At 42.1% G+C, this 113569-nt stretch overlaps 5 protein-coding genes across 10 annotated transcripts; 3 read left to right on the top strand and 2 right to left on the bottom strand.

Moving 5' to 3' along the window:
- Window positions 1–16675: 16675 nt before the first annotated feature.
- CUNH17orf100 (chromosome unknown C17orf100 homolog) lies at window positions 16676–20201 on the bottom strand. The gene is made up of 2 exons (XM_005003535.4): window positions 19206–20201; window positions 16676–17242 (listed from the first exon to the last, which is right to left on the bottom strand). The coding sequence occupies exon 1, from the start codon at window positions 19867–19869 to the stop codon at window positions 19492–19494; it is 378 nt and encodes a 125-aa protein (XP_005003592.1). The 5' UTR covers window positions 19870–20201; the 3' UTR covers window positions 16676–17242; window positions 19206–19491.
- Window positions 20202–20207: 6 nt separating this feature from the next.
- Med31 (mediator complex subunit 31) lies at window positions 20208–28731 on the top strand. The gene is made up of 4 exons (XM_003469638.5): window positions 20208–20375; window positions 21386–21463; window positions 21737–21833; window positions 26497–28731. Exons 1-4 carry the CDS (start codon window positions 20348–20350, stop codon window positions 26687–26689), a joined length of 396 nt encoding a protein of 131 aa, XP_003469686.1. The 5' UTR covers window positions 20208–20347; the 3' UTR covers window positions 26690–28731.
- Txndc17 (thioredoxin domain containing 17) lies at window positions 27850–29962 on the bottom strand. Of its 2 annotated transcripts, none has more exons than XM_013152154.2 (4): window positions 29740–29962; window positions 29188–29266; window positions 28614–28689; window positions 27850–28062 (listed from the first exon to the last, which is right to left on the bottom strand). In XM_013152154.2, the coding sequence occupies exons 1-4, from the start codon at window positions 29882–29884 to the stop codon at window positions 27994–27996; spliced, it is 369 nt and encodes a 122-aa protein (XP_013007608.1). In that variant the 5' UTR covers window positions 29885–29962; the 3' UTR covers window positions 27850–27993. The 2 variants fall into 2 exon arrangements, with proteins under 2 accessions (XP_013007608.1, XP_003469685.1); XM_003469637.4 differs by having other exon boundaries at window positions 29188–29269; window positions 29740–29955.
- A 136-nt stretch (window positions 29963–30098) lies between these two features.
- Kiaa0753 (KIAA0753 ortholog) lies at window positions 30099–111409 on the top strand. Of its 5 annotated transcripts, XM_063250992.1 has the most exons (20): window positions 30099–30315; window positions 34531–34627; window positions 35286–35444; window positions 46352–46961; window positions 49756–49862; window positions 51288–51350; window positions 51885–52100; window positions 59720–59930; window positions 75539–75771; window positions 78566–78732; window positions 80339–80458; window positions 81545–81634; window positions 81870–81959; window positions 88366–88444; window positions 89500–89580; window positions 92350–92535; window positions 93609–93690; window positions 99428–99548; window positions 100045–100266; window positions 109982–111409. In XM_063250992.1, the coding sequence occupies exons 3-20, from the start codon at window positions 35349–35351 to the stop codon at window positions 110097–110099; spliced, it is 2892 nt and encodes a 963-aa protein (XP_063107062.1). In that variant the 5' UTR covers window positions 30099–30315; window positions 34531–34627; window positions 35286–35348; the 3' UTR covers window positions 110100–111409. The 5 variants fall into 5 exon arrangements, with proteins under 5 accessions (XP_063107062.1, XP_063107061.1, XP_063107060.1 ...); XM_063250991.1 differs by lacking the exon at window positions 34531–34627; XM_063250990.1 differs by lacking the exon at window positions 30099–30315 and having other exon boundaries at window positions 34443–34627.
- On the top strand, window positions 30322–34206 carry LOC134476490 (collagen, type I, alpha 1b). Its single transcript, XM_063250989.1, has one exon. It carries the CDS (start codon window positions 30582–30584, stop codon window positions 33774–33776), a length of 3195 nt encoding a protein of 1064 aa, XP_063107059.1. The 5' UTR covers window positions 30322–30581; the 3' UTR covers window positions 33777–34206.
- Window positions 111410–113569: the final 2160 nt, after the last annotated feature.

Raw genomic sequence — 113569 nt, 5'->3', positions numbered from 1 at the left:
ACTCAGGGCAGGAGTGAGACCTTAAGCATCAAGCACCAGAGGGACAGTATGGCTTCCTGCTCTTAAGTCAGCAGCAAATCAGATTATGCTTGTGAGTTGTATCAGTGGCACTGACTGTTGGTGTGGAAACTGCTGTAGTGTCCTGCCCGTGCCCTAGGTAGGCAGTGCTCTGCCTCTTTAGTCCCAGCCCCTGTGGAAACTCCAACAGCCCTGCTTACACCTGGCAGGCAGCTTTGGGTTGTTTCAGAGGCTTGGCAGGCCAGGCCTATAGCCTGCAGGGCGTCTGGGAGCAGGCTCCTGCCCGCTGCTGGGCCGCGGCAGTGTCCCGTGGTTTACCACTGCACATTTATAGCTACAGTGCTTCTCAGTTTACTGTGCCTGCAGTGGGAGGCCTGGCTCTCTGGAAACCGCAGCTGGGGTGTTTTGGGTGTCTGCCTGAGTGCGGTGCTGTAAGGGAGGCTTGGGCTTGCCCTGGTCCCTTTCCTGGAACCTCAGAGGCTGGAAGGAGCCGCTAGCATAGGGAGGGTCCCTTAGTACCCCAGCCTGCCATCCTATTAGGAGCAGGATCCCAGCAGAGGGTGGGTTGCTTCTCGGGGACCCCTGAGGACACGGAGTGGATGGAGGAGATAAGAGTCATGAGAAGGGACAGAGCAGTGACAAGGGTCCTTTTGGCCCCTGTGATGCCATGCCCTTGCTGTTTTCAGAGCCACTGGCTCTCTTCTGCTGCCAGCAGCAACGTGGGCTCATCTGGGACCTCCCAAAGCTGGGGCTGGGTCGCCTGCCCTCCAAGTCAAATGATTGAAGGAAATCAGAAATCCTCAAGAACATTTCAGAGCTGTGTGGGGTGGTGCACACCTGTAACCCTAACATTTGGGAGGCTGAGGCAGCCTTGACTTTAAGGGAAGACCGGCCACAGAGTGAGTTTGAGACCAACCTGAATTACAGAGTGAGACCCTGTCTCAAAAAACAGATAGGAGCCCAGGATTTAGCTCAGCGGCATAAACTCTTGTCTTGAAAGTGTGAAGTTGTGAGTTCGATTCTCAATATCAAAAAACAAACAAACCAACCAACCAGATATATGTGACTTTTCTGAGCTCAAACACTGCTGCTCTGGAATTTCAATTTCTTTCCCTGCTGGGTTTTATAAAAGCCACACTATCAGAGTGGCCACCCTGGACCTCCCCTACCTCACACTGTGACTCAGTTAGTCCTCTGCACCTCTGGCCACTTCCTTTGGGCAGAAGCTAGAGGCTTAGAGGGGCCTAGGGAGGTAGATGAGTAAAATCAGGTATGTATGCAAGATACATTGAGATGAGAAGTGGAAGCACTGTCACATAAACTGGCAATGGCAGTGCACTCTGCTCCCAAAACCTGGCTCTGTACCATGGCTCTGTTTGTTGTCTGAACTATGGAGTGGGGTCTGTGTCCAGAAGAAACAGGGCCTGGCTCCCCTGTGCAGCAGCTATGAGCCTGAACCACTTGGGTCACTGGAAGAACTGAGTTCCTTACAGACAGACTCCCTGCTTGCCCCTACTCCCGTCCTCATACATGCCGGGGCCCTGGGCCTGCCTCTGACCTCTCCTCAGTAACTCCTGGATCAGGAAGGGAAGGCAGGAGGGAGTCTGAGCCCAAACACGAGACAGGCCCCTCGGATGTCTGGAAGCTCACACCCTGCAATCGAGGGAAACCCCAGAGGGCAAACAGGGAAGGGAGGGAGCACAGGTATGGCCATGATTGTTGGGTAGGGTGTAGGAGGGACCCGCAGGAGGGCAGGGCCCACCTTAAGGAGGAAAGGTAGGAGGGCTGCGACCTAAAATTGGAGCAGCCTGTCACATAAATAGGACACCTTTGGGGTGTGTTTCCTTTGTAAGGTTAGAATTTATTTTAGTGTTCCCTTCCTCTGCAAACAGTCCTGGTATGCCAGCACCTGGTGGTTTCAGCTCCGGGACATGGACAGCTGTCTAGTTCAGGTCCTGGTGGCCTCAGTGTGAGTCTGACGCAGTGTTTGCAGTGGGTGTATGTGTGTGTGAGAATGTGTGTGAATGTATGAGACTGTGTGTATGTGCATTTGCAACTGCAAAGAGCATTTCAGTTCTCTTTTTAGTGACCTCTGCTAGATGCCTGGTTTATGGTGAGGCCTGCAATCACAGAGTGCAGACAAGCCCTGTCCCAGCCCTCGAGGACAGATCCAAGTCAATAGTCATCCTACAGAGTTGGACAGGGAAGTCAAAATTGGCTTGAGTGAACTAGAAAAGGCTTCACAGAGTGGAATCTGAGCACAGTTTTGGAAACAAGTGATTTTTCAGGCTTTCCTTTTTTCTTACAAAGACTAGTTGCTCAGCACCTACCATGTGCCATGTGTTGATCTAGTAGGAAACACATGGGACACAGTCTGGGGAATCCAGCAGGAGACAGTCATGTGGATGACACAGTCCAGTGTCTAAAGAGTAAAAACACCTCTGTACGCAAGATACACGGGGGATCATTTCTCTTCATGGGGCCGTGAGGGCAAGCTCTGTGACTTGTTCTGTGACTTGGTGAGAATGGGAGCAGTGAGTACCACAAGCCCCTCTAGGGGACTTCCTTAGGCCTAAGTGCTCAGCGCGTCGCCAGGGCATGGGAGCAGCCGGGGAGCCACGGGGCAGGACTAGTGATTTCAGGCCAGTTCCCTGTGAACTGTGATCTGGGGATGTCTGGACAACTGGGCTCCGGCTTTACTCATTCCCTATGAGCTAGGTGGCCCCAAGCTGCACACTTTATTTCTCTGAGTCCTGTGTCCTCATATCTCAAGTGACAGGGTGAACCGAGAAGTAACTGAGAAGGTATATGTGAAGGAAGAGCTCAGGAGCTCAGCCGGGAGCTCATGGATAAAGACAATGGAGGACAGCGAGGCTCAACCAGGTTAGGAAAGCCATATGGAAAAGGGCAGGGGCCCTCCTGAGCCCTGTGGGGCTCTGGGTCAGTGAGTGGGGACCTGCCACTCTCGGGCTGTCTGGGTGTCATTGTGGGGTGGAGGTGATGCTCTCTGTAGATTCACTGGGAAGAGAACCTTGACTGGTCCACACATGGTCAGTCACAGGGGCTCCTTCCTGTTCCTCTGATTTCTTTCCTTCCTGTACCTGTCTTCTTCCCTTCCCACTTTTCCTCCCCTCTTCTCTCCTCCTCTCCTGACTTTCTGCTGAAGTAGGCCCCGTCTGTGACAATCAGTAGGCCAAAAATCCAGGGCTTGGTCCTCCTTCACCCCCTCTGACCACCCCCCATCCAGATCATGGCTTAGAGGAGAGCAATGCTCAAAAATCTTCCCAAAGGGGTTGCTCTGAAATAGGCCTGACCTAGGAGGGTGCTCACTTTGGCTCTCCAGGCCCCAGTTCAGGGCTGGGCAAGGCTGGGCTGGGCAACACCACGGCATCTCAGCCGCTCACAGCCATCAGTGGTCTCTCAAAACCCTGGTGCTGACTTGGCCTTCGAGCAGCCTGCCTGGGACTCTGACAAGACAGGCCTTGTGAAAGGTCTGTTACCTGCCAGTGCTCGGCATCCAAAATAGAATCTTGAAGGGCAGCAAACCCTTTAATTCAATGTGTCCCAACAGCAGGTCGGTGTGGGGATAACTATGATCTGACTGGTTTGGAGCTATAATTATGGAGTCAGAATAAAAAATTATAGGCATTGTGAGGGCTTGTTTTAAATATAATGTAATCCATACCGTCCTCTCTCTTATTTGCTAGATTTGAGGTGAAGTCTTTGGCAGTTGGCATAGGTTTTGCTTGACGTGTAGCAGATAAAAATGGCTCTTTACCAGAGAAGAGGACACAGTGGGAGGCCTCCTCAGACCCCTGGTCTTCCCTGCCTCTTGCCTGCAACCGCCTACATGTCCTCATCCGTGCCAGGCCACTGCGTTGATCGCACTATCTGTACACTGTGTCTCCCCAGTTGGGCCACCCTGTCTCCAGTGCCTCCACAGATCAGTCCACCAGAAGTGTCTCTGCAAAACTGGACTTGGTGCCTAAGAACCATCACCAGTGCCCCTCTGACCAACTTCCTTCATTAGGAACAGCAACTATAGATAATCTGCACACCTAGCATTCAGGGAACAGTACATAAATGACGTGTCCATATGAAAGATTATTTTCAGGGCTTGGGATGTATCTCAGTAGCAGAGCACTTGCCTAGCTTGTGGGAAGACCTGAGCATCAGAAAAAAGGCTATTATGCAGTCATTAAAAATACGTATGAGCCAGGTGTGGTGGTCCGTGCCTGCCATTTCAGCACTGGAAAGGCTGAGGCAGGAAGATCACCCTCAGTTTGAGGTCACACTCAGCTACATAGCAAGTCCGAGGCCGAACAGCACTACATAGAAAGACCTTGTCTCAAAAAAACAGACAGTTTATATCACTGTGTGTATGCTTAAATGTACAAGATAGATGGCCATACTACTAAGTTTGTGTTAATTCATCAAACAGAATAGTTGTGCTGTCATTGTCGGACTGTTCATTTTTTTATGCTTTCATTTTGTAACTTGAACAACTACATCTAAGATAACAGTATGTAATTTGTCAACTAGAGATTTTTTACTGTTGTTTTTTGGAATTCTGAATTATTTCTACTCTTTTTTCTGCTTTGCTTTTCTCTCTAAATAAAAAAATTATTGTGTTGAAAATGTTATAATCTAAACAAAGCAGATACAAAAGCATATATATGATATTAGCAATAATAAAAATATAGATGGCTATAGAAGAAATTGAAATGGAAACATAGCAGTTATCTTTGATAAGCTTAGGTGGCTTTGATATTTTCTTCTTTACAGTTTTCTATGTTTTCCAGATATCTTAGAAATTGGCAGGCATTGTTTGTGTAATAATAATCTTTTAAAAGCTGAATGTGGAAAGTTAAACAAAATGACACAGTAAGAGTCTGAAGTCTGAGTTACCTTCCAGCTTTTTAACAGTCTGGGACTCTAACGCTCTTGCACCACTGACAGGGTCTGTGAGCCCCAAACTCTCAGGACCCATCACCTGACGACCAGCAGCAATGGGCAGGTGCAGGGCCGGAAGTCAGCAACCGGCCCACCTTTAGGGACTCACCAGGTGCACCCCTCCAGCCTTTCCTCAAGCTCGGCTGTCTCTTTCTGAAATCTTTCTGAAGCTTCCCAGCATCACAGGAAGTACAAGATCCCTCCTAATGCCCTGCTATCTTGTGGGGCTCTAGTGGCCCTCTGTCTACCTGAGGAGTAGGGTTTCTGCCTGAGAAGTAGGCTCTCCCTACCACCTCAGTCAGGGGCTGCTGGATCAACAGACAGGCAGTTGAAGCTACCGTCACCCCAGTGGGCCCTTCTGCTGCCCAAATCTCTGGAATGGGGATTCCACTCTCTGGCAGTTTCAGAACACACATTCCCAGCTGCCCGGTCTTACAGTCCCATCTGACATCATGCTCTGAGGTGGGGCACCTGTCACAGTCTATTGGAGGGGATCATGGAGGGACACTCCCAGTCACTTCTTTAAACTCACAGCCACTGGATGTGACCCAGCAGCAGGTCAGCCCAGGTGAAGCCACTTGGAGAGACAAAGGGGCCCTTGATGAAGCGGAAGGAAGGGTACCATCTGAATTCAGAATGGAGCTCAGGTGAGGGAGGCCTCAGAGACCAGAGTCTAGAGCCCAGTGCTGGGATCTCTATACCCAGCTTCCGGTAGCAGCTTATCAGGACTTGGTTAGACCCTCCAAGGACCAGCCACATGTCTAGCCAATTGAAGTCAGAGAAGAGCTGAGAGATAGACAGGCTTAAAAGAGCAAGAATGACAGCCAACCAAAGGCAGTCAGGGACAGTGGCTGAAAGAGAGGGTGCGGGGAGGCCATTACTAAGCGTAGACTTACATCAGCACCTACATACAGGCTCAAACCTCACTGCAATCAAGGAAATGCAAATTAGAGCAACCCCAATCTGCCACTTTACACCTACTAAATTAGCAAAATTAGAAAGTCTCATGCTGTTGAGGCTGTGGTGAAACCAGCTTAAACACACAGCAAGCAGCAGGGAGCAGCGGAGCAGTGGTGTGAATTAGCACAACCTTTTAGTGAAGAAATCAGGCAGGGGGCTCCAGAGCTTCTAAAATGCTTGAACCTTTTCATGTAGAAATTTCATTCCTGGGACCATGCTGCAACGGAGTAACACAGCTTAAGAGGGGACACCTAAAAATGACAAGCACACCCAACAGGCTACAGGATGCCACTGTGAATACTTAAAAAGCAGGACTCTATGGGAACGTTTCAGGACTCTTAAGGGAAGATAAATAAAAAGGAAAAGCAGATGTACATTAAAATTAATAATTGCATAAAAATAGCTGCCTGAGAGAATACTGTGGCTTCTCCCTGTCCAGTGAACAGGGATGATGCTCTGCTGGCTTATCAGCCAGCCCTTCCTTTGGTCTTCCCACCAAGGGGCCTGCCCTGCCGCTCCCTGTCTGGAGCAGTCCTGACCATGAAGCCTAATCCGCAGACCTCAGGTTGGCAAGCAGAGTCTGCCCACACCAGCCAGCTCACGCGGATGGCCACAGGGGATTTGGAGAGGGGCTTCTGAGTCACAGCCACTGAGGTGTGGGTCTGACCTCACACCTCTAGAGGCCCAACCAGAAAAGCAGAGGAATGGTGGATTTGGGTCTTCATTTAAGAAGAGGGATAAAGTGGTTTTGCAGGTTCTGAAGTGTCTTGCTATTTGCAAGCGCAGCAATCTATGTAAGTCAGCATGATTTTGTCTGGACTCCCTGATGGGGCAACACCAGGTGAAGGCAGCTTAGAAAGACAAAGGTGAGAGCGGGGATTCCGGATCACCTCTCCTGGCCTGCCCTGACCAACAGTAGGCTCGATCTGACACTGGACTCAGACCATACGGTTCTGCACCTTCCTTCAGGCCCCGGTGCTGATGCAGAAGTTGGCAACCAGTGAGCATTTAGTGAGACGTGGGTAGGAAAGACACTGGGGATAGGGTCATGCAGTACATGAGTACGCATGTGTCACCACACAATTCCTCCTTTATTCAAAGCCTGTTCAATTCCAAGTGCACCCCCAGTCGTGTTCGGGGGTGTTGCACCCTTTGTGCCTACGCTGCTTTTTGCCAGGAGGTGCCCTGTTGTACAGAGGCCGGAAACAGCTGGTGACCATGCCCACGTGCAGACAAGCCTAACCTTGTTGGTTTGTTCCACCAACAGCTACTGAACACAAAGAGGCTCTATGACAGTCCCTGCCCTGCATGTGCTTTCAGTCTCACGGGAGAGACAGGAGTAAATGAGGAAGAATAATTCATGGAGCTATCACATGGGTCCTGTAAAAAGAGGCAGCAGCAGGACTGGGGGTGTAAACACCGAGGAGGTGAGCTCAGGCTGGGTGAAGGATTGGCTAAGCCTCCTCGGGGACAGGCAGGACCTTACGTGACACAAGGAGTATGAAGATCTAAGGGCAAATGCAAGTCCGCCTTGGCTTCTTCCAGCTTCTTGTCCACAAACCCATGGATGGCTTTGGCTCGGTGCCAGGCAACATGGCTCAGACTGAAGTGGCGGGTGCAGCGGCAACCTCAGTGTGTCTGTGATTTGCTGAAGGCCCTGCAATTGTTCTCGGACATTTGTTTACTCATTTGTTCATTCCTCAAACATTACTGCATGCCTGGTCTGTGCCAGGCACTACTGCAGGTTGGGGAAGATCACTGTAAACAAGTCAAAGTCCTTGCTCTCCAGCGGGGAAGATAAAACAACAAGCAATTACACAATGACTAAATAATACAAATGCATGTTATGATAAGAGCTATGGAGAAATGTAAAATAAGAGTGAATCGGTGAGTGACAAGGGTCGGGAAACTTAGGGAGTACTTAATCAGGGGAAAGTTCCGTGGGAAGCTGTATTTGATCTGGCACCTAAAGGATGTGAAGGGGAAAACCATTCAAACGTTTTGGGAAGGGCATTTTGGGCAGTGTGTTTGGCAATTACAAAGGTCCTGAGGTAGGAATGAACTTGGCAAGCTCAGGGATCAGTATAAGGGCCAGTAAGGTGGGGTGTCAGCCTTCTGACACAATACTCAAATACTGGAAATACTTCACCTTAACTTGAAAAGTTTTACTGTGCCTCATGATTTTAGAGGTTCTGGCCCAGTGATGGGAAACCGTTTAAGAGTTTTCAGTGACGACAGCCAGTCATGGCAGGCAGCCATAGGTTTTAGCCCATGATTAGGTGGCCCCATTGTTCTCATGCCTCTGTTGGGGTGCTTCACGGCAAAGGTAGAAAGCACACATGGGAGAAAATTGCTTACCTCATGGCCAGGAAGTGGAGGAAGAGGCCAGGTCCCACAATCTCCTTCGAGGCTCAACCCCAGGGAGCTTTCACTAGGCTGTACCTACTGATGATTCTACTACCTCCACCAGTGCTGCCCTCAGGACCAAGCGTTTAATGTGTGGGGAACATTCTGCATGCAAACGTGTCATTGGGCAAGAAAGGAGGGAGAAAGGTGGAGATGAAAACAGAGGTAGCAGGAGGCTCTTACCATGATGCTGGTGCACAGGGAACCAGCACCTCTGGCACCACGGCCAGGCTCCTGGCTCTTGTTCGAGGTCTCAGCTGGGACTGGATCTAGGCTCTGCACACTTATATGCATGACTGGGTACTGGGATCGGTCACACTCTCACCCAGAATGCCTGCTCGGTCAGACAGGGCAATGGACAAGCCACACCTGGCACGCTGCCCTCACAGGACCCTACAGTGTCACCAAGAGCTCCTATCCCTGTGTCATCCTCTGCCTGTTCCTTCAGGGAGTGTTGCTAGAGTCCTAGCACATCTGGACAGCAGGTCACAGTAGGGTGCTTCCCAGGAGTGAGTATTAGCAACTTGTAGCAAGAAGTGTCTGGAGGATGGACTGCCAGGGGACCTGGTGGCAGAACTGAAGACAATGCTAGGCACAGGGTGTGAGCAGGGAAGCCCACGTATTTGAGAAAGGGGCTGAAGGAAGATGTAGCGTGTGTTTAAAAACATAATTTTCCGAAGGATTGGAGATGGATCAAAAGAAAGGAAAGGAAACAGGCTCAGAGATGACAACTCTGAGCAAATAGTTCGGCCTGGCTTCCGAAGCAAAAGCAGATAGGGCCATGGCTGACTTGCATGTGGGGGCGGGGGGGGGGGGAGGGGACAATTTGAGTAAAAAGTCAGAGATGACGGAGATTTCTACCAAGTGAACTAGGCGGGCAGTGCTGCCGAGGGAATGCAGGCAGAGATGTGGGAATGCGGCCAAAGTCTGGTGGGAATCCGAGACAGGAGGCAGATGTGTCTTAATGTCCTCCAACAGAGCATGACTCCAGTTCACCCAGGACAAGATATCCTGGCCACAAATGACTCGTGCTGAGGAAAGAGGTCTGCAGTCAGACAGACAGCACTGTGGGTGCGGGGCCAGTTCTGCAGCACATGGAGTAGGAGGAGACGCCCTGGATATCGGGTTAAAGGCCTGAATTTAGACTCATGGAAACCGGTGGCAGAGAAAGTCGTACGGAGGTCATTGTTGCCATATTAAATGCTTTAGGGGGCCAGAGGCTGAAAAGAGGCCAGTGGATTTGACATTGGGACTAATGAGGGTGGGGAGGGCAGAACTGGGGAATGAAGGTCGATGCAGAGGGAAGCTCTGGCCATGAGGACAGACAGCATTTTGGAGAATTTGGTATAAGACGAGCTGTGGCTTAGGGATGGGTGAGGTGGGCGAGAAGCAAAGAAATGGTCCAGTTTGAGCAGAGGGGCAATGAAGCACTTGTGTGTCTAGATGAGGGAGCACAAAGGAAAAAGGCCAAAGATTATGATCAGAAAAACGTGACCCAGAGATCCCTGTTTCCTTCTTTACCCCTGTTCTGACCTCAGGCTGCCCAGGACTTCTAGGTCTCCTGTGCAGTGCAAACCTAAACGCCCTCAGCGCAAGTCTTCCTAAGTGGTGCCTAACCTGGGTCTGTTCTTGCAGAGTACTCAACAGAGTGCAGGAGGCAATCGCCAGGCCTATCACAAGATGGGTTCTACTGTCAGAGTTTCCCTTGAAGATCTGACGCCAACACTGCACAGTGTTAGGGTTTCTGTGGGCTGGCTGATACTTCTACCTTTTTTATAGGTCCATAAAGATTGGATAAATACATTCTAAAAGTGCTTCCTTTTTCTGAGCCCACATACATCGCCCTGTAGTTTTCCACCCTTTGATTCCAGCTCTGTTTTTGATCAGGACGCCTTTCAGACCGCACAGTGCAGCAGCGCCCAGCTGGTCTTCCCGTCTAAGGCTCTACCATGTCTTGCTCTCCTGATGACCATCAGGATTTCTCCTGCACACTGCTCTGCCTGTCCTCAGAAGGGGATGCACTGCCACGCATGGTGGCCCAAGCCTCTGATCCTGGCACTTGAGAGGCTAAGGAGGATCGCTGTGAATTCAAGGCCAGCCTGGGATACATAGAAAGACCTTGTCTCAAAAAACAAAAAACAAACAAACAACCCCCGCAAAAACCAAAAAGGTGGATACCAAACATTGCGGTGGATTGAGCCTCCATTCTATTACGCAGCAGCAGCTAGTGATGGAAAGGGCCTGGGGAAAGCCTGCATGGTTTGGCTTCTGGCCCTGCTTCTCCCTGGCAAGAAGCCTTAAACAGGAAGATACAGCCTCTCACTTGATAGTGTCTTGACCTTGCTCACTCAGATGCAAAGAAGACATGGGTCAGAATACACAGAGGCCTCCAAAGAGTGCTTAGGGGTGATTGAGCGTTCAGTGCACATTCATGGCCATTAGGTGTCCAAGCTCCCTCCAGAATTAGGGAAGGACAGGAGAGTCCTCCCAAAACAGCGTGGCCTGTTCCTTGCTTTAATTTGCCAATCTGAACATGGCTACAGCCCCATCCTAACTCATGGCACCTTGTTTATGGAAAACTGTACATAACCAAAATATCTCCAGAAGATAAGGAAACATCTAGAGATGAGTCAAACCTGGGAATGGGCACAGAGACCGAGTGCAGTGATGCCACGTAAAGGGCACCACACTGCAGGCAGGACCAGGCACTCGACTCTCTCACTCAGACTGTCCCTTCTGCTGGGAACCAGGGGGGATTTTCTCTTAAAAACGTCAGGTGGGCTACAGGTGTAGCTCAGTGGGGCAGCACTTGCCTAGTATGCGTGAGGGTTTGATCCACAGTTCAGTAAAAAGAAAAAAGAAAAAGCAAAACAAAAACCCCAAAACCAAAAAAACAAAAACAAAAAGGAACCCCAGGCTTCTGTCCTGCTTGGCACTGGTCATGGACGCTGCAGCTCTGTAGGGACTGTGTGCCCTCTGCTGCCTGCTGTCTGTTATGGCACAAAATTAAGCTAGACCTGGTCTGGGAGGGTGCACTCTTCTTCCAGTTTACAGAGACTTTCAATAAGAATATTCACCCTAGATTCTGTATGCACAAGTGTTATAAAACAATTTAATGTGAGTGAGAGCTGAAATATTCTATATTTTTCTACTTTAGCTCATTAATAAGCAAAACAAAATGTTAGTTGCAGATCGCTAAATTGATGCCACACTCCCAGGTCTGCTGGAACTTGAAAGGATTACTTGGGTGAATTAGATGAGTGTAATAGTTTCCCGAACTTCCATCGGCGTGCGCCATAGCCACATCCGAGGCCCAATAATCACAGTTGCCTGGGTGTCTCAGTCAGTGGGAAGAAATGTGTTGTCCTGACCATCCCTAGCCAAATGCTGGGCTGTGTGTGAATCCTCAGGATGGGCGTGCTACAACCTCAGCAGGAATCAGATATGGTTATAGATATCTTGTGGAGATATTTTGAGAACTTTCTAGGTTCTACACATTCTAATTTTTAGAGTTTCTGATGTGTATCATTTGATGCTTATTAGAATTTATTCACATTAGGACATATTACTTTCAATTTTGTTTCCTGCTTGTAATTTGAAGCTAATAAGTTTTTCATGCCTGAACTATTTTTGTAGGCTATTGGATAATTCACAGGCTAGGATAACAGCTGCATTTAACTAATGGATAAAGTGGCTTTGGAAATGGTGAAGGAATCTGACCAATGAAAACATACTAATATGCAATTTAATTACTTAAGCCATATCTCCCTTTCAAAAGGGAACAGGAACAATCTGTGGGCGTTAAATATGTGCTGATAGGTGGGATAGGTGGGCGGAACATGTATAGGGGCCCCAATTAGCATGTGACTGACTAGCCAAGTGCCTTAATGCTGTTTGTTTCCTGACAGTAACAGGGAACAAAATAGCTTGATCATTTTCAAGTATTTTATTGTGGCCCTGGCATTTTCTTCAAATGAAGTCTTAGCGGAGAGCAGATTTTGGATGGAAAGATTAATTTGTGTTTAACAGGTACACAGGTTAAGTTTGTCAAGGCATTCAGAGGAGACTGAATTAGGTGCTTGCAAAGATGAAGAGGATCCTGGAATTCCTGATCAACGAAAACATTGAATAGATCTTCGCTCTGAAGACTAGAATAGTGTCTTTTTCAAACCTGTTTAACAGTGACACGGTAAAAAAGTTTTTTTTTTTTTCAAGACACAGTTCATGTCCTGAAGCACGAGTTTCATGAAATAGGCCTTCATACTGTAGAACAAAAGACCATCCCATTCCTGCCTGAGTCAGGTATGTTTGGGACTATAAGATGCAAACCTGTTCTTGGGATAAATGAACCATCTGATCAAATGCTTAAGTAATTTCTGATGAATTTTAATGGGATTAAGACCTTTTCTGAGAAGCCAATCACCAACACACTCAGTTCACATCAACCTTGCAGAGAACAAATGGCGTTTAGTGTCTGTTAACATCTTTCAGAAAATCTACTATCCTCTACTACAACTTTTTCTTGCACTGTGAACACAATTAGTTTTGTTCTTTTTCTATAAATTTCCTGTCAATAAATACTTATTGGACCGGCTTGTGGCAGCCTGTTCTCTTCACGCAACATTGTACTGTAGTGAAAACCCTAACAATGGTTTATAGCTAAATTGTTCAAATTTCTTTTTTCTCCTTCCATCCCTCTTCTTTAAACAATTTGATGTACTCTGATATGTTTTGTTTTACTTCATTTTTAAAGAAAATGTGACCTACTGAATTGTGACCTACTGAATTGATTTCACCAGGCTTTAAAAGTTTTGATTGAAATCTTAAAAATCATTGGATACACTCCTGTTGGGTCACTGTATTGAGAGAAACATATTTCTTTATGAAATCACAATAGAGGAGGAAATCAGGTAAGATAAAGGTGGTAGGAGGCAAAGAACACTTTTAAACTTAAAAAAAGTAAAAAAAAAGAAGCCACAAACTTTGAGAATATGATCGCAATGCAAATACATTCTGTTTAGAATATTTAGGACTCATAAAATCAATAAAAAATGAGGAAGACAAATGAACAAAGGTCATGAATAGGCATTTCACAAAAAGGAACTTTCATGGATAAGTACATATAAAGATGCTCTACCTTACTAGTAAGTAGGCATGAACAGAGACCATGACTATGGAACCTTGAAAACCTGGAGGAGGAAACACAGACCTGAAAGTCAGATCAAAGTGGGATGCAGGGGGCTGGGGATTTAGCTCAGCGGCATAAGCGCCTGCCTTGCAAACAGGCAGTCGTGAGTTCGATCCTTGGTACCAATAAAAACGAAAAAGACAAAAAAAAAAAAACAAAGTGGGATGCAAGGGGGCATTCCAGCACTGAGGGATGCTGAGGCAAGAGGACTGCAAGCCCAAGCTCCACCTGCGTAACTTAGCAGGATTGTTTCAAAATTTAAAAATAAAACAAAAATGAAATGGGGATGTAGCTCAGTGTGGAGGCTTTGTATTCAATCTCCAGTACCAGAATAAATGCCACGGTATGCAAAAAGCTGGTGCCATGGGTGGTAAAAGAACTTACTAATGGTCAAGGAATATAGAAAAGAGTTTATTAATATACTGCAAGAGAGCAGCTGGGGAGTTCAGAGAAAGAAATGTGCGTACTGGGAGAAAGTAGGGATAATTATATTTAACGTGAAGAGTGGGCCTGGGAGTCACCTTACAGAGACTTTCATTGGGTCACAGTGGTCCTATTTTCCATCCATCTCAGCTCCAGAGCTAGCCAGGTGCTGTTTGAAGACTGACTTTATGTCTCTGACAGGGTCTAGTTCTCTTGGTGTTGCTGAAACAACCCCTCCACATACAGTCTCTCTAGGTAAAATTAACAAATGGGTAAAGGTTTTTCCTTTGGTCTTTTTGAGACAGGGTCTTGCTACAGAGTTAGATTGGGCTTCAACTCACTTTGTAGCCCAGACTGGCCTTGAACTTGCAGCAATCCTCCTGCCTCAGTCTCCCGAGTGCTGGGATTATAGGTGTGCCCCACCATGCCAGCACAAATGTGTAAAGATTAACTGAAGGTAGTGGCCAAGGGGGTGGGGACAAAGTATTTGTGTTTACAATTGAAATCTGAAAGGCATGTTGTGATGGAGGAAGGAATACTATTCTTTAAGACTTGCTAAGTGATTAGAACATCTAGTGTTGTACATGCAGTTTGTGCTTGGAAGCTTGCAAGGGAGTAGCGAATGCTATCCTACTGGCTCCATCACTCAGCTGCAATATGGTTGTTAAAGAAATAATGATAAAATGATCATGATTCCCTATCATCAGCAGATAAATAAAAAGAAAGGGGGTACAATAAAACAGGCTCCCCACACAGAAAACTGCAAAGTGGCTTTAGTTGTCCCTAAGGGAAGAAACTGCTGCCACCAGGATGAAGTGCTGCTGGTATGAGTTCTCACGGGAAGCACAAAGTGGCAGGAGACAGGAAGCACTGTCCCCTGCCCGCAAGACTCGCATGCTCCCTCTAGTGCCTCCTGCTGGCAGCACTCAATGTGAAGCCAGTGGGCAAAGCAGAAACAGGCTGAGACCCGGCTTTAGCGACAGCTGAGCAGAGGGGTTTTGTGCCAAGGGACACCAAACTATTTGCCAAGCAGTATTTATTTTTAAACTTCCGTACCTCCCCTAGAGGTTTTCCCCATACAATGTACTAGCACTTTTTCCTCAAAAGATGCAGGAAGTCTCAGAAGTCACTGTATTCATCTCTGAGAAACAGTGATACCATCTATCTTCAGGACAGGAAAGCAACTCCATGAATTAGTTTGCAGTTCCATCTGAATATCCTGTTACCTAGAAACTAATTTATAAACTTAGTCTCCAAAATTTTTACATTAAATTATAGGGAGAAGGTGGAGGAGGAGGTTGTTTCTGGACAGAAGGGCATAGCTTCACCCTCTTACTTAGAATAACTGGAGGAACAAGGATAAGCCAGCTCACTCTCTGGAAAAATAAAGCTTTCTGGCTGCAGTGCAGGGAGCAAGAACTTTGCAGAGCCCTATTATTGCACAGGGAAGTACACAGAATGTGAGCATTGCACAGACAAGTAAAGGTTCCCACTGAGGACAGTGTTCAGCTGAGAACTATCACTGTGTGTGCACGTGTGTGAGGAAACCAAGCTAGGAAAAGGACCACCCGAAGAAGAGGCACACACCCCAAGCTCACATACACTGAGAACAGAGCTCGTTCCCAACAGCTAAGACAGGAACCACAGAATTCAGCAGCACCAAGGAGAGGACTGAGACACTTTTTTTGCTTCAGTAGTAGAAAAGTATTAATCTTTCCTTTAACATTACACTGGATCTAACAAATATCTTAAAATTGAGATCTAAAGGAATCTATTTCCAATTAACTTAATGGTTACTGCAGATAACTTAAAAGTTATTAGAAGGAAGCTGAAGAATATTTTGTATTTATAAGAATACAAAAATATCACACACTCAATATGTTAAGATTCATATGGCAAACAGAAAATCACACAAAAATAGTATAAAACACATAACTCATGATGAGGAGAAAAATCAATCAATAAGAAAAGGTTTCAGAGATACTGCAGATAGAGTTAGACAAAGGTATTAACATAGTTATTAAAATTATATTGGAAACCGGATGAAAATTTAACATATTAGTAGATGTAAAATAACACAGGGAGGAATGTATTTGGTACAAAGAATGCACTGTAAAAGACCCCAACTGAACTGCTAGAGATAAAAATGGTAATGAATGGGCTGGAGGTTTAGCTCAGCAGCATAAGCGCCTGCCTTGCAAGCAGGCAGTTGTGAGTTCGATCCCCGGTACCAATAAAAAGACAAAAAAAAAAAAAAAAAAAAAAAAAAAAAAAAACCAACGGTAATGAATGAGATTTAAGAACACACTGGATGGCACAGATGATAAGTCAGAAAAAAAAAAGAAAGATGATTAATGAACCAGAACACAAAATAATAAAAACTACTCAGTGAAACACTGAGAAAAAAAGACTTAAAAAAAATAACAGCACCAATGAGATGTGAGGTAGCTTCAAGTAGCCTAATAGACCTATAACTGACCTCGACGGGGAGGGGGAGAAAGAAAAAATAATTGAAGAAATAACAGACACCAAATGTTAAATTTCATTAAAACTATAAAGTGATTTTTCCATGGCTGTTGCGGTCTAGAAATAAGAGTACTTGATCAATACCAATTTTTTTCACTTCAAATATTTCCAACAAAACAGACGGACAGTGAACATGTGATCAATTTTGTAAGCTGCCCTCAGCTTCTCTATAGATAGAAGAGAATAAGAAGTGTTGACCTCTTTGAAGGATTTATTTAGTTTTATTTAGATTTTCAAACTAAACTGGCTGGCTACAAATGATGGTAAGTCACAACAATTAACTAGCACAATAAATCCAGTGGATTAGTAGATGGACCTATTAGAGGCTTCCTCAGATGGGGGACCAGTGCTGCTCTTCACTCATTATGGTACACACACTGTGCTCAGCATTTCATGATAATGTCACAGGTACAACTGTTTTGGGGCTTCCAAGAGAGGATACTGTGAAGAGCACAGGATGGCACACAGTGTGGAAAACACACAGAAAGTGAAGGTACATTAAGAATTATGAAAAGCAGGCATCTTTAACAAATGGGATCTGCAAAACAGTACATTTGGCAATTTTTATCCTTCAAGTTTCCAGCTTGTATCTTTTTGAACTTTTGCTGTGAAATATGAACAAGTGAAATCTAGAGGAAGAAACTCTCTTATGAAACAAGGATAAGAAGCAGCAGCTATCAGGCTCCTGTGTCCTTCCTGGAGAATCAAGTGAGCAGAAATCAGCTGTTCGGGTTTTCCAGTGTCAGTTTCAAACCAGTCTTCCAGGTACTGTTAAGGAAGAGGATACAAGCAGTTAGCTAAAGGGAAAGGTCTGGAAGATACACACTTTCTATGTTTCTAATATTTTCAGAGATTGGAAATGGAAGGGAATGATGACAAATTATGAAAAATAATTTAAATAGCTTTGAATTATTTTATCTGTTAATGAAGCATACATAAATCTTGAAATATAGATATTAATAAGGAACATTGTTAAAGTAACTACATTTCATTTTTACAAAGTTAAGAGAGTTTGTATATAATGCACAGCATATCATCTTAAAAAGAACTAGTAAGCTGGCCAAACACTAAAATTTCAAAGGCCAACTATTCATTTATAGCCAATGTTTTTATGAGGTAAGTGTAGCCTCTGGGGTTTATAACACTTTTTCTGGCCTGAGCTCTTATTCTAAGTAAGAGCCCATTTAATTCCCCGGGAATTAAATGGTGAGTTAGCACAGTGTCTGGAAGCAGTGTTTGTTTTAACTCACAAATGCTTCCATATAATCAGCGTCATTTACATCTTGCCAAGATAGAAGAACCTTTTTGTCCTCCTGGGGTAAATATCACATCAAAGCAGGGATGAGGGCTCCTCAGAGTGCAACATATCACTTTCTTCTGGGAGTTCCTGTCCTGCTGTAAACAGACCCTCCTCCTAACCCTGTCCTGTGACTGTCAGGGTAGGCAACCTGACAACATGCCATACATAACGGGGATGCTTTCCTAACGGATCATGCTGTAATTTTCCAAGTTGCTAGGATTTTCAGTGTTGGTACTATTGACATTCTGGGTCGAGGGGGTTCACTGTTGTTGGCAGAGAGATGGGTTGCCTGATCTGTGCACTGTAGGATATTAGTGGTACCTCTGGTTCTTACCCACAAGGTTTCATAGCCCCTTCTGTGTCCTCTCTCAAACAAAACTGTCTCTAGATATTGGCAAGTATCACTGAAGGACAAAACCATCCTCCAATTGAGAACCACTGTCCTACATCAAAAGACAGAAGGGTATTTTTAAAATGCAAATTGCACCATGTTACTCCCTTGCTAAAAACTCAAAGCTTCTACTGAGTGCAGAACAAAACTCAAGATCCTTGCTGTACCTTACGAAATTCTCTGTGAGCTTTCCCCCACCCACTTTTATAATCTCCTCTCTCCCATACTGTGCCTCTCAGGTACCACACTCCAGCCACACTGGTTGTCTCTCATTCTTTAAAACACCCTAACCACATCCCCATCCGTCTTCTGTACTTGCGATTCTTTCTGCCTAGAACACACTCCCTCAAGACCTCTGTGTGACTTACAGTTCAGCAACACAAATCTCAGAGCAAATGTTACCTACTCGGCAAGGCCTTCCCCAACGTTTTCTCTAAGAGCCTCTTCATTTCAGTGCTATAGCTCAAGGGCTCAGGATAGGGCCTGCGAGAGTATGTAAATCCAATAAATACTCCTCTCCTCTGCCTTCTTCAACCTCAGTTCAGATTTCAGCGACCTCTCACTTTCCCTCCTAAGAGTATTTTTGGTCATTGGTGGATTTACTTTGGTTTTTAACAAAATTTGACCTATGCTAAAAAATACGTAGTAGTACCATATACAAAAACTTAACCTAAAAAATAACCTAGTGTGGTGGCACATGCCGTAATTTCAGCACTTTTCGAAGTGAGGCAGGATGGTAACCCAGACTGGGCTATTTAGCAAGATCCTGTCTCACAATAAAAAATAAAAAGGTGGCAGGAATGTAGATCAGTGCAAAAGTCTTGGGTTCACTCCCCTGAGCCACACACGGGGGTGGGGGTGGGGGAACACCTAACCCAAATTTTATTATTTTGGAACATAAACAAAGACTAGTTAATAATTTACTCCTCAGACATTTTTAGCAGGCATATAATCACTCCAGAAGTCCTAATTTCAGTTTGGTTTCTCTTCCTAGGTTTTAAGTAGTGAAGTCTTCTGGGGGCTAAGAATTCAAAACTCACCTGGTTCAGAGCCTCAACCTCTGTTCATAACTCAGTTTATACAGGATCATGGGGCTGAAGATTCATTGTCCTGGCTTCCAGTTAAAATAGTTCACTGGGTCAAGAGTAGTACGGTCCATGTGCAATACGGTCAATAAAAGCCAGAAAGGGCAGCTAGGCTATTTCGCACATTGATTTATGGGTTCTTTCCAGGAAATCCAAGATGACTGGTACTCTTGGCAGCTGGCTGTCTGGAAGCTAAAAGCACTTCCGTCCCGGCTAATGGCCATGGCCCTTGGCCAGTATCTCATCCTGTCATTTTCACGTTCTGGCGCGCAGTCTGCTTGTCCCGCCGGGCCGCGCTCTCCACGAGGTGTCGTGATGTCTCCACCTGGAGGGATGTGGCCCTGATGCGGCGGGAGGACGTTTCTATGCGCTGCGAGGAGGTTTCCACGTGCTGAGAGGACACCTCGAGGACGCGAGGCAGCTGCTTTCCAGCGGGGTAAGGGGAAGGTGCTTCACAGTGGCGCTGGGTGCTCTCCACCTGCCGGGAAGATGTTCTCACCTGCCGAGATGAGGTCTCCACGTGGTGGGACGATGTCTCCACACGGACCGTTGACGTCTCTTTGCAGTGGGCAGTCTCCACCCGTGGAGCAGAGGGCTTTCCCTTCAGAGGTGAGGCCATTCTCCTAGCGTGAGTGGTCCAAGGAGAGTAACAGGACCTCGGCAGGCGTCACAGCCCACTGCCACACCCTCGATCAAGACTGCATTACGCCATAGGGTAAAATAACGTTAGAGCAGCGTGGAACGTCACTGCTCAGGGCAGAAAACCAAACTGTCGTTTTAAACTCTGGTGACGTGGAAGCACCATGGTTTTGTGGGGGCTAAGCTGTCCCTCCAAAACACTGGGCCCCGTCTTCACGTGCTTCCTCCGTTGCGACCCACCCCTTCGCCGTTGGGGAACCTGCGAAGGCGGGGTCAGGCTGGCCCAGGCGGGGCTAGGAGTGGGCGGGGCCGACCGCCTCGGGGCGGGGTTATGACCACCCCCTTTCCCACACTGCCCCGCGACCGGAAGTGGGATCTTGATTTCCGGAATCTCCTTCCCGGCCCGCCACTCGGGGGAGTTTTGTGGTGGTGGTGGAGGTGTAGTGTCTTTGCTTGTGATGGCTGCTGCTGTGGCTATGGAGACAGGTGAGTACTGCGCTGAGGCTCGGGTCTTTGAAGAAGGTACTATTCTCGGCTCAGACCCACTCTCCTGCTTCCCCGGGCCTCCGGTCAGGCCTAAGGTTCCGCAGGGTTAGAATTGGGGCCGGGGTGGGGAGGAGTGGGCTCTTTCAGCTTCTGGAGAGGCGAAGACAGTTTTGCCTTTTTCAAAATTTGGTTTGATCGAACGTCATTTTTTCCAGTGTGCAGCTGGGCCGTACCCCATCGACGGGGTCCCTGGCGTAAGCTAGATTGCTTAGATCTTAAACGCTTTCCTTCTATTGGTTTTCTGCTTCTCACGAGTTTGAATGTTTTTTAATATCGCAGATAAGCTTGTGTATCTTTCAGTTATTAGTGCACCTCACGACTTTTTTTTAACGGGTTTTTGTTTTTCAGTACTAGACAAGCGCTCTACCATTGAGGTACACCCCAGTCCTTTATGAGACAGGGTCTTAAGTTGCCCAGGTTGTTTACGGCTTCGAATTTAGGGTTCTCCTTACTCAGCCTCCAAAGTAGCTGGGATTATAGAAGTGAGCCACCACACAGTCACGATTTTCTATACATTATGTAGTTTCTTTTTCACTCTGGAGTTTTTTCCTCTCCACTCGGCATTTAGCTTTTGCTCAGCTTAATCACTGTAAGTGTGGTTATAAAATATTAAAGCAGAGGGAGGCTGAGTTACTGCAGCCTACATCAGTGATGACTGTTAACATACCTAGGTAGTGGCCCACAAGTCGTTGATATCCTCTTCATTTGTTTTCCTGTTTTTTAATTGTGTTTAACTTTAGAGATACTCCTAACATTCCTTTTAATCACGGCTCCGTTTTTCTTATATTTCTAAGGAAGGTTTCCCCAGTCTTACGCAGTTTAGGAAGACCACCACGCGTTTCCATAGAAGAATGGGTCGGGGCATTAGTCTGGTTCCTTGATGTTTCCTTTTTACAAAGTATTAAATATAGTAACCTTTATTTTGAATAATTTTTGCTGTCCTTTCCTAGATGATGCTGGAAATCGACTTCGGTTTCAGTTGGAGTTGGAATTTGTTCAGTGTTTAGCCAACCCAAATTACCTTAATTGTAAGTTGTTTGAGCAACTAATTGAATACTTAGCTGTTACTGATTTCTGACTTAAGAGATGCAGTGGATATTATCTTTTATATCTTATTTTATACATTCTCAGTTGGATGGGATTATACTTGTGCTTGCCTGTAGATTTAGCTGAGTAAACCAGGGCATCTGTTTCGACTTCATTGTGTGTTGCTTCATGGGGATGTGAAATTGATTCTTTATATTAGGGATATGTCAGGAGTACAAGGATTAGTTTGACCTACAGTTTTTTTTTTCTTTCAGTTCTTGCCCAAAGAGGTTACTTCAAAGACAAAGCTTTTGTTAATTATCTTAAGTACTTGCTTTACTGGAAAGAACCAGAATATGCCAAGTATCTAAAGTAAGTTTACTTTTTATAATCCTAAATATGTGTATACTTTATTATAATCCAAAGCATTGATAGTTAACAACTTAGTTTCACACTGGAAAAAATGTAGCTTGAATCTCTTCCCTTATAGTGGTTACTACTTGAAGAAGTCACTTTTATCTTCACCTTGGAGGGGAGTGGGTTCTTTTAGTATTTGGAGGGGTGAAGACAGTTTTGCTTTTTTCAGAACATAGTTTGCTTTGAACATCATACTCTTCAAACATTGAGTATGGCCTGTTTTCTGCTCTCATTCTTACATTGCCCCCTCAGACCAAACAAAGCACATCAGCGTTCTACACAGAATCAACTTAGTCTCTCAATAATGTAAATCTCAGAACGTACTACTTTTTTATTTAGATCTGGTCAGTGGCCTTCCATTAAAGAATGCTCAGAAAGTGGCACTTAACCAGGTGTTTTCTGGGGGAGGTAACCTTGCTTGAATTTTAGGGGCATTTTCCTTCCTCTCTCTGTTTCTGGTTTTTGGTTTTGAGACAGTCTTGCTATGTATTCCAGGCTGGCCTTGACTCACTAGCACAGGATAGTCTTGTATTTGCAACAATTCTCCTGCTTTCTCCTTCCAAATACTGGGAATACAGTTGTGTGTCACCTGGATGATGTGTTATGTTTTCTTTAGGACCTCCTATGTGCCCTGGAACCGTATGCTACTTGGTTCATATCCATTCACTGACTTTAAAAACAAAACAAAAATACATACACAGACATATATACCATTCAGGTTGTTCAACAGACACTTAAGACTTACTGAAAGGCAAGAAACATATCCATAATCTAATTCCACATTAATGATTAAAAAACCCTTAAATTCAGACTTCTGCTTTGTTTTAAACAGGTAATCAAGAAGCAGCAGTGAAACTTTAAAAAACAAAGACAAAACTTTGAGAGGAAAATGTTTCAAATTAATTCTTTATCCAAGTCATTTTTCTGAACTGACAAAGCATATATATGCCACCCATAGGATTTTTTGTACCCTGACTGGCTCTTTATGCAACTCTTGATTTAATAATATAAAAAATTTTTTTAAAAATGAGAATTCAATGTTTTGCATATAAAGATTTGAACTCAAGTGTGGCAAACCTTAGCCATTGCAAGGTTCTCTGTCAGGGTTGCTGAGAGGTGCTCATCTACACTGTAGCTGGAGGATTCCAGTGAGTACATTACTTTGTCAGGGACAGTTGACTGCACAATTAGCCAGACAGTAGGAATTCTTACATTGTGATAAAGTATACCTTCTTAGAGCTTTAACCTATTCCTGTTTTCATTTCTGGATTCATCCTGTGCTTCAGTAGCAGCTAAATACACACTTACATTCAGAGAGCTGATGTGGAGGCACAGCCTATAATCCCAGCACTCCAGGTGGACGCAGGAGGATCACAAGTTTGAGTCAGCCTGGACAATTTAGTGACATTTTATCTCAAAATAAAAAAGGGCTGGGGGTGGAGCCCAGTGTAAAGGCCCTGGGTTTAATCCTGTCTACCCCCACCAAAAAAAAAAAAAAAAAAAAAAGTAGCAGATTAACCCCTTGGGTATTTCATCCAGTGTACACAAAGTTTTAAAATTTTAAAATAGTTGCCTACATTTAAAGATGTAAGGCTTTGTATAACAGTTCAGACTTTCAGCTATTCATTAAAAATTGGTAACCCTATATCTTCATTTTCTGAAATCATGAACTGGCTGGAGTTGAGGGTACATGTCTCTTACAGACTGTATCTTCCAGTTGAGAACTAGTTATTGCGACAGTAGCACCTCTCACTCTGCATTTACTCTTGCCATCCAGACTTCTGTGAGTTCAGGCATTTTCGTTTGGATAGTTGGCATTTGGGCCATTCAACCAAGCATTAAATGTGGCCTTCAGATACGTTCATGGTACAGTGGTCCAAATAGCATCTTCTCTTCATGTGGACGTTACATTGCTAATAATTCAGTTTAGGTTGATGTTGTATTTTTTGAGCTAGGGAGCATAGGGGAGCCCTTAGCTTGCCAGGAGCTTTGTACCAACTATAACCCTTTTATTTTCATCAGTATTATCATATGACTTCCCACTTATATTGTGTCTTTACCTTCCCCATTTCCATTGTTTCTTTACCTTTTGTTCATCTTAACTTGTAGCCCATCTCTGAATATTGTAGCCTTTCCTAGAATATTTATAATTCTTAATACTGTCATCTAATGTACTCTGAGTTGTTTTCAGGTTTGATGTGATAAATGTTCATTGCCTAAATTCCAGTTACTGACTAAATGCTACTTTGAGGCCATTCTCTTGGTTTTCATATTCTCTTTAGTTTCTTAAATGAAGAAACTGAACTTAGAGAGGTTAAGTATCCTTTTCAAGGCTACCCGGTACTTGAATCTAGATCTTTTTTTTTTTTCTGGTACTGGGAATCAAACGCATGACCTTGCATTTGCCAGGCAGGTGCTTCTAATGCTGAGCTAAATGCCTGGATCTTTCAAACTACTGTTGCAGTTACGAAAAGGATTTAGTCAGGGCAGTAGGAATAGAGTATTCTAGGTTAGGTTACCAACAATTACAGGCCACTGTTTATTTTCGGAGTGTAAATAGCAAACCTTAGGACAGCATAGTATCAACCTGAAGATGACTGTTTAATGTCTTCAAACTTGCAGTGTTATCCTTTGGAAGCTTGTTAGAAATGCAGAGCTTGGTCCTCACCTTATACTTACAGAGACCAGAGTCTCATTTTAAGAATTGACTCACATGCACATTAAAGTTTAAGAAAGACTGCTCTAGTCATACTTTTATTCTATTTCTCAAACTTTTTTTTTTTTTTTTAATTTTTTTTGTCTTTTTCCTTTTTATCCGTACCAGGGATCGAACTCACAACTACCTGCTTGCAAGGCAGGCGCTTATGCCACTGAGCTAAACCCCCAGCCCCCTATTTCTCAAACTTTAATTTCATGTTGCTTCTGCAGTTTTGACTTGTACTCCCTGTAAGATTTAATTTTAATGTTTTACCTTTTAATTTGAAATAACTGCATTTATAAAATGCTGAAAGAATAAAGAGAATTCCTTGTGTTCTTCACACAGATATTTTAAATACTAACATCTTATATATCCATGGTACATTGATCAAAATCAAGTTTTCTTATGCAGCCTACAGGTCCCATTCAGGTTTTACCAGTTGTTATATTGGTCTCCTTTATGTATTAATCATGAGAGTCTAGGTTCATGTGCTGCATTTTGTTATGTCTTTTTGAGACAGGGTTTTGCTACGCAGTTCAAGGTGGCCTTGAACTTGCAGCAGTCCTTCTGCCTTAGCCTCTTGAGTGCCAGGATTACAGGCGCATACCACCATTCCTGACTTATGTCTTCTCAGTGTCTTGATCTGTGTTCCTTGGTCTGTTTTTAACCGATGACCGGTATGCAAAAATGGTTTGTGGTTTTGGTGTATCTTATCAGGAATAACATAAAATCTATTTGTGTAACTATTGGTGACATTAATTTTGATCACTTGTTCAATATGATGCCTTTTATGTCTCCTTGTGTATATGTCTCATAGGAAAATACTTTGAGACTATCTAAAATATTACATAAACTTTTTGCCCACTGATTGTTAGCATTACTGAAGATATTTGCCTGTGGGGGTTTTCTAATTTGGTCACTTTACATTTATTAGTTGAGATACTATTGTAAGGAAGAACATTCCCTTGTTACTTATTCATTAAAAACATTTACATCAGTGTGGACTTTTGAATTATTTTTATTCTGTGGATTGCAGTTATATTTTTTTCTTGCTTAAATTATTAAAAGTGGTTCCCGAGTACTTTTGACATAACCCTTTTAATGTTCAGTACTACATAATATTCCAAGTTTGTCTTGTGCTTTCCTAAACCTAGCTCTGGAATTAGCCATCCAAAGTACCATGTAAAATGCTATTTGAAAACCATGACTGAATAGTAAGTGTGGTCATTGGTATCCCAGTATCATTGCTTTTAAGACTTTGTAGCCTGTAAACCAGAAACTGTATCTATGTGTTTATATATGTATATACATACACATCGATGTCTTCTCCTATGTGTATTAAAATCCAAGAGTACATACTGGCATTTCAATTCCAGCCCAGTAACACAGGGTTCTCTCTAGCTTTCCCCCTTTCCTTATTGGTAACTCCTTTCCTGAGAGCCAAAAATGTAGCCCTCTTTATCCACTTAAGGTATACTTATTTTTTCAGTTTTTGAGTATTTCAGATTGCTACAATTCCTTTGGAAAACTGGAGTATGGTATTTAGTTCTTTTGATGGAAAATCAATAGCTTTCAGTTATGCACACATTAAATAGTGTTCATGTTTCTTACCTTAGAAACTACCAGAATGCAATGGTATGATTTATCTCCAAATTTTGACTCTGCTTACAATTATTGTTACATAGTTTTGAACAAGTTGTTCTTTTTGAACTTAAATCTTTCCACTTTTGAAAATTTTGTTTAATGACTTTTGGTGACTGGCTCTTTTGCATGAGCAGGGGGAAAAAAATCTATGCTCAATGTACTGAATTAATGTTAGAAACTGTTGGCTACAATATAATTTTAAATGAGTAACCAAATTAGAACTTAGCGATATTGACTTAAATTATGTTGAACATTAACTTACAAACTTAAACCCAGGTACCCTCAGTGTTTACATATGTTAGAACTGCTCCAATATGAACATTTCCGAAAGGAGCTGGTGAATGCCCAGTGTGCGAAATTCATTGATGAACAGCAGATTCTACACTGGCAGCACTATTCCCGGAAGCGGATGCGTCTTCAGCAAGCCCTGGCAGAGCAGCAGCAGCAAAATAACACATCAGGAAAATGAACAGCTGCAAACAGCCCAGGGTCTTAAGACATGTATATAATGCATCTCATTGTACAGCGAAGACATAAGACTCCTCTTTCTGCCTACCTTTATTGTGGTAGCACCTGGAACTTATATTGTGCTTTTCAACCCAACTTTTTATTGTTAGTAGATTGTTAAACCAGAATTGTTCTACTCTGATTACCCTGTGAATTTGTAAATTTTTAAATAGCATTTAACAATCAGCTGGAAAGAATGAACTCCTTAGGTGCTGTTAAAGGTGCTGCTGGGAATGGGAGAAGGAAGGGCAACAAAGTATACAGAGCTCTTAAGCCTAGTTGTCTTTGGTACATAACAGTGCCTTGGGCAGGCCCATCTGTTGGAACTTAACTGTCTCTCACATCAGCAGTCCGTATGTCTTACCTACAGAATAAAGGGATTGGAGTCAAAGATCTCGTAAGTCAGAGCAGGAACTACAGTATATAAAGCTTATATTCTGCAAGAGAAGATATACTTGTGTTATACCTGCCTTGCAAAACAGCTTTAAGAAAGGATCATTGGTATGTCACTGATCTAATGATGGAGAACTCAGTGGTAAACTGCTAATTGCCTTTGACCTTAAATTAAAACAGATAAGGCCAAATGCTTCTGCTTATTAGGGAAAGTTAACATTTATTTGCCAGTACCAAAAGTGGGTGCTACATTAAATGCTTCCATGCGTTCTTTTTTTCCCTCACAGTTATCCTTCTTTGTAAAGGAAAAAACTGAGGATTAGACAGTTTAGGTAACTGGCTTATAGTTACACATCTAGTAAGTGGCAGGATCATTGTGTCTGACTCACAAAGTTGAGGTTCTATCTCCAGTCCCCCCCACTCATCACAAATGAAGCACATTCAGACAGCTGTAAAATCTGCCTGGTTTAAGCATACATTAAGTATGCTATATTTTCCCTCATAGCTTGGTGGTTCTACATTCCAAAGACAAGGATCAGTTGCTTTGCAAATTCAGGAAAATTAAGGTAAAAGATCTTTACTCTCTCAGAGATGCGGTATAGGCTATCCAAGCATTATTGGGAGCTTTTAGTTGGCACCTGCAATCTGTCCCTCTGAATTATTATTGCCACTGCTGAAAATTTATTTTACTCTTATCTTTGAGATACCATGATACAAGCCAGATGAAGATTCGTATTTAGAATCGCATTCTTTATTGCTTAGACATACTGATTTTAACACAATTTATTGCCATCATGAATTCAAAGCAAGTACACAATTTCTTTTATACTAGAGCAAACCAGAAAATCAGGACACAGCTGCCAACATCAAATCTTAATCTTCAGAAAACAACATTTCCACAAGATTTTCTTGAAGACACTCAGATTCTACCAGTTTTTGAGGCTGTAAGAAAAAAACAGTCAACCACTGCTATGAAGTGTTATCAGAGCGAGTGAGTTCTGTTTTGATGACACTACCTTAGAACACAGAAAGTTTGCCATTTAGAAACTATCAACTAGTTACAACAAGTTTTATGAAACAGTTATTTGCCCCAGGATGAATCATTAAAATACTTGGCTCAAAGGCCTCACACCCCAAATACCAGAAGCAAAACAGGAGACAACGAGCCCAGTGTCATCCCTTTTCTTTCAGCTCTTTAGTATTCCCAAGGCATGGCTGAAACAGAGGAGATGGCAGTGCACCCTGAATAATGGTTTAAGTAGAAAACTACTTAAGCACGTGCTTTAAGGAACTTTCTGGCTGTAAAGTTGTTTAAGTGGCTTAAAAACATAGACAAGACATTGTTTATTTGCATTTTACTATTCAACGGACAGCCAAGTTACATTTGTTAATGCACTGTGGAAGGCAATGTGATGCTTCATACTTTTCAGATAGGACTCTAGACAAGTTAAAAGGTTTCACAGTGAAGGAAAGCCCCACATAAAGATACTCACAGTTCCGTATTTCAGTAGTGTAGGTACTGCAGTGATTTTCAGTTTTTTTCTGAAATCGTTATTTGGATCTTTCCAACTATTCCAAAAAGAAAAAGTGATCAATAAAATTTTTGGTTTATTTGTTTAGTATTTCATTGACTTCATATACATACACTTCATATACATACACTTAAGTGTTTTAGTACTGGTCTTGTAAACATTGTTTTCTTTCTTTCGGGAATCCAACTCATGACCTTGCCTTGCACTTGCCAGGCAGGTGCTTCCCCGGCCCTGTAAACATTGTTTTAAAAAATCTTGAGGACTGTAATTTATTACTCTCTGAAGAATTTTTAATTAAACTGTGACTAAGATATAAACATAAACCAGTTAAGTTTTGAACTTACACGAGGCCAAATTTTTAAAATTACCTTCAAGTAGCTGAATATTCACATTGTAAAATTAAGTGTAAGAGGTTCTAATTCTTTGACGATCAGGCTTTACCTTAGAACAGAACCCGAATGACCCTAAGGCCTTTTCCACCTAAGTTTGCAAGAGCAGTGCATGTCAGTAAAATATGGCACACATTGTCACTTACTCTGATTTTTCTCCTACTTGGCAGTAGATAAACACACAGCCTTCACTAACATGCTTCAGCCCCTCTCGAACGACTGGTTCTGCTGTTTAAAAATTAATATAAAGTAGTTACACATCAATTCTCCAATCCTCTACTTTCTCCCCCAAGACTTGCTGAGTACTCAGACTTTAACCTAGAGTTAGACTTTGAGAGCCCAAGAAGCTACCAGAAGTCAGGTCCTCTCTTCGGGTCGTAAAGCTTCTTTAAAAGGAAACACCAAGTCCAAATCCTGACTGGCCCCGTACATTCCCAGAACAATGGAAAGCGTAAATATTTCCTGACCAGAAGGAGACCAACTCATCTTGTAAGAACCAGCTTTAGGGAAGTGAGAAGTTTTAGCTGGGTTACGAGGTCTGCTGGGTCGGATGGTGGCGGGCAGGACGGACTTCACAGAAGACCAGCGCCCAGAACTCCGTGGCGCTCCGGCACCACGCGTCCCTGCTCTGCTACCTCTCCGTCCGCGTTCCGGCCCTAGCCGCCCCCGCTCCGTTGTAGTCCAAGTGCTGGCCTCACCTTGCACACAGTCGGGACACCAGCTTTTTCCTCCAGCATCCTTAGAACCGCTGAAGTAGGCGAATATGGTCTTGCCCGGGTGCTCCGCCACAGCGCGGTTGAATTCCTCGAAGCCGGACACGCTCACCTCTACGTAGGAAGCCATAGGGACAGCGCACCACCCAGCGCCCGAGACGCCTCCGGGTCCCGCCGGCAGAGGGCGGGGCCGTTTCCGGTGGCGACGATGGGGCGGGGCTTTTGGGAACCTGCGCCTCTCTGCTGACTGGTGCTACGGGAGCCGCTGCAGATCATAATTCATCCGCATTCTCTGCTCACGTATACCAGCTCTTTCAGTGCTAGTTTTGCTCCCCAAACCAAACTTCTGAGCTCTAATCTGCGTTCTAGTTTCGGTCTCATGGACTCTGGCTGCAAAACTTGCAGCTCTGCGACACCTAGACCCTTAAGTGGCTCGGTAGCCTCAACCGCTCCCAAACCTCTTTGCTCCTGTTGCTATGACGACTGGGCCAGTGGCCGGAAGCGAGGCCTACTTCGCCCCGCCCGTCCGCCTCCCGGTAGCTGTACCTCACCCCAGGCCAGGTGGGCTTGGGCCTGAGCTGGGGGGATACGGAAAGCAGCGTTAGGTGTCATAAACCAGGGTGGACAGGAGACGTTGAACCGGACAGACTGTGTTCCTCCATAGCCTCAATTACCTTTTCTCCTGTCTAGCTTCAGGGGGGCCCCGGGGCTGGGGGGCGGGCACCTGAGGCTGGGCGGGGGTGGGACTGGGGGCCTGGGAAGGAGAGAAGGGCTGCGAGGGCCGGAGCCGAGTGTGTGAGTGTGTGTGGAGCGGCCCAGGGGGCCTGATGCCAAAACAGAAAGTGTCCCGGGGCTTTGTTGGCGAAGGGTATTGTCGTGGAGCTATGAACAGGGCGACGGGTCCCGGGGCCTTACCCAGGCAGCACCGAGGCGAGCTAGCGGCCAAGATGCTAGGTCGCTGTGTAGGGCCCAGCAGATCGGGGTGGTGGTGGAGAAGGAGATGGGGTGCCGGGGCATCCCGAGGCAGTGGAGCGAGGCGCCGGGTGAGGTCTTCGATATCAAAAACGCGCAGTAAGCGTGCAGAAAGGCTGCAGGATTGTCAGCCATCAAGAGAGAAGATGCGGGCTGCAGAGACGGTCGATGCGGCTGGGGAGAAAGAGGCTGTGGGGACGCCTGGGACTATAGGCTCCATTGAGGCAGCAAGGGATCCCAAGGCTGTATGGGTGAACGGAGCTGTGGGCGAGCCTGAGGTGGTGGGGCCTGCTGGGTCCGTGTGGGTCACTAGATCCGGGGAAGAGGAGGCAGGCGGCAGCAGTCCCCAGGGCTGTGAAAGGAAAGGTCGTCCTGGGACAATGGGGCATGGAAGCATTCTGGAACTGTGGTTGAAGGTGCAGGCTATGAGGGCAGCTTCAGGATGTGGGGTGGGGAGCAGAGTGGAACTTCATCCTGTGCCTGCAGGAGAAGGGCCAGTCGAAAGGGGTATCCCCGGCCGGGCTTTCTGGATAGAAACAAGCCAAGGGGGTGTCACAGGACCGTGGGTGAGAGGACAGGCAAGGCCATTTCCCCAGGCCTCAGGACAGTCCACAGTCACGGGAACAGGGCCAGGTTGTGGGCGTAGGCAAGCTGGGAAGGTGCCCCCTGTGGTTGCTCCTGGTGCTGTGGAGTTAAACTGTGCACCTGCCCCAAGTCCTTGGGAAAGAGCGCAGGTCATAGGGCAGCCTGAGGTTATGGAGATAACCTCGGGCTGTGGGACTGCATCAGATCAGTGTGGGAGAGGACAGTCAGGGCAGGATCCTGGGGCTCTGACACAAGGAGCACTCCGAGGGGGCAGCCCAGGCCTATGGGGAAATGTACAGGCTGCAGGGAACCTCAATGCTGTGGTAGTACCTAGGGTTGTGGAGGAGGAAGCTACGCCTGTGTGTGTCCCAGGCATGTGGCAGAGGAGACACGAAGTAGAAGATAAAATTTCTGAAGGGTTCCCTGGGGTGTGGGGTATGGGGCAGCCTGTGGGGGTGCCTTGTGTTACTACTAAAGAGGAAGCTAGATGTGGGTGTGGTCCAGGGCTCAGGGAAAAGGGACAGGATATGTGGGTAGAGTCGGGCTCTGGTGGTGACCTAGGGTTGTGGGAAGCTGCACAGACAATGGAACCAGCTGGTCCTGGGGTGCAGGAGGCAGGTTCTCAGCAGGTACCCCAGGGCCTATGGGGTATAGAACAGGCTATGAGGGTACCTAGGACTTTGGGGAAGGAGACAGACTGTGAGAGTGTCCCAGGGCTGTGGGGAACAGCACAGCTGCCAGGACTGTCCCAGGCTGTGGTGGTACCTGAAGCCCAGAGTGAAGGCACCCTCTATGGTGGTGTCCCAGACCTGTGGGAGAGGCAACGGGTTCTGGGGACTCCTCCGGCTGAGGCAGTGGGAGACATACACAGTGGGAGTGTCCTGAGCCTGCAGGAGGGGAGGCAGGCCAGTGGGGAGCCTGAGGCTCTGGTGCCAGGAGCTGCAGGGGCAGCTGGGCCTCCCGATGCAGAGGCAGACTGTGGGGCTGTCTCTTGTCCATGTGGGAGAAGGCAGACTCTTAGAGCATCTGAGATACCAGGGATGTCCAAGACAGCTAGTACAGCCAGGCACAGGCATTCCCCAGTAGGAGTACCCACAGCTCTGGGTGTACCCAGATCTGGAAGGAGACTGGGCCGGGTACCTGCTGCCGTGTGGGTGTCTGGCCCTGTGTGTCGGGAAATCAACGGTAGAAACGTTTCAAACCCATGGAAAAGTTGCACTGTCCCAGTGCCCTTGGGTTCAGAGGGGGCTGTGGCTCCTGAAGAGCTGTGGTCTGTGGGAGAGAATGCTGGTTCCTGGGAAAGGAGACAGGCTGTCAGGGTGCCAGGGGCTCCTGTAGCATCTGGTCCTCCGGATGTAGAGACTGGCTTTTTAGAAAGGAGACACCTTGTAGGAACACCTGTGACTGGGGAGGTGTCCCCAGCTGGTGGGCGACATGTGGCTTCTAGGGTGCTTGGGCCTGTGTGGGAAGAAACTGGCTCAGCAAGTGGCTCAGGCGTGAGCCGGGAAAGACAGGTAGACAAGAGTTCCACAACGATGGGGGCATCCACCTCTGCCAGGATGCCCGAGCCCGTGGGAGAGAGGACTGGATCTGGATGCATTGCAGCCTCGTCAGGGAACAGGCAGACTACAGGCATGTCCATGGCTGTGGGGCCCTCTGAGGCTGTGATGCAAGAGACACTCTCCGAGGGTCTGCTGGACTTACTAGGAAGAAGGCAAACTGCTGGGCTGCCTGTGGCTGCTAGGCTTCCCGTTGCCTTGGGGGTGCCCACAGCTTCTAGGGTCCATGGGCCCCAGATGGTGGGGGAGGGTGTCCCCGGGGATGGCTCAGGCACCTGGAGGAGACAAGGCACTGGCGCTCCTACTGCTGCCCGGAGTCCTGGACCCTTGGAGGGGGAGACAGGTTTTGAAGGTGTCTCAGGCCTGTGGAGAAGGAGGCACAGTGGAGCCTTCCCTGAGACTGCAAGGGTGCCAGTGCCACTGGGAAGGATTGGAGCCGGAGGAGTTCCTGCGGCAAGGCATGTGCCTGCTGCAGTGTGGGTGACTGAGTCCTCAGGAGAAAGCTCAGATGTGGGTGCCTCGGGCCTGACAGCAATGAGCAGACAGTCCGCAGAGGGAGCTGAGCCTTCAGGGGAGCAGACGGGAGATAGAAGTGTCCTGGGAATGATAGGAAGGGGCCAGGCTGTAGGGGTGTCTTACACCCGGGGGCATGAAGCCTGGTTCTGGAACTGTCCAAGGTCTGCGGAAGAACAAACAGCCCATGAGAATATTCCCCGAGTGTCTGGGATAAGAATGGCTGTGGCGGTGCCCCCAGTGTCAAGAGAGGAAATAGACCCCAGTCATTTTAGAGATCACCCACAGCAGAGTGGGAGGAGACAGGTCAGAGAAATGTCGGGAATCGGAGTGAGGGGGAATGATTGGAGAGAAAATTGTGTGGGGGAAGACACACTGAGGGGGACGTTCTAGTCGTGTGTGTAGGGAGCAAGTTGGGGGTATCCTGGGGCTCTGTGGGAGGGAACAGGTTGGGGTAGGTTTGTCCTGCACTGTGGGTAAAGGCACAAGTTACAGAGATGTCAGGATGCAGTGAGGTTCCAGGGTATGTAGGGTGACCATCTGGGCGGTTTCCTGAGCAGTGGGAAAGCGGCGGACTGCTAGAAGAGCAGTGTACCAGGACTTTGTACAGGGGGTGGTTGGGGAGGGTGTCCCAGTCTCTGTGTGCATGTGTGTGTGTGTATGTATGATTACTTGACATATCTAAGAACTCTGGGGGTCATGTAGATTTTTCCTGTTGGAGAGTGGACTTTTGGGCCTTTGGCTGGTGGAAGCAGCCAGGGGAAAGTCCTGGCGGACACTCTGGCCTCACATCTACAGCTTTTCTGCAGCTTCAGCCCCTGACCTGTGGTGGTGACAAGCCAGCTGGGATTGGCTCACTCATGCGGCTCCTCCCTTCTACTTTTTGAATCTTGTTTCTGTAACCTTAGAAATAAGGAATATCGGACCAGCTATCTTTAGGACAGATAAATAAGTCTTCAAACAATCAAGTCGACAAACCTAGGCTTGTGTTGGGGATTTTTTTAAACCTTGAATTTCCCAATTGATTTACCGTAAGAGGTCTCTGAGAGAACAAGTTCTCCAGTGTATTTAAAACAAGTCTGTTCTCAGAAAATCAGGTGACTCTACGGTATTCGTAATGTTGAGTTAAATTATCTGCTGTGCTTAGAGTGCTGTGTTGTGGAAAACTGGAGAGCAAGACAAGCCCCTTAAGCCTCAAGGAACCTCATCTCACTAGCAAGATGCAACATATTCCAATGAAATAGGTAAATAATAGTAGGAGATAGCACTGAGGTGCACCTGGCCTGCAGGGCTGTTGAAGTGTTGAACGAGAGGCAATGACCAGGACACAGTCCCTTTCAGTTTACAAAATGCTCTTAATGTTATGATCTCATTTAGAATATCTGTATAGGGTCGGGGAATGTTCAGGGCCTCTCAGCTAGTTAATGGCAGATTTTGGCTTACATGTTAGAATTCTGATTCCTCAGGCTTATTCAGGCTCACGGAGTTCTGTCCTTTTGGGCCACTTGATAGAATAAAGCATACTGCTTTTTGGCTAGGAGCTAGCTAGTATTTACAGGTGTAGAATGTATGTCCCTAAAACTGCCGTACTATTTAAAGTGTTAGTTTATAATAACAAAGTTCTGTTTTAGGGGTAATGTTTTACTAGAGACTAAGAGTTGAAATTTGGAATGAAAGGGTTCATGAGATTATAGAATAGTGTTTTCACTGGTTTTTTGAAAATGACAATTTCAGAGGTATGGTTGGTTTTTCTAAGTGGAAGAAACTCATACCTGTCTCTAAGCAATCACTTTTAGCTAGCAGTTGCTGTGGGTTACTTCTAGAATATTATATGAGCATGATACTGTGTTTTTATCTGTTCTCTATTTTGGAGATTTGATGTGAATATAACTTTCATTTTAGAAATGGTGTCACTGACTGCTTGCCTGGTGAAAGGGTCTTCACTGTCATTCTCCACTGTTTGACATGATGGGACCAAGCCAGCCAGCATCCACCTGTGTTCACGTGGCATCCTGTACCCAAGAAGGTGGGACAAATGACCCCAGGAAACTTCAGACTCAGGTAGTTTTGTTTTCCTTCAGATGTTTATTATAAATACTTCAAACAAAAAGAACAATGGAAAGAAGAGGTTATCGAACACTTGAAATCACCTTCTAAATTCAGCAGTTGTAGAGCTGCTTATGGTGGTGCATGCCTGTAGCCATCACACAGGAGACTGAGGCAGGAGGAGTTCCACCAGTTTGAGGCCAGCTTGGGCTACATAGCCTGGTTCAAGGCCAGTCAGAGCTACAAGATGAGATGCTATCTTAAAAAACAAAAAGGACATACACACAAAAACAAAACAAAAAGAAAAAGAACAACAGAAACATCCAAAACAAAGTTAAACTGAGCAGCTGTTAGCATGTTGTCCTATCTTCCCACCCATCTCACATTTTTTCTGAAAACCTTAGTACCATCATCACACCTAAGAAAATGAACAGAAAATAATTCCTAAAATTATCTAGTTGTGTTTTTAATTCAGTTTTCCTCAGGTAACCCCAGAGTGTCTTTTCTCCTAATGTTGTATTATGAAAATCTTCAAACATACAGCAAAGCTGTATTTCTCAGTGTGCACTTGGGCTCCATTAATGCTGCACTGTGCTCGTTTCGTTGTCTCCTTTGATCCATCCCTCTGAGAGATTCATCATCAATCTGATGTGTCAGTGGACACATCACAGTCCATTGTAGATGTGATGTAAGTACCCTACTTTTTCATACATACTATGTTTTTATTCATTCTTCGTCATTTTTTCTTTTGATATGAATTTTGCATTAAAATAAATACATTGAAGTGTGTACATCTTGTCATAGTCACTGTTTTGATAAACACATGTACACATAGCCCATACTTCTGTGAAAATACAGATCATTTCTGTTACCCTGGAAAGTTCTCATACGATCCTTCCTAAACAACTCCGACTCCCACGCTTTAGAGGAAACCATTGTTTTGCTTTTATCCATAATGCATTAGTTTTGCCTGTTCTGGAACTTCATATACAAGAGAACATGTAACACAGATTCTTGGGTGAGGTTTCTTTTACTAGTTATAAAGATTTTCGTCACTCTGCCTCACAAGCAGCTGTGATCACAAGGGTGCAGGAACACATTTGGCTTCTCCAGATCTGTTTTGGACACGTTTCCACTTCACTTGGATAAATCACCTAAAAGTGAAGTTACCTGGATCATGGGGTAGGTGCGTATTTAGTAATAAACCGTTGTGCCTTTTTATGAAGTTATGGTGCTATTCTACTTTATAACTAAAACTGTGTGAGAGCTCCAGTTACTTCACGTCTTTGTCTATACTTGCCAATATCTATTTAATTTTAGCCATTCTAGTAGATATATAGTAATATCTCATTGTTTACAAAAGAATTTTCAGTTTTAACAATTTCAGACTGACAGGAGAATTTTGAGGATAGTACATAGAATTCCTGGTCATTCTTTTGTTAGATTCTTCAAATAACAGAATTTTATTATCTGTTTTCTCACTTTATGCACATACTATTTTCTTTCTTTTTTTAAATTTTATTTAAAGAGAAAAACAAAACAAAAAGTGTATAAGTAATACAGAATTTCAAAAAAATAAACAGTAAATCACTAGTTAATAGATTACATATTGTCATCTTAGAAATAGTTGTTTAAGTTACAAAATTAAGCATACAAAGTAGACATTCAAACAGTGAGACTGCAAACATTTGTGTTCAATGATCCAACAAAAACTTAGTAATATGGTCATCTATCTTACACAACTAAGCACATTTGCAGTTGTGTCCTTCAGAGCACTTTCTTTTCCTCTTTTTTTTACAATAACAATTACACATTTTGGGTTTTATTACTCCCACAGTTTTTATTACTTTTTTTTTTAGAAGAGAATAAAACCAAATATAACAAAACAGAGTCAGTCAAAACAAAGGATGGACATAGTACATGATGTAAAAACAGAATACAAAGTGATCAACAATGGTTACCATAATGCCTCTTGCTACCTTAAAAAGAATTGCCTATATCATCAGGTATAATAAAATTGAACAAAACAGTAAATAACAAAACCAATAAAACCGAAACATTGGAGACATTACAAGACTTCACAAGAAGATAATAGTCAAACCAGAATGGGCATCATAGTGAATCTTACTGCTTTAAAGTAGTTGCCTATACCCTCAAACTTGATACTATCAAACAAAACGGAATAGAGTAAAATCAGTCAAAACAAGATGATGAGAGCAATACAGGGGTTCAAATAAAGTTAATAGGGAATCAAAAAATTACTATAATATATCCTGCTATTTTTTAAATTTATTTTTTCCCTTAATTTAAAAAATAAATAAAGTTTTAAAAAAGGAGATTGAGATAAAAGAGGACATAACAGCATAACAACACAGGTCAGAACAGAACAATTTAAGCAACATAGTGTTTCACCACAAGATAACTCGACATAATAGTAGTTACCATAGTGTCTCTTTCCTTGAAATATTTGAGTATAACTTTGTATACTAGAGCATCAAACATAGCAACACAGTGTGAAACCATTCAAGAGAATGAAATTATTACAGGGTATTTAGAACCAACTAACAGAAAATGAACAATGGTTTCTATATTATCTCTGCCTATAAAAAATTTTGTTTATACTATCACATATAATAAAATCCAATAAAATACAGCATGATAAAACCAATGGAGACAGAACAACAACAGCTTGATGGGACTTCAAAACAAGATGATATTAAATCAGCACTAGCTATTATGATGTCTTGTTTTCTTCAAAATAACTATTCATACCATCACAGACAAACAAATCAGACAACCCAGAATAAAACCATTCCAGTTAATGAATGAAAACATTATAAGGCTTCAAAGCAATATAATGGGGAGTCATGATTACCACAAAGTTTTATGTATTCTTATCATTTCTTACACTAGGGAAACTATTTGGTATTTATACATGTGAGTTTGATTTATTTCATTTATGAATACGGTCGTAAGCTGCGCCCATTTATTTATAAATATCTCAGTGTGATCATTCTTTATAGCTGAGTAGTACTCCATTGTACAAAAATACCACAACTTTTTTATCCATTCCTCAGTTGATGGACACTTAGGTTATTTCCAAGATCTGGCTATTACAAATTGTGCTACTATAAACATGGGTGTACATATATCACTGTGGTATGATGCTTTCAGTTTTTCTGGGAATATACCTAGAAGTGGAATAGCTGAAACAAATGGGACTTCCAGTCCCAGCTTTTTGAGAAATCTCCACACTGACCACCACAGTGGCTGCACCAGTCTACACCCCCACCAACAGTGCAGGAGAGTTCCTTTTTCCCCACAGCCTCTCCAGCATTTGTTTTTGGTGCTTTTCTTGATTCTGGCCATTCTTCAGGAGTAAGATGGAATCTCAGTGTGGTTTTAATTTGCATTTCTTCAATGAGTAATGATGATGAACTTTTTTTCATGTATTTGCTATTTGTATTTCTTCATCTGAGAATTGTATATTCATCTCAGATGCCCATTTTTGGATTGGATCTTTGAATTTTGGGGATTCTGATTTTTTAAAAATTCTTTATATGTTTTAGACCGAAGTCCTTTGTCTGAGGGGGAGTTCACTAAGATCTTTTCCCAGTTTGTGGGTTTTCTTTTCACTATGCTGGAGATTTCTTTTGACATGCAGAAACTTTTTAATAAGAGGTGGTCCCAGTTATGATTCTGGGAAGTATTTCCTGTGCGGTTTGATTCCTGTTCAGAATTCTCTGCCTACTCCTATGTCTTCAAGTTTTTTTTTTACCCAATTTGTCTTCCAATAGATTTAGTGTTTCTGTTTTATTATTCAGATCTTTGATCCATTTAGATTTTATTTTAGTACATGGTGATAGGCATGGGTCTAGTTTTAGTTTTTCGCATATGGAGAGCCAGTTTTTCCAACACCATTTATTAAAGAGACTGTCGTTCTTCCAGTGAACCTGTTTGGCCCCTTTATCAAAGATAAGGTGGTTGAGTATGTTTGTAGTTGTGGTTGTATCTTCTAATCTATTCCACTGATCTTCGGCTCTGTTTTGATTCCAGTTCCATGTTGATTTTACTACAGTTTCTTTGTAGTATAACTTCAGGTCAGGGATTGTGATGCCTCCTACCTTGCCTTTGCTGCTTAGAACTGTCTTTCCTATTCTAGGTCTCTTCTCATTCCAGATGAATTGTAGGAGTGATTTCTCTAGATCTATGAGGAATTTTGATGGTATTTTCATTGGGATTGCATTGAATCTGTATAAGAGTTTTGGGAGAATGGCCATTTTCACAATATTTATTCTTCCTATCCATGAGCAAGAGATGTCTTTCCATTTTCTGAGATGGTCTTCAATTTCTTTTTTCAGTTTATTATAATTTTCCCTGTATAGGTCTTTCACTTCTTTTGTGAGAGTAATTCCTAAATATTTCATTTTTTTGTTTGCTAGTATGAAGGGTGTGGCTTCTCTTATTTCTCTGTCAGTGATTTTCTTGTTAGTGTATAGGAATGTTATTGATTTTTTGAGTATTGATTGTGTATCCAGCTACATTGCAGAATTTATTTATTATATTTAAGAGTCTTTCAATGGAGTTTTGGGGGTCTTCTATGTAGAGTATCATGTCATCTGCAAATAATGATAATTTAACTTCTTTTCCTATCTTTACCCCTTTTATTTCTCTCTCTTGTCTAATTGCTCTGGCTAGTATTTCCAGTACTATATTAAATAGGAGCAGTGATAAGGGACATCCTTGTCTTGTGCCTGATTTTAAAGTAAAGGCCTTCAATTTTTGGCCATTCAGTATGATACTGGCTGTTGGTTTGTCAAAGATGGCCTTTATTACATTGAGGTAAAGACCATCTATTCCAATTTTCTGTAAGGTTCTTATCATAAATGAATGTTGGACCTTATCAAAAGCTTTTTCTGCATCTATAGAAATGATCATGTGATTCTTAATTTTGGCTTTATTGATATGGTAGATTACATTGATTGATTTACGTACGTTGAACCATCCCTGTATGCCTGGGATGAATCCCACTTGATCATGGTGTATAATCTTCTTGATGATTTGCTGCATCCTATTTGCCAATATTTTATTGATGATTTTTACATCTGTGTTCATTAGGGAGATTGGTCTGTAGTTCTCTTTTTTAATTGGGTCTTTCTCAGGTTTTGGTACTAGTGTAATATTTGCTTCCAAGAATGACTTAGGAAGGATTCCTTCCCTTTCAATTTCATTGAAGAGTTTGAGGAGTGTCGGCATTAAGTCTTTTTTATACTTCTTGTAGAATTCTGCAATGAATCCGTCTGGGCCTGGGCTCTTCTTTGTAGGTAGGACTTAATTACATTTTCAATTTCATTAATAGAAATTGGGTTATTCAGCAGTTTTACATCTTCTTGACCTAGCTTTGGTACTTCATATGTTTCTAGGAATCTGTCTATCTATTCTGTGTTATCAAACCTTTGAGAGTAGAGGTTTACAAAATAGGTGTTGATGATCTTCTGTATTTCTACAGAGTCTGTAGTGATTTCGCCTTTTTCATTCCTTATTGCATGAATTTGAGCTTTTTCTTCCCTTTTTTTAATAAGGTTGGCTAGGGGCTTATCAATTTTATTTATTCTTTCAAAGAGCCAACTCTTTGATTCATTGATTGTTTGGATTGTTTTCTTAGTCTCAGTTCCATTGATTTCTGCGCTGATTTTTATAATTTCCTCTCTTTTGGCTTTGGGCTTGACTTGCTCTTCTTTTTCTAGATGTTTGAGGTGTAATACCAGGTTATTTGTATTCATTCAGTTTTTCTTATGTGAGAACTCAGGGCAATAAATTTTCCTCTGAGGACAGCTTTTATTGCATCCCACAGATTCCTGTAAGTTGTATTTGTATTTTCGTTTGCTTCTGGTATTGTTTAATTTCTTCTTTAATTTCCCCTGTGACCCACTGATTCCTCAAGAGTGTATTACTCAGTTTCCATTTGTTTGTGGGATTTTTGCAGTGTCTTTTATCATTAATTTCTAATTTTATGGCTCTATGATCCAATAACATGCAAGGGATAATTTCAACTCTTTTGCACTTACTTAAATAAGTTCTGTGAGCTAATATATGGTCTGTTTTAGAGAATGATCCATGTACTGCTGAGAAGAATGTGTATTCTGACGTTGTTGGATGGAATACTCTGTGTATGTTTATCAAGTCCGTTTGTTCACAGGTGTGATTCAGTTCTGTTATTTCTTTGCTGATTTTCTGTCTGGCTGATCTGTCCCTTTGTGTCAATGGTGTGTTAAGGTCTCCTGTTATAATTGTGTTACTCATTTCTGTTAATACTTGTTTTATATAACTGGGTGCTATGGAATTTGGTTCATATATATTTAAGATAGTTATTTCTTCCTCTTGAAGTTTTCCCCTAACCAGTATGTAGTGACCTTTCTTATCTCTTCTGATCATTATTGGTTTGCAATTCACATTTTCTGCAAACAGAATAGCTAGTCCCACTTTTTTTTTTTTTGGTTCCTGTTGCGTGAAGTATTGTTTTCCATCTTTTGACTTTCAGTTTGTGAGTATCCTTTTGGATTAGATGCGTTTCTTGTAGACAGCATATGGTTGGATGTTGTTTCTTTATCCATTCGGACAGTCTGTTTCTTTTAATTGGTGCATTGAGACCATTACATTAATGATTGTAACTGTTATATGTTGGTTTATTGTTGACATGGTATCTTTCTCCTGTTGCATCTTTATCTTTCTGTTCTGTTTAATTGTCTGCTTTGCTTAGTGGTTTTTTCCTAAGTGTATCTAAACTGTCTTTCAGTATTCTTTGTAGGGTTGACTTGGTGATCATGAAGTTCTTCAACTGTTCTTTGTCATGGAAGTATCTTATTTCTCCATTGATTTTGAAGGACAGTTTTGCAGGGTACATCAGTCTAGGTTGGAAATCAATTTCCTTTAGTATCTGAAATACTTCACTCCATGTTCTTCTTGACTTTGTTGTTTGTGCTGAGAAGTCTGCTGTGATTCTGACAGGTTTTCCTTTATAGGTGATCTGTCTTTTCTCTCTGATAGCTTTTAATATTCTATTCTTATGTTGGATTTCTGGGATGGTGATTATTATATGTCTGGGTGTAGTTTTATTTTGGTTATGACTATTTCGAGTTCTGTATGCTTCACTGATCCTGATGTCGGTTTCTAATCTCATGTTTGGGAAATTTTCAGCTATTACTTCTCTAAATATCCTCTTGACATCCGTTATGTTGTCCCCTTCTTTTTCATTTATCCCTATCAATCTTATGTTGTTTTTCTTTGCATCATCTTGCAGTCGTTAAATGTTATTTCCTGATTCCTTGTTATTTTTAAAAGATCTTTCCTTTCCTGTTCACTAGCTGCACTCATGTCTTCGAGGTCTGAAATTCTATCTTCACTTTCATTGAGGTGGTTTTTACAACTTTCAATGGAATTTTTGATTTCTTGTATATCTCTTTGCATCTGCTTTATGTATTCTGTTTGTTTGTTATATTGTTCATCCAGGGATTCTATCTTTTTGTTTAGTTCCTCCAGTTTTTTAACTGTGTCTTCTTTAGATATGTTCAGCATCTCCTTCATTTCTTTTATCATTTCTTCTTTTACCTGGGAGATTATTTCTAGTTTGAATTCCTTTAAAGCTTCTCGGAGTTGCTTCTTTATTTCAGTTGCTATTATGTCCAATATTTCAGGTGTGTGGCATATATTTTCTTCTATGTACATAGCTCCTAAGGTTTCTTGGGATGGGCTGGAGGTTTGAGATTGTAATTTGGTCTTTCGTTTTGTCATTTCCCTATATTTTTGTGTTTCAAGTGTTACTCCAAGGCTTCCCCAGGGTCTGTTGGAAATCCTCTTCTATGCCATCAGCTCCTGGTACTCTGACCACCCAGTTCCCCAGATTGAGAGAGGGTCACTGGGGGTAGGGCAGGCTGGCTCAAGACCCGCAGAGCTGGTCCAGTGCAGGAAGCTGTGCAGTTCCCTGTTCGGGCCAAACGAGGATTCCAAACTAGCTGGGCTGGGTGTGGGGGACACTCACCCCAGGCCACCCAGCCTCTGGAACCGATGGGCTTGCTCAGAACTCCAGAGTCCACCAAGCACAACAGGGAGTGGCAAGGCCTTTACAGGCCCGCTCAGGACCTGCTGCGCTGGTCCAGTGCAACAGGAAGTGGCGAGTTCCCTGTCCAGAGCCGAGCAAGGATCCCAAACTAGCTGGGCTCGGGGAATGGTGGGGAACGCTTACCCCAGGCGGCCCAGCCTCTGGAACCGATGGCGCCTGCTTGCTTAGAACTCCAGAGTCCACCAAACACGGCCAGGAGCAGGAAGGCCGTTGCAGGCCCGCTCAGGACCCGCCACACTAGTCCAGTGCAACTGGAAGCTGCCACACATACGATTTTCTAAACTATTTGAATATTCTGACCTAGTACATTTTAGACATATGCTCCTCTGTCCCTGAGCCTTTCCTAAAAACAAGGAACTCTCTTATCATAATTACTAAAATCAGGAAATTGGCATTAAAATGTACTATCATATAAACTACAGACTATTGAGATTTTGTTAGCTGTTGCAGTAATATTCTTTAGAGCAAAAGAAAAGCCCAGATGGTAGGTTGTAATCAGTATTCCTGACTGTTTAGTTTCCTTTAATCTGATTGATTTCTGAGCCAGTTTTTATGCCATGGAACACTGGCGTTTTTGAAGAAGACCAGCTAGTTGATTTGAGGATTTTCTCTGAAATTTGGTTTGTCTGATCCCTTCTCAATTATATTTAGATTATAAGCTTTTGGCAGGAAACCACTAGTGCGATGCTAAGCGCTCACAGGTGCCATGTGCAGTGCATTGTGTCAGGAGGCAGATGGCATCGGTGCTGGCAGTGTTGGCTTTGATCATTGCACCAAGGCAGTGTCTGCCAGGTCTCTCCCCTGTGAAGAAATTAGAAGCGTCTGCCTTTGAGGCTATGTTGGTATCTTTTTATTCATAAAACTTTTTCTTACAAGTTTTAGCGCTCATTGATGATTCCTTGACGAGTCAGTTTATTATTATGATTGTTGGCAAATGGTGATTTCTCATTTCACTCTTCTATATTTGTTGGCTTTCTGCTATCTGGAAGAAGATTCCACTTATTTCACTGCAGGTGCTTAGATTTTTTTACTGGGTAGTTTATATTTCTTTATTATCATTATTTATGTTGATACCAAAATACTTACTTTGATGTTTATGTGGTCTCTGATTTGGCCAATGAGAGCCACTTCTATCTGGCCACAGTATCTCTTTGATTTAGTTCCATCAATCTTTTATACCACTTTATGATGTAAATATGTGCTCTAGGTTCAACTTGTTTTTTCCCTATGGCAGCCCTGAAATTAGCCATTTATTTAAGAAAACTTTGTACCTTAAGAGAGAATAAAATTTAAAAATAAATACTAGGATATTTATTTATATTTATTAATACTGGAGTGCTCATAAGTCCTCTTAGATGAGGGAATTGGCAAATGGATTTATATACTTGTATATACATTCATATACCAATTTACATTTGTACATCTATGTTTCTCTCTATCTTCTTTCTCTTTTTCCTCCTTTTCTTTTCTTTTTTCCTGTTTGTGTGTTTTTTAAGACGGCGTCTCACTGTGTAGTTCAGGCTGACCTTGAACTCACAGCAGTCCTCATGTCTCAGCCTCCTGAATGCTAGGATTATAGGCATGCACCACCACACTCACCTAACAATGGTTTATTTTAAATTGAATTTTAATTCACACATTATTATATAAACACATACATAGTGAGACTTGGGAAACTATCCTCAAGATAAAACATGATGACACAGAATTCACTGAGTTTGGAGACTTGGATTCTGCTATTTACTTGTCTTTGACAGATTCACTGAAGTAACACAAGAAACTTAAAGTCACAGAATTATTTCCTTTGACCTAGTAATCCCAAACAAGGGGGCTGGGGATTTAGCTCAGCAGGCTTAAGTGCCTGAGTGGCAAGTGCAAGGTCATGAGTTCAATTCCTAGCACCAAAATAATAGTAATAATAATCCCAAACAAAATCACAAGATCATTTATTCTTAAAAAGTATTTTAAGGCCAGGGACATAGCTTAGCTGCATAAGTACCTGCCTGGCAAAGTGCAAGGTCTTGAGTTCGATCTTGGGTACAAAAAAAAAAAAGTAATTTAAAAGGAGAAATAAAAGTCTAAATATATGAAGGTGTTAACTGAAGTAATATTTTTATCACAAAAGACTGGAACAATGTAAATGTTTAATAAAGATTATACTTAGGGTAAGCATGAAAAAACCATTCTTTGGCTTTAGAAAATGTAACATGAAAAACATATCTTAAAATCTGTAGGAATATGGGGACACGCTTATGTTGAAGTGAAAGAACAGCAGAGTTTGTATCTGTTACGATGAAAACTGACTTAGACCTGTGTGCATGTGAGCAGGCGAGCAGTGTAGACTGCCTGGAGGTGCAGGATAGAAGATGGAGGAAATGTCAACATGTAGCTTCAGGTCTGATGTGGCTGTATGGTACATATGTAGGGCAATTTTTAGGAACGCTCTAATGGATTGTCTTGGTCACTTGCTTAAACTCTGACATTTTGAAACAGTACAAAAATTCATAATCGGTAATTGAAGAACATATTCATTGCTGCTAGAAGCTTTCCAGGTTGATTAGAGGAAAATCCTAAGTTGACAGTAGTAAACAGGATAATAGTGTGGGCCTGGGTAATTGTAGGAAAATTCCCGGGCTATGTGTTAACTAAAGTGTATAGGAAAGTGGCTCATTAGTACAGCAGAAAAATACCTCTCCCATGAGTAATCTTGTGGGCGAAATATTAGAAACTTGTTTGTACATGTATGCCAACTATATAATGTTATTTTTATAATATGTGCTAACTTTTATTTACTATTTTGAAGAACCAGCTGCAGTTTAATAGGAGTGTTCCTGCACATCCAAGCAACTTGGCAGTTCAGTATTCTTGTCCACATGGAATTAGAATTGAAAAACTGAAGCACTCATATAATGAATCACGTTATAAGGACTCAGATTTTAGAGTTGGCCCTGACCTAAGCAGTTCTGTTCCATTTTCTGTAATATCAGAAGAGAAACTTAGCTATGCGGTTCACCTTGCCAAAAGAGATATAAAACGAAGACAATTTGAAGAACATTATCTCAGAAGCCAGCCCTCAAATTCTCAGAAATGTAGACATACCAAGCATAAAATATCTGACCACGGGACTGAACGGAAAGACCCAAAGAATCAAGAAATCCACCGGTGCAGCCACCAGCCGTCTGAAGTAGGACTTTCCAGCTCAGGTGCCAAAGTGTACGTGTACACGTCTCATCATGGACAGTCAGCTCTTACCATGCCAAATTCGCCACCTACTCATGACCCAGGACCACATCCACAGCCCAAGATAGGTGACCACAAAAGTTCATGTGAGCAGAAAAGCCTATTAGAAGTTCAGCGACTCCAGAAAGAATTGAGCAGTTGTATCCAAAAAATTGAAGAGGTAACTAAAAAAGGTGAGAAAAATTCGATGCTTCCTTTGATAAGATGCCATGATAGTTCCAAGGCATTTATTGGGCCTGCCCACCCCTACCAGTTTCATTGCATTCTCCTGTGTGTTGGTTCCTTAGAACATGAGTGTGTTCATGGTGAAATGGCTGAGTTTAGAGTTTTTCTCTGAATAGTTTACCCTATTTGATGCTCCCCATCTCTCACACTCCTACTACAGGCTTCATAGGTGGAGCGGCTGAGGGCACAGCCTACCAGTTACAGAGTTCCTGCTGTGTGACCCTCACATGAGTGCAGACGGTCCTGTAGTTCCCTTGTTTAGCCAGAAGTCCTTCCGGCAAAATCATTTTTAATTTCCATTAAAACAGTGTTATATGAATGGATAGATATATGTATTCATAGACAGACAGACAGGCAAATAGATAAAACCAGTTCCTACCTGGGAAGAGTTTAGATGCGAACATACCAGTGACTAGGGAAATTGCAGCTATTTGCATAAGATGTCTGACCACGGGTAGAAATAAGAGTGCCATCATCATCTTCTATTCCCTGAATTCTTCAGTGGTCTCAGTGCTTTTGTGTTCACATGGGGGGTAGAGGACTGATTCTGCTTAGGTAATTTGGGGTTAGTGTAGCTAATAGGACTGCACGCTCAGCTTTCAGACCGCAAAGAATAAAGATTTGAGTTTCAAGACAAATCATTGTATTTGGATAGTATATACTGTCCCATGATATTTTGCACTTTAAATTTAAGCAATATGTGCATATGTATGTTATATGTGCATATTATATAAAGAATTTAAGTACCTTAAAATATCTGTTGATTGAGACAAGATAAAACTATGTATCTGAGGATGCGGTATAGGAAGAATAAGGAAAAGAAAAAGAATTAATAGGAATAGATTACAGATTTATTTCTGAGTTTCCTGGGAGTCAACTACAGAGAGAACTGTGGTCAGAATTCACAAAACCGAACATCAAAAAGACAGTTGTATAACAATGACAGCTTCCAAATACTGCGGCCAGAAAAGGGTTTCTCTTCCTAGATCTTCTGTGGTAGTGTGTTGGTGTAATGTCACAAACAAAACAGTCCATAGAAAATACCACAAATGCTGTGCAACTTGTTTCTTACCACAGTTCTCAATGTCAGTCCAGGGCACGACCCTACCACATACTGTAGGTTAGAATCCTTGCTCCGGGGGACCAAAGCCACAAGGCTTTCTATTTGTGATCAGATCTAACCCAGGGACTTTTGAGAGAGCTTCTCAGACTTGCTGTGGGAAGGATTGAGTTGGTTTATTTATTTGAAATTTCAGTCAGTCATGAAGCAAAACTTTGTAAACTATAATAAAAATGTCACACCATGGCAGATTGCTGTAAAGACATTAAATGCGTATTTCCAATTTTTGCACTTCGTTGTGGGCCAGTAATAGTTGCAGTAGTCCTAGCTACAGACCACCCTTTCCTTAGCCCTGAAATGCCCATTCAGACTTCCTAAGGGCTGCTCGTAGATCTATGGATGGTTGCAATAGAAACACCTGCAAGTCTAACACATAAATCCCCTGAGCCAGTTCCTATTTATATCCATATACGAAGCTACATTTTCTTCCTTCTGTGCAGCCCAAGCAACAGCTAGAATTAATTTGGTTTATAGGCTTCAATGAGACTGTATGTCCTACCTCTGACTTCAAATATTCAAATATTTTTTCGATGCAGACTTATTCTTGGTTGACCTTTTCTTTTTCTTTTTTCTTTTTGGTATTGGTGATAGATAAGCAGGCCAGATGCTCTACCAGTGAGGTATATCTCTAGCCCCTTTAACTTTTTAATGAGTAAATAATACAAGTTGAACTCATAAAATGCACTTGTACTAATAGAATGTTGCTTTTATCTGATTTGTGTTGGAGTTTTACAAAAGAATTTATTTATAGGGGCTGGGGATTTAGCTCAGCGGCATAAGCGCCTGCCTTGCAAGCAGGCAATCGTGAGTTCAATCCCTAGTACCGATAAAAACAAAAAAAAGACAAAAAAAAAAAGAATTTATTTATATAAACATTTGAATATCACCAACTGAAAGGAATAGATAGACAAGCAATCAGGAAATCTTCAACGAAGAATTTCTTTGAAGCACTCTTTTAAACATGTGGAGCACTAGTGTGTACAGGGTATGTTTCCTGATAACTACACTGAGACTGCAGACTCCAGGTAATTTTAGCACTGAGTATAGTAGGGTATTAAAGTAAGCATTTCTCTTCTGGAATCAAAATAGGAAAGTAATAATAATCTTGCTAAACATAAAAATAAAAAATCCCACGGTTCATAAACACTTCTGTCTAGAAACAATTTGGTTTGCAAACAAAAGCATTTGGCAAAATTTTGCTTCCACTGTCAAACGTCATGTCAGGTGACAAACACAGCCATGGCCGTCTTCCCACACACACACAAGTGCAGCCGTCTTCCACAGAATCGGAAACACGTTAAGTCATGAACTGAGGTGTCAGTGCAGTCTAGAAAAGAGTGCTAATGGCACTGAGTGCTTCACAGTGGAGTTGGTGGAGAGCTCTGCCTGCCTGTCTGAGGTGCGTGCGGTATGTCTCAGCCCTTCCACTTCTGGGTTCGTACCCAGCTGCACCTGCTCATCCCTGCTTTCTTCCCTGGTGTGAACTGAAATGTTCTGTTACACCAGCCCAGTGTTTTGCCTGAATAAAACTAGAGGTCTTCAACTTGACTGCCCTTTAGGTAACCGAAGTTTTTGTGTCTTTGGATGGTTTGTAATTTGCTTTTGGGGAAAAATGTTTTCAGATAGACTAGAAGAAGCTTTGGATCCAGAGGAAGAGCAGCGGGTCCGTGTCAGGAGACAGGAGCAGACTGTTCGCTGTGCCCGGATGCTTTATGTCCTCCAGCAACAGGTGTGGAAGCCCAGGGAGACGTGGGACAGTTAGCTTGTGTGCTGCTTTCTTAGGGAATTTCAGCCTCTGTTTACTTCGAAAGATTTGCCCCGAACTGCCCTAAATAAACTAATCAACATCTTTTTTTTTTTTTTTTTGTATTGGAGACAAACCACCTCAAGCTTGCCTGGCAGGTGCTTATGCCACTGAGGTAAATCCCCAGCCCTCTAACTGATTTTTGAGATTAAATTTCCTGAGCCCAGGAACAAGCAGTTTTCACTGTTTTTGTCATCTGCCGTTACGTTTGTGTTTTTGGTGGAAAGGGCTAACCTCCTTCTTAAACAATCATTTGACTCTTTGAGATAACAGACTCTTAAAAATCTAGTAGAAATTGTATTTCTTTCCCTTTCAAAAACATGCATGTTTTGTACATTGTACAATACATAACGTGTGTATGAAGTCTGGTTGATCAGTTACACTGAAACATTCAGTTCCCAGGTACAAACCCTGGTCTTTGTTAGTTTGCCTTCTGTTCATAAGGTTATTCCTAGACACCTAGTAGATAGCATGATTTGATTACTCCTTATTAACGGTACCGAATGAAGACTGGCTGGGCACACTGCTGCGTGCCTGTATCTCATCACTCAGAGGCGCTAAAGCAGGGAGTCTGAAAGTTTAGCCTGTGCAAAGTAACATTTTAGCAAGACCCCATCCCAACAAATATAAATAAATAAGACATAAGAAAAAAGAAAGGACTAGAGATTGTAACACATCTGAAGGTCCTAAAACAAACAAACCAAAAGTTTACAAAGAGCGATGACTGTGTTAAGTGTCTTTCAGGACATATATAGTGGTTGGTAAATAAGCATTTTCATTGTTTACATTGTAGATTTTTAAAGGAAAAGTTTGTTTCAACTTTATTGACTTATTTGTTAACAAGCTTTTAACACATCTCTGGTCACTGAAGTCATGTTATTTCATTGGTTGAATCAAAAACTACTTTTTCATTTGAAAGAAAAAGGTGCTTGAGTTAGATTTTGTTCTGTGTTCTCGTTTGAATTTGTTTTGGTCCTTCTTCTACACTTCTGCTATAGAGATTATTCTAAAGTGCGAAACATGCTGTGTCAGATCACTGCTTAAAAAACTGGAGTTCCTTTCTGTAACTTGAAAGCTCAATTCTTTAGCATGGCGTGGAGGACAGAATGATCTGGCCCCTGCCTTTCCAGAGTTACCTCCACCATCACTCCTTCATGTTAAGTTCTTATTTGGGGACCAAAGGATAGAAGTCAGACACTGCTCTATTTGCCATCTTGAATTGGGCCTTTTCTCATTTCAAATGACTTGAATTAATAATAGTTATATTTGGTCAAGGCCAATATTATACCAAAAGAAAAAAAAGACCGATGGGAAGGTGTGAACTTTTCATTCTTCTTCTTTGTAAAACAGGTAAAAGAAATCCAGGAAGAATTGGATAAATTGAGTCCAAATAAAATTAAACACACCAAGAAGGTATGATGTAATTAAACTGTGATTAATACCTATTCATAAAATGTGTTTTCATGTTTCATTAGTACCGGATATGGGTTCTCATTATTTCTGCTAACAGAAGAAACCTGTTAGGAGTAAGCACCTTAAATATTTTAAATATGGAGTTGCTTTCTAAGAAATGATTTTTGAAAATAGATTCCTACTGCTGTTATGTTTACCAGCAGGAAAAAACTTCTGGGCATGGTGCCACATGTCTGTAATCCAGCCCTTGGGAGAGACTGAGGCAGGAGGATCTCTGATTCAAGGCCAGTTGGAGCTCCATAGTGAGTTCAAGGCCAGCCTGAACTTTGTAGTGGGACCTTATCTGAAACAATGGAACAGGCTTAATTTATTTTGAAACTTTAAAGGTGAAGCTTTACTAGTCCCTACACTATGAAAAAGTTTGCACAGTGGAAAGCACGTCATGTAGAAGGTGTGTAATAAATGTTGAAGGTCGGGTTAATGCTGGAAAGGTCTGAATGTTGACATAACTTCTCATGTCTTGTTTATTTCTAGTCATGGGCAATGTCTAGGCTGGCGACTGCCCATCGAGGAGCCATTCGGGCCTTGCAGATGTTTGTCACTCAGTTTACTGACCGAGGGGAGCACCCAATTCCTGCTCGGTGTAGGGAACTGGGCAGCCTTATTCGTCAGCTTTCACTTTGCTCTGCCAAGCTGGATGCCAATCCTTCCATCCCTGATGTGGTTATAGATATCCTGCAACAAATTGAGGTATGAAATTAACTCTTAATTTTTTGTGAAAGTGTGTTGTTTTTAAGCAGAGAAATAATGCTCGTGGTCATTAGTTTTGTTAGGATTGATGGAGAAGAAAAGGCCTTGTAAACTAAAGCTTCCCAATCTGGACTATACAGTTGTATTTCACTGTGTAGAGAATTGTTCATCTCAAGAGAACTTTTAACCCACAATGAGTATATTCACTATATATTGCAGACTTGTAAAACACTGTAAATTTATAAAACTTATAAAAACACAACTTTTAACAAGATCCTTTTCTTATCTCCAAAAAATTGAAGAAGTAGGCTTTTCAACAGACTCAAACCCAACAAACCAGCTACACCTGGAAGATAGCTCAGAGAAGTAGACATTGCCTAAGGGTTCTAAATACCAGCAGTAAAGCACCCCACCATAGGCAGTTTACAAGCATCGTCCCAGGAATTAAACTAAAAAAATAAAAGAAAATGAAGAGATGCTTAAGCAAGATACTACCCCAGATATCTAGTTTACCGAAGGCAAGCCCAGGGATCAGTGAGGTGGGACAGTCTGAAAGCCTTGCACCTGGCCTCTCTGAAGTAGTAGCAACAGAGCAATTGAATGAGGCTCTGGAAAAAATGAAATCAAGAGTAATTTCTCAGATAACTGCAGATATGGTGACCACAACAAAGACCATGCTTAGTCACACTAGAGCAGATGCAGACAACAAAATAGATAAGCTTAAGAAAATTTTGGAAGCCATGAATGCTCAGCATAGGAAAGGCATGGAATCTATGAGGCAGATGTCCAGGAGAATAAAAATTCCACTGGAAATATTTGCATCAGATTAAGCCAGTGTGAGGATAGGACCTCAGATACAGAAGACAGGCAAATGACAAGGGACCATGAGAAATCAGTCTAGCAACCGCTAGGTGAGGCAGAGAAGAATAACTTAAGATTGATTGGCGTCAATGAAAAGGCATACAAATAGTGTATGAAAAACTTCCACATACCATGGCAGAAAACCCTCTGTGGTAGAGACAAAGAATTTGACTTACAGATAACTGAGGCATATAGCATTTCATTAGCCAAGGTCAAACAAAAGCAAAAAGCTACAGCCAGGCATATCAGTCAAGAGTCCAGAAATGCAATACAAGAATAGAATCTTTTTTCTAAATTTATTTTTTATTTATTATAATTTTTTAAAGACTAGAATCTTAAAAACTCTTAGGATAAAGAACAAATTACCTCTAAAGGAAAACCCATCAGAATCACACTGACTTCTCAGCACAAACCCTTAAGTCAATGAGCACTTGAAGTATTTCATGTTCTAAAGGAAAATAACCTTTAACCCAGATTAATGTACCCTGAATAACTATCCTTTAAAACTGATGGAGAAATGAGATACTTCCGTGACAAAGAGTTATCTGACATTCAGAATAACCACCAAACCCAGCACTCTAAAATAGTTTGAAGAACATTCTAGAAAGAGAGAACAAGGGCTATGACTCTGAGAATCCCAACAGAAGGAATCCACCAGGCAAGGCAAACAATTAAATGGAAGTGGGGAAAAAAGAGGGGGAGCCAACAACAGGAAAACAACATGACTAGGATAAGTCAATACAGATCAGTTATAACTAATGTCAGTCGGACATTAGTGTTAATGGTTCCAGTTCAATCAAAAGACACAACCTGGCAGAATGGAGCAAGAAGCAAGAGCCAACAGCATGCTGCATACTAGAAACATATTTAATTCAAAAAGAAATTCATAGAGTGAAAGTCAGAGGGTTGAAAACAATTCTCCTTATAATAGGAGGCCAGAAAAAAGCAGGAGGAGCTATTCTGTTTCAAGCCAAGACTGATTAAAAGAGTTAAAGAAGGTTACTACAACAACTTAAGGGAACAACTTAAGAAATAACAATCTTAAATATAATATGCAATAAATACTAGTGCACATAAAATACATTCTAATGGACGTGAAAAATCAAGTAAGCACTAATGCAATTGTACTGGGGGATATCAATAGCCTACTTTCACTAAAATACGGATCAGCTAGACAAATCAACAGTGAAACATTAGAACTAAATTAGACTTTTGAACAAATGGACCTAGTAGATATCTACAGACTGTTCCACTTCACGACATCAAAACATATCTTCTCGTCAGCTGGACATGGGACAGTCTCCATAATAGACCACATACTCGCTTATAGAACATGCTTAAGTAAATGCAAAGGACCTTAAATTATCCTATGCGTATTATCAGACCATAGTACCAAGAAATTGGAAATCAGTGGCAAACCAGAAGAACTACATAAACACGTGAAAATTAAATAGCACCCTCCTGAACAACCAAGGTTACAGATGAAATTAAGAAATTAGATAGTTTTTGCAATTGAATGATAATGACAATACAACATACTGTAACTTATGGGACACAGTGAAGGCAACCCTAAAAGGGGAATTAGTAGCAGTAAATACCCGTATCAGGAAAACAGAGCAAGATCCATCAAATCAAATCAAATCCAAAACAAATCAGATCCATCAACTAAACAGAAATGTTTCATTTCTCAACTATGCCATCATTCTTTACAGCTGAGTAGCACTTCATTGTATAAAAGTGCCACATCTTTTTTATCCATTCTTTAGTTGATGGACACTTAGGTTGTTTCCAAGATCTGGCTATTACAAATTGTGCTGCTGTAAACATGGGTGCACATATATCACTGTGGTATGATGCTTTCAGTTCTGGGAATATGCCTAGAAGTGGAATAGTTGGAACAAATGGGACTTCGATTCCCAGCTTTTTGAGTAATCTCCAGACTGGCCTCCACAGTGGCTGCACCAGTCTACACTCCCACCAACAGTGCAGGGGAGTTCCTTTTTCCCCACAGCCTCTCCAGCATTTGCTGTTGGTAGTTTTCTTGATCCTGGCCATTCTTTCAGGAGTGAGATGGAATCTCAGTGTGGTTTTAATTTGCATTTCTCTAATGACCCATGTTGCTGAACATTTTTTCATGTATTTATTTGCCATTTGTATTTCTTTATCTGAGAATTGTGTATTCATCTCAGCTGCCCATTTTTGGAGTGGGTATTTGAATTTTGGGGTCTGATTATTTAAGACGAGATCCCAGTTATTGATTCTGGAAAGTATTTCCCATGCAGTTTGATTCCTGTTCATGAATTCTCTGCCTACTCCTGTGTCTTCAAGATTTCTGCCTACTTTGTTTTCTAACAGATAGTGTTTCAGTTTTAATATTTAGATCTTTGATCCATTTTGACTTTGTTGCATGGTGATAGGCATGGGTCTAGTTTTGGTTTCTGACATTTGGAAAGCCAGTTTTTTCCAGCACCACTTATCAAAGAGGCTGTCTTTCTTCCAGTGAATGTGTTTGGCCCCTTTATCAAAGATAAGGCGGCTGAGTGTGTTTGTAGCTGTAGTTGTATCTTCTAATCTATTCCACTGATCTTCAGGTCTGTTTTTATTCCAGGACCATGCTGATTTTATTACAATAGCTTTGTAATATAACTTCAAGTCAGGGATTGTGATGCCTCCTGCCTTGCCTTTATTGCTCAGAATTGCCTTTATTATTCTAGATCTCTTCTGGTTCCAGATGAATTTTAGAAATGATTTCTCTAGATCTGTGAGGTATGCTAATGGTATTTTGATTAGAATTGCATTAAATCTGTGTAACAATTTTGGGAGAATGGCCATTTTCACAATATTTGTTCTTCCTATCCATGAACAAGGAATGTCTTTCCATTTTCTGAGATCCTGTTCAATTTTGGTTTTTTGGATGCTAATGTGGAGGGTGTGGCTTCTCTGATTTCTCTCTCAGTGAGATTGTTGCTTGTATTGATTTTTGAGTGTTGACTTTGTATCCAGCTGCATTGTTGAATTTAGTTATTATACCTAGGAGTCTTTCAGTGGAGTTTTGGGGGTCATGTAGAGTATCGTGTCATCTGCAAATAATGATAATTTAACTTCTTTTTCTATCCTTAGTCTTTTTATTTCTTTCTTTTGTTTAATAGCTCTGTCTAGAATTTGTAGCACTGTATTGAATAGGAGTGGTGATAATGGACATCCTTGTCTTGTTCCTGATTTTAGAGTAAAGGCTTTCAGTTTTTGGCCATTTAATATGATGCTGGCTGTTGGTTTGTCATAGAAGGCTTTTATCATACTGAGGTAAAGACCATCTATTCAAATTTTCTGTAGGGTTCTTATCATGAATGAGTATTGGACCGAATCAGAAGCTTTTTCTGCATCCATAGAAATGATCGTGTGATTCTTATTTTTGGCTCTATTGATATGGTGGATTACATTTATTGATTTGCATATGTTGAACCATCCCAAATTCCTGGGATAAATCCCATTTGGTTGTGGTATATAATTGTCTTGATGATTTGCTGCATTCTGTTTGTCAGTATTTTATGAGAAATTTTACATATATGTTCATTAGGGAGATTGGCCTGTAGTTCTCTTTTTTGATCAGTCCTTCTCTGGTTTTGGTATCAGTCTAATATTTGTTTCCAGTAATGAGTTAGGGAGAATTGCTTCTCTTTCAATTTCATTGAAGAGTTTGAGGAGTGTCGGCATTATGTCTTCTTTGAGTTTCCTGTAGAATTCCGCAGTGAATCATATCTGGACCTGGGCTCTTCTTTGCTTTTAAGGATTTAATTACATTTTCAATTTCATTAATAGAAATTTGGTTATTCGGGGCTGGGGATTTAGCTCAGCAGCATAAGCACCTGCCTTGCAAGCGCGTGGTCGTGAGTTCGATCCCTGGTACCAAATAAAAATTAAAAAAAAAAAAGAAATTGGGTTATTCAGCAGTTTTGCATCATCTTGACCTAGCTTTGATAATTCATGTTTCTAGGAATCTGTCAATGTCTTCTTTGTTATCAAACCTATGAGAGTAGAGCTTTCTGAAGTAGGTATTGATGATCTTCTGTATTTTCACATGGTCTATAATGATTTCGCCCTTTTCATTCCTTACTGCATGAATTTGAATTTTTCTTCCCTTTTTAAAATATGGTTGGCTAGGGGCCTATCAATTTTATTTGTTCTCTCAAAGAACCCACTCTTTGATTCATTGATTCTTTGTACTGTTTTCTTAGTCTCTATTGCATTGATTTCTACTCTGACCTTTATAATTTTGGCCCTTCTTTTCACTTTGGGCTTGACTTGCTCTTCTTTTTCTACATGTTTGAGGTGTGTAGCATCAGGTTGTTTATTTGTGTTTGTTCTGTTTTCCTGATGTGGGAATTCACCACAATAAATTTTCCTCTGAGGACCACTTTCATTGCATCTGTAGAAACAGGTTCCATTAAGCTGTATTTGTATTTTATTTGCTTGTAGATATTGTTTAATTTCTTTTTTAATTTCCTCTGTGACCCACTGATTGCTCAGGAGTGTGTTACTGAATTTCCCTGTGTTTGTGGAGTTTTTGCAGTTTCTTTTGTAATTTCTAGTTTCATGGCGCTATGATCCAATAACATGCATGGGATAATTTCAATGCTTTTGAATTAGTTAAGTGTGTTCTGTGGGCTAGTTTATGGTCTGTTTTAGAGAATGTCCCATGTGCTGCTGAGAAGAATGTATATTTTGAAGTTGTTGAGTGGAACACTCTGTACATGTCCACTATGTCCATTTGCTCTCAGGTGTGATTCAGTTCTTTCTTTGCTGATTTTCTATCTGGTTGATCTGTCCCTTTGTGCCAATGGCATGTTAAGGTCTCCTGCTATAATTGTGTTATTACTTATTTGATTTTTCATTACTTATCTCTTTGGGTCATTCTTGGTTTGAAGTTCACATTGTTTGCAAACAGAATAGCTGCCCTTTTTAAAAAAAATTTTTTTTATTCCTGTTGCTTGTAGTATTGTTTTCCATACTTTGCCTTTCAGCCTGAGTTTCCTTTTCGGTTAGATAGGTTTCTTGTATATAGCATATGGTTGGATATTGTTTTTAATCCACTCTGCCAGTCTGTTTCTTTTAATGGTGAATTGAAGCCATTTACATTAATGGTTATAACTGATATATATTGGTTTACTTTTGACGTGTTATCTTTCTGTTGTTGATTCTTTTACCTTTCCCCTCTGTTTAATTGTTTGCCTTGTTTAGCGGTTTTTTCCTGTGTCTATCTAGAATGTCTTTGCAGAATTGATTTGGTGGTAGATGAAGTTCTTCAGCTGTTCTTTGTCATGGCAGTATCTTATTTTTCCATCGTTTTGAAGGATGGTTTTGCAGGGTACATCAGTCTGGGTTGGAAGTCGTTTTTCTGTAGGATCTGAAATACTTCACTCCATGCTCTTCTTGATTTCATGGTGTTGGGAAGTCTGCTGGAATTCTGATAGGTTTCCTTTGTAGGTGATCTGTCTCTTCTCTCTAACAGCCTTTAATATTCTGTTGGATTTCTGGGATGTTGACTATTATATGTCTAGGTGTAGTTTTATTTTGGTTCTGGCTATTCGGAGTTGTGTATGCTTTACGTATCTATATCTTAGTTTTCTCTCTCTGTCTCTGTCTCTGTCTCTGTCTCTGTCTGTCTCTCTCTCTCTCTCTCTCTCTCTCTCTCTCTCTCTCTCTCTCTCTCATACCGGGGATTGAATTCATAACCTCGCACTGCCAGGCAGGTGCTTATGCCACTGAGCTAAATCCCTAGTCCTCAGTTTTTTTTTTTTTTTCTTTGCATCATCTTGCAGCTGTTAAATTATTTCCTGATTCCTGGTTATTTTTAAAAGATCTTTCCTTTCCTGTTCACTAGCTACAATCTTGTCTTTGAGCTCTGAAAGTCTATCTTCACTTTCATTGAGGTGGTTTTGCCAACTTTTGATGGAATTTTTGATTTCCTGTATTTGTCTTTGAATCTGTTTCGTGCATTCTGTTTATTTCTTATATTGTTCATTCAAGATTTCCATCTTTTTTGCATTGTTCCTCTAATTTTTTAACTATGATTTCTTTTGATGTGTTCAGCATTTCTTTCAGTACATTTATCATTTCTTCTTTTACCTGGGAGATTATTTCTGATCTGAGTTCTTTTATAGCTTCCTGGAGTTGTTTCTTTACTTCAGTTGCTATCATTTCAGGAGTTTCAGGTGTGTGGCTTACAGTTTCTTCTATATCCATGTCTTGTAAGCTTGCTTGGGATGGGCTGGAGGTTTAAGATTCCATTTTGTTCTTTCATTTTGTCGTTTTCCTATATTCCCAGGTGGCTCCAGCCACTCGGAGTCACTAGGTGGGGTCAAAATAGGTCCAGAGGGACATTTCTGTGGGTCCTTAGGTGGTGGGTGACACTGGGTGGGCCCTGTCAGTCCCTGAGTGACAAATCAAGGCTTCCCCAAGGGGTGGAAATCACTGCGTGCACTTTTGTCTTGCCAGGCAGAGCACGCACCTTGGATTTCTTTGAAAGTAATCATGTTCATTACTCTTTGCTGTTTTTAGTAAGCTAAATATGTAAAGGAACTTGCAGAAATTATTTTATTAGTTAATTAGATGTCCTTATAATAAACATTGAAAATTAACATTTTGTTAGCCATTTGAGGTCGCTGTTTCATAACACATTTCTCGAGTCCTTATTTCTTCTGTTTTGTAACTAAAAATCATACTTTTATATGATAAACTAATAGATTGTTTCATGTCAGGCTTTGGAATCTCTTCTGGAAAAGAAACTGTCACCAAAAAAGGTAAAGAAATGTTTCAGTGAAATTCAGAGCCAGTTTCCTGTTGGCAGTCAAAAGGCAATAGAAAAATGGCCAAGGACATTCCCAAAGAGCGAGAGGCCTGTCTTAGTAGCAAAGGAGACATTTCCACGGGAAGCACATCGACCTTCAGTGGCAAGGAAGCTTCTGGTTGGTATGTATCTCTCAGTGTTTATTGTGAGATGTTTTAGTCTTTGAAATTATCTGGGCTAATCAAGAAATGGATAAAAAAATGTGGTCTTTTTATACAGTGGAGTATTACTCAGCCATAAAGAAGTATAAACTGGAGACTTTATAGGGAAATCAATGCAACTTAAGACCATACTCATCAGTGAAATAAATCAAACACACATATGCAAACATCATATTGTCTCCCTAGTATAAGAAGCTGGAAGAGTAAATAAGATCCAGAATATACAATAATAATGTAAAATGGGAAGAAACTTCACAAGGAAAGAGAAACTGGGATGGGGAAATGGAGAAAAGAAGGAAGGAAAAACAAAAATATATATATATATATGTATCATATTACATGTAATAGTTAAGATAGTTACACTAATTTTTCTTAGTTCATTGAATAGAACAGTTTGTGCTAATATTGTTTGGACAGTTAAATGCTGATATCTTGTACTCTGGGTAATTAATTTAAAGATAACAATATGCAATGTATTAACCATTGTTACCCTCCTACTATCTTGTTTTGAGTTTTTTTCTCTTTAAAAAGAATCTTGAAAGTAATGTAAATGTCTATCACTGTTGAATGTGGTATATCCACAAAGCGGATACTGCTATGCTATAACTCACAATAGCAAAGGTTACACTTTTGGTACACACGATGACATAGATGAATCTCAGAATAGTTGTGTTTGGTGAAATAAACAAAGCCAAAAAGATATCTATCTGGCCTGTACAGTTATTCCACTGAGAGGAAACCAGGAATTAGATCCTAGGCCATAGAGGCTGCATTGTAACGAGGAGCAGTTAGATCAAACAAGATGCTTCCTTAGGCTGGAGCAGAGTATTCTGTAGAGAAATGCGAATAAAGGGAAGTTCTTGTATCACAGCATTGAGTTTATTCTGTGCATACATACATATACACGTGTGTGTGCATGTGCATGCACATGTTGGAATGCAGGTGAGGGGTAGGAGATCAAGCCCAGGACCCACGCATGCTGGGGAAGTCATCTTCCACTAAACAGTTCCCCTTATCCTAAGTTACTGTATTTTAATCATAAATATGCAGCACATACATACATTTGATATATATGTACTTTTCTCATGTAAGTAGTAAATCCATATTATTATAAAAGGTGGAATTGCTAGGTCATGGATGATGTATTTAAACAAATACGACCTGTTTACACCTTAAAAAGTGGACGTACGATTGTGTTTTAACTTAGTAACGATAGTATATAATTTTTCATATTCTCCTTACGTACTTCATATGATAAAATTTAAAAGGTTTTCCAGTCTCTTGAGAGAAATGGTATCTTTTTTTTGTCTTTTTCATTTTTATCGGTACCAGGGATCGAACTCACGACTGCTTGCTTGCAAGTCAGGCGCTTATGCCGCTGAGCTAAATCCCCAGCCCCTAGAAATGGTACCTTACTGTCTATTTTGAGTTTCTGGATTCCTAATGAGGGTTATGTCTTTCATTCCTTCTTTAGCCATGTTTATTTCAGCTTTTGTGATTTGCCTGCTTGTACCCTTTATCTTCTGTTGGATTTTACATTTTTTGCCTATGGATGTGTAGAAGTTCTATATACTCTGGACCTTATCTTTTTTTGTTTGCTTGTTTTTGTTTGGTTTACATATATTACAGATATTTTCTCCTTCTTAGTTTATTTTTGAAATGTATGATTTTTTTTCTGCTACAGAAAATGTTAATATTATAGGCAAAGTCATTAATCTTTTTTACTAGTTAAATATTTGATGATTCACTTTGTTCTTTTTTAAAATTTTACTGAGGGTCATTGCTCATCTTTCTGAGGGTTTAGAATGAGTTGTTAAGCTCCGTGAAAGATCCTGTGGCGTTCTGACTGGTGTTATGTTGAGCTGGTAGAGTAACTGGGGAAGTGATATCTTCACTCACGGTCTTCCTGTGCATTTCCTCACGCACTCGTTCTGTCCTTTCAGTTCAGCTTTATAGTTTTCGACTGGTGGTATTGCTATTATGGTCTCTCTTTATTATGAAATTATTGCTCAAAGGAGCATTATCTTAAAATCTTTTATGATACTATTTTTGTTGGTTCTGAGGTACACAGTTGAAGATTTTTGAAACTGGAATTCGTTCTAAACCAGTGACACCTCAGGGTAACCCTAACATTTTACTTCTTTTCGTGTGTGGAATGGGGATTGGTCCCGGGGGCCTTGCCGTGCTAGGCAGCCACTCTACTACTGAGCTCCACCTCTAGGCTAGTCTTCAGTGTTTTAAAACCCTGTAAAATCGCCACTGTTGAGGTAGCATTGTTGGACAAGAGAAGAGTAATAAGGGGAAGGAGCTGTAGAGGATGGTAATAGAGGGGTTGGGTATGATCAAAGCATATCATGTGTTTATGAAAATACCACATTTAGCTGGGCGTGGTGGCTCAAGCCTGTAATCCCAACACTCGGGAGGCTGAGGCAGGAGGAATATTGCGAGTTCAGGACCAGCCTGGGCTACAAAGTGAGCTCAGGGTCACCTGAACTGTATAGCGAGACCCTGACTCAAAAAGACAATGAAAGACAGAAAGAAAGAAAGAAAGAAAGACAGAAAGAAAGAAAGAACCTCATTTAAATCCAATTTTTGTAAAATTAATATGTAGTAATAAAATACATTAAAAATAGAAAACAGTTACATAATGACGTTTTATAAATGATATTTTAGATTTGATGAAATAAGGTATTTTGTTAGTTAACTCTCATATCTTTTTCCAGATAGATCAAATCACCAATAAATAAATGTGGACAAATGCTATAAACTGGTTTTTTTTTTAAATATATACTTTTGTTAATACAAATTAATTTTACAACATATTGGGTTTCATTGGGGCATTTTCAAATAGGTACATAAATGCGTTGATCATATTTCATTGCTATTATTTAGCTTTCTTATCTCCCCATCTTTTCCCCCTTTATTTCCTTCCTCTTATACAAGAATCTAACAATCTTTCTTCTACTCTTTTTCCTTTTGTTTTGGACTTTTGGGACAGAGTCTCACTGTGTAGTTCAGGCTGGCTTTGACTTACTCCACAGCCCTCCTTGAACTTGCAGCAGTCCTCCTGCCTCAGCCTCTCGGGTGATGGACTCACAGGCCTGTGACGCCAAGCCTGGCCACTGCGTTGTGTTGATTATGCACATGCATGGATTTCATTTTGACAGACACATGCATGCTGTTTTTGCTTATATTCATCCATTATTGCCTGCCTTTCATCCTTCCTTTTCCCTCTTGTTGTCTAATAATAGTCTCCCTCTCACTGTCTCTCTTTTTAGATTCTGTGTGATGGTCAGTTTGTCTTTCTGGGTCTGGATTTTTTACTCAACTTGATGGTCTCCAGATCCATCTGCTTCTAGTGTTCCTGTTTTAATTGAAGGAGAATGTACCAATAGAAAAGTACACTTCAGTTTAAATTTACAACTAAATTAATGCCAGAAAACAAAGACTTTTGTGACATTATCCAAATCAAGAATAAAATGTATTTGCTACCCAGTAATTTCCTCTTGTTCCTTCTCCTTCTAGCCTTTATCCCCTTTTTTCCCCACAAAGTATTATGATGATTTAATTTTAAAAGTTTTTTGCAGTTCTAGCAATTGAACCTTGGGGCTCATGCATGCTAGACAGGTTCTTTCCCACTGAGCTACAGCCCCACGTACAATGATAGTTTTCTCCCTCTGTGGTACTGGAGTTTGAACCGGGCTTTCTGTGTTTCAGGTAAACACTCTACTGCTTCAGATTTTGAGACAGAATCTTGCTAAATTGCAGGCTGGCCTCAAGCTTGTTATTCTCCTTCCTTCCCTCTCGGGAAGATAGAATTATAGGTGTGTGCTACCATGCCTGCCTTATGATGATTTTTAATGTCGTATTTTAGTTTTGTCTGATTCAGAACTTATAAAAATAGAATTGTACAGTAAGTTCTTTGGGGGACTAGCTTCTTTTATTTCATCTATTTGTGTAGCTATGATTAGTTTATGATCATTGAGGTATTATATTCATTCCACTATATGAATATGTCATAAATTAACTATTTCAGTATTTTAATCATTGGGTTGTTCTCAGTCTTGGATATTATAAAGAAAAGTACTTTGATTATTCTTTTTTTTTTTTTTTGTCTTTTTTTGAGATGGGGTCTTGCTATGCAGTTCAGGCTGGCCTTGAGCTCACTTTGTAGCTCAGGCTGGTCTCGAACTCGCAATGATCCTCCCGCCTCAGCCTCCCGAGTGCTGGGATTACAGGCGTGAGCCACCACGCCCGGCCAATTATTCTTAAATATGTCTCTTGGTATTTATATCTATGTACATGTTGTTTTGTAGGCCATGTTCCCAACAGTTTAATTGCTGGGGAAGTCATAGTACATGTTTGTTTAATGGTAATATATAAAACGTTCTTTTCAAAGTAGTTTTATTATTGTGTATTCCTACCAACAGTGTTTAAGGGCACTGGTTACCCATACTTCCAGTACTTGTTATTGTTACTTTTTAAAATTTGGCGTAAAGGCTGTTGTGATTTTAATTTATATTTTCTGGAAACTCAGTATACTGTTTGAGTACTTCATCTATTTATAGGCCATTTAGATATCTTTTGTGAAAGACCAGTTCAATTCTGTTGCCATCCCTTCTCTCTCTGTCTGTCTCTCTCTGTCTCTTTCTGAGACAGAGTCTTGCTCTGTAGTTTAGGCTGGCCTTGAACTCACTTTGTAGGCCAGACACTAGTCTCTTTAAACTGGTGGCAGTCCTCCTACTTGGCCTTCCGAGTGCAAAGATTTCAGGTTTGTACCACCGTGCCTGGCTCATTCTGTACCTCTTGAATCTTTCATTTTCTCTGTCTTCCTTCCTTTCTCTTTCTCATTTTTCTCCCCTCTTCTTCCTTCTTTCCCTTCCCTCCCTTCTCTTCCTTCTTCTTTCTTGCTGTACTGAGATGAAACCCCAAGCTTCATGCATAATAGGCAAATGTTCTCCATGGAACTATGTCTCTAGTTTATCTCTTTTTCATTGATTTTTGTTTATTTTTGTGTGAATATTCTGCATATGAACCTTTCTCAGTGGTATGTGTTATACATATCTTAGAAATAAGCTAATTTGAGGGGGGGTTACTGAGAATCAAACTCCTCACCTCACGCTTGCCAGGCAGATGCTTAGGCTGCTGAGCTAAATCCTGGGCCCCAATAAGCTAATTCTTAACTTCGCAATGGTTCACTTAATCAGTCTTTCCCTATATTCTTTGTTTTCTCCATTTTTATTTTTTTATATCCTAAGAAGCTTTTCCCTATGTCAAGGTTAAGAAGTAAATTTTCTGTTTGTTTCTAGAAACGTATGATTTTTTTCCCAAATCACGTTGACCCAGTCCTGTGTGTTGCAAAGATTCTTCTTCCTACCATGTGGCCGGCAGTGCCCTTTTGTTGGGACCGCGTGTCCACACAGAGAAGGGCAGTGTTTGGGTCCTCCTTTCCTTCCTATGATCTGAGTATTGGTTTGTAGGCTGGTACTGCGCTCCCAAATTATTCCAAGGCGCGATAATCCAGGAGAACACTTTTCACGCGTGCTTTCCCAGAGCATCCTGACTGGTCCCACCTGTTAGGGTTTCCAGAGAAACAGTAGAATCAGAATTTACTAATTTCTGCCGAACATCCTCTCTCACTCCAAAATCCTCTCTCACTACATTTGGGAGGAGAATTGGTATCTTTACACTCTGTAAGCAGGGTGTATCTCCACATTTAGGTCGCCTTGCACACTTTATGTGCGTGTGCACGTGTGTGATCTTGTTCATATATCCTTAGCTGTGTTCCTTGGTACTGATATCTTTATTGCCTTTACAAATGGTGTCTTTTTGAAAATTCAGTTTCTAATGCTTACTGTTGATAGATATTCAGTTGATTTTTATGTATTGACTTTGTATCCAGTGATCTTTGTTTTTGTTTTGTGTGTATTTACTCATCTACGCATAACCATTGGTTTATTTCTTCCTTTCAAACCTTTTCTGTTTTTATTACTTGATCTGTAGGTGATTGGAACAAAGCTGTGTTAAGGTTTCCCGGGATATTGAGACTTCTGTGTTTCTGTGACTATTTTCTTTGTCTTTCAAAGTGTGCTGCTACATGTATGTATCTGAGTCCCTGACTATTAAATCTCTTCATGGATTTTATATTTCATTATTAAACATTTCTCTTTATGTTCACTTTAGATTCTGTTTTGTCTGATGTTAACATTGTTTCATTTACTTAGCTTGTTTGGCATTTGCTTGGAATAACATTTTCCATCTCTTTATGTTGCCTTTCTTTGCTCTTTTAGGAATGTCTCTTGTAAATAGTTTCTTGTTGGTTTTTGTACCCTATGGTAGAGTTTTTCTTCTTTTTTTCTGAGATAGGGTCTCACCAGGCTAACCTTGAACTCGCTTATGTAGCCCAAGCTGGCCTTAAACTTGCAGAGATCCTCCTGCCTCAGCCTCCCAAGTGGTGGGATTATAGACATGCACCACCATGCCCTAGAAATCTGTATTTTATTTACTGAGATTAATGACATGTTGAACTTTGTTCTACCTTATGTTTTTCATTTACCAATGTTTTTATTGCAATTTTGGTTTGCTTGTTTGTTAGTTTGTTTGTTTGAAACACAGTCTCACTATGTAGTTCAGGCTGGCGTTGAGCTAATTGTTTAGCCCAGGCTGGCCTCAAATCTCCCAAGTGCTGGGATTACAGGCGTGGACCACTACACCCAGCTATTGGAAAATATTAATCAGAGTTTCCTTGTTTAATATTTTTCTCTGATGATTTGAACAGTATGTATCCGCCCAGTCTTTCTCTAATTAATCAGCTGCTGTTCTGTGAACCCTAATGGCATAGGTTCTACCTCCAGCAGGAGTATAACTGCAGGTTCGCTCCGTGGTGTTCTCCTGGAGTTCAGTGCTTTCCCACGCGACCTGCTGGAGTTGAGGCCCCAGTGGCCAAAGGCTGCTCTCACTGCAGATACCCTCACAAGTCACAGTCTGTGACCGTCTCTGAATTGAGCAGAATTCAGGAGACACTTTACTGTATTTCCTCACTTGTTTGAAGTACGTTATAAAGTGGTCAGCCGGATGGGAAAGCTGTGCACGCCCAGGGATGTAGGAAGGGACGCAGAGCCTTGCTGGCCTCTCCAGGACACCACTCTCCAGGAGCCTCCATGTATTCAGCAGTCCGGAAGCGCTTCAGGCCCCAGGGACCAGGGATTTCCTGTAGGCACGAGCAGTTGTAACTCAGACTCAGACCTTTCTGCCCGTGCCAGAGAGTGGAAGCTAGATTGACATTGCAGGTTTCTGACCTGCTTGGTCTCTGGTGACTAGCCCCCTTCCTGGAGCCTGCAAATGTCATCTCTCTAGAACAGACTTTAACTTCTCTGTCCCAGGAAGTTCCAGGAACCAGTGTTAATGATCAAATACTAGAACTTCTGGGCTCAGTGGTGTGGACCTGTTACTCCAGCTACTTGGAAGCTGTGGCTGGAGGATTGCAAGTCTGAGCTCAGCTTGGCCAATATAGTGAGACCCCTCAACTCAAAAAACCTCCCTTTTAGTGGGGAAGTTGAAAGGTTTGGAACTCTGTGATAGAAACCAGGGCAGAGACTAGATACTTACTTTCTTATCATATATAACATCGCAGTCCAAAGTCTAATTGACTCAATTACGGTTAGGTATTTATTCACTACAGCGGGCTGTTCTCTTCCCTCGGCTGCCTTCTTTTCACCGAAGTTTACATTTGTCAACGTGTCTTTACATACTGTTTGTCTTTATCCCTTCTATGGCCAGTCCAGATGTGGAACCTAGGTAGACAGGTGTTTGTCAAAAGACTGCATGAAGAAGTACGATCAGTACTAGAAGACTTCTTTTTTTGTGGGGGGACTTTTTTTTTTATTTAAGGAGAAAAAGGAAAAAAAAAACAGAAAAAGGGTACAAGTTATACGGAATTTCAGAAAAAATAAACAGTAAGAAATCACTAGTTAATAGATTACATATTGTTATCTTAGAAATAGTTGTTCAAGTTACAGAATTAAAGCATATAAAGTGGACTTTCAAACAGTGATACTGGAAACAGTTTTGCTCAAAACTGATCCAACAAACCTCAGTAATATGGTTGATCCAACAAACCTCAGTAATATGGTTATCTATCTTCTACACTTAAATATATATGCAGTTATATTCTTTAGAGCACTTTCTTTTCCTCTCTTTTGTACAATGACAATTACACATTTTGGGTTTTATTATTCCCACAGTTCTTATTACTTTTTTTTGAAGAGAGTAAAACCAAATGTGACAAAACAGAAGAGAGTCAGTCAAATCAAAAGGATGGACATAATACATAATGTAAAAACAAAATACAAGGTGATCAACAATGGTTACCATACTACCTCTTGCTATCTTCAAAAGAATTGCCTATATCATCAGTTATAATAAAATTGAACAAAACAGTAAAAAATAAAACCAAAACATTGGAGACCTTACAGGACTTTAAAAGAAGATAATAGTCAACCAGAATGGGTGTCATAATGAACCTTATTGTCTTTACAGTTTTGCCTATACTTTTGAACTTGGTACTATCAAGCAAAGCAGAATAGAGAAAAATCAGTCAAAGCAATATGGTGAGGGCTATACAGGGTTTCAAATCAAGTTAATAGGAAATCAAAGTGGGTTACTATAATGTATCCTGCTATTTTTTTTATTTTTCCCTTAATTAAAATGATAAAAATAAAAAAGTAAATAATTTTTGAAAAGGGGACTGAGATAAAAGAGGGCATAACAACAAAACAGCACAGGTCAAAGCATAACCATTTAAGCAAAATAGTGTTTCATCACAAGATATCCTGACGTAAAAGTAGTTACCATAGTGTCTCTTTTCTTGAAATCTTTGAGTATAACTTCGTATACTGTACCACCAAATATATCAAGACAGTGTAAAACCATTCAAGAGAATGACAGTATTACAGAATATTTAGAACCAACTATCAGAAAATGAACAATGGTTTCTGCATAATCTCCTTGTCTATAAAAGTTTTTGCTTATGTTATCACATATAATAAAATCCAATAAGATACAACCTGTTAAGACTGATGGAGACAGAAGAATAAAAGCTTGATGGGACTTCAAAGCAAGATGATACTAAATAGGCACTAGCTATTAGGATGTCTTGTTTTCTCCAAAATAGCTGTTCCTACCATCCAATCTTCTCTGCCTCATTTCTATTGAGCTCTTTTTCTGTCGTTACTTGTCAGTTTGTCTTCTTCATTTTGCTTTCTGCTCCATTCATTGTGGCCTCCCTGCCACTGTTTCTGAAGTCTTGATATTTTCCTTTTTTAGAATATCCTGCAGTATTCTCTGTAGGGTTGAAATGGTGGTTGCAAATTCCCCTAGTTCCTCTTTATCCTGGAAGCACCTTGTTTTTCCATCAATTTCTAGGGACAGTTGTGCAGGATATATCAATTTTGGCTGGAGGTTGTTATCTTTCAAAGCTTGAATTATTTCCCCCCACGCTCTTTGTGATTTGATGGTTTTGCCGAGAGGTCTGCTGTAATTCTGATGGGTGTTTCCTTGTAAGCGATCTGTTTCTTATCTCTGATGGCTTTTAATATTCTGTTCTTATATTGGATTTCTGGAATTTTGATTATTATATGCCTGGGTGTAGCTCTGTTTGGGTTATAGGTGGCTGGGGTCCTGTATGTCTCATACATCTGAGTATTTTTACCTTTTGCTAAATTAGGGAAATTCTCTTGGATTATTTCTGTGAATAGATTTTGTAGTCCATCTGTTTGTGTCCCTACTTCTTCTTTTATGTTCTTAATTCTTAAGTTATAGATCCTCTTATCATCTTCTAGCCTTTGTATTATTGCTGTTTGTTTTCTTGTTATTTTTAAGAAATTTTTCATTTTATGCTCCCATATTACAAATCTGCCCTCCAATTCAGATAATCTATCCTGAGTTTCTTTCAAGCTGTTATGCCAGCTTTTGATAGAGTTTTTAGTTTCCTGGTAATCTCTTTGAACCTGCTTCACGTATTCTATGTTTTCTCTATTTTCTCCATCAAACAATTCTCCCCTTCTTTTCTGTTCTTCCATTCCACCATCTGTTTTTTCTTGGGCGGTGCTTAGCATTTCTCTAACTATTCTACTTATATCTTGCTTTATTTCATTATATACTTCATTTTTAAACTTGTCTATGAGGCTCTGGAGATATCGCTTTATGCCTATTGGTGCCGTGTCTGATATTGCATGTTTTCTGTCTTCCTTTGTGTTTCCCTTTCGTGGATCAGTGTTCTCGGGATTGGGGACTGAGGACCCTTTCTTGTTGCCCCCTCTTCCCATACTTTTTGTTCCTTCTATACAAGCAAATGTAGGAGGCCCAATTTTTTTCTCTTTTTTGGTTACAGTTTGTTTGAATTGCACCGGTTAGGTGTTCCTGCCCACTGCAATGTACTAGAGAAACACAGACCTGGGCAGCCTCTGCTGGGCCCGCCCCTGCAGGTCAACCTACCAAAGGCTTCACCACTAGTGTGCACCTCCAGGTGCTGGGACCTGGTTTGGGCTAGCCTGGTTTGGGTCTTAGTCAGCGGCGTCACACAGGCCAGGCACTCCCCACCAATCCTGCCTGAGAGGGGAACATGCAACTAATGTCACTGCAGCACCCTGTTCCGGCAAGTCTGCCTGGTCCCATTATGCCCTTTGCTGGAGCCTCCTACTCTATGAAAGGGTCCCCGTTCCGCTCACTCACTGCAAGTCGATGTAGGGCTCCCTGTTAGTCCTGCTCTCAACTCCGTTTGCAGATTCCCACTCTCAGAGCTTTCGCGTGTCTCTCTCCCTGCCCTGCAGATTTGGATGCAGCAGTGGCAGCAGAAAATTCAAATTGTGGCTTCCAGTGGGGCAGGTTCTAGCTTCCATGCTGAGATTTTATCTGTTCCTGTTATAGCACCAGGATTGGATTTCCAGTTGGTTTCTCTTAGCTTAGTTCATTCCTGGTTCGGCAGGGTGTATCTCCCCTTGCTTAGGACTCGTTGTACCACACCATTCCTGGATTTTAAGCAGGGTATCTCAGAGAGCCTCCGTAGCTGCTGCTATCTATCCGCCATGTTCTTCCGGAAGTTGTACTAGAAGACTTCTGAGCAGCTGATACTGAAGAAGCTGGGCTCTGGGTTCAGGTTAACTCACTTGTGATGCCCCGAAGAAGTGCAGAGAACATTCCAGACCTGCACACAGATGTGTTTTCCTATGTGAGTTACAAAGTCAAGAGATGCCTGTGGCTGATGAGTGGATGGTGTGGTTGGGCTTTGAGGAGAAGCTGGAGACCTATCATCTAAAACCCACTATAGGAACAATGGTAGGAAAGCCAAATGGAGAAAACTAGAATGAGACCCCAGTTCCAGTTCTAACTCTGCCAAGGCTGTGATTAAGTCACTCTAACTGAATCAACTGGAACCTTAAGTTTTTTATCTGTAAAATGGAGATCATAGTCCTTGGTCTGTGTGACTTAGTGATTATAGGTAGCAAATTGGATAATTTTAAATGTTGTGAAAATGTAAGGATGTTTACTTTTAGTTAATAATAATGCCCCAGTTGCTAAGAAAGGCTGTATTCCATTAGGCATATTCCAACTGGAAAAGATAAATGAATGCTGTGTGGTGAGGGAAACGGAAGCTTTAGTTTTCTGGGAAGTTTGTGTGGAATTCCTTCATAGTCTTCGACAAGACAGAACGAGGGGGTTCAGCCCAGAACCAGGGGTCAGAAAGGCTTGGCTGTGCTGCTTACTGTCCTTGTGATGCTGAGCAAAGCACTGAAGTATTATTTCACCTCCTCTGGAGTATGTCATGGAGAGACTCAAATGATAATTACACATGGAAAAATCACTGTGCAAGTTGTGAGGATATAATCATCTCTATAAATTGAGGTATGGTTGCTGACTGCTTTGAAAATTTAATATATTTGCTCATGGAAAAGAATGTGGTTACCTTCTTTGTTCTTTTTTTTGTCTTTTTCATTTTTATCGGTACCAGGGATCGAACTCACGACCGCCTGCTTGCAAGGCAGGTGCTTATGCCGCTGAGCTAAATCCCCAGCCCTACCTTCTTATTTTTAAAAAATTTTTTGCTTATGATATGTATTCTGGAAAGTCACATTTTTCTGTTTCTATTTTAGATATCACTTTAACCTAATTTTACAATCTGATTCCTTAATGCTTCTTCCTCCCCACCTGGCCCCTAAAAAATATCATGGGGACCCACATGGATAGAAAGTTCTGTGTACCCTCATCATTTGGGATCCATGATTGAATCCGGTTGAATCATCTCTCTGTGATTTACATAATTGTTGGCTGGTGCAGTTTTTAGTGGCTTCTGGAATGTTACTGCAGTGGCTGATTGCGTTAGTATAACTTGTCAGCTGTGAGGACTGAGCCTCCCCCCGCCCAGCAAGGTCCACAGACTGTGCTGCCCCTGAGTTTGGGCTGCGTTTCCATGCTGACATATGCAGATCATAGCTGAAAGGGGTTAGTGATACAGAGGAGGTGTAACTCCTAATTGTTAGATGTCAGATGTGCTGAGTTCATGCCCCTGACATTGAAGAAAGAATTCCAGGGACAGTGGAGGGTAAAAGTAGGAAAGGTTTGTTAAGAAATAGGTTCTAAGAGATAGAAAGGTCCTGAAAACAGGTTGCCATGGAGGCCTTTTTCTTAGGGTTAATTTACACTGCCAAGTTGCAGTGTGGGCACAATGTGGACACAAGGTGGTTCAAACTACCAGCAGCCTGTAGGATGACAAGTAGAGCCATTTGGCTAATATCGATGCAATAGGGAAATGAGTAACGTAGCAAGGCCATGTGGCTGGCATCATTCCCCTTGGCTTATCTGTGACTTCTAAAACGAAAGCATTTTGGGGAAAGCATGGGTCCAGCTGTTCTGGTCACACACCTAGGTGTCTGGACTTAATGGACCTAATTCTAACATAATCTTGGGTTACTGTTTATCTCTTAGTGTAGGTGCCGCCGCAGCACGTGTTGTTTATCTCTTAGATAAGCAGGCTTGGCTACTGCATCTTTGTCTTGGGCCTGGCCTTCTTCAGGTGCCCTCCTGCTGCAATTCTGATGTATGTTTTCTGCTGACTTCCTTAAGAGACCAGTCCCTCGTTGACTGTATTATTTCTATCTGACTTAGTTGCTTGTGGTATTAGAACCTGCAGGTCAGAGTTGATTTGCTGTATGTCAGCTTGGGAATCAATAAATAAACTACAGACTGGTGACTCAGTTTTAGCATTCTTCTGATTTATGTTCCCTTGCTGTGTAATGTGTGGCTTTGAAAAGCATCTGATTAAAGAAGTGACGCAGAGTCATCTGAGTCTCCATTTACTGTTGTTGAAGAATTCTGAATATAGTTTTCCTTTGGTTATTAAGTATTAAGTATTCTAAACATACAAAAGAGTGAAACTAATAAACACTGAGCATTCACTATGCAGATTTAAACATCTACTTTAGAAATTTGTTTTCAAAACTAAAATGACAGGTACAGTTAAAGTCCTTCTAATATTTTTATTATCATCCTTATCCGCCTGCTCTCTAGAGGTTATTGATTATTATTAGAAATCTGTTCTATTTTTATACTGTTACAACTTATGTATCCATAAAAATATAAAATACTGCTTTACACTGCGCCGCTTCTCCCTGTGCGCACGTGGGAGCGTCTGTCGCCGAGCTGAGCAGGCACCTGCAGACCTGCAGAGGTGACTGCTGGGCTGCGGTGGGGCAGATCTGCACCTCACCAGAGCAGCAAGCTGTTTCCACAGCGGGCGAGCCGGGTTCCTGCTATGCTGTAGTTTGTGAAAATGCTTGCTTTTCCACTTCCTTGTTTAAACTTGGGTGTTGTTATACTTAACCACTGCTCTGATGGATGTAAAATGGGAACGCATTGCTTAGTTTTTTTCTGATTACTAGTGAAGTAGGTCATCTTTTCATATTTTATTGAAAAATCATAGTTTCTATCTATTGCTAATTTTTATCCTTTGCCTATTTCTCGTAGGATTCTTTTTCTTAGAGATTTGCAGAAATATTTTATAGCATTAGATACTAATACTGTGTTAATTATATGTATTACAAATTCTTACTTCCAGATTTTGACTTGTTGATTTTATGGTATTTTGCCTGTTTGTTTGTTTGCTTTTCTTTTGGTACCAGAGATCGAACTCACAACCTTGTGCTTGCCAGGCAGGCACTAATGCTGCTGAGCTGAATCCACGGCTCGGTATGGTATCTTTTTTCCAAAGGAAGCTATAGTTTAGTGTAACTTAGTTCAGCTGTGTCAGTATTGTTTTCGAGTCTTTTTTGCACTGATGTCATGATAATATTCTCTCATATTTTCTTCTTCAAGCTTTAAAATGTTCTTCCTACACTTACATTTTTATTTCACTTGTAGTTTAGGTGTTGGTCGCTGGGAGGCAGAGTCCCGGTTTTATGATTACCTGTAGAGGCCAGTGTCTTAGCCGTGCTCTGCACAATCCAGCTGCTGCTCCCTGCTCTGTCCCAGCCATCACATTCCTTGGTTCTGCTTGTTCCGCATCACACCACCCTGCCTTTATTGTTACAGGTCTGTCTCTAAGAGCTTGTCTTTCATAGAGAAACACCTACCCAACTCCCTACCATGTTGTTTTCTTCAGAATTATTTGACAATTCTGGAATTTTAGACCTCAGATGGATTTTAAAATTGACCTGTTTAGATCCATTAAAAATCAGTTTTAATTGGGTATGTGTTTGAAATTATAGATTACTTTATGGTGAATTGATGCCTGTACAGTGTTCTGTTCATTCATGAAGACATTTTTTTCAGGTTTTCTTTCATGCCCTTGAAAATACCATTTAATATTTTTCTGTAAAAGTCTTTAACATCAAAAAGAGTCTTAAACATCTTTCATTAGATTTCTTCCTAAGTGCCTTATAGTTTCTGTTGTCAGCGTTAATGGGATTTAAGTCTGTTTGTTACTTTGATTTGTGGGGAGGATATAGCTTTTGTAGTATCTGTCTTATGATTAGAAACCTTGCTGAGCCCTCTATTTAATTACGCTGATTTTGCATTCAGATTCTGTTGTATTTCCTGTATAGACTTTTATCTGCTTTGTAAATAAAGACAGATATAGTTCTTTTCCATTTACAGGTTGAACATTGTGAGTAGTATTCAAACTTTATTCTGTATCATATTAGGAGCTTTTTAAATAGAGAAGTGACACTTACATATTTGCATTTTAGAAAGGCAGTTTTGGTGGCCAAGTGAAGATGTGACCAAAGATGACCCAGGTATCAGGATCTTATTACAGTCAAGTGCACTCCAGTGCTGAGTGCAGATCATAGCAGAAAGGAAAGAAAGGCAGAGATAGTGCAACAGATGTTTCAGTGTGAACCCCCAGGGGCCAGGAACATGGATAAATCTGAGGGTTAGGAGTCAACCATGATGCTTAGGTTTCTGGGTCTAAAATAATAGTGTTCATAAGAGGAGCAGCATGTTCTGTTGATAATCATTCTCACCAGTGTGTTTGAGTAGTATTTCTCTCAGTTCAACTCTGTGAAATCTCCATGTAGATAAGCGTCAGCCTGATACAGAGCTTCCAGTGACGGCGAGGTTGGAGAGTGAGCTTGATGGCTTAGATGTGGGTATCCTTATGGAGGAAGCCCCACTTGTCCTAGACCAAACTACAAACTTCAAAGAAGAGGCATTGGCCCTGGCAAAAGCAGGCGCAGCAAAGAAGAAGTCTAAAACTGAGAACGTGCTGTTTAGAAAAAAAGATATTCTGGAGCCAGCAGGATCGCAGCAAGTATGAAATCATTTCTTTCTTTCAGCCCACTCATATTAATCTGCCATTGTTTGTTTGTTTGTTTTTTTTAACTAAATAATTTTTTTCATGAATAAGGGAAAGATTGAGATAAAAGAGGACATAACAATATAGCAATAGAGGTCAAAGCATGACTGTTTCAGCAACCTAGTGCTTCACCACCAAATAACCTGACTTAATAGTAGTTACCATAGTGTCTGTCTTTTTCCTTGAAATATTTGAATAAAACTTCATTTACTATAGCTTCAAATATTTCCATATCAAGAAGCCCAGAATAAAGCCTTTCCAATTAATAAGTGAAAACTTTATAAGGCTTCAAGGCCACATAATGGGAAATTATGATTACCACATATTTTTATATATTTGAATGATTACTTACATTAGGGAAACTATTTGGTATTACACATGTGAGATTGATTTATTTCACTTATGAGTATGGTCTCAAGCTGCGCCCATTTATTGATAAATATCTCAATGTGATCCTTCTTTATAGCTGAGTAATACTCCATTATATAGAAATACCACAACTTTTTTATCCATTCTTCAGTTGATGGACACTTGGGTTGTTTCCAAGATCTGGCGATTACAAATTGTGCTGCTATAAACATAGGTGCACATATATCACTGTGGTATGATGCTTTCAGTTCTTCTGGGAATATGCCTAGAAGTGGAATAGCTGGAATAAATGGGACTTCCAATCCCAGCTTTTTGAGAAATCTCCAGACTGACCTCCACAAAGGCTGTACCAGTCTACACTCCCACCAACAGTGTAGGAGAGTTCCTTTTTCCCCACAGCCTCTCCAGCATTTGTTGTTGTTGGTTTTCTTTTTTTTTCAATTTTTTTTGGTCTTTTTCATTTTTATCGGTACCAGGGATCGAACTCACGACTGCCTGCTTGCAAGGCAGGTGCTTATGCCGCTGAGCTAAATCCCCAGCCCCTGTTGTTGGTTTTCTTAATCCTGGCCATTCTTTCAGGAGTGAGATGGTATCTCAGTGTGGTTTTAATTTGCATTTCTCTAATGACCAATGATGATGAACATTTTTTCATGTATTTATTTGCCATTTGTATTTCTTCATCTGAGAAGTGCTTATTCATCTCAGATGCCCATTTTTTGGATTGGATCTTTGAATTTTGGGGGTTTGAGTTTTTTTAATTCTTTATATGTTTTAGACAAGAGTCCCTTGTCTGAGAGAGAGTTCCATTTACACAATCTTTTCCCAGTTTGTGGGTTTTCTTTTCACTATGCTGGAGATTTCTTTTGACATGCAGAAACTTTTTAATAAGAAGTGGTCCCAGTTATTGATTCTGGGAAGTATTTCCCGTGTGGTTTGAGTCCTGTTCATGAATTCTCTACCTACTCCTATGTCTTCAAGGTTTCTACCCAATTTGTCTTCCAATAGATTTAGTGTTTCTGTTTTAATATTCAGATCTTTGACCCATTTAGATTTTAATTTAGTACATGGTTGTTCGGTTTCATATTAGCTAGTTGATGGGGCTAGTGTTTTATTTCTCAGGTAGTTGAGTGCCAGAGCTCTTGAGTCTGGTAATGTAAGATGATTTATTTTAATTCCAGGTCGTTCATGCCTATTAACCAAAAAAGTTTTTAATACTGTTACTAGGACAGGGCATTGTCCCTTGTCCTAGTTCAGTAAGCTCCTAACTAATTTGATGCCGTGGTCCTAATTGAGAAGGCTATTTTAGAATGCAGTGTGTTTTCTGCTGCTGCTTTGAAAGTATGAGATTTAAGAGGACTTAAGATTTGGTTGCTGCAAAAGTGATAACTACTATTCATTAATAATCACTGAATAGGGTGTGGTGGCACACACCTATAATCCAAGCACTCAGGAGGCTGAGGCAGGAGGATTATTTTGAGTTTGAAGCCAACCTGGGCTACAAGAGTGAGCTCAAGATCAGCCTTAATTATAGAGAGAGACTCTGTCTCAAAAAGCTTGCCACCCCCAAGTCCCTAAATACTAAAGAGCGTCTTGGATAAGTGCTCTTTAATATACCTTGGGAAGTCAGCTGGATAGTTAGAACTTGGTTTGAAACCACATTAGATTTTAGACTTCTATTTAAATTTTCCTTAAGGGACTACCATGCAAAACTGGCCAGCAGAGTACCTTCTACTACAGGAAGCCATACTGTGTGGATGCCACTTGCGGTGCTGTCCAAAGGGTTCTAGAGCAAACCTGTGTATGTCAGATGGCCCCAGAACAGGGAGCATTAACATTTATCACCAGTCCCTGACAGCTCATGGCTTAAGGTCAAGTCCTTCTTTCTTTCCCGAAAATATCTCTACTAGGGGCTGCAGAGGTGTCAGGACTGAGTCTATAAGAATTCAGTTCGGTGTTCTCAGAGACAGAGCCCCCTGCTCTGCAGCTTCTTCAGATAGCGTTGTTCAGACCTTTTAGACCTAAGGCTCGGAGAGGTTAAGTATTTTAACTGAATGTTTTATAATTTCCCTTTAAACAATATGGAATTGAAACATTAAAAGTTTAATTAGGAAAAAAATGTATAAATAAATAAGAATACAGTTTATATAGATAAAAAGATGGCAGAGCCAGGCATTTGAGTTCTCTTCCTCAACACTACCACCAGGTTACTTCAGTGTAATTTATACCCTTCTCTAAGTGCCTACACAGTGCTTTCTTCTTAGGTTTGCTGAATGGGCACATGAACAACGTAGAAGCCCTGGGTACTTTATTGAGTCAGAGGTTGAAACCAGAGTGTCTTTGATGCATGTTTGGCCTTTTAATTCATGTTTACCTCTTACAGGGATTGCACAAAGCTGAAATAAGTAGACCAGGCCAACCTCACAGCAGGAACAGGTTGCATCAGACAACAGTGTCATCCAGGTTAAAAATGAACCGACAGCCTGTGAGAGACCACAGGGCTCCCTGGATACCCCCACACCCCACCTCCCCACCAGCATCTCCTAAATGGTATGTGCAGATTCAAGGACCCACTGCGTGTGGGAGTGTCTTTATCCCCCGTGGGTGGGAATGGCAGCTTTAATTCTTCCTGTTAAGAAGAAATGTTAGCCAGGTGTGGTGGTACACTTCTATAACCTGAGCATTCTGGAAAGTCGAGGCAAGTGGATGTCAGGTTCAGCCCTAGCCTGTGCAACTTAGCAATTTGGCAAGACCCTGTCTCAAAATTTTTAAAAAATGTATGTAGTCAGTGTGAAAGTCCTTGGTTTAATCTCCAACAGCACCAAAAAACAAACAAACAAAAGCAAAAATAGAGAGAAGAGGAAGAAGTGAAAGCAGGAATGCTTAGTAGTAGTAGTAGTAGTAGTAGTTGTGGCGTAGAGGGAATAACAGTGATAGTGCTCATGTGGGATAGTGCACATTAGAATTTGTATTCAGGGCCTGTTGGTTCCTTTTCAGCCTGCCTGCAGTTGGAGTGGCTTGGCTCCCCAAGGGGCACTCCAGTACTTAGTGGATCTGTGTCATTTTAGGAAGATCAGGGCTTCCCTTGTGTCTTCCCCCAGCAGCTTCTGGTTCCTTGAGGCTGTCTTTTTAAATTTAATGCCCATTGCCTGGCACGTAATAGGCAACCATCAAATCTTTGCTGAATGACTAAACATTTAGACATAATCCACTGACACTGTTAAACTTCAGGGGACAGTTTGGAAAATGCTGGCATTCATGTCTTGTCCCCCACATTCATAGCACGTAGAGAGTGAGGAGCTGTCTGTCATTCCACAAGGCCATAGGGAAGGCATTGTCTTCCAGGGAGAGCAGAGCCCAGTAGGGAGCAGTCTTTGGGAAACTTGGTTAAAGTTAAAGGGGAGCTTGTTAGCCATGGCTCAGTGGTTCTTGATAACACTTCGGAAAGGAGAGGGGTAGAATAATATAGAGAACAAGCCCAAGCCTATAATGTAAGGAGAACAAGGGGGAAAGTCCGTGACTGAAGACTGTGCCTGTAGGGAGGCCATCAGATGACAGAGTCGGTAAGAGATCTCCCCTTCAGGTCCTCAGGGTTCCAACTCAGTGGCAGCGCTTAGCCATCAGCCCCACTGTGAGGGAAAGAAGCAGTGTTGAGACGGTGTAAGGTCTTACTTGTATCACAGACTTGATACTGAAGTCAGGTCTTCACAGAGTTATGACTTCAGTTAGTAAGCCCATAAAAGCGTAAATGGATTGAAGTTGGCATGGCAAACCCAGTGCACAGCGGTTTCCCTTTAAGAGTGCGGGTATGTCAGCAGACCCGGACGGCTTCTCCGCTCGCTGTGCTGTGTTAGGCCTCGTAAAGAATCATGTGAGGATGTAACAGGGAATATTATTACTGCTCAGCCCTCCATATTAAGGCAGGTTTGTTGCAGTTCACCCTGTATTCTGTAATTACATCTGTTTTCCCCTTTAAATAGTAACTGCTCCTTTGAAACAAAAGAAACTTCTCCCCCTACACTGGGTCTGAATGCAGGAGGACCTCGGTCTCCCCGACCTTCAGGTTTCCTGTGTGTGGGTCACCATGACTGTAATGCTCTCGTCTCCCCCGGGCCGGGAGGGAAGGATGACAGAGGTACCCTTCCATTCCGTGCAGCGCTGCCTGGCTAAAGGTGAAGCGCAGCCCCCGAAATGCTGCAAAAGAAGAGTGTCTCCACCAGGAAGGTGTCTCAGAGGAAGGCCAGCCAACGGGTGCCACAGAGCAGGAGGCGGCCAGGTTCGTGCTGGTGCTTTTCAAGTCTTTGAAAATGAAAGGACTTCTCTTATAGACTGAAGTAAACCCTTTCTTGTCTTCCCCACATCTAAAGTTGGTTACTTAAAATATAGATTGTTAAACTTTTCTGTTAAACTATGCAGCTTACATGAGCCCCTCTTTTATTCCTGATTTCATTCATTCAAAAATTATATGTACGTTAATTATGCTAGTTTTATATCTGACACAGTTCGTGAGTTCTGTGAAGACCTTAAACGAAAGGGGCGAGCAAAACATAATCCGAGCCCCTGCTTTTTAGAGTCAGTAGGAAAAATATGTAATTAGCTGTGACTTAAACCAGAGCACTGTATATATCCTAAGAACTGAGAGAATTTAGAAGGCAGAGAGGTTTCTTCTAGCAGTAGAATCCAGGTTTCACAGAGGGAGATAGAAATTAAACCAGGACTTGTGCAGTTAGGACTTAAATATGGGGGCTATGCTGAGAACAACAGGCCACTAAGTGTTTGTTTGGCTGAAATTATCTTCCAGTTGTGGGAAAGCAAAATAAAAATGAATCATTAGGGCTGAGAGTATAACTCAGTGTTGGAGCACTTCCCTAGCATGCGTGAGACCAAGTTTGAGCCTACAGCTTAAAAATAAAAGTGCAGTCACTAAACAATTTGATAATATCCATGTATCCCAAACCAAAGAACCAAACCACTTTTGTATACAATAGCATCGTTTGGAGGAAACTTTTCCCTTTTGTTTTTATTTTGTTATGCCTACATGGGGTTCTGTTTCTTTGTCTAGACTTGACGATACAGTAGGGTTTGTTTTAGCCTAACAAAAACTCCGAAGTACAGCATTGCCTGGCTTTCTTGACATTTTTTTGTTCTGCAAACTAATCGAAGTGCTTTTTATGCATAAATTTCTTTGTGTAGGAGACATGATACGGAATGCTTTTGCAGGCACACAGACGTTACATGTCTTGCTGAGTCTTGAATGAAACAAGGCTTGGTGAGGGAATGGGCTCCCTCCCTTTTGCTGTTTCTGTGGCAGTGATGCCCTGCAGCACTGGGCATAATTGGTTTGGCTCTTTTGTATTGTTAGGCTTGCTTGGCTTGATGCCAAATCTTCCAAAGGATCGAAGGAACTAGAAGATTTAAAAGCCAGAGAAATGGACAGAATGCAAAGACAGAGGTAAGTATTTGTGGCTGAGGCAGAAAAAAGTTAAGAGTGTCATATTCTATATCGTTAATTGTCTTAACAACCAGCGGAAGTGGGCATTTCCAGCTGCTCTTCAGTGCCTCTCGGCTTCCTGCCTCCTGGGAGGGCTGTGAAGCCACCTCAGGACCAAGCAGCAGAGCCAAGGCTAGAACAGGGCGAGTCGGACTCTGTCCTGAGGAGAGCTGGACTGACTCTGCTCTTCCTCTAGGCTCGACTGGCTTGATGCTGAGACTAGCAGAAGAACGAAGGAATTGAACAAACTAAAAAGTGAAGAAATGGATCGACTCCACAAATTAAGGTACATGTTTACTTCTGAGGGTGGCTGAGAAATGCTTGTCTGTTCTCAGTGAGCCAGACAGCTTTGACGGCTGAGACTGTCCAAGCCTAACCGTGATACGAGTAGGTGAATATGTGCATGAAGTGGTGAGCGGGCACCTGCATGTGTGCATAGCTGGTACAGCTTATTTTTTAGGAAGTGTTTCCCTCTGCAGAGTTTGATGGAAAATTGAGGAACATCTATCCTTTGAGCACAGCCCTTTGTGAAATATTAAACTCTTCTGTTTGCTTCTTCGTTTGTACCGTCTCAAGGATTCCTTTCCCCTGCCCAGTGCCAGCCCTGCTAAGGGCAGGGAGGGTCCACGTGATGTGTGTGTTTTACTCGTGGGTGAATGCATAGAGCTTGGGTTTCACTTGTTTGCTTGAGTGCAGTCTACAGTTTTCAATGGAGGTTGGGTTTTTTCCATTCATTCCTTCAAGACTGTTACTCTCTAACTACAAGGCATGAAGTTGGTTAAAGATTTAGAGCTGCTGCTGCTGCTGCTGCTACAGTTGGCTCGTTTTTTCAGCTGTGATAATCATTCACCCTACAGTCAGATAAATAAAACATTTATTGAAACATCTGTGTTATTTGACCATTCATGACAGTGTGTTCAATCCCAGTGGCAAGGCTTTGATTCTGTCATTAGAGGACCAAGTTGAAAACATAGTTAAGATTTCAAGTGATACAATCATAGACTCTTAGAATGTGGAGGGTCCTTTTCCCCCAACTGATTCTTCCAGGGACCCTGTAATGTTTCCACAGAGTGACTTCTAGCATGTGCATATACACTCTGTGTGATGGGACGCTTCATACTACTGCAGGAAGTCCATCCCTTGGTCATCTGTCGCTGTTAGAAGGAGTGACCTTAGATTGTCCTGAAATTGGATTCCCTATGACTCCTTCCTACTTGGAACCATGTAGCAAAAGGATAATCCTCTGAACTACGTATATCTGTTTGATGATTTTTTTGTTTAAAAAATTAAATATATAGACAGAAGGACATTCTAGATGCATATATGCAACACAAACATTACAAAATGCGTCCCCAGGAACAACCAAGAAATAGACTATCGCCGTACCGTAGAAGCCCCCATTGTGCCTCTTCCCCTCATCCCCATTTTTCCCTAAAGCAGCCATTGCCCTGGCTCTTGTGTTATCTTCTTGTTACCCTTCTTCGTGAACCCTCCACCTCCGGGTGCACCTGACCCAGCATACCTCTACATTTTGAAAATTGAGATGCACTAGTCTAGCAGAACGAGGAAAACAGTGCTGCTGCGTGAGAGAAAATAGGTCCCACAGAGTCTCATCCACAATCTGACCACACTTCCTTGGGGCTTTTAGGAGCCCAGCCCAGGAATCAGCATGCCAGCTCTTGAGTGAGTCCTGGCAGGGGCAGGGGCTGTGGCCCCCACCTTCTGGCAGAAGCCTGACTGGGGAAAGCGGCCGACCTGTCGTGCTCCTGTTCTCAGCTCCTTCTGGCCCCTCTGTGTCCCAGGAAGAGGAGGAAGTCCAGCAGCAGCAGGCCCGGTGAGCCGCCCACCCAGGCCGGCTTGCTCTGTGCTTTCCCACACTGCACTGTCTTCTTCCTTCCTGTACTTGCTTGTTTAATAGATCACATCATAATTTAGCAATGAGAAATCATACCCTTCAAGTCTAAAACTGTTTTTTTTTTTTTTTTTCATGTTTGCTGATAGTCTAGACGGATGTAGAATTCTGCATTGAAGAATATTTTAGTGGAACTATTTAACTTTTTGAGATAATTGTTCATTCAGGTCGGGTGTGGTGGCACAGACCTATAATCCCAGCACTTGGGAGGCTGAGACAGGAGAATCTTAATGAGTTTGAAACCAGTCTGGGCTACATAGTGAGTTCAAGGCCAACCTGAACTATAGAGTGAGTCCCTAGCTAAAAAAAAAAAAAAAAGTACGTTCACATGAAGTGAGGATAATACAGAGAGATCTTGGATTCCCTTTACCCGGTTCCCCAGTGTAACATTTTGGGAAACTGTAGTAGATACTACAGCCAGGGTGTTGACACTGACACAGTGAAGACACACTGGATTGGCACACGTGCAATCAGTGGTATTTCCATTACCACAGAGATGCACAGCATTCCCCTGGAACAGCCATCCTGTTCCCTTCTGTTTGCATCCACTGCGTGGCAGAGTGACCCAGGACAGCCACTGCTCTGTTCTCCCTGTTCATCCCTTTTGTTTCAAGATTGTTACGTAAGTGGAAATGTTGGCGTGTAACCTTTCGGACTGGCTTTTCCCCTTCCGCAATCAGCTTCACCCGGGTCGTTGCACCTGGATAGCAGCCTGTGACACAGGGATACGAGCATTTGCCTGACCAGTCATCGGGTTAAACATCGGATGACATCTGGCTCATTTCCAGTTTGGAGATAGCGTGAATAAAATTTCTGTAAACATTCACGTTACATGAATGTAAGCTTTCATTTGTTTGGAATAAATGCCTGGAGTGTGATTGCTGTGTTGTATGTTCGTTGTATGTTTTGTTTTGTACAAAATTGCCTAATTTTTGGAGTGGTTCTCAGTTCCAGGTGGTTGTTTTTTGTTTTTGGTTTTGGTTTTGGTTTTATGAGACAAGGCCTTGTGCTGTAGTTCAAGCTGGCCTTAAACTCGCTGGGCTCAAATTCTTGGTAATTCTCTTGCCTCAGCTCCCAAGTGCCGAGATTTTTTCTACAGGCATGTGCTGCCATACCTAGCTGTTGTAATTTAAGCTTTAATTTAAGCTTATTTTAGTTTTAATTTAAGCTTATTTGCTCTGTCTTCCTAGGCTGTGCCTTTCTTGGACCTTTGACTAAAGCCGTGGGCTTTTATTTTATGTTCTGTTTATGTGTCTATTCGCCTTTCTGGGTTGCTAGTTTTTCCAGGATCTACTTTGGAGACGAGCAGACACCAGGGAGCCCAGCCCCCTGTCATTCTTTTGGTCCCAGAGTCCCCAGCTTGTCCACCTTCATTTGCCTTTCCAAATCTCCTTCTTTTGGTTTATATTTAATATCTAGGGTTCTTAGTTGTACTTAACAGGGATAATAGAAGAAATATATTTATTCTTTTTCTCCACTCAGAGGAAGTTGGATCAAAATTTTTAAAGCATCACCTCATTTCTCATTGTTTTGCTTCCAGTGAGAATTCTGAATCTTACTTTCTGATATTTCTGTAGAAATTTAAACTCTTCTTTTCTACAGTAGGACTGGATGTGTATGTATTTCCATTTATCAGGAGACCTTTTTTCATTTGGCCATCTATTTGTTTCAATTCTTTTTTTTTTCTTGATACTGAGGATCGAACTCGTGACCTTACGCTTGTCGGGCTGGCACTTGTGCCACTGTGCTATATCCTTGGCCCTATTTACCTGAATCCTAAGAAATGTTCTTGCTCTGTTTTACATGTTTTCCTTGCCTCTTTTTTCTTTTCTCTCTTTCTGCATCTCCTGTTGTTTGATGTTGAACTTCCTGGGTTGGTCTTCTGATTTTCCGTTTTTTTCCTTATTCTTCTTAAAAGCTTTTTGTTAGAGTGTGCCTGCAGCACATGATGAATGTACCCATCATGGGTGGGGAACACACACTTGTCACATCTTCATCTTTATTACTTCCTCTTCCCTCTCGCCTTCCCCATTTCCAGATCACCTTCAGTCTGCACAAAGCTGCCGATTGTCTGCCTTATTTTTCCTAGTTCCTTTCTCCTCCCCTCCCATACCTCCACCTGCCACCTGGGAGTGATTTCCTCACACTTACTATTTCACTTACTGGGCTTGTTGTTTCTGCTACTGGGTTTGTAAAGTCTGAGAGCTCTGTTGTGCTCTCCAGATTTCTCTTACTTACTAGTCTCCTGTTCCATGGATGCATTGCATTCACTCTAGGTGTGAAAGCTACGCTTTCCCCTACTTTGCCCTGTTTTAAGGCCTCTCTTTTCTCAGCTAGCAGTGCTTCCCTGTCTTGTGATATATAAATGTAGGGATTGATTGCTGCTTGGAAACTGTATTGGTGTTAGTATTTAGTGTTAGGGGCTTTTTTTTTTTTTAACACTTTGCATATATTGAGATGTGATACACTTTGCATATATTGAGATGCAAAAGATTTAAAGTACAGTTTAGTGAGTTTCAAAGATGCATTATGCACCAACAAAATCCCAGTCATGGTAAAAAAATGTCCATCAACCTAGAATGGTAGTCCATTTTCATACTGTTATTCCCTTATCCCATGGTACCTCAGCCCTTAAGGAGGCAGCACTTTTTGAAATCTGTCTCTGTAAAATAGTTTTCCTTCTTCAAGGGCTTCAGATAACAGAATTGTCAGGATCCATTGCTTTGTGTCTGGCTTCTTTTGCTTAACAAGATAATGTAAATTCACACATTGTGCCTATATCAATATAGTTCACTCCATTTTATTCCTGGATTAAGCTCATTACAGGAATATACTACATTCTATTTGTCTATTCTGTGATTCAATATTGGGATCATTTCCCACTTGTAGTTAGTATAAAGTTTTAGAAATACAACTTCATTTCTTGTGGCTAAATACCTAGGACTCAGATTTTTAGGCCGTAGGATAGGTGGTTGTTTAACTTTTTAAAACTGGCATTACAGATTTTTCAGAGCAGTTGTAACATTTATCCTGCTGTCAGCAAGGCACGGAGTCTTGCACTGTTGCTTCACATCCATGCTCATGTTTGGCTCGCCAGTCTTGGCAACTGTACCCCTGCTGGTGGTTTTGTTTGCATTTCCTTGATGACTAATGATGAGTACCTTTTCTAGTGCCTACTGTGAAATATCCATTAAAGTCTTTTGCCAGTTTCTTATTGGTGTTTTGTTTTTGTTTCTTAATTACTGATTTGAGATCTTTACAGTGGTACCTTGGTTCATGAACTCACTCACTTGATTCCATGATTTTGGTCACAAACTGAACTAGATGAGAACTAAATCAAATTTCTCTATAAAATCAACATTGACCCCAAACCACTGAATTTGACTTGCTTCTCATCCAATCTGGTTTGCAACCAGAAGAGCAGAAAGAGTTAGGTCCGTGCACCAAGGTACCACTGCGTATTTTCGAGATGCAGTCCCTTGCCAGGTGTACGTGCCACAGATGCATCCTCCCAGTGTGGGCTTGTGCTCTGTATCTTTTTTTATTAGTTCATATTTACAGTACATAATGATTATCTTTATCGCCTTAATGGTGACTAGAAGTTTTAAATTATGATTAAGAAGTTTGTCTTTTTTGAACAGGTTTTTTGTGAACTCAAAGATATTCTTGTGTATTTTCTTTTAAATACTTTGTTGCTTTGATGTCTGTGATCCACTTTGAATTAATTTTTATATATGATCACAGGTCATTTTTTCCCTTGTGGATATCTGTCCACTTCAGTACCACTTGCTGAAAACATTGTTGAACTTGTGCTGCCCTTGGGCCAGCTGGATGGACTGTCGGGGGTCCTCTTGTTAATCTTTCACTCTTACTTTCCAAGTGGGTCAGACTTACCGGGCGGCGGGGTGGGGGTAGGGGGGGGTGGGGGTGTTTTTGATCTTTTTCCCAGAGCATAAAAGTGTGGACACAGGTGCCTTAGGAATTGGGGAGAGGGCTGTGGGTCTCACTGCTCAGCATTCAGCCCCCTTCTTTTCAGTACAGTACTTTCAGCCTTGACTGTGATTGGTGTCTCCTAGACCGGAGACCCTTCAGAGAATGAGCAGCGGGACAGAGAGAGAGGGAGGCAGTGGTCAGACTGTGTGAAGCTGGGCAGGGGCCCCTGGGGACCTCACTTTCCAAGTGCCACTTGGCTCTTTTCTTCTATTTTAAGCCACCTCCTCCCAGTTTTCCTAGAAACACCTGGTACTGCCAGTAATGTGCCCGCTGAAAACGGTCAATAGCACAGACTATGTGATTCTCAACTTCCTGCATTCCCCTAGCCCGAAATTCAACTTTCTTGGGTCAGCTAAGTTAGTTAACACTTTTGTCTGTTGTCTTCTAGTACAATTTTTTTCCTTCCTGTTTTTGTGGGTTTGTATCTAATTCCACTGTTATTCTAGTGGGGGTTTTAAAGTGAACAAAATTAATTTCTGTGGTTTAGCCTGTTTAGAAACTGTTATTTTGTAATGTATCGTGGGAACCTAACATGCTTGTCCAGCTGTGGCCTGTGCCCTGTATTCCAAGTGGTATCACCTGTGAGCTTATTGGAACTCCAGCGTCCAGGCATCCCAGGGACCTACAGAATCAGAATCTATAGTTTAACGAGGTTCCTAGGGGGTTTGTATGGGCACTGTAGTTAGAGAAACACTGGTTTTTATAACCATTTGATTTCTCTTCATCTGGAGTAGTTAGACAGCATGCAAACTAGGCTTTTGACCTGAAATTTTTATTTTATTTCCAGTGTCTCTGCCACCCAGTTAGCAGACAAGGTAGAGGCGGCAGTTCTGGAGCGTTTGAAGCCCCTCTTGGTCAAGGCCCAGGTAATCTGTTTATTCTATTTGCTTGCTGTTCAGAAGTTCTGTAATGCAAAAGAATTGCTGCCAAGGTCACACAGAACCCCGCAGATGAGGCAAGGGTCTGCCTGGCAGCTGGAAGTCACAGTGCTCATCAGCCTGTGCTGCAGAGCCTGGGCGCTGTGCTGCTGCTGTGCCTTTGGCATCCTGGACTGCCACACAGTTGGCATGTCCTCTGTCACAGAGAAGAGCTACAGATGAGAGGGACAAGGAAGAATTGCGGCTCTTGAGAAAGATGAGGGTTTAATTTGGGGAACAAGTTCAGATTTCAGTTTCCGTTCCTAACCAGGCAGATCTGCTGGTTGGCAAGGCGAGGTGCTTCAGTCTAACATGCCCTTGCTCACCTCTGGCTTGCAGTACTTGACTGTTTTGCCCGCACGTAGAGCAACTAGGACATGTCTGTGCGCAGCCAGTACTTCCTTGAAGGTGAAACAGCATGTGGTACTGCCAAGAGATTGTGCCGTCATCTTGCAAGCATGGAGCTAAGTTAATTTTATAGCCAGATCCTGTAGCTCTGCCTATAAATAGAGACCATTGTGTTTGGATGAATAAGATGAGGCTGCAGAAAAATACAAGTTTTCAATGGAATGAATGGCGTTCTGGGTCTCTGCACAGACCTCTGAACTTCCATATTTCTAGGTGAAGAGATGTTAAATTAGTGTTAGAGTCCATGAAAGAAATCTCAGGAATGTCAAGCAGGGAGCCTTCTTAGAGGGAAGAGTCCAGCCTCCAGATTTTATCCTCGTGGAAACTGGATCAGAGAAGTTGACTGACTTGCCCAAAAGCACACAGCTACACTGGCAGTGTTTATATAGTTGGAGGAAACAGCATGCAGAGCCAAGAGCAATACATGGCACTTAATTTCTTGAAGACAAAGGTTTTTTAATTGCTGCAGAAAGCCTAATGCAGCCTTGAGCTGATGAATAATTGTACACAGAAGTTTTTCTAGTAGCAGGATTCATTTGGGCTAGTGTGAGTTGTAAGTTTTTATAATCCCTGAATGTATTTGTTCATTTTAATAGAGAGTTAATTCTTCTGTGGAAGCAGATATGCCTTTGAAGGATCGTCCGTCATCGGACACGGCAGCCCGGCCTGCAGAGCAGGTGTGTTGTTGATGTTTGAGTGTTGTTACATGATGATATCTCTGGCTGAAGAAAAGTGGTGTGCAAATTACTTTACAAACAACATATTATCCTACTGAAAGCAGATAAAAATTACTTTTTATCTCTGGCATGTTAATTTTTACAGGGTTTATTCAGCTAACTTAGTTCAGCTAACTTAGATCAGCCTTTTTTTGTTTGTTTTTTGCTTTTCTTTTTTTTTCTACAAGCAGCTTTTGTCAGTGGCTCTTTTATCTCCTGCTGGCGCAGAGTGTGGATGCGCTGTGGCCCTGGATGTTTGTGGCCTGCACCAGGAGAATGGCTGCCCTCATTTCCTTCCTTTCGGCTCATTACTGGCCTAATTTCCCTTCTACTTAGGATCTAATGTTTTTGTTAGGCAAGCATGTTTTGAGTGCTTAGTATGTGGCCAGTATCTGCCTGGCAAAGAAAAGAGGTCTAGGAAAGAATGAAAACAACTGATAAAAATAAGAGCATTTTGTTGTTGTACACGCTATGCTCTTCCTCTGGGGAACTTGCTCCTCATACTCTGGGGAAGGCGCTTGCCTTGCTTAGACTTAAGCAAGGGTGCGAGTGCGAGGATGCGAGTTGCACCCATGTGATCATGGGATTGAGGAGCTGTTCACTGCCTTCGTGCTCGGTGCAGGTCAGACCAAGTATAAAGGCTTCGGCGTTGGAAGGAGGTTAGAGTGAGTCTCCACCAGCCCAGTGACATTGGGAGCAGGAAGAAAGGTTCTGAGAGTTCATCTCTCATAGATGCTGTTAACAACATGTTTACATAATTTTTGAATTACAGCCTTTTTATGTCAGTACTTTGTGACAGAATTTCTTGTGACGGGAAACTGAAAGTCATTCTACACTCAGGAGAGCTTCAGCAGAGCCACCAAGTGACTTCCACCCCTCCTCAGCAAAGTAGTGGGCTAGTACCTAACCCAGAGGGCAGCAGGCTGCCGAGAGAGCAAAACCCGACAACAAACCAGACATGTCCGAGTATCACCAAGCGCGTTCAGTCTTGTATATTGAGAGTTCAGCTTTAAACCATCTGTAGTACAACTCATTAAAAGAGAAAAGTAACTCTGGCATTTAGAGTTCTGGAATGTTTTAAATATTATCACCTTGGCAAGGAATTTCTCAGACAGTGCCATCAGTAGTCATTGTTTATTTTATTTAATTTATAAATAACTGAATAAAATAAATAAACAGATGAACTAACTCATAGAAGTCAGCATGATAAAGTAGAATTTTCCCCCATTGTTAACCTATAAAAGAGTAGTGGTACCTGGCACATACATTCTCAGATTCATCATCTTTAAAATGGAGAAGACATTTGCCATGTTTCACATGTACTTACTAAGCAAAATCAGCTCTCCGTAGATTTACCAGTAAGGAAAATGTCTGACAGCAGGAACCAGGAAAAGTTCTTTAAGGGACCCGTGATGACATTGTCTGTAACTGCAGCTGTTTTAACTAAAGCTGTATATGAAATATATTTTTCTAAAAGTAGGAGTTTTTATTTAGAATTCAAAGTTATATGTATGTGGCCACAGAAAAAGTGCAGAAACAAAAGTTAAAACACTCCCTAACAGACCTATGCTGTTCTGTAGCATGCTTTGTTCTTTATATCTTCATGTTTTTCCATATCTTCAAATTGAGACCCTTTTTTATCCTTCTTATTGGCACTTCGTATTGTTTGCATTCCATTTTCTATAGATGGAAGACATTGGGCCAGGAATCCAGCTCGGTGGCACAGCACCTGCCTGGCAAGTGCATGGTCCTGAGTTCAATTCCTAGTACTAAAGAAAACACGTGTAAACACACACATGTCTCAATTAACTACATCTGCATTGTTGAGTGTCTAGATTTTTAATAATTTTATTATATAGGCCAAATTTATTTTTATTTCTTTAACCTTGATTATGCTTGGACTTTTTCATGTATTATTGGTAATTTATATATCTTTTCTGCAAACCGCTGAAAATGCTTCTTGGGATTACTGTAGCAGTAGCCTTTCGTTGACTGTCTTTTTCATGCCAAGCGCTGTGCTAAGTGCTGTAACCAGCAAGTTCCCTTGAAGCCCTTCTAACTCTGAAATGCAGGATTCTTGTTTCCATAGTGCAGATCAGAAGACTGTGGCTAAGAAAGGTTGGTAAACGTGCCCAAAGCTGCAGACTTATGAGTGGGCAAAACCAGGCTTCAGTCCCAAGAATATCTTGTGCTTTGCCTAGCAAACATTGTACAAGCCTCTTTCAGAGCAGACTATAGATATATATGAAAACTGAGAGAAAGAAAATGCATACAAAAATCCTTTGCAAGCTGTATAAAGCCCTCTGAGATTATAGCCATAGAGTATCAGACCAAGGCAGCCTGATCTTTGTGATGTCACGAAGCTTTTACAAAACCATTGACCCCAAAGGGAAAAGCTATGTCCCCTACAGTTTGTGGCATGTAAAATACGGTACATTCTCCTGAATGTGGGAAAAGGAAAATATGCTTTAGCAATGGCAAAACAGATGACAATGCTAATTTAGTAGACAATAATGGTGTTACACATTTAATACTGTGATTTTAATGACCCTGATAAAAATTGTATTCATATTAGTGCTTTTAACATTTACTGACTTAGAGGTTTGTTTTAGCCTAGAAATTCTGCCACTTGAATCATTAAGCTGTTGGTTTATTGTGATCAGCAATAATCTTTAATGTTTCTCTCATTTCTTTTTATTACCTTCCACCACTCCTTCCTTTGTTTTATAGGATACAGCAGCTAATTCTGAAAGCAACAATCTTCATCCGCCGAATAACTTTTTGGAAGATGCTGCTCATGAGCTCTGGGCTGTGACTCATGATAAGATCTTGGGGTCAGAAAACTTAGACACCCTATGGGGCGGCAAGAACAGCCCGAATCTGGAGACCATGATGCTCCGAATGGAGGAAATGGAAGTAAGGGACCTGGTTTGCCACTGGGCACTCACCGCTGTTTTTCTCGTGTCTCTGGTGTTTAATTAAGTCGAAGTCACGTGGAGTCCTAACTCTGTTGTCAGCTAAGTGTATGACCATGGTGTATCACTTGCCTTGTCTGATACATGTGGTGTTTGAAGACAGAGTGGGGTACAAAGATTGAGCGCACTGTCTGAGATCCAGGCAGTTAGTGCTCATTATCACTGCCCCCTGATAAGAATGATTTAACTCCAGAACTGCTGGGACCAGGATCTAGTTCCATAGATGGGACCGTCTGACAGTGTCTAAGTTCTTTTCAGTTGCTTCTTCCACCCTGCTGGAGTCTGATCCTCTCAAATCACAGAGACTATTACTTTAATTTCCATGATGCTGCTTTAGAATGTTTTTCTTATAAAACTTCAGATCTCAGGCATTACTCAACATAACCCCTGGTTATTCAGGGCAGTTAAATGAGACCCAGTAAGAGTGCTGTGACTAAGTCACTGTCTCCGCCCCTCAAAAATGCTGGAAGAGCTCAGATGTGAATTCAGGTGTGCTGGCACCAAATTTGGTTTATTTTCTTTTTACTTATTCCATGATGAAATCTCTTATTTTTTGCTGCTAAATAAAAACATTATGGAAAAAATAAATTTTTGTTGACTTTTGAAAATGTAAAGATACACATTTTATCCTAGTCTTGCAAGTGCTTTCCCTTTCTTGGGGTAACTGTTCAGACCTGAGCTGTCCCAGATGGTAGCTACCAGCCACGTGTGAAGGTTGAAGTGTAAATTAATTAAAATTCACACACACTACAAGTGGTTGGTAGTAGTGGCTGCAGTTGTGGAAAAAGTACTAAAGAGCCCTCTGTCGTCACAGCGGGTTCCAGTGGAGCTGAGCTAGATTGCAGCCGTGTTAATTGCGTTACTTTCTTTCACCTCCTGATCATGTCCTGGCCTGGCAGCTGCATTCTTAAATTTGTCTGCATTAATGGTGTTGCCTAATCTTTTCCGTCTTTACTAGGTCTGTTTTATAATGAAACTCATTTCTTCTCATAAATACAACTTTTTTTTTTAAAGAAATACCAGGAGACAGTTCGCCAAAGATACAGTAAAATTGTATACACGGATCCTCATTTATGGATGCAGGAAGAAAGAAATGGTATGTGTTTTCCCACTTTTCCTCCCAATTTTGTATTCTAAAACATTTCAAGTACACAGAAAAGCTGAAAATTGTATGCTGAATTCTCATATACTTGCTTTCTGCATTGTACAGTTAATGTTTTGCTATATTTACTTAGTCACCTGTCTTTTTTTGTTTTGTTTTGGTTTGGCTTTGGTTTTGGTTTTCTGAGACAGGATCTTGTGTGTGATCCAGGGAGTCCTTGAATTCACTGTGGAACCTAGGTTTGCCTATCGAGTTCTGGGATTGGAGGTGTGTGCACCCTGCCTGGCACCTCTCTCTTCTTCTGTCACCGTTCATTACTCATTCAGCCCTGGCACCGAACTACATCCCAGCCCACTTTGTTTTTTATATTGAGACAGAACCTTACTAAGTTGTCTAGATGGGACTTGAACTTGTGACTCTTTCGCCTCTGTTTCCCAAATGTTGGGGTCACAGGCAGGAGTGCCATCATTTCTGGCTGCCAGTTCATCCTGTCTGTTTAAGTATATTTTATTTGTACATCTCAGAGTATACTGGGGATTTGGCTTAAGAGTACCTGGCCCTAGGGTCAAACTTCGGTACCATACAAGAAAAAAACAAAACTGAAACAGCCAGAGTTGCCAGATATGAATACATTTTACCCCTAAATATGCAGTGTGTACCCCATCAACTAGGGTTTAATATTTATGATTCTCTTTGTTTTCTGAGATAAGATTTACACACAACAAAACACAGTCTTAGTTGCCATTTAATAGATCTTTGACCAGTGGGTACATGTGTCTTACCCAGATGCATATCCAGACATAGCACGTACCATCACCTCAGAAAGTCCCCTCGTGCCCTTCCCAGTTGATCCCCACCACCAGACTCCACTTCCACACTGTTCTAGAATTCCTTGCAAGTGCTGTTGTTTGATATGTGCTTGTCTGTTGTTTGTCTAGGCTCCTTTAACTCTGCGTAGTGTTCTGTAGGTTTAACTATTTACAGTTTTAGAGGTCAGAAGTCTGAAGTGAGCCTAAAAATGCTGAAATGAGGTTGCTAGTGGGGATGAGTCTCCCTGGAGCTTGCAGGGAGAGTCTGTTCCTGAAGTTTCTCCCAGCCTCTTGGAGAAGACTGTCCGCATTCATTGTTGTTCTTCTCTAGGCTCTGCTTCCATTTTCACATGGCCTTTTCTACTATATTCAAATCTCCCTCTGTTTACTGATTATAAGGACACTTACCACAGTTAAGGTTTCTCACCAACCTGGGATAATCTTCCTACCTCAAGATCCCTAACTTAATCAAAGTCTCTTTTACGATATGGTAACTGCACGGGTCCCAGGAATTAGGATGCAGACATCTAGAGGTCCATTATTTATCCTGCCACACGTGCATCGATAGTGTATCCTTTTTTAGTGCTGAGTAGTGTTCTCCCACTGTAGCATATTTCCTTTGTCAGTTCCTTAGGGATCTGTATTGAGTTGCCTACAGTTTAGGGCTATCGGAATAGATCTGCTTTGTATATTTGTATATGTTTATATGAACTATGACTGTCTTTTTTTTTTTTTTTTTTTTGGTGGTACCAGGGATTGAACTCAGGACCTCGCACTTGCCAGGCAGGCGCTTATGCTGCTGAGCTAAATCCCCAGCCCAACTATAACTTTTTTATTTCTCCTGGATAAATACTTGAGATTTCCTAGGCCATGTGATTGGTGTATTTAACTTTATAAAAAGTAGCCACGCCTTTTGCCAAAGAGGCTACACTACTTTCTGTACCCATCAACATTCCTGTCTACACTGAGCTTCCATTATTGCATGTCTGTGCCCAGTTGTGGTGGTGCTCTTTTTAATTGTAACCATTGTGGTGGGGATACAGTGATATCTCATTGTTGCTTTAATTTCATTTTCTCGGATTTTTTGTTGTTGTTTTGAGGGGGTTGGTACTAGAGAATGAACCAAGGTAATTTCATTTTCTTGAGGAGTAATGATGTTTAGAACCTTTTCAGTGCTTATCAGTGTTGTGGTTTAATCTAGAATGCCCCCCAAACCTCATGGACTCAGAGGCAGGTCATTAGAAAGGCGATTGGATCATGGTAGTGTTATATTTATCAGGGGATTTATCCATGAGTAACTTCAGAGCTAAATGTGCTGTTGAGAGCTGAGGCCTTGTTGAAAGAGGTGAGCTAGTGGGTGCAGGCTCCACTATTTCCCTCCTTCCATCTTTCTGGTGGCTGCGAGCAGCCTCTGCCACCCATTTCTGCCTGGGGCAGAAAATGAGGCGAAGTAAACCTCTCCTTTAAGTTCCTAATGTCTGGCATTTTGTGCCAGTAATGAGAAAGGTGACTGAAGCAATAAGCCATTTGTGTATCATCATTTGTGCTGTATCAAAAATTATTTGTCTGCAACTGTTTGCAGTCTCTCTGTTTGAATGTTCACTTTGTATGCTTTGATACTGTGACTTGAGCAACTATCTCTAAGATGATAATGTGTAATCTATTAACTGGTGATTTCTTACTGGTTTTTTTTTTTTTTTTTTTTTTTGTAGTCCTGTATTACTTGTACCCTTACACCGCTTTGTTTTGTTTTGTTTTTTCTCTTTTTCCTTTTAAATAAAATTTTAAAAAAATTATTTGTCTGTTTAAAAAATCGAGTTGTGTTTTACTTTTGAATTGTAGGGCACCTGTATGTGCTGGGAACAAGTTCTTGTCAAATGTAGCGGGTTTTGTTGTTATGGTTTTTGTTCATTTCTTTCTTTTGTCTTTGGTAGTGCTGAAGATCAGACCCATGTGCTCTACCTCTGAGCTACATCCCTAACCCTGTGGTGTTTTATTTTGTATTTTGGAATAAGAACTTTAAAGAGATATAATTCATATACCATAAAAGGCACCCTATTAAGTGTGTATGTTCTGCTGGTTTTTAGTACAAAATTCACAGAGTTGTGCCACCATCGGGACTTTCTGACTTCCAGAACATCTTGGTCACCCTAGAGGGACTAGTTGGCCATTAGCCCTTGCTCCCCATTTTTCCTCCTCCACTCCTGGTTCTCGCTAATCTCAGATAAGTGTTTTGCAAATACTTTTCCCCATCTGTGGCTTCGTTGCTTATATTCTAAGAGGCACTAAGTTTTTAATTTTGAGAAATCCAACATCAGTGTTTTCATACAGTTTGCTTTACATGGTCTGTTTACTCATCCTCAAGGTGAGAAGACAGTCTTTCGTTTTCTTCTAGAAGCTTTATGATTTTGGTCTGTGAATCCGCCTGCGATAAGGCTTTTATTTTTTCCCTTTCCTGATAGATATTGTACATTGTAGCACTATTTGTTGAAAAGATTTTGGCTTTTCTCCTTCACTTTTTGAAAATCATATATACACATTTTGGCTGCAATTGCCGGGCCACTATCACAGTTTTGGCTGAGAAGTGTTAGTCAAATTCTGTTTGACTCATGCTTGTCAGTTACTGCCTTCCTCAGTGAAAGGAGGACAGTGAGATCTGGTTAGGCATTTACTTCTATGGGAATTTAGTTACTATGAATACTCTACTGCCTAAGAGTTGTAAAGGAAGTTAGGGGTAGAGAAGGTTTACCAATGCATATGTGACACATAATTATTTTAACATACAAGTTTGGAGTATTGTCTTGGAAAAACAAATCTGTGTCAAATTTTGTCAGAAAAATGAGCCACCTAACCACAATATTCATGTGTTCGTTTTACGCTGTGTGTAATTTGCAAGTGGTTTTCTGTTTCCATTTTGTTTTCCTCCCAACACTACTCCAGCTCCAGTTCTTATTCTCTGACAACAATCACGAGTCTTCCAGGCCCAGCTCCTGGGATCCTGGTTATGCAGTTCTTTTTCTACTACAGGCTGAGGATCCCTAAGCCCAAAATCTGAAATGCAAAATGCTTTCAAAGTTGATCAGACTTTTAGATTTTCACATTAGGAACACTGAGCCAGTAATGTCTATGCAAATATTGAAAAATCTGAGTATCTCTGAAGTCTGAAACACTTCTAGTCCTCAGCACTTAGGGTAAGGTATCCTGTATCTACCTGTGTCTGTGTGCTAGAAGTTTGCTGTCTTCCTCCATGTCTTGCCCATCACCTCCCAAAGCACTTCCTCGCATGTGCTCCCCTGTGGTTCAGCTATTTATCAAGGTGTCCTGTCTCTTCCAACTAAGCCACAGGATCTTTGAGGCCAGAAAGTTCTTTATGGTCTTGTCACCAGCTGTGCCTGCCCTAGGGGCCCTTGCAATCATTGTTTAGTTAATCAGTGGGCATTTTAGCCTCCTTGTGGATGGAAACAGGAAAGGAAAACATTGAAAGGCAATTTGTTTCCGGGTGATTTAGTTGGCATCATGTGGAAGAGAGTTTTAGGGAGAATTTCATGTTTTTTTCCAAGGACAATTTAATTTCTTAGCCATTATCTAGAATTTTGCATAGTCTTAAGTGTCATTTAAAAAGAGTTCTTTAGAATATTAAGATGTTAAATAAGTTTTTTGATATTTTTAATTGCAGATCATGGAACTGTAGTAAGAATTTTATGTTTCCACTTATGCTTATTTGCTGAGTTGCACCACAAAATCAAATTTAAACTGATTTTTGGATCATGCAGTGTCTTATCCTCCTTATGAACAACTGAAAATTGCACTCAGTAATATTTTTATAAAAGTCAAACAAGGCAGTCTGACAGTAAGAAATTATAGAGGTCGAGATTTAGCTCAGCAGCATAAGTGCCTGCTTGGCAAGCATGAGGTTGTGAGTTCGATCCCCCATACCAAAAAAAGAAAAAAAGAAAAGAAATTGTAAGCATAAGAGTCAAAGAAAGTTACTTGACATATAGATGCTCCCTACCAAGGACAGATTGTCTTCCTACACTTGAAATACATTTAAAATTAGAAGTAATCTAAAACTCTGAAGAGCTGTCAAGCCTGCAAGTTGTAGTTAACAAATTAATGTTTTGACTATCATCATGCAGATTTTTTCCAGCAGTGCCCAAAGACAAATTAAATCAGCTAATTAAGTGTTCAAGTATGAGTGGTATTTTTCTTCAGTAATCAAAGCATTTAAAGGTCAGAAAACAAACTTGGCTGCCTTAGACTCCTTGAAAGGGTAGCCAGTCCATACACCACCCATCATAGCCTGAAGCCTTGAGTAGACAGACCTCCAGTGTCTTCCTTATAGCTGAGGGAGGCTTGGAAAGGATTTCATTCTTTCTTAACACTGAGTCTTTGTTGTTGTTGTTGTTGTTGTTGTTGTTACTGGGGATCGAGCTCATGACCGTGTGCCTACAAGGCAGGCGCTTATGCCGTTGAGCTAAATCCCCATTAACACTGAGTCTTCATTGGTTTGTTTCTCCGAAACACATTTTGTAAGGCAAACGTGCTGACGCTGCACTCCAGAAATCGCCAACTCTTACATTTGTCTTTCTTTTTGTTTTTGTTTTTGTCTTTTTGGGACAGGGTTTCACTGTGCAGTTCAGATTGGCCTTGAACTCACTTTGTAGCCCAGGTTGGCCTCAAACTTGTAGTGTTCCTACTGCCTCAGCCTCCAGAGTGCTGGGATCATAAGCATGTGCCACCACACCCAACCTTAAATTTTGCATTTAAAACAATAATTTTTCCTTTTACACTACCAGCTGTGCCTTTTGTGCTTAAGAGATATGTGTGTGACTTCCTTATAGGTTATTGGCCATTAGGAGAACTGTTAAGATAGACATCAATTTTTCTTTACATGTAGTCACTTTATGCTGCTTCTTTTCTAGATCAGAAAACCCCAGCAGTAAGTGAAAGGCCTCTGCCGCCTCCTCTGATCAAGATCACAAAGACAGCAGTTCACAAGGATCCAGCCATTAACATCGTGTTAGAAAAGCCCTGCAATGCCGAGTAGGTATTAGGCACCTTGTCTGTTTTTGTGCTAGTTGATTGCCTTTGACTTGTTGAGTTCCAGATTCCTTCAGTTCCCTCAAGATGGAGAGATGTTCTTAGAGCAAGATCTGCAAACTCCAGGCTGGCTCTGTGAGACAGTGTGGGTCTGACATGGGCACTGAATGTGTTGCGTCTTCAGGAGCCTCTTGGCGCCTAGCAACAGTCAGCCGGCTATTCATGTTGAGAGCATTACTTTGGTACATGTGGGTTGTGCTAGTTGTTTACTGCAAGATTTGCTCTCAGAATTATTTTAAGAAATGGTAATGCTCAGAGGGTTGAGGGTGAATGCAGTAAAAAGGGCAGCGATGAATGATGATAGGATATTGAGTTTTACTCAGTATGAAAAAAAGAAATGAAGGAGAGCCTTTGATAATCAAAATATCAGGGTAAATTAACAGTTTGCCCTGGTTTACCAATGATTTTGAGTGCCTTCATCTTCTTTATGTCTCCTCAGTTCCCTGGATGAAAGTGTAGAGACAGAGAGATCAGAGAGGAGAGAGACTCCGCTTCCCTCCTTTGCAGAAGACTCCTTGCAGAGAGAAGGCCGGGCTTCCCTGTTTGTCCCACCCAGCATGCAGCACAGTATTAGCGACTACTGTAGCCGATTTGAGCAGTACCTCCGGATTATATCTCATGAGGCTGTAGGCTCCTTCAACCCATGGCTGATAGCTGAAAGGTTAGTAAAATGTATGTACCTCTGCATAGGAACCAACGACTAGATTTTTGGCTGGTAGAAAAGCTGGACAAAGGACTGGTTGTTATGGTTTGTGTGGGAATGGCCCCCAACGCCTCATGCAGTCATGGAAGCAGCTGAATGTAGCATTTGTGATTGGTTCATTGTCTAGCTCTGGGATTAGAGGTGTGAGTGCTGCACCCACCCATGGATGTGATATAAGGGAGCAAAGGAGGCGTGCTTTTCCTTTTTTGGCTTTTGCCCTTTCACTCTTGTTACTTGCTGCTGCCATAAACAGTTGTCCCTTAGCCATGTCACCCTGTCTTGAAGCCAGCTGAGAATAGACTGAGACGTTCACAAACTCTAAGCTAAATAAACCTTTCCTTCCATCAAGTATTTTTTCTCAGCAATGAGAGAAAAGTAACTTATTAACTCCTGGAATATTTTAAAAACTTATTCAAGAAAGAAATATAATCATAATGTATTGCCTACCTCCATAAAAAAATACATTGCATGGTTATAATACAATGATAACCATGAGGAACTTAAATTTTGACCCTCTCTAAAAAAGAATGGTTTTATACAAATCCTTCGATCCTCCAGGGATCCTTTGGGTCCCTGGAGTTCCAGTGTTGATCTTGGACTAAGGGCGGGCTGACTGCGACTGCAGAGCAGCTTAGGCTGTGCCACCCTTGGAAGTATTCTGCAGCCTTCTCTTCTCAGGCAGTGTCTTAGTCAGCTCAGGCTGCCCTAAAGTACTGAAGATGAGAGGACCTAACCTCGGAGTTCTGGAGGCCGGGAAAGCTAAGTGAGATGTTTGGTGAATGTCCTTTTCCTGACCTGTGGACTTCTTATGTCTTCTTCTGGTAGAGTAAGTGAGCTCTTGCTTCTCATCCTCCCTCCCTCCCTTTCTTGTTCGCTCTCTTTCTTTTGGTTTTTTGAGAGGGTCTCACTGTGTAGTTCAAGCTGGCCTAGTCCTAGTTGGCCCCAAACTCTCAGTGATCATCCTGCCTCAGCCTCCTGCGTACTGGGATTACAAGTGTGTGCCACTGAGCCCTTCTTCTTCGCCTACCTCATGATCTTATCTAGATTGAATTGCCTCTCAAGACCTCGTTCCAAATATCATATTGGGAATTCAGTCTATGAATTTTGAGGTAGAGACATAAACTTTCAGTTCTGAAGGACAGCGTTATGACCTAGAGTTAAGTCACAGCTAGTTTCCTGTTGCTAGGAGGGTGATGTCCTATCAACCAATACAGTATACTGCCTGCCGGGTGGGAAAATCATGATGATACCGTCTTGGCTGGGGGCCATGTTACCCTTAGAGTAGTAAGCTGCTAGCCCAGCATTTCCTTACACCCTGCTGTGGGTTGTCCTTCGGGAATGGAGCTGTAGAGGGTCCAAACAAGGTTCTGCAGCTACTGCAATTTGAAGAATGGATGATCTTTTATCTAAATACAACAGTCGAAGGATTTGTATAAAGCCATTCTTTTTTAGAGAGGGTCAAAATTTAAGTTCCTCATGGTTATCATTGTATTAAAACCATGCAATGTATTTTTTATGGAGGTAGGTAATATATTATGATTATATGTCTTTCTTGAATAAGTTTTTAAAATATTCCAGGAGTTAATAATTGCTTCCTTTTTTTTCTTTGCCTCTTCTTTTACACATTTATTAACTTTCTGCATACACTAGTTAACAGTCTCTTAGTTTAACCCTGATGAATAAAGATAGCTGTTAATCTTTTTTGAATGAGTTTACTGTGAGATCATAGGTGTTGCAAAAACCACAACATAGGAAAAGGTATCTGTTGGTGTCATTGTCCTTGGACATGTGAATTCAGGCAAGTTCGCCCCTGCTGGTCATCTGGTCTATAAATGTGGCATGGACAAAAGAACCATTGAAAAGTTTGACAATGAGGCTGCTGAGAAGGAAGGCTTCCTTCAGGCGCCCCTGGGCCTTAGACACACTGAAAGCTGAGCACCAGTGCAAAGTCACCATTGACACCCCTTGTGGAAAACTGAGACCAGCAAGTGTTACGTGACTATCACCGATGTCACAGGACACAGACTTTATCAAAAACACGATCACAGGTACATCTCAGGCTGACCGTGCTCTCCTGATAGCTGCTGCCGGTGTTGATGAATTTGAAGCTGGAATCTCCAAGACGGAGTGGAGCAGTGACCAGGCCTTTCTGGTTCAAATACTGGGTGTGAAACAGTTAACAAAATGGGTGCCGCTGAGCCACCCTACAGACAGAATAGGAGGGAGTCCTTAAGGAAGTACCACCTAAGTAAGAAAGTTAGCAATAGCCTGACTGTTTTCATGCCCATTTCTGGTTGGAATGGTGGCACTATGCTGGAGCCAAGTGCAGATATCCTTGGTTCAAGGGGTGGAAAGCCACTCATAAAGATGGCAGTGCCAGTGGAACCACACCACTTGAAGCTTTGGGTTGCATCTTTCCATCTACTGGCTCAACTGGAAAGCCCTTACTTCTGCCCCTCCAGAATCTCAGCGGAATTGGGATGTCAGGGATGGTAGCCCTCTGGGCTGAGTGGAGACTGTGTTCTCAAACCTGGTGTGGTGATCACCTTTGCTTCAGTGTTACAACTGAAGCAGAGTTTGTTGAAATGCATCGGGAAACTTTGAGTGAAGCTCTTCCTGGGGACAGTGTGGGCTTCAACATCGAGAACATGTCTGGCAAAGATGTTCATGTGGCAGTGACAGCAGAAATGGTCCATTAGCGGAAGCAGCTGGTTTCACTGCTAAGGGGATTATCTTGAACCATCTGGGCTCAGTTGGTGTGGCTGGCTGCTCCCCCATGTAAGGTTGTCACACAACTCACATTGCTTGCTGGTTTACCGATCTGAAAGAAAAAGTCCACTGCCCATTTCCTATCCAGTAAGACTGAAATCTGATGATGCTGCCATCACTGATATGGTTCCAGGCAAGCCCATGTGTGGTGAGAGCCTCCCTGACTCTCTTCCTCAAGGTCATTTTGCTGATCAGATTAGGAGACAAGCAGTTGCTGTGGGTGTCATCAAAGTAGTGACTAAGAAGGCCATTGGAGTTGGCCAAGTCACCAAGTCTGCCCAGAAAGCTCAGAGGCTGAGTATTACCGCTAACACCTGCCACCTTAGCCTTAGTTAGTGGCGGTAGGTCTGTCTGAGAACTGTGTCTCGCCTGGGTCATTTAAGCTTAATACTACGTTAGCAATGCATCGCAAAACCTTCAGGAGGAGAGGGCAATGTTCTGTAGACCATTTGGTTTTTGTGTGGGGCAGTTTTAAGTTATTTTTTAAATCAACAGTTTTTAATGGAAGCAACTCGACAACAATCTGTAACAGAAGTTTAAGATCCTTTAAAACAAAGTTTAATGAGAGACAGATACTACTTACTTGCATGTGTCAGGCTCAGCTGTGCTTTTCCTGCGGGCCCTCCCTGCACCTTCCTCCCACATTAATCCCCTGCACTCCTGCTCTGGGCCTTCCTCCCATTCTGAGAGTCGGTTTCCATCCTCATGTTAGCTTCCTTCCTTTTAGTGTCCTTGTCTTCCTTTTTCTCTCTCATTTTTGATAGAATTTATCCTCTCAAGACATTTAAGTTTGAAAATATTTCTTTGACTTGATCGATGATTAAGCTGAGGTTATTTTTTAAATATTTATCTAGCAAACTGGGGTTGAACTTAGGACCTCACAGAGGCCCAGGCAAGCACTCCACCACTAAGCTACATCCAGTCCTTTTAAAATTTTACCTTAAGACAAAGTCTTGCTAAGTTACCTACTGGACTTGCACTTGAAGTGCTCCTGTCTTAGTTTCCCAAGTAGTAGGGTTGCAGGTGTGTGTACCATACCTGGATGCACTGAGTTTTAAATCACTGGTTTATTTTTTCCAAAGAATATACCTACCTTCCTTTTGTGGGGATAGAGAAGAGACTGTCACTTAACTGCTCAAAGTAAGACTGAAGAACTACTAATAGATACATAAGAATAAGAAAATCTTTTTGGTCTGTAAGTTTTTAGCCAGTTTTCCTGTTTTCTCCTCCTTCCTCACTCCCCGCCTAGAGCTTTCCTGATGTTTGTGGGGCAGATCAGCTTGCTTTTCCTTAGCACCCCATACAGACCCTGAAGTCTCAGCGGCCTCTGGACTTCCTCTGTTCAACTTAGTCAGTTAAGACTCTTCATGTGGTTTTTACCCTCTGAAAAGTTTGAATCTGTCTCATTTGTTTTTGTCTCTTTTCTCTACACATTTATGTACTTGTTTATCTATTTCCTTCTGTTTTAGTGGGATTAGGGGCAAGATCTGGGATAGTCATTTCTGATGAAACCCTCAGGGTAACTAAAAGTCTTTAATCTTGTCTTAATCTTGGACCCTTCAAAGGATACAAGGGTGTATGTTCTGGGTGCCATGCACATTGTCTTTATGTGTGCTCTTAAGGGTTTTCTGGGAGAAGAGAGGAAGTAAACTTTCTTGCTTCCTTGTGGTAACACACAGCCCCTTGGCATTCTGTCTGTTCCTGTACCTGTCTAGATCGGTTAGGCCGACTGGCATACTGAGAAGTCTGAGGCAAGCCAAGGAAGCTAGCCTGTTCTTGTATGTTTTTCACCTGACAAAATGATGCATTTTGTTCATAATTCTTTTGTAGGTATAGGGAAAAGTGAGTACAGAGCTATTAAAATATGCCTGGAATTTCATAGTTGTTTTCCTGTTAGCCTGTGACCACAAGTGACAGTGCATCTTAATATTCTAACTCTTTGGTTTTATGTTGTGGTTGCTTGTTTTTTAAATCTCTCTTGCTTTTATTTCTTGGATGTTCCGAAGATGAAAGTTGTATTGAGCAGAATTTGAAAAAGCATACAAAGACAGTTGACTTCAATAGCCTCTTGGGTAAGGGGGAAGCTAGCTAGCGGAGTTTAATTTTTAAAACCTTGGGTTTTGCCTTATACCCGAAGAAAGCCAACATTGCAATGATCAGAGTAAGTAGAAGGTATAAAATAGACGCAAATAAGATTAACTAGGAAAAAGACTTAAGACTGTGCTTTCGGTAAAAGGAAAACTCTAAAGGTCCTGGGTTTTCTTTTCAAACATGAGGTTCTTGGTTGAAAAGAGCAGGCTGAACTTACATACTTGTCTCTACTCCCTGTTTCCCTATCCCACTATGTGTTGTTAAAAAGTAAAACACAGGGGCTGGGGATTTAGCTCAGCGGCATAAGCACCTGCCTTGCAAGCAGGCGGTCGTGAGTTCGATCCCCGGTACCGATTAAAAAAAATAAATAAATAAAACGCATAAAATTGTAAACAGCAGCAGCAAGAGTGTAAGTACAAATTTGGACTCCAAAAGCCGTTACACAAATGGCAGATTCTTTAGCAGGCCAGAGAAAGTCAAGCACTGAGGGAGAAGGAGGCCAAGAACCACGTTTTATCTGTGTAGAGCCTTGTGAGACTTGGGAGCCAAATGTACCCCATGGCTGTGGAGGAAGGGGTACAGGTTACCCAGGAAATGGGGCCTTGGTGGACACTGAGTCTCATTCTTGAATATGATCGGACAGCTGAGGTGACTGGACATTTCAAAGATACCTGTGCTGTCGTAACACATAAAGAAAGCTTTGAAGAATCAGGGACGATACTGCAAACAGCAAAACACCTAAAAAAGAAACTAGAATTAACATCCTCCGAAAAGCCAGTGAAGCTGTTATATCATGAGACAAGAATAGGAGAGTATTTAAGAGCAACTTAGAGAATTAAAGTTATTTGAAATTAAAAACATGACAGCTGAAATAAATTGATTGCAAGTATTTAAAAACTCATTTCTCAGCCAGTACAATAAAAAAAATGAGCTAGATAACAGAAAAGATGTTTAAAATTAGACAGTAGTTCTAAGCGATGCAATAACTGAGTAATAGAAAGCCAGAGTATGGGGAAAAGAGAAGTAAGTGGAAGTTACCACAGAAATACGATCCTGAGGTCTGTAAAAGGCCGTGGTTGTCAGATTGAAGACCTTCAATCAGTTGTCCCCGCGAGGGAGTGAGTGGATTAAGTAAGACATACCCTGTGTGTCACTAGGAGAGGGACAGTGGCAGTGTGCTGGAGAGCACAGATGACAGAAGACTGCATAACATTAAAACTGGATGGATTCCCCCAAGCAGGCAGGAGTGAGTACGGCAACATTGGGAAGAGCCGAAAGATTTTGTAGTTTCAGAACTTCACTTCTACTTCTGTATTTATCGATTAAAGATAAGGATAAAATAAAAATAATTTTTAGGTATGCAGTATCCAAAAATTCAGTTTCCTTAGACTATTCTCTGTAAGCCGTTGGAGAGTGTATGCCACCAGTGCAAGGTGTGCCCAGAGAAAAGGGATCCCTTGGCGTTTAGGGAGGTTAGACTGTAACATGGCACTTTCAGAAAAACTGTGAGGCCATTTCCAGGAGAAATTTTCAGTAAGTGCAGAATGACAGTAGTCAGTGTTGGGGTTCAGGACAGTGGGATTCCGGAGGGATGGTTCCCCAAAGAGAAGACAGAGTGAGACCAGGTGTGGTGGCAAACTCCTGTAATCTCAGCAGGCTGAGACAGGAGGATGACTGAAAGTCCCAGGCCAGCCTGGGCTATAGAGACCCTGTCTCAAAAACAGAAGACAGAATGAGAGAAGTTAAAAGTCAGCACTGTGGTGCACACCTGTCATCTCAGCTGCCCAGGAGGGCTGAGGGGGGGGGGGCGCATGGCAACTCAGGGCAACTTACAGAGACCCATCTCAACAGAGTAGACTGGGCTGAGGACACAGTTCTGCCTTCGAGGACTAGCCCAACATAGGTGAGGCTCTGTGTTCAGTCCCAGTACCACAAAAGAAAAGGAGGAGAAAAGACATGGATCTGTTACCTGTTGTGTTGAATGTATTGGAAGTAGCTTTGTATTTCATTATTTGGTGATGAGTTCATGATGGGAAAATAGAGAGCAAAGCAAATATAGAAATGAGGTAGGCACATCCCTGTCTAGTAACGTGCTTTTGGTAGTTTGGACACCTCTCCCACTGAGGATATCTGCTCCTAGAGAAGCTGCATTAAAAATAAAACATACGTGCTTGCTGGCATCAAGAAGTTAACTAGGGAATAAAAAAATGAGGAGGTCAGGATGCTGGATAGAACAGATGCAGGCAGGTGAGCCACTGTGTGGTGGCGGGTAGCAGTTATTTCTGGAGGGAGAGCAGTCCCACCGTGGTAGCCTTTTCAGGTCAGAAGACAGAGGTGGGAGTCCAGGGCTTACCAAGGGGAGGCAACTGCCCTGGCAAACTTGTGTCACCTTTGTCTGGTTTCATGTATTTGTAGTGCTGGGGACTGAATCCAGGGCTTGTGTGTGTGCTGGGCAGTTACTCTACCCCGAGCTGCGTGCCCACTCTTTCCTTCGCTTGAAAAGTTTGCACGCTTACAAGTTCAGGTGACTTGAATATAACTAGGCTTCTCAGCGACTCCACTTGGATTAAACTGACACTAGATTGTTGTTGTCTCCTGGTCTCCAGAAGTAAACAAATATAAATTTTCTCTAGAAGAAAATAGCATTGTTGTAGGACTCAACTTATTCCTACAATTTTCGAACGTAGTGTGCAAAGGCAAGAGAGAAAGACAAAACGAGAACAGAGCCACAAGATTTCCAAATATTCAAGCTATTTTGGTGACATTAAAATAACTGCCTAGTGTGTTGATATAAATAAAAGATACATCTTGGAATTTGGCAGAGAACTAGGAACTTTGAAAATCCAAATGTGCACCCTAGAATTAAAAATACATTTTCTGAAATTAGAAATCCATTGGATGAGCTCAGTAGCAAATTAAACACAGCAGAAGAAAAACTTAGAGACTTGGAAGACAGAAAAAATATCTGGAATGCTAATTTAGAGACAGATGAAGGCTAAAGAGGAGAGGATACAGTAAGAAACGGGTCAGAAACAGCACCCTTCTGCACGGTGGCAGTGGTCAGCAATTCTAAAATGATAGATTTTGCATTTTAAGGTGGACCAAATGAATACAATTTGAACAGTGAGAGCAGGGTCTCTGAGGCTAGGCTGGCATGCACCACCTTGAACTGGAGTTCCAGCTATGCTTGTGAAGACAGTTTTTGATAGGTGTAGAAACATGAAGTACGGGGCCTGTGTGTTTCCCGTCTCACTGAGGGCCCAGCAGCACTTGGCAGGCCTGGTCCCAGGGCCTGGTTTCTAAGTATTGTTTGTCATGAAGAGGTACCAGGGATCCTTAGAGAAGTAACTGGTTCTGGCTGGGCCTAGGGCTGGAGGTGCTGTACCACAAGGAAACCCTCAGGAGGTAATGTGTCCTGAGGCCACAGCGGCCAGCTTGAAGGGGCTGCTGTGCGCCAGAGCCAGGGTGTGTGTGAGCATTGACACACGCAGTAAAGAGCTCTAAAAATAAGACTCTGTAAGACCAGCTGATACGAGTGGATGAGTGAGTGAATTATTGGGTGGATACATAACTAAGAGAGGAGAAAGGGAAAGCTCTGTCACAGTGGAACAGCAGCTGGTAAGTGGAGATGGAGTGAGGGGATGGGAAGATCGTGTTTAGAACTCTGTGTGATTCCTTCAGACAGTTTGATGAGAAATAGAAAGGGGGTGTTTACATAGTCTCAGGAACCCTCTCACGGTGCACTTTTAATTAAAAAGGGAAAGAGTAACTTACCAGGAGGAAGCCTGGCCGTCATCACCGAAGCCAGGTGTTCAGAACAACCAGTCACCTGCTGGGCATCATGGTTCACATCTGTAATGCCCACACTTGGGAAACTGAGGCAGGAGGAACACCATGAGTTTAAGCCTGGCTGGCTACAAAGTGAGTTCAAGGCTAGTCTGAACTGCATAGTTTTGTTTCAAAACAAAACAAAAAGTAATCCTACAGTCATCAGTAATGGGACAAACAGATACTGTGAGGTATGGGGGAGCACAGTACCCCTCCTGTGGCACCATCCCAAACCTGTAGGCTGACACCGACCAGGAGGCAGCACCAGATAGACCCACTTTAGGGACAGTCTATCTTATGCCGCTGAGCTAAATCCCCAGCCCCAAGGCCTCTGCTTTTCAAACCTGTTGGGGTTATGGAAGCCAGGGATGGAGGGACTCTGAGAATACACTAAAGAAACAGGAGACAAAGTGCAGCCCATGATTCTGGAGAGTATCCTGAACTACAAGAAGCTTTCTTTTAAAAGGATGCTGATTGGATGGTTGGCGAAGTCTGAATATGGGCTGTAGATAGGATGATAATTCTGCATGGATGTCAATTTTATGATGGTTATGACTATGACAGTCATTTAAGGGCTGTCCTTGTTTCCTGGAAACACATGGGAGGAGTTGAGGTATGTTAAGCACACAGCTTGCTCTCAGGCAGCTCAGAAGAGCAGGGGTGGGGTCCAGAGAGAGAGGGGAGCACAGACTTGGGTACTTGCCCTTCTGCCAGGGAGAAGGCACAACTTGTCCCTTCTGTGTGTTGGTTGTCCACGGTGTGTCTGGACTGGGGCTGGGTTGCAGCCACTTTCTGGTCATCTCTCATTTCAGCCATCCCAGGTCATGTGCATTTGTGTGTGTCCCCTGGCTCCATGAGCCTTTGGAATCCGAGCATCGACATCTTACTGTCTTGGCTTTTGCATTTCCATTTAAATTTTAGGGGTGACTCACTGAGTTCCCCAGCTGAGCCATCCACAGCTTCAGCTGTGTCGTATGTCTTCCAGCTTTTCCGAAGAGCTGCTGGATGAATCCCTAGGCTTCGTGGCTGCGGAACTTCAGGATGCGTGTGAAGACTATGCCGAAGCTGTGTTCACCTCAGAATTCCTGGAGGCTGCTGCGTAAAGCCTGTCACCACGTGGCTCTTTGTGTCACACTGGAGAAGGGACACACCACTCTGTGCTGAGCCTCCGCTGTCTGTCCAGGCCCAAGCTGCTGCTGCGCTGTATCGTTCCTGTGTCTTTCCTTGCCGCAGCAGTGCCTCTGGGAGCCTGCAGTGGGATGTGCTCTGTTTCCGTGCCCAGGAAAGTGGATCACTCATGACAATGGGATACTTGGAAAATGTAGTTTTCCTATTGAAACACTACATTTGGTTCCTCTGGCTCAGACTGCTGATCAGAATGCTTCGCAAGGTCATAGATAAACATGTTTCATCAGGATCAAAGGTGCTATAGAATCTCAGGGGCATCAACGTCCAATTCAGTTGCAGGTACTGTCCAGTCCCGGTACCTGGCTCTTGGTTTCCGCCTTTGGCTGTGTCCTGTCAGGTCAGCTGTCCCCTCTGGGTTGCAGATGCGCAGCTGGTCCGGCAGGCAAACCTGTGCACCAAGCAGCTGGAAGCCGGGACCCACTAGTGCACAGTGTCAGACACAGTTGCTAAAGGTCTAGTCCCCAAATGACTTTTCACATGTTCAGGTCCTCAAAGTCTTATTGCTGTGGGCTGACATTCTGGGATCAAAATCTTTCTCAAAGTTCAGAGAAAGATAAAGAATGCTGGGGGAGGACCAGGCCTTCCCTTTACCCAGTAGAGGGATAAGCCCACTCCGTCCCCCAGGGATTGTTTTCTCACCACAAAGGAGCCCCCCATGAGAGAAGGGTGGCACTGGGTGGCGAGGAGACCTACAGGTATCTCCAGAGGAAGGAAAACACCTGAGAGCCACAACAGCTCCAACGTCTTACAGACCACGGTACCTTCTGCCTCTGTTTTTAGAAACTGAATTCAGAAAAAGAATATGCACAAAAATAAGGTCCCTACCTGGAAAAAGCTTCCCTTAACTGTTTGCCCCAGGCTTGCAGAGAAATGTGAGGACAGACTGAGAGACAGGCCCCAGGGGCAGTAGGAATCTTGTTCTGACACGCAGTGTTGTCATTTAGGATTGTTTCTAAAAGAAAGGTACTCAGGTGAGTCTGCAGACTACTTGATTGTATGTATTTGTGCAAAATTGATTTGTATTTAATGTTAACGTTTTCCTGCTTAATTTTATATAACTTCAGAATGCAAAGAGCGTTAAGAGAATTATAGGTCTCTAAATTGGAGAGTTAAACGTGAGTACTTGAGCTGAGAAGAGACCTGTGATTAGTAGTGTAAAGTAATTTGTGTGGCAGTTCTTACTGTGCTGATTTTTTAAAAAATAAATTCAATATTTTAAAATACATGTCTGGTTGAAATAATTTACATCTCTTTTTCCACAGGGAAAGTGAAATGTGATTTACCAAGGCCACTGAGAATACTTAAGTATTTGATATGAGTATCATGAATTATTTGCCATTTCTCCCCCTCAGAAAAAGAAGATAAAAAGCTAACATTTATTGAGCACGTACTAGAAAACTGCCCTAAGTGCTTTCTTTGTATCACTTATTTAATCTTCATGTCCCTTTTGGGGGATGGATGCCATGATCATTCCCATTTTATAGATGAGTACAGGGAGAGAGGAAGTCTTTGTCAGCCTTGGATTCCGTGGTCACAGATCCACTTCTTCCACGGAACTTGGGGCTGTCACTTGAGTGCCCTCTCCTGCCTCTCCTCATCTCCCCCTGCGTGTCCCAGACACCGTCTTCAGGAGCAGTCCCTTTGCTAAGTACTTCTGCTGCAGGTGTGTCTCGAGGGTCGCTCAGCCTCTCCTGCGCCACCCAGATGTTCACTCCTCCCAACTGCCGGGGTGAGGCTCACACCTACCTCCGGTCTGGCTGCCACATCATAGTCTTGGCCCATATTGAGCCTCCACAGCCAAAGGACTCTAGAGACAAAAAGCAAACTGCAAGAAATACCTTTTGTTTGAAAATGGAGGCTGCTCTAGAAATTCTGCTTTTTGAACAAGAGCTGAGCACGTGTGAGTCATTCTCTAATTCTCTTTGTTTTCTCATGACCTCCTCATGTCCTGTTTCCAGAAAGTCATGCGTTAGTTTAGTATTTCATGTTGCGTGAGCTGTCCCCAGTTTACAGACATGCTGGGATGCCTTCCATGGCTTCAGCGCTGCCACCCAGGTCCCTCTTTTCCCCACACGTGGCAGGTTTTCTTTTACCTGTTCACACACCTGCTCCAGTCTGCTCAGCAGCTTGAGGATCAGGATGCTGCTCATACACCACAGGCGCTCAGCAAATCCTTCTGAATGAAAGGAGGGACTGCTTTTGTACAGCGAGCCTGGCACATCTCAGTGGAATGCCCAAATGTCTGCTGACCGAGTGTGACCCCCACAGACGATTCCATCTGTGAGGATGTGGCTCCTCCCCAGGGTTGTAGCCCCCTTCCCCTGGCCTTCTATGCACCATGACAGGCTACTCCTTGGCTCAGGCTTGGGGTGGGCCCTGGGACTAGAAAAGAAGCCGAGGGGGTGGGGGGCTCAGAATATCTCTTCCCCACCTCCTTGTACCTTAGCATCTCACTCCAAGCTCCCTGCTTCCTCTGCCTATGAGCTCAGGAGCAAGACGTGCTGGGGTGGAGACAGGCAGAGAGACAGACTCCTGCGTCCTCCTCTCCCCTGCTCCCGGCCCCCGCCTCCCTGAGGGAGGATGTGTGGAGGGGAGCGGGCTGAGGAGCTAGCCCTTCGGGAAGGAGAGGAGAGACCGCTGCATTGCCAGCCTTGGTGAAGCCAGCAGCAGGGCCAAGGCCTTCCCCAGATGGGTCTCTGTCTATGAGAGCAGGGCTGGTGTCCGAGGGGGCAGTCCTCTGTCTTAGCAGCTGGAGAGGCTAAATCAGGGTGTCTGCTTTCCTCCCCACAGTGAGTTTCCAGCACTTCCAGCTAAGGCATGTGTAAAGCAGCAGAAAGCAGTGGCCTGTTGGCTGTCTTCCTCAGTACTGACCTGTCCGGCTCTGCTAGTTTAAGAGCCACAGTCTCCATCCGTTTCGGCTCTGACGACAGAGCCCAATGGTGTGGGCCGGGGTGGGATGCGGGCTGGGGCGGGACAGGCTCTGGCTGACATCCTGTGTGCTTCTTCTTGGTCTCCAGTACAGGCCCATGACACCAGATCGGGACTCAGGTGAACCCCATCAACAGGTGCCCTTAGCGCTGAGAGGCAGACTGCAGACTGCCTCTGTGGGCAGGCCTTGCTCCCACCGAGAGCGTTGCCTCCCTCCACCAGCCTGGCAGGGCCTGGTGCCTGGCACAGTGGCAGTCCCTCAGTCCCTCTGCCTGTGTCAGTCTGTGCTGGGACCTGAGTGTGGCCCCCGCTCTCCCCAGCTCCTTTCTGCACTCTTTCTAGAGCCCGTTGGCTGTGCAGCTGCTCTGTGGGTCGGGTTTCCCTCATCAGCTCCTTGAGCCACTCCTGCTGCCTTTGCCGTGTTTTTGGGTGACTCTGTCCATGCACCTGACTAGAC

This window comes from Cavia porcellus, unplaced genomic scaffold, assembly GCF_034190915.1.
Source record: "Cavia porcellus strain 051 isolate PalLab524CR breed Dunkin Hartley unplaced genomic scaffold, mCavPor4.1 scaffold_6, whole genome shotgun sequence".
NCBI classification, from domain to species: domain Eukaryota; kingdom Metazoa; phylum Chordata; class Mammalia; order Rodentia; family Caviidae; genus Cavia; species Cavia porcellus.
The sequence above is the reverse complement of the archived record's forward strand: the minus strand, read 5'-3'. Positions and strand labels throughout refer to the sequence as shown.

What these genes read in the sequence shown, in the direction of transcription:
- CUNH17orf100 (XM_005003535.4), bottom strand. Translation starts at nt 19,869, where the DNA reads ATGGCCTCACCTCTGAAGGGAAAGCCCTCTGCTCCACGGGTGGAGACT.
- Med31 (XM_003469638.5), top strand. Translation starts at nt 20,348, where the DNA reads ATGGCTGCTGCTGTGGCTATGGAGACAG. An exon ending in TGCTGTGGCTATGGAGACAG is followed by an intron (nt 20,376 to 21,385) that starts GTGAGTACTGCG and finishes GTCCTTTCCTAG; the next exon opens with ATGATGCTGGAAATCGACTT. An exon ending in CAACCCAAATTACCTTAATT is followed by an intron (nt 21,464 to 21,736) that starts GTAAGTTGTTTG and finishes TTTTTCTTTCAG; the next exon opens with TTCTTGCCCAAAGAGGTTAC.
- Txndc17 (XM_003469637.4), bottom strand. Translation starts at nt 29,884, where the DNA reads ATGGCTTCCTACGTAGAGGTGAGCGTGTCCGGCTTCGAGGAATTCAAC. An exon ending in GTGTCCCGACTGTGTGCAAG is followed by an intron (nt 29,270 to 29,739) that starts GTGAGGCCAGCA and finishes ATTTTTAAACAG; the next exon opens with CAGAACCAGTCGTTCGAGAG. An exon ending in CACTACTGAAATACGGAACT is followed by an intron (nt 28,063 to 28,613) that starts GTGAGTATCTTT and finishes TTTTTCTTACAG; the next exon opens with CCTCAAAAACTGGTAGAATC.
- LOC134476490 (XM_063250989.1), top strand. Translation starts at nt 30,582, where the DNA reads ATGCCAAAACAGAAAGTGTCCCGGGGCTTTGTTGGCGAAGGGTATTGT.
- Kiaa0753 (XM_063250991.1), top strand. Translation starts at nt 35,349, where the DNA reads ATGATGGGACCAAGCCAGCCAGCATCCACCTGTGTTCACGTGGCATCC. An exon ending in AGCCAGCAGGATCGCAGCAA is followed by an intron (nt 75,772 to 78,565) that starts GTATGAAATCAT and finishes TACCTCTTACAG; the next exon opens with GGATTGCACAAAGCTGAAAT. An exon ending in GATCGACTCCACAAATTAAG is followed by an intron (nt 81,960 to 88,365) that starts GTACATGTTTAC and finishes TTTTATTTCCAG; the next exon opens with TGTCTCTGCCACCCAGTTAG.